The following is a 144179-nucleotide window of genomic DNA, read 5'->3' as shown; positions in this document are numbered from 1 at the left end:
CAAGCCAGTCACTAAATTAGACATAGAGGTCAGGCAGTGGTGGCACACACCTTTAATGCTACCACTTGGGAGGCAGAGATCTGTCTGGATCTCTTTGAGTTCAAGGCCACCCTGGACTACATGAGATTGACTCAGTCTAGGAGAGAAAATAACCATGCAGTAGTGGCGCACACCTTTAATCCCATCACTTGAGATCTCTTGCCTTTGTTTGGGAAGGACACATGCCTTTAATCCCAGGAAGTAATATAGCAGGGTGGAGAAAGGTATATAAGGTGTGAGGAGACAGGAAATAAGAGTCTTTTGTCTGGGGATGCAGAAGCAAACAGTTGGGCTCTTTTTAGCTGAGGAGGCCTTTTGGCTTAGGCTCTTTTGGCTGAAGACTTTTCAGGCTGAGGAGTTCTACAAGTAAGACATAGTGGTGACTGATTCATTTGTCTCTGATATTTCAGCATATACCCCAATGTCTGGCTCCAAGTTTAATATAAGACCTTTAGAAATTTGAATATTTGGTGCCCAATGTCAGGCACAAATTCACACAAAAAAAGCCACTTGCCTGTGGCCTTGCAGTCCCCAGCTCAGGCCTGAGCTGCATGTAGCCATAGTCTTCACCCCTGCAGGCTAAGTTTTTGTTGCAGGCTCTCTGCAGCAAACTCAAATTTCTAAAGGTCTTATTATATAAAACCCAGAGCCAGATATTGGGGTATATGCTGAAAGATCAGACATACAAAAGAACCAGCCACTGCCACATCTTACTCTAGAACTCCTCAGCCTCATAAGCCTCAGCCAAAAGGGCCTGTTTGCTTCTGCAGCTCCAGCTGAAAGACTCTTAGTTCCTGTCACATCACAGCTTATATATCTTTCTTCACCCTGCCATATTACTTCCTGGGAATAAAGGCATGTTTGCTTTCCAAGCAAAGGAATCAAATCTCAAGGGCTGGGATTACAGGTGTTTGCCACCACTTCCTGACTTCTATGTTTAATCGAGTGGCTAGCTTTGTCCTCTGATCCTCAGGCAAGCTTTATAAGGGTACACAATATATCACCACACAGTGGTGGCACACATCTTTAACCCTAGCACTCAGGAGGCAGAGATCCATCTGGATCTCTGTGAGTTCAAAGCCACCCTGGACTATGAGATTGATTCAGACTAGGAGAGAAATAGAGCCAGACAGTGATGACACACACCTTTAATCCCAGTACTTGGAAGTCATACTTCTTTAATCCCACCACTAGGAAAGTTGAGATAGGAAATGATATGGCTAGGAGGAGAAAGGTATATAAGGCATAAGGAGGCAGGAACTAGAGGCTTTTCAGGCTGAGGAGTTCTAGAGGTAAGATGTGGTGGTGGCTGGTTCCTTTGTTTCTCTGATCTTTCAGCATATACCCAATATCTGGCTTCAGGGTTTTTTGGGGTTTTTTTTTTGTTTTGTTTTTATTAAAAGACCATTTAGCAATTCAAACAACATCTGGCATCCAACTTTTGGTGCATGAGTTCACAAAAAAGTCACTTGCTTGTGGCCTTTCAGTCCCTGGCTCAGGCACAAGCTGTACATGGCCAGAGTCTCCACCCAAACTGGGCCCAGAGTCCCTACCCCACTGGCTAAGTTTTTGTTGAAGCCTCTCTTCAGAAAAATCCATAGGTTCTGGGGCTCCAAAAACAGCAGGAGTTAGTCATTTTCACATGCTTCCTCTGTGCACATGACTGGATTTTTCACTTTACTTTCTGGTGAATTTTAGCTTTCTCTGAGCCCCTTCCTTGGGCTGCTGCCACACTGTCACTTGAATCATTATTATCAGAAGATTGGGCAAGTCAATTAGGACTTCTTTCTTTCTTTCTTTCCTTCTTTCTTTCTTTCTTTCTTTCTTTCTTTCTTTTTTTTTTTTTTTTTTTTGGTTTTTCGAGACAGGGTTTCTCTATGTAGCTTTGCTCCTTTCCTGGATCTCACTCTGTAGACCAGGCTGGCCTCAAACTCACAAAGATCCACCTGTCTCTGCCTCCCAAGTGCTGGGATTAAAGACATGCACTACCACCACCATCCGGCCCAATTAGGATTTCTTAAAGAGAAGAATTAGATAAAAGAAAGCTTTTTTCCCCCTGACATTAAAAAAATGGGAAACATTTTTACAATAGAGGGACTTTAGTCTTTGTTTGATAATATGATTGACGGTCTGAAATGGAAAAAATAAATGAGAGGACCATTAATGTTAATGGGATTTACATAATGTCAATTATAAATATTATTGTTTGATAATTTCTGTTTTACCATTAAAAAAGTTGATTAATGTGAGTGCTGAATAAAAGTCTTAGAAAAACTTGTTAAAGCAGATTATAGAGATGTTCAGACCTAGACAGAGAAATTTAAAGGTTAACAAATCTCAGCATTGCATTATAAAGTTACAGAGAAATAGCCTAAGGCTTTCAAACAGCCAACCTTAATCTATCCAGTAATCTTAATGGATCCAAGATACAATTAATATTGAATCTCGTGATCATGATAATGCTTGGTTAGGAGAGATGATTTCCCAAAGTCTGAAGAAAAATAGCAATATCAAATGCTTCAAGTACTGTAAACAAGGTCACCTAAAAAGGGACTATAAACAGGGCTTTCCTAGAAATAATGTTTTTTCAAGGAATAATTCCAACAGAATGCCCCACCCTTCTAGATTATGTAGAAGGTGTGGCAAAGGCATACATTGGACTAATGAATGTAGATCAACAAGGGACAGACAAGGTACTCATTTGCCATTCCTTGAGGGGCCTCTTGCAGGCCCCATGTCAAATTCTGTTCAATCCTTTCCTGTCATTGTGGAAGAAACTCCTTTCCAGAGCAATTAAAGAACTTAATGCCTATTGTAAAAAACCATACTGCTTGGGATAATAGAACAGCTTTAGAAAATAAAACAAAAATTTCAAGAGAAATCATAAATCAAAATTGATAAAGATTAGATTTGGAAACTCCCCCAAAGTTAGGGTTAGGGAAGGGTTTTTCTTTCTTTCTTTCTTTCTTTCTTTCTTTCTTTCTTTCTTTCTTTCTTTCTTTCTTTCTTTCTTTCTTTCTTTCTTTCAGGAGAATGAAGGCTAAGGGAGAAATGAGCCATCTGAAGTAAAAGGACAAATCATCCAGGAAAAATGTCCCACAAAAAAAAGATTTTCTGCAGTGAACCATTACCATACCTAACAGTAGAAGTCTCCAAAAAGATGATGGGACCCCATATCAATGATTCCATCAGGACTGTGATAACACCAAATAACCTGACAAACACTACCTAAAGATTGGCTTTGGACTACAAACTGCTCAGGATAATTTTGAGAAGGCTAGCTGAGATGATCCAGTCTCACAGACTATTCTAGCCAGGATGTGAGAGGTGCCCTGCACTTTCCCATTATGCAGAGACTGTACAACAAATGATACAGTTACCTCTCCCAGGACTTGACAATTAACCCAATTTTTTTTCAGGATCCTTTAAAGATGCGATTGCCCCCAGACAACAGGAAGTAAATTTAAGAACACAATACCCACATTCCCAAGAAGTGGGGTGGGTAGTTTTTGGTCCTTCAATGGATTGTGGATAATTGTCATTATTTTGGTGTTTGATTACAAGTTATTATTGGTAATGGTCAGGAAAAAAGCTAAATAAAGGAGATTAGATTCAGGCTTCTTGTTTGAAAAGAAAAAGAAAAAAAGATATAGAAATGACAGGATAAAAGGGTAGATTATTGAATCTATTCTGAAAAGAAAAAAGAGAGAATATGTATGTGATAAGATAAAAAGGCAGATTATTGAATCTACTCTTAAAAAGCAACTACTAGTTTTAAATATTTTACATTGGATTAGATTTTGTATATTGTATACAAATTATGTATATTGATATGAATTTGAGATTAATTTTGATTTTTTGTTTGTTTTTTCTTTTTCATTAAGAATTTTTTATTCATTTAACATACCAACCACAGATCCCCTCCCTTCCCTTCCCTTCTCTTCACAGAATTTTCCTTGTCTGCTTATCCCACCTATGCCTCTGAGTCTTCTTTCCACAGATCCACATGAACTCACACACACATGCCGAGACACTTCATTGCACATCCATAGGGCATGAGTTTTTTGAGCCCACTGCTCATCGTGGGACACCTTACATAGTCTTGGTCCAGGGAGAGGGACTTTGGACCTGCCTCAACTAAGTGTATCAGGCTCTGCTGATACCCCATGGGAGGCCTTGCATTGGAGGAAATAGGAATGGGGGTGAGGATGGGGAGATGACTGGGGGGGGGGAGAAGGGAAGGGAGGTATATCATTCATTTCCCTTTCCCAGGGAAATTCATGCACCACTATTGGGGTGTTCTTTGTTAGCTAGCCTCTCTGGAGCTGTGGGTTGTAGTCTGATTATCCTTTGCCTTTCATCTAGTATCCACTTATGAGTGAGTATATACCATGTTTGTCCTTCTGAATCTGGGTTACATCACTCAGGATGACATTTTTCTAGTTCGATTTGTTTGCCTGCAAATTTCATGATGTCGTTGTTTTTTACTGCTGTATTCCATTGTGTATATGTGTCACATTTTCTTTATCCATTCTTCAGGTAAAGGGCACCTAGGTTGTTTCCAGGTTCTGGCTATTATGAACAATGCTGCTATAAACATATTTGAGCATGTGTCCTTGTGGTATGTTTGAGCATTCCTTGAGTATATGCCCAAGAGTGGTATTGCTGGGTCTTGAGATAGGTAGATTTGCTCCCAATTATCTGAGAAACTACCATAGTGACTTCCAAAGTGGCTGTACAAGTTTGCATTACCACCAACAGTGGAGGAGTGTTCCCCTTCTACCCCATCCTCTCCAACAAAAGCTGTCTTCAGTGTTTTTGATCTTAGTCATTCTGACAGGTGTAAGATGGTATCTCAGAGTTGTTTTGATTTGCATTTCCCTGATGACTAAGGATGTTGAGAAATTCCTTAAATGTCTTTTGGACATTTGAGATTCTTCTGTTGAGAATTCTCTGTTTAGCTCTGTAGCCCATTTTTTAAAATTGGATTGTTCAGTATTTTGATGTCTAGTTTCTTGAGTTCTTTATATATTTTGGAGATCAACCCTCTGTCAGATGTGGGGTTGGTGAAGATCCTTTTCCATTCTGTAGGCTTTCATTTTGTCTTATTGACTGTGTCCTTTGCCTTACAAAAGCTTCTCAGTTTCAGGACACCCCATTTATTAACTGTTGCTCTCAGTGTCTGGGCTACTGGTGTTATATTTTGGAAATGGTCTCCTATGCCAATGCATTCAAGACTACTTCCTATTTTCTCTTCTGTCAAGTTCTGTGTAACTGGATTTATGTTGAGGTCTTTGATTTACTTGGACTTGAGTTTTGTGCATTGAGATACATATGTATCTATTTGCAATCTTCTACATGTTGACATCCAGTTATGTCAGCACCATTTGTTCAAGATGCTTTCTTTTTTCCATGGTACAGTTTTGGATTCTGTTGGGGATTTAGCTCAGTGGTAGAGCACTTGCCTAGCAAGCGCAAGGCCCTGGATTCGGTCCTCAGCTCTGGGGAAAAAAACAAAACAAACCAACAACAACAACAACAACAAAAAACAGTTTTGGATTCTTTGTCAAAAATCAGGAGTTTATAAGTGTGTGGATTAATGTCAGAGTCTTCAATTCGATTTCATTGGTTCACATGTTGGTTTTTTTTTGCCAATACCAAGCCCTTTTTATTACTATAGCTCTATAGTAGAATTTGAGGTCAGGGATGGTGATGCCTCTAGAGGTTGCTTTATTGTACAAAATTGTTTTAGCTATCCTGGGTTTTTTGTTTTTCCATATGAAGTTGAGTATTTTTCTTTCCAGGTCTGTGAAGAATTGTGTTGGGATTTTGATGGGCATTGCATTGAATCTGTAGATTGCTTTTGGTAAGATTGCCATTTTTACTATGTTAATTCTACCTATCCATGAGCGTGGGAGATCTTTCCATTTTCTGATATCTTCTTCAATTTTTTTCTTCAGAGACTTAAAGTTCTTATTATACAGGTACTTTACTTGCTTAGTGAGCATTACTCCAAGGTATTTTATATTATTTGTGGCCATTGTAAAGGGTGATGTTTCTCTGATTTCTTTCTCAGCCCATTTATCATTTGTATAAGGGCTACTGATTTTTTTGTTAATCTTGTATCCTGCCAATTTACTGAAGTTTTTTTTTTTTTTTTTTTTTTTTAATCAGCTGTAGGAGTTCCCTGGTAGAGTTTTGGAGATTACTTATGTATACTATCATATCATCTGAAAATAGGGAAAGTTTGACTTCTTCCTTTCCAATTTGTATCCCCTTGATCTCCTTTTGTTGTCTTATTGTTCTAGCTAGAACTTTGAGTACTACATTGAATAGATATGGGGAGAGTGGACAGCCTTGTCTTGTTCCTGATTTTAGTGGAATTGCCTTGAATTTCTCTCCATTTAATTTGATGTTGGCTGTCAGCTTGTTGTAAATTGCTTTTATTATGTTTAGGTATGTTGCTTGTATTCCTGATCTCTCCAAGACCTTTACCATAAAGGAGTGTCAGATTTTGGCAAAGGCTTTTTTAGCATCTAATGAGGTGATCATGTAGTTTTTTTTTTCTTTCAGTTTGTTTATATGTTGTATTGCATTTTGTATGTTGAACCATCCTTGCATCTCTGGGATGAAGCCTACTTGGTCATGGTGAAGAAATTTTTGGATGTGTTCTTAGAGTCAGTTTGCCAGTATTTTATTGAGTATTTTTGCATCAATGTTCATGAGGGAGATTGGTCTGTAATTCTCTTTCTTTGTTGCATCTTTGTGTGGTTTGGGTATCAGGGTAACAGTGACCTCATAAAAAGAGTTTGGTACTGTTCCTTCTGTTTCTATTTTGTGGAGCAACATGAAGAGTATTGGTATTAGCTCTTCTTTGAAAAACTAGTAGAATTCTGCACTGAAGCCATCTGGTCCTTGCCTTTTTTTTTTTTTTTTGGTTGGGAGACTTTTAATTACTCTTTCTATTTCCTTAGGGGTTATTGGTTTATTTAAGTTGTTTATCTGGTCATGATTTAACTTTGGTATGTGGAACATCCAGAAAATTGTCCATTTCTTTTAGATTTTCCAATTTTGTGGAGTACAGGTTTTTGAAGTATGACCTGATGATTCTCTGGATTTCCTCATTGTCTGTTGTTATGTCCCCCTTACTTTGTTAATTTGGATGATCTCTCTCTCTCTCTCTCTCTCTCTCTCTCTCTCTCTCTCTCTCTGCCTTTTGGTTAGTTTGGATAAGGGCTTGTCTATTTTGTTGATTTTCTCAAAGAACCAACTCTTTGTTCCATTGATTCTTTGTATTGTTCTCTTTGTTTCTATTTTATTGATTTCAGCCCTCAATTTGTATTTCCTGGCATCTATTCCTCCTGAGTGAGTTTGCTTCTTTTTCTTCTAGAGCTTTCAGGTGTGCTGTGAAGTCACTAGTGTGAGATTTTTCCAACTTCTTTATGTGGGCATTTAGTGCTATGAATTTTCCTCTTAGCACTGCTTTCATGGTGTCCCCTAAGTTTGGGGATGTTGTACATTCCTTTTCATTGAATTCTGGGAAGTCTTTAATTTCTTTATTTCTTTCTTGATCCAGTGGTAATTTAGTTGAGTATTATTTAGTTTCAATGAGATTGTAGATTCTCTGTAATTTTTGTTGTTGTTGAACTCTAGCTTTAAGTTATGGTGGTCTGATAGAATACAAGAGGTTATTCCAACGTTTTTGTATCTGTTGAGATTTGCTTTGGGACTGAGTATGTGGTTGGTTCTAGAGAAGATTCCATGGGGTGCTGAGAAGAATGTATATTCTTTTGTATTAGGGTGGAATGTTCTGTAGATATCTATTAAGTCCATTTGAGTCATAACATTTGTTAGTTCCCTTATTTCTCTGTTAAGTTTCTTTCTGTCAGACCTGTCCATTGGTGAGAGTTGGATGTTGAAGTTTCCCACTATTAGCATGTAGGGTTTGATGTGTGATTTAAGCTTTAGTAATGTTTCTTTTAAAAAACTAGGTGCTCTTGTATTTGGGGCATAGATGTTCAGAATTGAGATTTCATCTTGGTATATTTTTCCGCTGATGAATACGTAATATCCTTCCCTATCTCTTTCAATTGGTTTTAGTTTGAAGTCTATTTTGTTTGATATTAGGATAGCTACACCAACTTGCTTTTTGAATCCATTTGATTGAAAAGTCTTTTCCCAGCCCTTTATTCTGAGATAGTGTCTGTCTTTGAATTTGAGGTGTGTTTCTTGTATGCAGCAGAAGGATGGATTCTGTTTTTGTATCCATTCTGTTAGCCTGTGTCTTTTTATAGGTAAATTGAGTCCATTGATATTAAGGAATATTAATGATCAGTGATTGTTAATTCCTGTTATTTTTGGTGGTAGTGTTGTGTGTTTCCCTTCTTTGTTATTTGTTGGTGTGGGATTATCTATTGCCTGTATTTTCATGGGTACATCTAGCTTAGGTTGGATTTTTCCTTCTAGTGCTTTCTGTAGGGCTGGATTTGTGGACAGGTATTATTTAAGTTGGTTTTATCTTGGAATATTTTGTTTACTCCATCTATGGAGATTGAGAGTTTTTCTGGGTATAGTAGTCTGGGTTGGCATCCATGGTTTTTTAGTGTCTGCATAGCATCTGTTCAGGACTTTCTGGCTTTCAGAGATTCCACTGAGAAGTCAGGTGTTATTCTGATGGGTCTGCCTTTGTATGTTTCTTGACCTTTTTCCTTTGCAGCTCTTAATATTTTTTCTTTATTTTGTATGTTAGCGGTTTGATTATTATATGGCGAGGTGACTTTTTTCTTTCTGCTGTACCCTTTTTTTTATTTTTTTAGTAAATTTATTTTACAACATCATTTAGTTCAACATAATAGCCACAGATTCCCCTGTTCTCCCACTCTCGCCCCCCTCCCCTCCCCCACCCCACCCCCCATTCCCACCTCCTCCAGATCAAGGTCTCCCCCGAGGACCGGGATCGACCTGGTAGACTCAGTCCAGCCAGGTCCAGTCCCCCCCTCCCAGACCGAGCCAAGCGTCCCTGCATAAGTCCCAGGATTCAAACAGCCAACTCATGCAACGAGCCCAGGACCCGGCACCAACACACAGCTGCCTCCCAAACAGATCAAGCCAAATGACTGTCTCACCCGTTCAGGGGGCCTGATCCAGTTGGGGGCCCCTCAGCCTTTGGTTCATAGATCCTGTGCTTCCATTCATTTGGTTATTTGTCCCTGTGCTTTATCCAACCTTGGCTTCAACAATTCTCGCTCATATAAACCCTCTTTTTTCTCACTAATTAGACTCCCAGTGCTCCACCAGGGGCCCAGCCGTGGATGTCTGCATCCAGATTCCTCAGACCTTCCTTGGATGGGGTTTATGGCACAACTAACAGGGTGTCTGGCCATCCCATCACCAGAGTAGGTCAGTTCCTGCCGTCTCTCGACCATTGCCAGCAGTCTTTTGCGGGGGTATCTTTGTGGATCTCCGTGGACCTCCCTAGCTCTCTGCTTCCTCCCCTTCTCATGTGGTCTTCATTTACCATGGTCTCCTATTCCTTGTTCTCCCTCTCTTTTCTTGATCCAGCTAGGATCTCCCACCCTCTTTCCCTCAACCGTCACCCTTCATTGTTCCCACTCATGACCAGGCTGTTCATGTAGATCTCATCCATTTCTCCGTGTCTTTTTTGGGGTCTCCTTTTCCAGGTAGCCTCACTGGTGATGTGAGTAGCAGTCCAGTCATCCTTGTTCCACATCTAGCATCTTCCTATGAGTGAGTACTTACCATATTTGTCTTTCTGAGTCTGGGTCACCTCACTCAGGATGATTTTTTCTAGATCGATCCATTTGTCTACAAACCGTATGATGTCATTGTTTTTCTCTGCTGAGTAGTATTCCATTGTGTATATGTGCCACAATTTATTTATCCATTCTTCAGTTGAAGGGCATCTAGGTTGTTTCCAGGATTTGGCTATTACAAACAATGCTGATATGAACATAGCTGAGCAAGTGCTCTTGTGGTATGATTGAGCATTTCTTGGGTATATGCCCAAAAGTGGTATAGCTGGATCTTGGGGGAGATTGATTCCCAATATTCTAAGAAAGCACCATATTGATTTCCAAAGTGGTTGTACAAGCTTGCATTCCCACCAGCAGTGGAGGAGAGTTCCCCTAGTTCCACAACCTCTCCAGCATAAAATGTCTTCAGTGTTTTTGATCTTAGCCACTCTGACAGGTGTAAGGTGGTATCTCAGAGTTGTTTTGACTTGCATTTCCCTGATGATTAGGGATGTTGAGCAATTCCTTAAATGTCTTTCAGCCATTTGAGTTTCCTCTGTTGAGAATTCTCTGTTTAGTTCTAAAGCCCATTTCTCAATTGGACTGTTGGTCGTTTTGATGTCTAATTTCTTGAGTTCCTTATATATTCTGGATATCAGTCCTCTATCAGATGTGGGGTTGGTGAAGATCTTTTCCCATTCTGTAGGCTGTCGCTTTGCCTTGTTGACCGTATCCTTTGCTCTACAAAAGCTTCTCAGTTTCAAGAGGTCCCATTGATTGATTGTTTGTCTCAGTGTCTGCGCTACTGGTGTTATATTTAGGAAGTGATCTCCTATGCCAATGCATTCAAGACTACTTCCTACTTTCTCTTCTAGCAGGTTTAGAGTAGCTGGATTTATGTTGAGGTCTTTGATCCACTTGGACTTAAGTTTTGTGCACGGTGACAGATATGGATCTATTTGCAGCCTTCTACACGTTGATATCCAGTTATGCCAGCACCATTTGTTGAAGATGCTTTCTTTTTTCCATTGTACACTTTTGGCTTCTTTGTCAAAAATTATATGTCCATAGGTGTGTGGGTTAATGTCAGGGTCTTCAATTCAATTCCATTGGTCCACATGTCGGTTTTTATGCCAATACCAAGCTGTTTTTATTACTGTAGCTCTATAGTAGAGCTTGAAGTCAGGGATTGTGATGCCTCCAGAAGTTGTTTTATTGTACAGGTTTCTTTTAGCTATCCTGGGTTTTTTGTTTTTCCATATGAAGTTGAGTATTTTTCTTTCCAGGTCTGTGAAGAATTGTGTTGGGATTTTGATGGGGATTGCATTGAATCTGTAGATTGCTTTTGGTAAGATTGCCATTTTTACTATGTTAACCCTGCCTATCCATGAGCATGGGAGATCTTTCCATTTTCTGACATCTTCTTCAATTTCTTTTTTCAGGGACTTAAAGTTCTTGTCATATAGGTCCTTCACTTGCTTGGTTAGTGTTACCCCAAGGTATTTTATGTCATTTTTGGCTATTGTAAAGGGTGATGTATCTATAATTGTCTTCTCAGCTTCTTTGTCCATTGTATATAGGAGGGCTACTGATTTTTTTGAGTTGATCTTGTATCCTGCTATGTTGCTGAAGGTGTTTATAAGCTTTATCAATTCCTGGGTGGAATCTTTGGGGTCACTCAAGTATACTATCATGTCATCTGCAAATAGGGAAAGCTTGACTTCTTCCTTTCCAATTTGTATCCCCTTAATCTCCTTATGTTGTCTTATTGCTCTAGCTAGAACTTCAAGTACTATATTGAATAAGTATGGGGAGAGTGGACAGCCTTGCCTCGTTCTTGATTTTAGTGGAATTGCTTTGAGTTTCTCTCCATTTAATTTGATGTTGGCTGTTGGTTTGCTATATATTGCCTTTATTATGTTTAGGTATGTTCCCCGTATTCCTGATCGCTCCAAGACTTTTATCATGAAGGGGTGTTGGATTTTGTCAAATGCCTTTTCTGCTTCTAGTGAGATGATCATGTGGTTTTTTTTTCTTTGAGTTTGTTTATATGGTGTATTACGTTGATGAACTTTCGTATGTTGAACCACCCTTGCATCCCTGGGATGAACCCTACTTGATCATGGTGGATAATTGTTCTGATGTGTTCTTGGAGTCTGTTTGCCAATATTTTATTGAGTATTTTTGCATCAATGTTCATGAGGGAGATCGGTCTGTAGTTCTCTTTCTTTGTTGTATCCTTGTTTGGTTTAGGAATCAGGGTAATTGTAGCCTCATAGAAGGAGTTTGGTAATGTTCCTTCTGTTTCTATTATGTGGAACAATTTAGAGAGTATTGGTATTAACTCTTCTTTGAAGATCTGGTAGAATTCTGCGCTGAAACCATCTGGTCCTGGGCTTTTTTTGATTGGGAGACTTTTAATGACTGTTTCTATTTCCTTAGGGGTTATTGGGCTATTTAAATAGTTTATCTGGTCTTGATTTAAGTTAGGTATGTGGTACTTATCCAGAAAAATGTCCATTTCTTTTAGGTTTTCCAGTTTTGTGGAGTAGAGGTTTTTGAAATATGACCTTATAATTCTCTGGATTTCCTCAATGTCTGTTGTTATGTCCCCCTTTTCATTTCTGATTTTGTTGATTTGGATTCTCTCTCTCTGTCTTTTGGTTAGTTTGGATAAGGGCTTGTCTATCTTGTTGATTTTCTCAAAGAACCAACTCTTTGTTTCATTAATTTTTTGTATTATTCTCTTAGTTTCTAATTTATTAATTTCACCTCTCACTTTGATAATTTCCTGGCGTCTATTCTTCCTGGGAGACTTTGCTTCTTCTTGTTCTAGAGCTTTCAGGTGTGATGTTAAGTCACTAGTGTGAGATTTCTCCAACTTCTTTATGTGGGCATTTAGTGCTATGAATTTCCCTCTTAGCACTGCTTTCATAGTGTCCCATAAGTTTGGGTATGTGGTGTCTTCATTTTCATTGATCTCTAGGAAGTCTTTAATTTATTTCTTTATTTCTTCCTTAACCCATTGGTGATTCAGTTGAGCATTATTCAGTTTCCATGAGATTGTAGGTTTTCTGTAGTTTTTGTTGTTGTTGAAATCTAACTTTAAACCATGGTGGTCTGATAGAACACAGGAGGTTATTCTAATTGTTTTGTATCTGTTGAGATTTGCTTTGTGGCCAAGTATGTGGTCGATTTTAGAGAAAGTTCCATGGGGTGCTGAGAAGAATGTATATTCTTTCTTGTTAGGATGGAATGTTCTGTAGATATCTATTAGGTCCAATTGGGTCATGACATCAGTTAAGTCCTTTATTTCTCTGTTAAGTTTCAATTTGGGAGATCTGTCCAGTGGTGAAAGTGGGGTGTTGAGATCTCCCACTATTAATGTGTGGGGTTTTATATGTGGTTTAAGCTTTAGTAATGTTTCTTTTACATATGTGGGTGCCCTTGTGTTTGGGGCATAAATGTTCAGAATTGAAACTTCATCTTGGTGGATCTTTCCTGTGATGAGTATGTAATGTCCTTCTTTATCTCTTTTGATTGATTTTAATTTGAAGTCTATTTTGTTGGATATCAGGATGGCTACCCCTGCTTGTTTCTTAAGACCATTTGATTGGAAAGTCTTTTCCCAGCCTTTTATTCTTAGGTAGTGTCTGTCTTTGAATTTGAGATGTGTTTCTTGTATGCAGCAGAAAGTTGGGTTCTGCTTTCGTATCCATTCTGTAAGTCTATGTCTTTTTATAGGTGAATTAAGTCCGTTGATATTAAGGGATATTAATGACCAGTGATTGTTCATCCCTGTTATTTTTGGTGGTAGTGTGTGTGTATTTCCCTTCTTTGGGGTTTACTGTTGTGGCTTTATCTATTGCCTGTGTTTTCGAGTGTGTATCTGACTTCCTTCGGTTGGAATTTTCCTTCTAGTGCTTTCTGTAGGGCTGGGTTTGTGGATAGGTATTGTTTAAATCTGGCTTTGTCTTCGAATGTCTTGTTCCTTCCATCTATGATGATTGAAAGTTTTGCTGGGTATATTAGTCTGGGCTGACATCCATGGTCTCTTAGTGTCTGCATTACATCTGTCCAGGTCCTTCTGGCTTTCAAAGTCTCCATTGAGAAATCAGGTGTTATTCTGATGGGTTTACCTTTATAGGTCACTTGGCCTTTTTCCTTGGCTGCTCTTAATATTCTTTCTTTATTCTGTACATTTAGTTGTTTAATTATTATGTGTCGAGGGGACTTTTTTGGGGGTCTAGTCTGTTTGGTGTTCTATAGGCTTCTTGTATCTTCATAGGCATTTCCTTCTTTAAGTTGGGAAAGTTTTCTTCTATAATTTTGTTGAATATATTTTCTGTGCCTTTGAGTTGGTATTCTTCATCTTCTTCTATCCCTATAATTCGTAGGTTTGGTCTTTTCATGGTGTCCCAGATTTCTTGGACATTTTGGTTCATGACTTTGTTGGCTTTAGTGTTTCCTTCGACTGATGAAACTATTTCTTCTACTGTATCTTCAATGCCAGAAATCTTCTCTTCCATCTCTTGCATTCTGTTGGTTATACTTGCATCCGAAGTTCCTGATCTTTTACTCAGGTTTTCTATTTCCAGCATTCCCTCTGTTTGTGTCTTCTTTATTTTTTCAATTTCCCTTTTCAGTTCTTGGACTGTTTCCTTTGTTTGTTTCATTGCTTTTTCATGATTTTCTTTCAGTGCTTTATTGTTTTCTTCCAGGACTTTATTGTTTTCTTGGAGGGCTTTATTGTTTTCTTCTAATTTGTTTGCCCTTTCTTCTAGTTGTTTACAGTGTTCTTCCAATTTTCTTGTCTTTTCCTCTACACAAGCCTCTACCTTCTTCATGAAGTTACTCATAAGGCTACTTTCTTCTGCTTCTTCCAATTTTTGGTGTTCAGGTCTAGATGTTGGAGGCAGACTAGGTTCTGGTGATGCTGTATTGCTCTTCATTTTGTTGTATGTACTTCTGCCTTGATGTCTGCCCATCTCCTTGTGGTTCCTTCTTGGTCTTATCAGTGTACTTGTTTCAGAAAGAGCTGACAGATTCAGGAAGACTCTCTCTCTTGTCCAAAAGGGAGTTCTCTTGTCCAACTCTCTGGTCCAGAAGGGAAGTCGGGGGCAGGCTCTGGTCCAGAATGGCAGTCGGGGGCAGGCTGGGAGCTCTGGTCCAGAAGGGAAGTCGGGGGCAGGCTGGGAGCTGGGGGCCAGTCTCTACGTCTCAGGAAGTGGCTGGGGTCTCGGGCAGATGGGCGTGGGGGCAGGGTGCGGAGATTGCAGGGGCTGCCGGGGGGGCTTGGAAAAGGGGATCCCTCCCAGTGGAGCTAGAAGGGGAGCTGCCCGGTGGCCAGAACCTGGTGCCAAGTTGGGCAGGTCTTCCCGGAGTGGCTGGTGCCCAGCGACTTTTTTTTTTTTAATCCAGTCTATTTGGTGTTCTGTAAGCTTCTTGTATCTTCATAGGCATTTCCTTCTTTAGGTTAGGAAAGTTTTTTTCTATGATTTTGTTGAATATATCTTCTGTGTCTTTGAGCCAGTATTCTTCTTCTATCCCTATTATTCTTAGGTTTGGTCTTTTGATGGTGTCCCAGATTTCCTGGATGTTTTGTGTTATGACTTTGTTGGCTTTAATGTTTTCTTTGACTGATGAATCTATTTTCTCTATTTTTATCTTCAATGCCAGAGATTCTCTCTTCTATCTTGTGTATTCTGTTGCTTATGCTTGCATCTGTAGTTCCTATTCATTTACTGAGATTTTCCATTTCCAGCATTCCCTATTGTCTCTATTTCAGTTTTCAAATCTTGAACTGTTTCCTTCACCTGTTTAATTGCTTTTTCTTGATTTTCTTGACTTTCTTTAAGGGATTTATTGATTTTTTTTTCCAGTTTTCTGTTTGTCTTTTCCTCGATTTCTTTAAGGGAATTTTTCATTTCCTCTTTGAAGACCTCTATTATCTTCTTAAAGTCATTTTTAAGGTCGATTTCTTCTGCTTCTTCTGCATTGGGATGCTCAAGTCTTGCTGATGTAGAACCTCTAGGTTCTGGTGGTGCCATATTGGTCTTTATGTTGCTGACTGTATTTTTGCACTGGCATCTATCCATCTCTTCCTCTACTTGGTGCAAATGGTGCCTGTGTTTGAGGGGGCCTTTCTTGGTCCAAGCAACACTCTTGGTCCAATTGGAGCTCTTGGTCATCTTAGTCCAATTGGCACTGGTGGGCTCTATATCAGGGAGATGCTGCAGTCTCAGAGGTGGGTGGGTTTGGGTGGTGAGGTGGGGGGTGGTGGTAGTCTGGCCTGCCTGCAGAAGACCTGCCTGCTGGACAGAAACTGGGTCTGCAATGAGTGGTGGTGTGGGGGCACATGGTTGTGCCCCTGGGCCCAAAGACTAGAGGTTGGAGTAATCAGGTAGGAGAACAATGACTCACCTCTTAGTCTAATCAGCTGGAGGGTTCTGTCTCAGGGAGCAGTGTGGTCTCAGAGGATGGGTGGGTTTAGGGGGTGCAGTGGGGGATAGTGATAGTTCAGCCTGCCTGCCTGCTTTGTCTCTGAGATTAATATTGTTAGAACATACTGTACATATATTTCTAATCTTGTTTGAGGTATTGTACCTATACAACTCACTTAATGTAATTTTGTAGTCCTTGAAAGTTATTATTACTAATTTTAGCAGTTAGTCATTACAACCAAATTTGTAGTCATATTAGGTATGTTTTCAAGGCAAAACAGAAATATATGTTAGATAAACAAGTCATCTTCAAACAGATCTACAGAATGTGGCATTTAAGATGTTTTAATAACATAGATTCTTTTTTTTATGCCTATGAGACATGTATGCTCCTGGAAGCACCAATCTACTTCAGAGAAGATGATGGACATCAAAGAAACTCCATATGGAGTTAATTTTCTTTGTGGCAAAAGTTAGCTACTGGGCAAGAAAGTGCCTTTGCCTCAACTGCTGACAGTATGCTGTCCAAATGGGACAAGAAGGACACAAAAGAAAAAACTGCCAAATCTTGTCTAGACAAAGTAGGGAGGCCCTTCAGAAAATCCTGCTTCACAGAAAAGTCTGTCAGATATACTAAGCCTTTAGACCAAAGATGGATACCCCAATGTTGCAGAGGAAGCTTGGTTGACTGTCCAGGCAGCCAGCTGTTTCTGTCATTTTTCACATTTTTTGGAAGTCACTTGTTTGCACTTCCTGTTTCCTTAGTAAATATTAGTTCCTTCTTGGGTCTCTGAGGGAGTTAAAGATTAGTTATAGTTTTCCTTGTTAACAAATTCAGAAAAGAAACTCACTAAAGATGTGAAAAGTGTGTAAGTTTGAAAGACATCAAAAGATAGTAATATAAGTTAGAATAGAATGTGAATTGGGTACAACATTTTGGACTTACCAAAATAGAATAGATAATAAAGTATTTTCTCCAAATCTGTCAAATGTTAATGAACTGGACATTACTAATGTAATTATTGACTATATATTGTATATACTTATTGTACTTATTGTGTATAATTTTTCTTATATTAGTTATAAGCTTCTTTTATTATTTTAGACAAAGGGGGAAAATGTGGTGATATATTATATACCCTAATAAATTTGCCTGAAGATCAGAGGACAGAGCCAGCCACTATATTAAACATAGATGCCAGACAGTGGTGGCACACACCTTTAATCCCAGTACTTGGAAGTTACACACTTTTAATCCCCACACCAGGAAAGTTGAGACAGGAAATGATATGGCTGGGAGGAGAAAGGTATATAAGGCATGAGGAGACAGGAACCCTAGAAGAGTCTTAGAGGTAAGATGCAGTGGTGGCTAGTTCCTTTGTCTCTCTGATCTTTCAGCATATACCCCAATAGGTGACTCTAGGTTTTTTATTAAAAGACCATTTAGCAATTGAAACACCTTACTTTTTTGTCAACTCTTTTTGTAGCTGTAATTGACAGTACCCTGCAGTCCCCACTTTGCAGTCCCCACTGGGACCTTAAAGCTCCTCAGTCTCCACCCATCAATCCCTGGTACCTACCTACCTGGCAGAAATAAATATATTCTAATAGACATTTATATATCTCCCTTTGGATAATAACTAGTGCAACAGTAGAAACCATAAAATTCTAATTTCCCTGGGAATTTCATTGTGAGAAAAGACTGACTCCTTTAGATGAGAATGTTTCTACTGAAGAAATATTACTCCTTATTTGACCACCTTGAAGGAAACATGGGAGTTGAGGTTGGGGGAGGGCTTTAGAGATGAGAAAACTTTCATTATGTGGCTCAGTTATATTACTTGGTTGTTCATATATTTTGCCATCTATCTAAACCTATTAGGACCCCAAGGATGGGTTAATTACCTTATGTCTTCATCACTGTCCCACAAACACACCATATCTATGATTGGCAAAGCAGAGTACTAGAGTGCACACAGTGTGAGTGCTGGCCTGTAGTTTATTCGTATTGTAGTTTTATTAAAATCTTATACTTTGTTTAAAGAACCATAATATATTTGTAGGTGTGTGTCTTTTATCAGTGGTGCTATGTTGCATTTTAAAAATTAATTATACATTTTCCAGAAATGTATAATTTCAAGTATTTTTATATTCTGATGATTGGCTATAGTAATTTGTTGTTGGTTTGGTGGAGTTTATGTAGAGAAATGGTTGTATTTTCTCATCTCAACCTCAATGACTTCCTTTTCCCCATTTCTTGGCATATCTGAGTTTTCTAATTTTTCTATTAATTAAATTTATTCACTAATTTTATATCACTACTATAGTTTCTTCTACCTCCTCCCCTCCTATTCTCTTGCCCCACCTCCCTTTGCCCCCCATCAACTCCTGTTTCTGTTTCTGTTCAGAAAGGGGCAGGCCTCCCATGGGTGTCAACAAAGCCTGGCATATAAAATTGAGATAGGGCTAAGCTCCTTCCCTTGTATTAAGGCTGGGCACAGCAACCCAGTATGAAGAATATGTTCCCCAAATCTAACCATAGTGCTAGGGACAGGCCCTGCTCCCACTGCTAGGAGTCCCACAAGTATACCAAGCTACACAACTGACACACATATGTAGAAGGCCTAGGTCAGTCCCATGCAGGTTCCCTAGCTATCAGTTTAGAGTCTGTGGGCTCTTATGAGTCCAGATTAGCTGTTTCTGTGGGTCCATTTGTGATGTATTTGATCCCCCAGGCTTGTACAATCCTTCCTCCATCTCTTCAACAGGATATGCTGAGCTAGGTCCATTGCTTTGTTGTGGATCTCTGCACCTGTTTCCATCAGTTACTGGATGAAGGCTCTCTGATGACAGCTTGGGTAGCTACCAATCTGATTGCAGGAGATGGGCAGTTCAGGCATCTTCTTCACTAGGAGTCTTAGCTGGAATCATCCTTGTAGATTTGAGGGAGTTTCCCTTGCACCAGGTTTCTACCTGACACTGAAATAACACTTCCATTAAGATGTCTCTTTCATCACTCTCCCCCTACATTCACCCCCCAATAAGATAACTCCTGTTTCCATAGCCACCTACCCCAACTCTACCCAGGAGATCCCATTTATTTCTCCTTCCCAGGGAAATCCATGAACTCCTCTTTGGACCCTCCTTGTTACCTAGCCTCTCTGGGACTGTGGATTGTAGCATGAGTATCTTTTACATTGGAGCTAATATTCACTTATGAGTGAGTACTTACCATGCTTCTTTTTCTGAATCTGGTTACCTCATTCAAGATGATTTTTCAAGTTCCATCCATCTGCCTTCAAATTTCCTGATGTCATTGTTTTTAAAATCCGAGTAATACTCCATATGTAAATGTACCACATTTTCTTTAACCATTCTTTGGTTGAGCAGTATCTATGTTGTTTCCATGTTCTGGCTATTATGAATAATGCTGCTATGAACATAGTTAAACAAGTGTTCAGGTGGTATGATTGAGCAAACTTTGAGTATATGCCCAAGAGTAGTATAGCTGAGTCTTGAGGTAGATTGATTCTCAACTTTCTGAGAAACTGCCATATTGATTTCCAAAGTGGCTGTACAAGTTTTCACTCCCACCAGCAGTGGAGGAGTATTCCTCTTACTCTACATCCTTTCCAACATAGGCTATCATTAGTATTCATGATCTTAGCCATTCTGACAGGTATAAGATGGAATCTCAGAGTCATTTTAATTTATATTTTTTCTGATGGCTAAGAATGTTGAACAATCTTTAAATATCTTTCAGAAATTTGAGATTTTTTTGTTGAAAATTCTCTGTTTAGATCTTTACCATTTTTATTGGATTATTTATTTTTATTTTATAATTAATTTAATTTTATCTATCAGCCACAGATTCCCCTGTCTTCCCTCCTCCCACCCCCCAGCCTTCCCCCAATCATTCCCACCTCCTCCAAGGCAAGGTCTCCCCTAGGGAGTCAGTCCAGCCTGGTAGATTCAGTTAAGGCAGGTCCAGTCCCTTCCTCCCTACACTGAAGCTGAGCAAGGTGTCTTAGCATAGGCCCTAGGCTCCAAAAAGTCAGCTCACACACCATGGGTAGGTCTCAGTCCCACTGCCTGGGGGCCTCCTAAAGAGTTCAAGCTCATCAACTGCCTCACTTATCTAGAGGGCCTGGTCCAGTTCCATGGGGGCTCCTCAGCTATTGGTTCACAGTTCATGTGTTTCTGCTCCTAAACAGTTCAAGCTCATCAACTGTCTCACTTATCCAGAGGGCCTGGTCCAGTTCCATGGGGGCTCCTCAGCTATTGGTACACAGTTCATGTGTTTCTGCTAGTTTGGATATTTGTCCCTGTGCTTTTTACAATCATGGTCTCAATATCTCTTGCTCATATAATCCCTTCTCCCTCTCGGCAATTGGACTGTTGGAGCTCCACCTAGGGTTTGGCTGTGAATCTCTGCATCTGCTTCCACTAGTCACTGGATGAGAGTTCTATGATGACAGTTAGGGTGTTTGGCCATCCGATCACCAGAGTAGGTCAGCTCAGGCACTCTCTTGACCATTGCCACTAGTCTATAGTGGAGGTATCTTTGTGGATTTGTGGGGACCTGAGAAGAGAAAGTAGGAAGTAGTTTTGAATGCATTTGCATTGGAGATCACTTTCTAAATATAATACCAGTAGCACATACACTGAGAGAAACAATTAATAAATGGGACCTCTTGAAACTGGGAAGCTTTTGTAGGGCAAAGACATGGTCAATAAGACAAAATGACACCTACAGAATGGGAAAAGATCTTCACCAACCCCACATCTGACAGAGGACTGATATTCAGAATATATAAAGAACTCAAGAAAATAAACATCAAAATACTGAACAATCCAATTAAAAAATGGGCTATAGAGCTAAATAGAGAATTCTCAACAGAAGAAGCTCAAATGGCTGAAAGACATTTAAGGAATTGCTCAACATCCTTAATCATCAGGGAAATGCAAATCAAAATGACTCAGATACCATCTTACACCCATCAGAATGACTAAGATCAAAAATACTGAAGACAGCTTATGTCGGAGAGGATGTAGAGCAAGGGGAACACTCCTCCACTGTTGGTGGGAATGCAAACTTGTATAGCAACTTTGGAAATCAATATGGCACTTTCTTAGAAAATTGGGAATCAACCTCCTTCAAGACCCAGCTATACCACTCTTGGGCATATACCCAAGGAATGCTCAATCATACCACAAGGACACATGCTCAACTATGTTCATAGCAGCATTGTTTGGATTATTTATGTTTTGATGTCTAGTTTCTTGGGTTCTTTATATATTTTGGAGATCAGCCCTCTGTTAGATGTGGGATTGGTGAAGATCTTTTCCCATTCTGTAGGCTGCTGTTTTATCTTATTGACAGTGTCCTTTTACTTACAGATGCATTTTAGTTTTATAAGGTCCCATTTATTATTGATCTCATTGTCTATGCTACTGGTGTTCTATTCATGATGTTTTCTCCTGTGCCAGTGTATTCAATGCTGTTTCCCACTTTCTCTTCTATTAGGTTCAGTGTAACTAGATTTATCTTGAGGTCTTTGATTCAGTTGGACTTGAGTTTTGTGCCAGGCAATAGATATGGATCTATTTGCATTCTTCTACATACCAAACTGCAGTTATGCCAGCACCATTTGTTGAAGATGCTTATTTCCATTGTACAATTTTGGCTTCTTTGTTAAAAATCAGATGTTCATAGGTGTGTGGATTTATGTCAGGGACTTTGGTTTGATTCCATTGATCCATCTTTCTGTTTTTATGCCAATACCAAGCTAGTTTTATTACTATAGCTCTATAGTGGAGCTTGAAATTAGGAATGGTTCTACCTCCAGAAATTCCTTTATTCTATCAGATTGTTTTAGCTATCCTGGTTTTTTTGGTTTTGCATATGAAGTTGAGTATTGTTATTTCCAGGTCTGTAAAGAATTGTGTTGGAATTTTGATGCAGATTGCATTGATAGATTTGTAGATTGCAATTTGTAAATTGCTTGTAGTGAGATGGTCATTTTAATATGTTAATCATATTGATCCATTAGCATGGGAGATCTTTTCATCCTCTGATATCTTCTCAAATTTCTTTCCTCAAAGACTTGAAGTTCCTGTCATACAGGCTTTTCACTTGTTTGGTTAGAGTTACCCCGGGATACTTTATATTATTTGTGGTTATTGTGAATTTCTTTCTCAGTCTGTTTATTATTTGTATTTATAAGGGCTACTGATTTTTTTGAGTCAATCTTGTATCCAGTCATATTGCTGAAGGTGTTTATCAGCTGTAGGAGTTCCCTGGTAGAGTTTTGGGGGGGTCGCTTATGTCTACTATAATATGATCTGCAAATATTGTAAGTTTAACTTCTTCTTTCCCAAATTGTATCCCCATGATCTCCTTTTGTTGTCTTATGGCTCTAAATATAACTTCAAGTACTATATTGAATAGATATGGGAAGAGTGCACAGCCTTGTCTTTTTCCTGATTTTGTTTTGCTTGTGAAATTGTTTAGAGTTTCTCTCCATTTAATTTGATGTTGACTGTCAGTTTGCTCTATATTGCTTTTTTATGTTTAGGTATGTCCCTTGTATCCTTCTAAGATTTTTATTATGGAGTGTTGGATTATGTCAAAGGATTTTTCAGCATCTAATGAGATGACCATGTGTTTTTTTTTTCTTTCAGTTTGTTTATATGGTGGATTACATTGATAGATTTTCATATGTTGAACCATCCTGCATCTCTGGGATGAAGCCTACTTAATCATGGTGGATGATCATTTTCACGTGTTCTTGGATTTGGTTTGCCAGGATTTTATTGAGTATTTTTGCATGAGTGTTCATGAAGGGAATTTGTCTTTAATCCTCTTTCTTTGTTGCCTCTTTGCATGGTTTCAGTATCAGAGTGACTGTGGCTTCATAAAAGGCATTTGAAAATGTTCCTTCTGTTTCTATTCTATGGAGTAATCTGAATAGTATTGGTATTAACTCTTCTTTGAAAATCTAGTAAAATTATGCACTAAAACCACCTGTCCCTGGGCTTTTTGTTTTTGTTGTTGTTGGGAGAGTTAATGGGTTGCTTCTATTTCCTTAATGACTATAGGTTTATTTAAATTATCTGGCCTTGGTTAGTATATGGCACCAATGAAGAAAACAGTCCATTTCTTTTAGATTTTTCAGTTTTGTGGAGAACAGGTTTTTGAAGTGTAACCTAAAAATTATCTGTTTCCTCAGTATCTGTTATTATGTGCCCCCTTTTGCTTCTGAATTTGTTAATTTGGATATTCTCTCTCTGCCTTTTAATTAGTTTGGGTAAGGGTTTGTCTACCTTGTTGTCTCAAAAAACCAACTCTGTTTCATCAATTCTTGTATTCTTCTTGTTTATATTTTATTAATTTTAGTCATTAGTTTGGTTACTTGCTGCCTTCTACTCCTCTTGGGTATATTTGCTTCTTTTTGTTCTAGAGCTTTCAAGTGTGCTGTTAAGTCACTAGTATAAGATTTCTCCAAGTTCTTCATGCAGGCACTTAATTTTCTGAACTTCCCTCTTAGCGTTCACTTGGCCCATAAGGTTGGGTATGTTGTGCATTCATTTTTATTGAATTTAGGAAGTCTTTCTTCTTCATTCCTTCCTTCCTACCTTTCTTCCTTCCTTGACCCAGCAGAAATTCAGTGGAGAGTTGTTCAGTTTCCATGAGATTGTAGGCTTTCTTTAGTTTATTTTGTTGTTGATCTCCAACTTTAACTGATAGCAACTCAATAAGATACATAGGGGGTTATTCCAATTTTTTGTATCTCTTGAGATTTGCTTTGTGACCAAGTATGTCACTAAGTATGGTCTATTTAAAGAAGGATTCATGAGGGACTGAGAAGAAGGTATATTCTTTTGTGTTTGGGTAAAATGTTTTATAGATATATGTAAGGTCCATTTGAGTCATAACATCTGTTAGTTCCCCTTTTCTCTGTTCATTTTCTGTCTAGAGGACCTGTCCATTGGTGAGAGTGGGGTATTCAAGTTCCCACTATTAATGTGTGGAATTCAGTGCTTGATTTAAGCTTTAGTTATGTTTAAGACTTACATATGTTGGTGTCCTTGAGTTTGGGACATAGATGTTCAGAATTTCAACTTCATCTTAATGGATTTTTCCTTGATGAATATGAAATGTCCTCCATATTTTTAGATTAATTTTAGCTTGAAGTCTAGTTTGTTAGAAATTAGGATAGCTACACCAGCTTACTTCTTTGGTCAATTTGATTGGAAAATCTTTTTCTAACCCTTCACTCTGAGGTAATATCTGTCTTTCAAGGTCACACATGTTTCTTGTATGCAGCAGAAAGATAAATCCTGTTTTTGTGTCCATTCTGTTAGCCCATGTCTTCTTATTGGTGAATTGAGTCCATTGATATTGGGAGATATTGATTTCTGGTGATTGCTAATTCCTCTTATTTTTGTTGTTGTAGGAGGTGGTAGTGTGTGTGTGTGTGTGTGTGTGTGTGTGTGTGTGTGTGTGTGTGCATGTGTTTCCCTTTGGGTTTTGCTGGTGTGAGATTATCTATTGCCAATGTATTCATGTATGCAGCTAACTTCCTTGTGTTGGAGTTTTCTTTCTAGTACCTTCTATAGGCTTGGCTTTGTGGGTTGGTATTGTTTAAATCTTGTTTTGCAATGAAATATCTTGTTTTCTCTGTCTATGCTGATTGAAAGTTTTGTTGGGTATAGAAGTCTGGGCTGATATCCATGATCTCTTACTGTCTGCAAAACATCTGTCCTGGACCTTCTGGTTTTAGAGTCTCAATTGAAAAGTCAGGTGTGATTCTGATATATATGCCTTTATATATTACTTGGTGATCAGCCTGCCTCTATTTCTCACATGCTAGGGTTAATGGTATGTACTAACATGCTAAATAATCTTTGTTTTTGAAAATAATGTGAAACAGTGGCTGAGAATTGATATGACTTTAAGAGGTATTGTTGCATTTCTCCAATGCCCCTTTTCATCCGTTATTCTCTCTCTCTCCCTCTCTCTGTGTTTGTGTGTGTGTGTGTGTGTGTGTGTGTGTTACTGTAGCACAGGCTTTCCTCAAATTGAAAGTGATCTTTCTTTCTCTGGATCCAAAGTGCTGTGATTTAAGGAATGCATCACAATGCTTGCCTATAAGTTTTTTGATGCAAGATGTCTCCTTCTCCTTCTTTTTAAAATTTAATCATTATTTAATGTGTATGTGTATTTTGGCTGTAAGTATGTCTGTGTACCTGGTTCATGACCAGTGTTGAGGCATGCTGAAAGAGGGTGTCAGGTTCCCCTGGGACTGGAATTATAGGTAGTTTGAACTATCATATTTATACTGGTATGGATCCTGTATGCTCTGGAAGTCTTCAGTGATCTTAACTACTGAACTATTTCTTCAGCCTGTGTTTTCCATTCTTGAATATGTTTCATGTAAAGAGTAGCCTAAGTCACTAGGGGATCAGATTTCTTTTCATCATTAAAGAGTGGACTCTCCTTCAAATGGGAGAATTGGCCTCAGGCAGGAATGAACTGTCTAACTGGTGATCTAATATGTGGTGAGGTGGTTAGAAACTATATACATACAACCAAAAGAAAATAAAGAATTTTCTTAGCATGATGTATTCATACATTTGTGCACACTTATTCACACAACTGTATATAGAGACTTGACAAGGATGGTGTGAGAATTTGGGAAGAGATGCAGGGGTGTCAAGTAAGGAAGAAAGAGATACAATTATATTTTAATTGAAATGAATAAAAATTAAATATAAATAAATATTAGAGGGACTAGATCAGTGGTTCTCAAGCTGTGGATTATGACCCCTTTAGGACTGAATAACCTTTTTAGAGGAGTCACATATTGGATGTCTTGCATATTAGGTATTTACGTTACAGTAAATACCTTTTTTTTTTTTTTTTTTTTTTTTGGTTTTTCGAGACAGGGTTTCTCTGTGTAGCTTTGCGCCTTTCCTGGAACTCACTTTGTAGACCAGGCTGGTCCTGAACTCACAGAGATCTGCCTGCCTCTGCCTCCCGAGTGCAGGGATTAAAGGCATGCGCCACCACCACCCAGCATGTTACAGTTCTTAACGATAGCAAAATCACACTTATGAAGTAGTAATGAAAGAATTTTATGGTTGTGGATTACCAAAACATGAGGTACTGTGTTACAGGGTCCAAGCATTAGAATGGTTGAGAACCACTGGCCTAGAGAAACGTCAGTGTTTAAGGTCATTGAGTGCTGTTGGCTAACATTTCTAAGATGGCTAACAAGCTGCTATGTCTCCAATCCAAGGAAATCTAATGCTGTCTTCTGGCCCCTGCAGGTATGGCACACCCATGTACATAAAATAAAAGGCTAAACAACAAATGGAATTCTCTACAATGATGTCATAGCCCTGAGAATGACAGCAACCAGAGCTAGTTAAACTCTTTCTGGCCTAGCATGGAAGCAACTGTGGACTTCCTCTGAGCCAGCCTGTTCAAAGCCTAAAGCAGCCTTGTTCTGAGGTTAGAATAGCTCAGCATAGCCATCAATCTAAGAACAGCAACCACAATGCTGATAGGTGACTTTCTCTTGATGTTTTCTATATTTGCATCCTTTATCTTTTGTATTTATGAGAATTGTGGCATTGGCACATCTATCTTTCAGATTATATATCATGATTAACAGCATTAGCTACTAAGCAATCAACTTTGACAGTATCATTTACTTGATTTTCAGCTAAGAACTTATGGTACAGATGAACATGCCAGAAGTATTTCTGTCCACCATTTTTATATTTTAAATAACTTTCTGCTTAACATTGTGCTAAGAATACCCCGGAATGTCTCTGCTTTTCATTGTGACCATGTTTAGAAGTGGACTTGTTAACTGAGCATGCTTAAAAATCTTGGGAAATGATTCCCATGGTCTGTTTGCTTACTACAGGTAAGAAATCTTTCTTAGCCCTTCTGTATTGGCTCTTGTGGTAGCTGTTCTCAGTTGTCAACTTAACTACATCTGAAATTAATTAAATCCCATACAGCTGGGTACACCCGTGAGGTATTTATCTTAATTAAATCATATAAAGTGGGAAAACCCACCATTAATCAGGGTCTTTTGAGGTGGGAAGATCTACCTTTAATTTGGGCTATCCTTGTTGGCAGCCTATGTATAGAACATAGAAGAAGCAAGTTTTTGTTCTTTGCCTGTTTACGCCAGCTCTTTCTAGCAACATCATTCTTCTACTGGCATTACAACCCACTTCTTGAAATTCCTGCTTATACTGAAGACCAGCTGAGACATTCAGCCTTCAAGACTGAACAACTACTGGATTCTTGGTTAAGTGAGAGAAGATAGCATGGTCAGCTTTTGAAGGCCAGGTGTGACTGCTTCAGAACTGGAAATCTCTACAGAACTGGGACTAGTCTGTGTCTGGGTTGGAAGTCAGGGCAGGAAACCACTATGCTGTGTCACTTTAGTACACTGACTCCTTAAGGAAGCTGCCCTTGTCACTCAGAATTCACTAGCCAATCGGGGACTCTGAGTGGACCTGCCATTCAGCAGGTTTGGCCAGCTCTTCCAGCTTCCATGTTGCAGGCCTGCTCCATCACTCAGGTAGCAGTATGTGCTGCACTGTGAGCATCACTGACAGTAGCTATAAGGAGAATGTTGGTGAGCTTGGGTGAGATTGGAAGCCTCAACCTTGTCGGCAAAGGACTGCTTTCCTCAGAAGTGGAGGAGCAGCCTGCTGAGTTACTAGGAGCTGGTTTGGTGGATCATCTCCAAGGCTGGATGAGAACTGGAAGCCAAACAAGGTAATAAGCAGGGTCTGGAGCAGACCTTAGAATTCCCTGAGTGAGGACAATGTCCTCTGAATGATTTTGCCCTGCAGACAGAGTTGCATAGAGCATAGGAAGCAAAGTCTGTATATAAAAACATCCTCATTCTTGATCACTGTGCAATATGCTTTGAATATAGATTTGTAAGGCAGATTGCCAAACTCACAGGTGTAATTTCTCTAGTATCTTCTAGAAGTTCTGCAATTCTATTCAACAATGAAGTTTAGGAACCATTTGGAGATAATTTTGTTGAGACCCAGTCTGAACCCTCCATGGCTAGACTTGGTGTGAACAATACCCACTATCAGGTTAGGTGCATCTGCAAATAGAAGCAGAAAATCCAAAAAATTTAGTCAGTATCCCTCACTCTATAAAGATATTAAGATATAGAAAAATACAACACTCTGACTTACTTTTCTATAAGTGGCACCCTTTATCCCAGTTTATGTTCAAGCTACACCCGTGTGTAGAAAACTATTGATACTATGTTCTCAAGGCCCAGGGGTGGAAGAAATCCCAAAGGGTATCAATATGGGTGATTCTTATCTGTTAAGAAAAATGAAAGTACCCTGGACTATCTTCTTCTAGATCTTCTTTGTCTGCCTCTGCAGAATGTACTCTGGAGGGTTCTTAGCTCCTATTTCTTTTCTCATGGTTACTCTTGAGACAAGGACACACCACCAATATTAGCAGCTGTACTAATGTGTTCCTGGATACCTGTATCCTCTTCTTCACTAGTCAACCAGAAGACAAGCTCTGTATGAATTATCCATGCCTATTAGTAATTATATACATTCCTAGACATTTGTCTCTGGAATACCTATGACCTTACTAAATTATCATTAAATTTATTTTTTTGTTTTTGTTTTTTGAGACAGTGTTTCTCTGTGTAACAGTTCTGGCTGTCCCAAAACTTGCTCTATAGACCAGGCATCCCTCAAACTCACAGAGATCTGCCTCTCTCTGCCTCCCAAGTGCTGTGATTAAAGGCATAAACCACTACCACCCCATGCAACTCCTTGAATTTTTGTCTGTCTGAATTTAGCCTGCTTGTGCTGTATCCTCATCCATCAAAACTTCTGGAGTGGATATATTGGGACACATGCCAAAGAAATCAGTAAAATTTTAGTGACTATTGGTTATGGAGAATTTTGGCTCTCTTGTGAGATAAAATTCCAATATTTCTTTTAAATATTCTCTTAACCCTGTTCTCTAAATTTATAATCTGTTAATCCCTGTTACACTTCTCACTATACATATAAGCCAAACATGATAACACCCAGTCTAAATTCCCCTTTTTAGAGATGGCTTCCTATAAGTCAGTTTGCCTGAGTTAGAAAAGGAATAGTATAATTTACTATTTTACTGTATGTTGTCTTAAATACCCCTAGTTCAGAGAATATAGGACATAGAAAACACAAAACATACAAAGCAATGTAGAAAGAAATAATATTAGAATGTCCTTTTTCCATAGCATATTTATGTCATAGTAACTAGAAAATGAAAATAAAAGCATGAGTTTAGAGGGCATCCTGGGGGCAGATACAGAAGTGGACAGCAAACCTGGATCAAAGGAGTCCTGAATATCTTAGAGATAAAGAGGATAGAAAATTCCATGTGGAGGGTAGGCCTGGGATAGCACATTAAGACTCCGAATCGCCTGCATATGTAGCCTCCAACTGTCATAGCTGCTAGTTACCTGGCACCAAGCAATCTATTCCTTTGGTTCCCTTGGGACATGGACTTTCCCAAAACCAGCTCTAGATGATGCAAGTTCCCATGAGTCTTTCAAGTCTAAACACTTTAAAGGATCAGCTTCCTTTGATAGCTAATTAGTGGTGGAGATACATGGCTAAGAAAATTCTTGAGTCTCTGTGGGAGACAGAAAATATATTATGTAAAGTAGTTTGTTAAAAAAACAAAGAGGGCTGCAGAGATGGCTCAGAGGTTAAGAGCACTGGCTGCTCTTCCAGAGGTCCTGAGTTCAATCCCCAGCAGCCATATGGTAGCTCACAATTATCTGTAATAAGATCTAATACCCTCTTCTAGTGTACAGGCAAACATGCAGAAAGAACATTGTATACATAATGAATAAGTAAATCTTTTTAAAAATTAAAATAAAATAAATCAAATACACACCATAGAAGTCTGAGGTAACCTCCTTAGTATAAGTGAGGTAATATTCTGAAGGTTCAGTGGCACCAAGAAGTTTATGGATATCTCCATTTTAGTTTATGTAAAGTGGTTTCAGTAACCAAGAATTCACATTCCATTTATCTTTTTTATAAAATCATTAGCAAAGGTGTGGTGGTATTGTGTTTCCCAAATTATTGTGTATCTTAATAAACTTATCTGGGGTCAGAGAACAGAAAAGCCACTAGTTAGGCAGTGATAGCACATGCCTTTAATCCTAGCATTCCAGAGGCAGAAATCCCTCTGGATCTCTGTGAGTTCAAGGTCACATTGGAAGCAGTCAAGCATGGTGACACATGCCTTTAATCCCAGAAAGCCAGCCTTTAATCCCAGAGAGTGGCGGTAGAAAGCAGAAAGGTATATAAGGTGTGAGGACCAGAAACTAGAAGCATTTGGCTGGTTAAGCATTTGGCTGGGTAAGCATTCAGGCTTTTAAGCAGCAGTTCAGCTGAGAGCCACTGGGACACAGAAGCTTCCAGTCTGAGGAAACAGGACCAGCTGAGGAATTGGCAAGGTGAGATAGCTGTGGCTTGTTCTGTCTCTCTGATCTACCAGCATTGACCCCAATAATTGGCCTCGGGTTTGATTTTATTAATAAGAACTTTGAAGATTGCTGCTACACAAAGGTTGTTGTAGGATATTATTTTAAGATGTGTTACTTTTGTTCATGCTGTGAAACATTTGTTTAGTAATGTAAAGATGTGTTGCATTATTTTATGTTGCATTTGTATAACTGTAAAGCTGTGTTACTTTGTGTAAAACACCTGATGGTCTAATAAAGAGCTGAATGGCTAATAGCAAGGCAGGAGAAAGGATAGATGGGGCTGGAAGGCAGAGAGAATAAATAGAAGAGCAAATCTGGGAAGAAGAAAGAACAAGAGAACAAGAAAAGGAGGATGCTAGGAGCCAACCACCCAGACACAGCCAGACATGGAATCGGAAGGAAAGAAAGATATACAGAGATAGAGAAAGGTAAAGGCCAGAGGCAAAAGATACATGGAATAATTTAAAGTTAAGAAAAGCTGGCTAGAAACAAGCCAAGGTAAGGCCAGGCATTTATAGTTACGAATAAGCCTCCATATGAGATTTATTTGGGAGCTGGGTGGCAGGCCCCCCAAAAGAGCAAAGGGCCCTCAAAGACCAAAGAGTAAAAAGAGTAAAAAACAACCAACTACATTTTGGCACACCAAGGTGGGGCCCATATTCCTGTGTAGGGCCTGAGGAAAAAAAGACACTGCTCCTTCGAGAGTTTCTCCTGGACAGTTTCTGCCAGATAGCAAAACCTTGTTAGGTACCATGTTAAGTAAGAACAACAACAAAAAACTGAAAATGCCTGCCACTGTGCAAGCATCAGCATTCTAGAGCTCTAGGAAGGTCAAATGCAGTTCCTGGTCATGCTCCTCTGACAGGGATGCAAGTTTTAGGCTTGGCTCTCATGAAGCTAGAAGCAGGTAGAGCCAGTTGAGATCCACAGAGGATCCAGGTGTAGCTTAGCAGTTTAAACTTTTCTCACAAGGTCAAAAAAGACTAGAGATACACAGTAAAAGAGGTCCAGACAGAAGAAAACCTATAAACAGGTTCCAGTGTGTTTTACAATGTGCATAGGCTTACGAAAAAGAGAAAAAGATTATGGACAGTCATAGAAATAGTTTTAAAATAATAAAGTCTTTAAAGAGAAAAGTAAAATAATAAAAGAATACACCATGCAAAAATGGGAAATACACAGAGAGTTTGAAATGCTTCATATTTTGTTAAATTTTTTGATGGCTGATGGACAGGAGATAGCTACAGGGAAACATGGAATTGTGAATACGAGTACAAAATGGAATAAACCTAGATATTTTAGGGCTATCTTAACTTTAAAGAAGTCAGAATATGTTTGTCAAATGGAAATAAAAAAATGTTTTGGAGTTTTGTTCCCACAAGAGATGAGAGGCTGTAAATTGCTTCAGGAATAATATGGATCAGGTTTGATCAAGGGAGACCTCCTGAATCTGGATAGATGATATATATCAACAAAGGATACCACTGGCCTTCCCAGAACTTGGCCATTATCTCAAATTTTCTCAGAGACCCTTTGGGATGCCTTCATCCAAAGACAACAGGAAGCAGTTTGGAGAAGAGGATGCCCACATCCCCAAGAGGGGTGTGTTTTTGGTTAATTGGTGGGTCATGGATATTTGTCATATTTAGGGGAATATAGGAATGTAGCATAATAAGACAATATTAATCTCAGATATTTTGCACTGGAATTGATTTTTGTATATTGATACAAATTTAAGGTTATTTTTGTTACAACATATTGTATATATGTTTCTACTCTTGTTTAAGATATTGTACCTATGCAGTTCATTTAAAATGTAAGGTAAAATTTTAGTTTTTGAAACCTATTATTATGAACTATTTAGGATAATCAAGAAACACAGGTCAGTAGTTAGTCATGTATAACAGTCAGATTTGTAGATATGTTAGGTATGTTTTCAAGATCATATAAAGATATATTTCAGATAGATAAATGGTTTTCAAACACTTCAAAGACCTACAGAATATGGCATTTAAAATTTTTTGTTAACCTAAGATTTTTTATGACCATGAGACACATCTCCTAGCAGCACCAATTTACTTCAGAGATGATGGGCATGGAAGAAACTCCTTATGGAGTTTGCTTTCATTGTGGCAACATTAGCCACTGGACAAACAAACTGCTCTTGCCTTTGACTGCTGACAATGTGCTATGCAGATTGGACATACAGGACACACAGGAGAAAGACTGTTGAACTTTGCCAAAACAAGGCAGGATAGTCCTTTAAAATTCCTGCTTCACAGAAGAGTCTGCCAGATAATCTAGACCTGTAAGCTTAAGATGGATGCCCCAACAATACAGAGGAACTTTGGGTGACTATCCAGGCAGCCAAATGTCTCTGTTGTTAGATAATTTTATACAGTTCTGGGTCTTTGATGGAGTTGACTCCATCAAAAACTTTATAACTCCATAAAGTTATAGTTGTAGTTTTTCTTAGTTATGATAGAAAGTAAATTAGGTATAAATCTTTGGCTTAACTAAGATAGGATAAGTAATGCATTATTTTCTCTGAATATGCTAACTACAAATGGATAGAATTTTTGTAAATGTAGTTCTTACTTGATAGCTGTTTTGTTGTGTATAGTTTCACTATGCTAAAGTTAGAATCTTCTATTTTTATTTAGACAAAAGGGAGAAATATGCAATATTATTTTATGTGTTACTTTTGTTTATGCTATGGAACATTTGTTTAATGATGCAAAAATATGTTGCGTTATTTTATGTTGCATTTGTTTAACTCTGTGAAGCTCTGTCACTTTGTCTGTCTAAAATACCTGATGGTCTAATAAAGAGCTGAATGGCCAATACCAAGGCAAGAGAAAGGATAGGTGGGGCTGGCAGGCAGAGAGAATAAGTAGAAGGAGAAATCTGGGAATGCTAGGGGCCAGCCATCCAGACACACAACCAGACATGGAATAAGAAGGAAAGAAAGGTATATAGAAATAGAGAAATGTCAAAGCTCAGAGGCAAAAGATAGATGGGGCAATTTAAAGTTAAGAAAAGCTGGCTAGAAACAAGTCAAACTAAAGCTGGACATTCAGAAGAAATAATAAGCCTCTGTGTGTGATTTATTTGGGATCTGGGTGGCAGGCCCCCACAAGAGCCAAAAGAGCAAAAACAACTAACAACAGATGGTAGCCAAGACCTTCCTATGGTGGTATTTTATTTGTACTGAAATGTAATTTTATTTGTATGTTAATAAATAAAGTTGCCTGGGGGTCAGAGCTAATAGCAAGCCATAGTAGAGCTAGGCATTTGTGGTGCACGCCTTTAATCCCAGCACTTGGTAGGCAGAGTTAGGTAGATCTCTGTATGTTCAAGGATACAGCCAGCATTGGGGACACACACCTTTAATCTTAATATCAACCATAGAAGACCTGGAAGTCTCTACAGACAGGCAGAGACGAGGCAGTCATGTGTTTGGGTTTACAACCAATGAGAAGGCAGAACAGAAAGACTATATAAAGACAAATACACAGTAAGTAGGTCTCTTTCAGAGAGGTCTCTTGGCTGAAGAGGGTAGCTGCAGGGTAAGGTTCTTAGCTCCAATCTCTTGGCTTTCTTCTTTGCATTGGTTCTGAGGTTTCTTATTTAATAAGATGGTTGGTTACATCTATACCTTCCTTCATGCTGCTTCCTTCATGATAAGGTCATAAGTCAAGATGGCAGCAAATGACATGGTGGCCTTCTGCTCAAGGTTAACCCAGCTCCTTGGTAAGTTCATCCCATCCATTATCAGGCATTGTCCCTATGGGATCCAGATCTCCCAGAGGTTAAATGTGCACTCTTACACCCTTTTCTTTGAAAAGACACTTTGGTAAGGTTAGTATGAATACTATCACTAGTTAGGTTAGCATGTCACTCTCTTGACTATGATATCTCCTGTGATGAACAAATGCAGTATGTCTTTTCAACATACAATGGCACAGAATATACATTCTCTTTCCAAAGGAGATGACAAGAGACACAGTGAGTAAAGACTGGATCAGAGCAAAACTGAAATCCAGCAGGGCGAACATCAAATCCTGCAGCTCTGTTTCAGACACCTGGAGTTTCAGTTAGAAAAAGTTTAGATGGCTCCATCCTTGCAACTTACCATATACCTCCCTCTTTGACAACTTCTCCTCCTTAAAAGCAGCTCTCTGTGGCAGATGTATTATAACTTGAGTCTCTTAACATGTTTTGCTCTAAGAATGTAACCAAAGTTTCATCCTCATTGCTTCATGCAATAAAATCTCTGTGTTTACTCCATGCATTTAACTCTCCCAAATCTAAATGCCACCACAGAGGAGGAAACTATGACCATTAAATTTTGCCTCTTATTTCCAGAAAAAGTAGCATTCAGATGATATCACCATATGGGGATCTGGCTAAGAATGGACTCTGCTCCACTTGGAACAGAGTAGCAGCAGGTTCTGTATGAAGTTGCTTTCGGTGGTTGAGATCCACCTTGCCTTTTATTTCCCTAACTTGAAGTCTTAGCTGAGTGTGGTCTTAGTCCTGGGGCACCTTTCCCATGCTTAAAATTAAGGTCAGGTATCTTTTCTTTAATTAAAATTACTTCAAAGATTAAAATTCCTTCACAATTACGGCCTCTGTTTTAGTATGTGGCTGCCAATTAAAGCTACCTAAGTTCTGGATTAAAGGCATGAGCCATCAGGCCCAGCCTGTCTATCCTTTTTTGAAGTTAGTAATTGTTGATACTGTTTCTTTGATGTGCACTCAATACTGTTGTTCTGTTTGTGTCTCTGAATATCTGTTAGGAGGCATTTCTCTTGCAATGCCATATACTACTCAATGGGCTCAGAAACAAGAGGGGTAACCCTACCTTTCTCTTTACTTTCAAATGACTTAGTTTTTTTCTCTCCAAACACGTTTCATTACTTTTTGCCCTGCTTGTTGCTCTTTTTCACTATAGACTTGCACCAATCATAAGTACTAACTGTATCACTGACTCAATGTTTTGTCAAAGAAGTCATTACTTTTTAATTCTGCCTAAGTTTCTCAAGGCAGAGGCAGAATACAGACAGATTTCTTTGTTAAAATATTATACAGATGACCTGTCTAAATTACTGTTTTACTGCTGTGAAGGGAAAACTGCCAAATCAACTTCTATAATAGAAGGCTTTTACTTGGGGGCTGCTTACACTTCAGAGGATTAGTCCATTATCATCATGGCAGGAAAGATGGCAGTAGGCAAGCATGGAGCTGAGAGTTTACACACTTAGCAGAAAGAAAGGGAGAGCCCATTTCCAATGACACATCTCCAACATAGCATATCCCATAATGTTTCCCAATTAGTCCCATTAATTGGGAAATAAACATTCAGATATATATATATATATAAAACCATATGGGAACCATTCTCATTCAAACTACCACATGACCTGTAGCCTAGTTTTTTGTTTGTTTGTTTGTTTTTATAGAGTTTATTTCCTACTGAATCCTCATGACCTTAGCCTCCAATATCTAAATTACTCTCAGCAGTCTCATCTTCCAGTTTTTCCTGGAATGGCCCTTTAAGAACTGTGTAGAGCTTGCAATAGCTTTTGATATCCAGAGTCCTGCTATCTTTTGCATTCCTCCAAAAATACATTTGCAGAGTCTTATAGCAATAATCTCATTTTAAGGCTACCAAGTTTTTTTTCTGAATTTCTTTTCTGTTGCTGTGATTAAATTGTTTTTACCAAAAGCAAATAAGGTTATGTACAGGCTTATTTGGCTGACACTGCTAGGGCACATTCAATCACTGAGGGAACTCAAGAAAAAAAACTTGGGCTAGCAGATGAAGGTAAAAAACCATGGTGCAACATTGTTTGCTGGTACCTTCTCTTACCTGGTCACTGTCTCATGCTCAGCTAGCTCTCTTATCCAGTCTAGGCACTTGCTTAGGGATACTGCCAACCTTAGTGATTAGGCCTTTCCACTCAATCCACAATCAAGGTAATCATTCAGGTATAGCCACAGATGATTCTGATCTTGGCCAGCTGTAAACTGGTACTTCTCAGATCATACTAGGCTATGTAACATTGATAGCTAAAACTAAATAGGACACATAGAAAATAAGATATAAGAATATTTAACAATTCAAAATCAATGTATTAACTCTATCAATCATTTCCCAATAATAGAAACTGGTGTTTTGGGGACTACCTTGGATGACAAAGCTTGGCTTCCATAGTTACAATTCCTATGTAAGATATATGTATTGAACTGTCTCTGATTGAGACCATGGAATTCTTTCCTATATTCCTTTTCTATTTAGGGCCTACTTGTCTAGGCCATAAGCATCATCTCCTCCTATAGCCATACTATATTAACTAAAGTGCCTTTTCAAAGAAAATAGTCTAACAGTGCACATTTAATCTGTGTGATGTGTGTATCCTACAGGGACTTGTGCCTGATGGGAAATGAGTTCACCTTCACATGGGATTGAGCTAACCTTGAACATTAAGGAACAATGTGGTTTGCTCCCACCTTGGCTGGTGACCTTATCCCAATAAAAGCAGCTATGTTCCTTGGCCATCTTCTTTGCTAATGGTTTCATAAAATGTAAATCCCATGTGACTTGATTGTTATTATGGCATAAAACAAAATGGAAGTATCCATAAACTTCTTGCTGTCACTGAGCCCTTGGAGGATTACCCCATTTATACTAAAGAGGTGACTTCAGACTTCCATGGTGTGTGTTAGTTTTGATGTGTTATTGACACTTACTGTACATATCTATTGGCTTCCAGAGGGGATTTAAGAAATTTCTTAGCTATATGCCTCAAACACTAGCAAGGCATTAAAGGAATCTGGCACTTTTACATGGTTAGGCTTGGAAGACTCATGGTAATTTGTATGAGCCTATAACCTGTCTTGGGAAAGCACAAGCCCTACCAGAACCAAAAGAACAGAACATCAGGTGCTATAAAAGTTGTTATCAGCAGGTAGCTATGACAGTCTTAATGCCCCACCCCAGGTCCCCACCTGAAATCTCCAAGACTTTTTCTCTAAGGACTCCCTTGCTCCATATTTGTTGTCCATATTTGCCCCATCATGCACTAGAATATCATGCACTGAACAATGCTTTTGTTTTCACTTTCTAGTTTCCTCCTGTCAACAGGAAAGCATCTAAGACAAAGATCAAAACTCACTCTCTTGCCTTCACACATATGGGTAAAAATGATATGCCCCTCACACATGTAGACATACATAAAAACATGTATGTACATTATAGACAAATGAACAAAAAGGAAGAGGACCTCAATAAGAACTTAGGAGGTCAGGAGTTTTTGTGCTTCCTTTCCCACCAGAATTCTACCCACCAGAGGGTCTTTTCTTTCTTAATAAATTAACAATAATTTTATTACTAGCCATTTGTCTCTATACCAATTCATTTTTTGGTCAATAGCTAGTTGGACAATAGCTAGCTAGCAAGTATGCATGAAATGTTTACTGTTCAAGACACATTTCTAAAATCTCATTGGTAACAATTCTGCTATTCATGTACTACTCACAAAAAAAGAGATATTGTTTTAAAAAATGCCTCAGGGATTTTTATAATCATGTACTTGTCATGACTAAATTGAACCTATACTAGAACATAAAATTAAAATTTAGTCTATGAAAACATCTGCACTGTAGACAAAATTCTAAATGGTCTTATTAAATAAGAAACACAGAGCCAAATACAGAGTTAAAAGCCCAAGAGATCAGAGCACTAGTGAATAACCTTTAGCTTATCACCGCTGCCATTCTTCCCCTAAGAGAGAGACCTGTGTGACATTTTTATTGCCCTTATGTTTTACCTTCTCATTGGCTCTAAACCCAACCACATGATTTCCTCATCACTGCCTGTCTATACAGACCTCCAGGTCTCTATGGTTGGTACTGGGATTAAAGGTTCAGGTCACTGTTTGGCTGTGTCCTTGACCACACAGAGACTCTGCCTGCCATGTGATTGGATTAAGGGTGTGTGCCACCACTGCCAGACTTCTGCTAAATGGCTTGCTTTTAGCTCTGATTCCCCAGGCAACTTTATTTATTAACAAATAAAATCACATTTCAGCACAAATAAAATATCACCATATTTCTCCCTTCTATTCTAATAAAAAGAAAAAAGGAAAAACGTTATAACTAATATAAGAAAAACTATATACAGTAAGTACAATAACTATATACACCTCAGGGGTTTTTATAATCATGTACTTGTCATGACTAAATTGAACCTATAACAGAATATAAAATTAAAATTTAGCCTATGCAAACATCTGCACAATTCTAAATGGTAACTACAAAAAGGTATTGCCAATGGAAAAATAAATTTGCAATCAGAAACAGTGGCTCATGCCTGTAACTGCAGCCACTTAGGAAGTTAAGCCTAGTACATCACCTGTAGCACAGGTGTGAGTTCTAGACTGTGTATTGCAAACAAAGAAGCTTGCATCTTTATAAGGTGATTCTCCTACCCAATGCTAGTCGATGAAAAATACATCTTCAAGGAAATTAAGGGGCAAAATTATGAAACAGATGGAGTTCAGATTCTCAGGAAATATAAACCTCCAATTTATCATGTTTTTCCATTATTATGCATCTAGAATGGAATTTTATAAACACCTACTTTATCATCTATTTCTGGCCAGGTGAAATGAGCTGCTGTGAGTTCTTAGTTGTAACTGGCAAATATCATAATCTCTCACTGTTATTTGCTCACTTACCAGCTGAAGGAAGACAATTTTGTCAATGACAATGATCCTCTGGCCAGGCATGGTGGCCCATGATTATTAAATCTTGGTAGTAAAGAGGCTGAGATGAGACAATCCCAGCAACTTACACACCAGTCTGAGTTCTAGCCACAGATGCAAACCAGGTAGCCTCTACTTCTCCATAGTAGTTGCACTGCATGCTGGTTCTATTTTAACCTGACAGCTTTCTGAATTTGAGGAATTCACTGGACAGGATGAAATCAAGGGGAAATAAAGACAGCTGAAGGAGACTGGAAGGGATGGAAGGAAAACTTATGTGGTCCCAGCCTGCAGGGAGAAGGTATCAGATGTCTGGACCATAGAATCTTGAGCTAATGATGCCTTTACTCTGCCAGCCCTTCAGCCACACAAAGGAAACTTTGCATGAAGCCTCAGTCTCTGTCCTAGGTAAGCAGGGTCTGCTCATCACCATATGAGCTTGGGCTCCTCAGTTCACTTAGACCTGTAATGTCCTCCCTTGTCTCTGTGATTCAGCCTCTAGGATGTGGGTGGGGATGGGGCAGATGAACCACCCTAGCCAATGGGCTGTTCTAGGTATTTCTGTCCTTTCCCAGGCCAATACACATATAAAGAGACACCCTTTAGTTGATACAAATGCTGTGAGCTTGGAATACAAGAGGAATGGGACTCCCACTTCCCAGAGGTCCTAAACTGGCCTCTCAGGCTGCAGGGAAGAGGATGCCACTGCTGAGGGGACAGAACCCATCCCACACTCCAGAGCTAACACTTGCTGGTGCCATACCTCCTCAAGTTCTGGAGCTTCAGGGAAGACCATGAACATTGTCCTGGGACAATCCTCATCCCCCTTGGTTTTGTGGGTCTCCCACCATACCCCATTGATAATTCTCAATTTGAATGACCTTAAAATCCTGAAACTCTTGCTTCCACTTTCTAAGTACCATGATTATATAGTCTTGTGCCACCATACTTGGCTTAAGTGGCTTCTTTTCAACTTCATTTAGTGAATCATTAGAATGGGAGTGTGAGTACACTTAACTATATTTAAAAAAAAAACACATCTCTGTGACCCTGGGATTCACCATCTGTAGAATAAGGACAGAAATCTGCCTAGGTCCTTTGATGAGTTGCAACTTAATGATAAAGAAAAACACTATTGCTCATAGTTGAAAGGCAGTAGACTTGAAGGCAGAAGGCTGATGGGACTCTTCTTCTGTTACAGGAGTTAGAACCTTAGCCCAAGTCCTAGCTACCCTTAACCAGCCTGGCTTATCCACTCATCCTCAATAAATGAATTAAAAGAGCTAAATTAGTTCATTGTGATATGCCCAACTACAATACAGGTCCTCTGTAGGCAAGGTGGGTAAATCTCTCTGAGGATTTGGAACCCAAGGTTCCTCTGCAATGTTGGAGCATCCATCCTTCAGCCTACAGGCCTAGAATACCTGACAGATTTATCTGTGAAGCAGGATTTTTGAAAGACTGCCCTGCCTTGTCTTGGCCAAGTTCAGCAATCATTTTCTTTTCTGCCCTGCTCATCCAAATTGGACAATATACTGTCAGCATTCAAGACAATGGAAGTTTCTTGTCCAGTGGCTAACTTTTGACACAAAGGAAGTAAACTACATATGGAGTTTCTTTAATGCCCATCATCTTCTCCGAAGTAGATCAGTGCTGCCAGCCCCGGACATCTCATTGCCATAAAAAGAGAATGTTATTAAAACATCTTAAATGTCATATTCTGTAGATGTCTGAAGTGTTTGAAGATCACTTGCCTATCTAAAATATATTTCTGTTTAACCTATCTAACATACCTAACATGACTACAAGTTTGATTATAAAAGATGACTAACTACTTGTGGGATCCCGTTCTCAGGTTCCTCGTGGCTCTACCCAGCAGGTCTGCATAGAGGATGATTAGGACCATGGGCCTGAGTGCAGGTGTCTGAGATGGTCTGCACATGGCTGTGCTGGGGGAGGAGGTCTTTTGCTCCACCCCTTGGCATCTCTATAAAAACCCTGGGGCAGAGACAGTCAGGGCCCATTGGAATAGGTTCCAGGCCCTCTTGAGGCTATCCTTTATTTTCTATCTGTTTATCTCTACAAGATTTTCCACAATAAATCCTTCTATCTAATATTTCCTGCTCCTCACACTCAAGAAAACTCTGGGGAGCTGTGGGGTTGGTGGGTAAAACCCCACAACTACTAACATGCATTTCTTTATTATCATGAATACTTTGCTATTATATCTTTCAAGAACTAGAAATTCACATTCCATTGTTAGATGAGCTGTATAGATACACTGAATAAGAGTAGAAACATATGTAAGTTATGTTCTAACCAAAATAATCTTAAATTTGTATCAATATCCAAAAATCCATATCAGTGTAACATACTTAAAACTAGTAGCTGCTTTTTTGTTTTAAAAGTAGATTCAATAATCTACCTTTACATGCTATCATTTCTATAATGTGTATACAGCATAACAAAAATAACCTCAAATTTATGTCAATATACAAAAATATAAGCCAATGTAAAATATTGAAAACTAGTAGTTACTTTTTTGGTTTAAAAGGATATTAAATAATCTACCCTTTTGGACTATTTCTATATTCCCCCTTTTTCTTTTTAGAAAAACATTCTTGAATCTAATCTTGTCCAGCTTTTTTCCTAACCATTACCAATAACAAGTTGTAACTACCCCCCCCCCAACCAATAACAAATATCTATAACCCACTGAGTGTCCAAAAACCACCAACCCCACCTCTTGGGATGTCATTTTCTTAAAATTACTTCCTGATGTCTGGGGGTGAGGGCATCTTTAGGGGACCCTGAAAAAAATAGGGAAAATTTTCAAGTCCTGGGAGAGCTAGCTGTATCATTTGTTGTCCAGTCTCTGTGTAATGGTAAAGTGCAGAGCTTGTCTCAAGTCCTGGCTAGAGTAGTCTGTGAGGCTGGACCATCTCAGCCATCCAACTTGAAATTCTCCTGAGCAGTTTGTAGTCCAAAGTGGATCTTTAGATGGTGTTTGTCAGCTTAGTGGCATTACCATAGTCCAGGTGGAATTGTCATTGTGGGGCCCCATCCTCCTTTTGGAGAGTTCAAAGGTCACTATTAGGCATGATCATGGTCCCTACAGAAAACTTAAACATTTTAAATGTCATATGCAGCAGATTTCTAAGAGGTTAAAGGATCATGTTATATACATCTAGAGTACAAAAACTTAATTCCTAGTTAACTATAGAGACTCAAACCCAATTCATGTACAGGAAGCTAGATGAATCCCTTTTCTAGAATTGGTACTCTATATGACCATTAATATAATTTCAAAAAGTTTAATATATATAAATCTTATAAATTTTGATATAATATTTATATCTTGAAAAAATTTTAAAGAGTCAAAATAAAACCAGAGGGTTATGAGACTAGTGGCAATAGAATAGTCCCTCAATTTTGGTTTCTCTTCTGTCCCATATCAGGTGGCTCTTCTAACATAAGACAGAAATTTTAGATTTTCCTTTTAACAAGCATGCTTGAGTTTAGAAGAGAGAACCATGCTCCAATTCCAAAGCCAGCTTTAATTTTTATTTGAACTGGGACTATAAAAAGACCATTTGCATTATGTGTCTATAAAGAACAGCAGAAACTAACATTCGGGAAGATTTATAAAATTTTATCCTATTGGAAATGTGATATATCGATAGGCCAATTTACTCTTTCTTGGGACATTTTTCTGGATGATTTGTCCTTTTTCTTCAGATGTCTCATTTGTCCAGTGGTCTTCAGATTCCTTAGTTGATTAACTTCATTCTCCTGGGAAGACAAAAGCTAAACCCTGCCCCAACCCTAACTTTGGGGAGTTTCCCTTTTGGCAAGTTATATCTGATCAAATGAAAAGCATCTGTTAGTATTATAAATTAGTTTAGATTGAATAGTTATGCTGGTTAATGAACTATCATCTTTTCCAATCAAGAGGTCATTCTTGTTCAAACCTAATCTTTATCAATTTTGATAGGATTCATAGCATTTTTTCTCCTGTGGAAATAAAAGCAAAACCTCTTCCCCAATGTAACACATATCCTGGATTCCATTCTGAGGTCAACACATCTTTAAAATATATAGGATGATTTAATTCTGTAGTTTTTTTCTGTTAGCCAATGTCCCTCTACACCTGTCATTCCTTTCTCATTACCATTTAGAAATTTTAAAGTTAATAAAGCATTATGCAATTTATCTTTGGAGGTCTTTATTAATCCTTTCTGTTTATTAATCATATCCTTTAGAGTTTGATTAGATCTTTTTATAACTGCTTGCCCTATAGGATTGTATGGTATAACTAATATGCTTTATGTTGTAATATTTAAAAAAAAAAAACTGTTTCATTTTGCTAGAGACAAATGATGAATCATTATCAGTCTTAATTTGTAAAGGTATCACCATGATGGCCATAACTTCTAACAACTGTGTGATCAGCTTTTCCAGAACTCAAAGCAGTTGCCCATTGAAATCCTGAATATGTTTCTATGATGTTGTGAACACAATTTAATTTTCCAAACTCTGCAAAATGAAACACACCCACTTGACAATTTCATTTCTTTGTGTACCCTTTGGGATACTTCCCACAAGTACTGGAGTTTGGTTATACAAGGAACAAGTAAGATATTTTCTTATAATTTCATTGGCTTGTTGCCAAGTGATAGAAAAATCTTCAGACTTTTGCTATTGACATGGTGTATTCCATGAAATTCTGAGGCCTCCAGCACATTTCCTACAAAGAACCAATCAAGTTCATCATTACCTTGTGCTAGAGGGACTGGCAGACCTGTATGGGATCTGATATGATGATTCCTATTCCTGACTAGTTCCTGTAATCCTATAAATAATTAAGTTAATTGTGATTCATCAGGAATAAGTTCAGCAGTTTCAAAGTATAAAACAACTCTTTCTGCATATTGAGAGTTAGTAACTATAGTAAGAAGTTCTGTAAAATTCATTAATACCATCAGAATAGCATATAATTCTGACTTTTGGACAGAATCATAAGGGCTTTGAGTCACTTTACTAAAATTTACTGATTTATAACTGATTTACAACCTGCTTTTTCTGATTTGTTTGCATCAGTATAAAATTCAGGGGCTCTAGAAATTGGTGTTCCCTGTATAATGTGAGGAAGAATCCAGTTAGTTCTGCTGACAAAGAGGAAATTTCAGCATTAGTAAAAGATAATACAATTTCTGCTGGATCCATTCCCGTCAATTGATAAAGTCTTAATTTTCCCTTTTGAATCAACTCAGAAACCTTTTTCACGTGTTTTTAATTATTTACTTTGTGTGGTAAAAATATCCATTCTATGATATTAGCTTCCCTCTGCTTTAAAATCCCTGTAGGGTAATGCATATAGGGTAAAATAACCAGGATGGAATCAAGCTCCAGATCCAAAGGATCCACATGTGCATCCTGTAATTTCTTTTCCACCAAAGCCAATTCTCTCTCAGCTTCAGCTGATAATTTTCTTGAACTGTTTAAGTACTTGTCATCTTGTAAAGTTTCAAACAAATTACTCAGTTCTTGAGTTGTTCTCCAATAGTGACCTGTAGATAGGTAATGTCTCTCAACAATTTTTGAAAGTCATTAAGAGTTCTAAATTGATCTCTCCTGATTTGTACCTTTTAGGGTTGGATTTTTTTTTTTATATATATTTTTTATTTTACAATACCATTCAGTTCTACATATCAGCCATGGGTTCCCCTATTCTCCCCCCTCCCACGCCCTCCCCTTACCCCCAGCCCACCCTCCATTCCCACCTCCTCCAGGACAAGTCCTCCCCCGAGGACTGTGGTCATCTTGTTAGACTCAGTCCAGGGAGGTCCAGTCCCTTCCTCCCAGACTAAGCCAAGTGTCCCTGCATAAGTTCCTGGTTTCAAACAGCCAATTCATGCAATGAGCACAGGACTTGGTCCCACTGCCTAGATGCCTCCCAAACTGATCAAGCCAATCAACTGTCTCACCTATTCAGAGGGCCTGATCCAGCTGGGAGCCCCTCAGCCTTTGGTTCATAGTTCATGTGTTTCCATTCATTTGGCTATTTTTTTTTCAATAATTGAGTAAAACTGAAATTTATTATATGCCACAGTCGTCCTAGGGACCTCCATGCTATATATATATATATAGCCTTTATGGTTCTATGGGTTGTGGTCTGATTGTTCATTTTATATCTAGAATCCACCAATGAGTGAGTACATACCATAACTGTCTTTTTGGGTTTGGGTTACCTCACTCAGGATGATTTTTTCTAGTTCCATCCATTTGCCTGCAAATTTCATGCTTTCATTGTTTTTCTCTGCTGAGTAGTACTCCATTGTGTATATGTACCACATTTTTTTCATCCATTCTTCCGTTGATGGGCATCTAGGTTGTTTCCAGGTTCTGGCTATTACAAATAGTGCTGCTATGAACATAGCTGAGCATGTATCTTTATGGTATGTATCAGCATTCTTTGGGTATATGCCCAAGAGTGGGATGGCTGGGTCTTGAGGTAGTTCGATTCCTAATTTTCTGAGAAACCGCCATACTGATTTCCACAGTGGTTGTACAAGTTTACATTCCCACCAACAGTGGAGGAGTGTTCCCTTTGCTCCACATCCTCTCCAACATTGGTTGTCATTGGTGTTTTTGATCTTAGCCATTCTAACAGGTGTAAGGTGGTATCTCAGAGTCGTTTTGATTTGCATTTCTCTGATGATTAAGGATGTTGAGCATTTCTTTAAATGTCTTTCAGCCATTTGTAGTTCTTGTTTTGTGAATTCTCTGTTTAGCTCTTTAGCCCATTTTTTAATTGGACTGTTCAGTGCTTTGATGTCTAGTTTCTTGAGTTCTTTATATATTGTGGAGATCAATCCTCTGTCAGATGTGGGGTTGGTGAAGATCTTTTCCCAATCTGTTGGCTGTCTTTTTGTCTTATTGACTGTGTCTTTTGCCCTGCAAAAGCTTCTCAGTTTTGAGAGGTCCCATTTATTAATGGTTGTGCTCAGGGTCTGTGCTGTCAGTGTTTTATTTAGGAAATGGTCTCCAGTGCCAATGCGTTCAAGAGTGCTTCCTATTTTCTTTTCTATTAAGTTTAGTGTAACTGGATTTATGTTTAGGTCTTTGATCCACTTGGACTTGAGTTTTGTGCATGGTGACAGATATGGATCTATTTGTAATCTTTTACATATTGACATCCAGTTATGCCAGCACCATTTGTTGAAGATACTTTCTTTGTTCCATTGTATAGTTTTGGCTCCTTTGTCAAAAACCAGGTGTTCATATGTGCATGGATTAATGTCAGGGTCTTCAGCTGATAATTTTCTTGAACTGTTTAAGTACTTGTCATCTTGTAAAGTTTCAAACAAATTACTCAGTTCTTGAGTTGTTCTCCAATAGTGACCTGTAGATAGGTAATGTCTCTCAACAATTTTTGAAAGTCATTAAGAGTTCTAAATTGATCTCTCCTGATTTGTACCTTTTAGGGTTGGATTTTTTATAAACTTATTTTATATCCTAAATAATTAATAGAATCTCCTCTTTGTATTTTTTCAGGCGCAATTTATAATCCACAACAAGGCAAAATTTTCTTTACTTCTTCAAACATTTTCTCTAAAATATCTACATTTGATTCAGCTAGTAAGATATCATCCATATAATGGTAAACTATAGATTGAAGAAACTGTACATGAATCATTTCCAATGATTATTGTACAAAATATTGGCACAAGGTGGGGTTGTTTAACATCCCTTCTGGGAGAACCTTCCATTGATATCTCTTAACAGACTGAGAATTATTTTAAGTAGGCACCATAAAGGCAAATTTTTCTCTATCCTTTTCTTGTAAATTTATAGTGAAGAAACAATGTTTTAAATCAATAACTACAATAGATCATCATTTAGGTAATAGAGAAGGCAGGGGAATTCCAGGCTGTAGGGAGCCAATGGGCTGAATCACCTTATTAACAGCTCTTAGATCTGTTACCATTCTCCATTTTTCAGATTTCTTTTTACTAATACCTGACAATTCCAAGGACTGTTTGATTCCTCAATATGTTGACCATTTAGCTGCTCTTGTACCAGCTGTTCTAGGGCCTATAATTTCTCTGATGTCAAAGGCCATTGTTCTACCTAGGCAGGTTTATCAATCAACTAAAGGTAGGGCTGTTGATGCCTTTGAAAGATCAACAGCTGTTGTGCCCTGTTTTTGTACAACTTGGTCAGTGATTATTCTTTATAATACCTTTTAATATTTTTCCCAGAAACATACATTAATTTATGGGGTTTTTTTTAGATTGAAGGAATGCTAATCTAGGTATTCCATTGCTGTAACAAATCATGTCCCCATAAATTCATTGCTGTATTAGCCATATATGGTTTTAATTTTTTTCTGTCTTTCTGGACCTATACATTTGACCCATCTCACACTTTGTTTTACCCAAGATAAAGTTATAATCTCTAAAAGCTGAACATTTACCTCCTGAAGAGGCCAATTTAGATGCCAAGATTCTGTGGCAATTATTGTTACATCTGCCCCATGTCTACATACCTTCAATTACACTGTCATTTATTCACATATTTAGCTTTGGCCCTTGATCATTTATAGAAGTCTGCCAAAATATTTGCTTTATGGTTTCTCCTGAAATTTTTGCTTTATATTCTAAAGCTGTTTTATCATCCAGAGCAGTATGGTTTTTTACATCCTTTAATTGCTCTGGGGAGGAGCTTCCTCCACTGTGACCAGGAATGAGTGAACCAAATTTTACATGTAAGAGGCTCCCCAAGGCATTTCCTGACTGCAAAGGGTTATCCTGTCTGTCCTTTGTTGCTCTGTATTCATTGGTCCAAAGTTGCCTTTGCTGCACCTTCTGCATACTCCAGAATTGAGGGGCTTTCTGTTTGGATTATTCTTAGAGAAAACATTGTTTTTAGGAATGCCCTGTCTACAAAATTAAAACACCTGATATTTTTATTTTTCTTCAAGCCTCTGGAAATCACCTCTCCCATCTAAGCATTATCAGAGTTTATGAGATTCAACATTGACTATATCTCGAATACATTCTTCTATGGGTACTGATTTTGCCTTTACAGGCATAATTACCCCTTTGCATTGTGAATTAGCATTTTCAAAAGCCAAAGATTCAATTAGTATTTGTCTAGTTTTCTGATTTAGTATCTTTCTATTTGCAGCTGAAGTCAATCTTTGTAAAAAAAAAAAAAAATCAGTTGCTTCTTTTGGGCCCTGCATAACTTTAGTACATGACTCAGTTCCTTTTCTGAATTTTTTTTAATTCTGTCCCAGGCATTCAAAGCTGCTGCATGGCATAGAACCAGGGCATGGTCATTATATAGACTGTCTTTTTACATTAGCATAATTGTCCTCTCCAAGAAGTTGGTCTTGGAAGATTTCAATACCTCTAGCCCTACTTCATGTTCAATGGTCCTAGCCTTATCCACCAGGTCCTCCACTGCAATTGAGGATGAGGCTCCAATACTGCTGTAACCAAGTCTTTCCAGTCTTTTGGGATATTTCTGATATTAGTTGACCATGAATTTAATGTCTGCTTCACATAAAGAGAATTCATACCATATGAGACTATTGCTTCCTTAAATCTCCTCAAATGTAATATTTCCATAGGAATCTAGTCAGCTCTTAACACAGCCTTGGGGATACTTGTCATTTGGCAGTCGTTTCTGTAAGCTGACTGGATAAATTAAGGTTGGCTGTTAACCTTGGGCTGTTCCTCTCTAATTTAATAATGTAATGGTGATGTTGGATCTCCTTCAAATTCCTCTCTCTGGGCCTGAATATCTCTATGGTTTATTTTAATAAGTTTTTCTAAGGCCTATATCTTGGTCCTCATTATTAACCAACTTCTTAAGAGATAAACCAAGAATTATCAAACTAATTAACATTATGTCAATCTCAGTTGATTATTCCTTCATTTAATTGTTACATTTTAAAACTATCCATTGCATAATTATACAGAGACCTAACTACCTCCATTGTAATAGTGTTTCTCATTTTTTAATGTGGGGGGGGAACCCTTTTTAAAAATAATTTCCACCTTTAAGAATTCCCAATTCTCGGATTTGAGCCAAGGTCCTGTGACAGAATCCTAAACACCAGAATGGAGTGTGTGAAGATGGAAGAGCCTACTGATTTCCAAGGCTTTCCAACACAGGAAGCTCCCCCAATGATCCCAAATGCACACTGGCCCTCTGAAACTTCAATGCCCCCAGGTCTCCAAATGTCCCCAGCCCCACTAATGCCCCATTGTGTCCCAGTGCCCCAAAGCCTCCCATTACCTGCAGGTCTACAAACACCTCTGGGCCACCTAATGCCCCATTGTGTACCAATGCCCCAAAGCCTCCCATTACCTGCAGACCTTCAAATGCCCCAAAGTACCCCATTATCCAAAGGTCTACAAATGTCTCTGGAACCCCCAGCGAATCCAGGCTTCCAGGTTTCCCCACGTCCCTCAGATCTACCGCGTCTCCCACTTCCGGCAACCCAAGTCCCTCCAAATCCAGAAGTCGCCCGCCTTGCTCCAAAGAAGCAGCAGAAGCGAACTATCTACAGTGAGAAACAAAAGAGTGATCTGGAAGCATATTTCAGAGTGTGCAAGTATCCTACCTACCAGCAACATGAGGAGCTGGCTGAAAGATTTCACCTGACGGAGTTACAGATCCGGACATGGTTTAAGAACTGGAGGGTTAAGTACACTCGGAAGCATCCCCAAGGACATCTAAAAACACCTAGGAATCCAGAGGGTGGAGCCCAAGCTAAGCACACCAGCACAAGAGATTGAGTCCCTGTCCATGACCCTGCCACTGGTTATGCCATGTCCCCAGGCCTATCGGATACCAGCTCCCTTCTTCAACCCAGCCCTTCTAATATCTCCCCAGTTCTCAAGTCCTGACCAAGCCTGGGAAAGTTCTGGGTGTGGTGTTGGCTGGTGAAGCCTGAGCTGCAACAACCACTGACCCATTTCCATCAAGAAAAGCCACAGACCCAGTTCAGTCTGTAGCATATGAAGATACAGCAGACTCAGTTCCAGTGCTAAGACCCAGTACCAGCCAAAGCTCTACTATCCCACCTCCTTCATAGATGCAGCATCAACTCAAGCTCCCACCAAAGCTTCACCTGCATCCACAGCCAGAGCCCTCCTCCATGGAGATGATGTTCAAAGTATACCTGCATCCCCAGAGCAGTTCTGGGTTCAAAGCCTCTACAGATTTGAAGTCTCCCTAGATACTGTGTTGTTTCCTGACTTTGCCCAGCTCTACTCACCCTGAGATTATTTCTAGGAACCCTTATATCTTTATTAAGACATTAATTAATGTTCCAATGAGAGGTGTTATCACAAAAAAAAAAAAAAAAAAGGACGCATGGGCTCAGGAATTTTCTCTGTCTATAATGAGTGGTTGTTTGGTGTGGGCTGATTAGTCTTGAGGATCCCCAGGTGAGGTCCTGGTTTTGGTTCACGTTTATAAATGCACCAGCTTCCAACTGGCTACATGTGGCTATTGGCTGCTCTCAGAGAGTTAGGCACACCATTTGACTGTGGCTGCCCACTGGTCATTTGGAGGTCACTGGAGCAGGCTCTTGGATTTCTAAGTCCATCAGTGAAGTGATTGGGCATAGGTGACTTTAATGCTGCTGATATTTCCCAGAGCTCCACCAGGTCCTCATGTGTGGGTTTCCTTAGGTGGTTATTGTTGTGCCACTCAGAACTGAGGTTTTATTGTTTAATTGCCAACTTGTGCTCTGACTGGTTTTTACTGTTTATTGGATATTTTTTGGTAATTTTTATTAATTAGAGATGTGCCATTAAACTTGATTCTTTGTTTTATATGTGTATTATATATACATAGATCTGGGCACCCCATGGTCCCTTGTGCTCAGTGTTTTGACTATCATAGCTTTCTGTGTAAAAAAAAAAAAAAAGAATTCCCAATTCTCTCACTAATTCTGCTGAAGGCAATGAAGATGATGGTGAAGTGTGAGGCTGACTGCTGCTGCATAGAACAGTAGAAGCCCAACCAGGTGTCAAGGCAGTTACCTAGTGTGGCAGCAGCCTGAGGAGGTGGTCCAGGGAAAGTCCACAACCCACCAGGAGAGGAAGCTGGCTATCTGAAAAATGCACTCAGGAGATGGCGGAGAAGAAGCACATGCAGTGGAAGCTGCCTGAAAGCAGAGCTGGTCAGTAGGTAAGAGGCTAACTTCCCCAGATGTAGCTGTAAGTTTCTCCAGTTCTGCCTGACCCTGCTGTCAGGATGAATTTCTCCCACCAGCATCCCACAGCCACTTGGGCCCAAGTAAAAACACAGAGACTTATATTATTTATGAATTGTATGGCCTAGGACTCGAGCTTCTGGCTAGCTAGTGCTTTCATCTTAAATTAACCCATTTCTATTAATCTATGTTTTGCCATGTGGCCTGTGGCCAGCACCTGTCTGCTGACATCTTGTTGCTCCTTGGGTAGTGGGCTCATGTCTCTGCTTCTACCTTTCTTCTTCCTGGATTTCCTGCCTGGCTATAATCACTTGCCATAGGCCAGAGAAGCCTCTTTATTAACCAGTCATAGCAACACATATTCACAGCATACAGAAAGACATCCCACAGCACTTCCCCTTTTCTGTCTAATCAAAAAAGGCTTTAATTTTTAACATAGTAAAATTACATATAACAAAATAGTTATTAAGCAAGAATTACAGTTACAATATCTAGTGTATTTGCATTTGGCAAAATTAAAGAAAATATCATATATCCTGTTTTTGTAAGTCTAAAGTTTCATATCAAATTTACCTTTTATCATGACTAAGGAAAACTATAACTATCTAGTCTTCAACTCCATCAAAAACCCCAGAAAGATATAATATTACTTAAGCAAACAGGAAGTTTATATATTATAAGCAACTTCCAATATTCTAGAAACTGGCCTGGACAGTCATCCAAAGTTCCTCTGTAATGTTGGGGCATCCATCTTCAGCCCATAGGTCTAGAGTTTTTCAGTCACTTCTCCATGTGCCCTGCAGAATGTCTGACAGTCTCCTCTGTGAAGCAGGAAACTGAAGGACCATCTTACCTTGTTTTGTCAAAATTTAGTGCTCACTTTCCCATGGGTCCTGCATGTTCAGTCTATATAACATATTGTCAAGGAGTCCAGGCAAGAGCAGTTTCTTTGCCCAGCAGGCCATTTTATACCAAGAAGATAAACTCCATATGGAAAATCTTTGATGCCCATCTTCCTCTTTGAAGTAAATTGGTGGAGCAGACATGTCTCACTTTCTAGAACAGTCTAAGTTTTTAAAACATTTTAAATGCCACATTCTGTAAGTCTTTAAAGTATTTGAAGATTATTTACCTAATTGAAATATATTTATGTATACCTAACAAACTTAACATGACTATAAGTTTGATTGTTCTAGATGACTATTAATCTGTATTTCTTAATTATATATTACAACTTTAAAAGAGTTGCATAAACATAATACCTTAAACAAAAGTAAAAATATACATACAGTATAACAAAATTAACTTTAAATTTGTATCAATAAACCAAAACCCATAGCAATGTAAAACATTTCAAACAAGTTGTTGCTCTTTAAAGGTAGATTCAATAATCTACCCTTTTATCCTATCATATCTATATTCCCTTTTCTTCTTTTGAAAGAGATTACATTTATAATCAGTGTTAGGATCCTGCTCTCACTCATTTTGGTGCCATGACTTGGATAGGAAATTCTGCACACTCAGCTGAACGTTGTTGGAAACCTAGCTGAGGACCTGTGACTACCAGGAAACTGCCAGATCTGCTTTTTTCATTTTCCCAGCCACTGGACCCTCACACCACACCCACCACCACCCTGCATCCTCCACCGCACATGTGATTGGTGAGTCCTGCTTCCCACAACTGCAGTTTGAGCTATATTACTCGTGCCGGACTCCCGGGGGGGGGGGGTCATTGAGCTGCAATGGCAATAACACATTCTCTCCCTTGACAAAGGGGGTCAATGCTGTCAGACACTTGGGGGGGTCCATGTGCTGCATACGCTCCCAGCCCTTACCCCTCTCTTGATGAATGGGGTGGGCATAACTTGTGCTGATTCATAGATCCTTCTCCTACCTCAGGGATGCCTGGGATTGGAGTCTGATTCTGGTTAGTTATTTTAATTTTTTATTTTTCTCTCTTGGCTGCAGCCATGGGACATAGGGGTGAATATCAGTAAATCTGGCTGCATAACATCTTCATGGGAACTTTCGCCAGTGAACGGGCAAATAAAAAGTTACCTTATCCCCAAGCTTTCTACTGAAGCTCTGAATCCTCCTCCCTCCCCCTACAGCCCTCTGCCACATGCAACCACTTCTGTCTATCTGAATTCTGCCTTCTGCTCTCCAGCAGTGGGTGGACCACTTCTGCTGACTCTTACCCTAACTCACCTTAACTCCTTCCACTCATTCTCAAGCTGCTGTGAGAAGCACAGGCAGGTGGGTCTGGAAGCAGGCTAAGATCCATGCAGCCAAATAAGTATATGATCAGGATTCACATGGGAATCACAGTAATAAGGATGGCTCTTTAGCCAGAGATAAGTTTATAGCCTGCCTCCTGGCAGGTCTTCCAAAAGCTATCCTCAAGTCAGCAGCCCCCAGACCTCCCCAACATAGGACTAAAACTAAAGCATCTGGAGAGCAAGAGTCCTGACCCCACAGGCAGAAGTGTCATCTGTGCCTTTAAGGTGCACCGGGGAGAGATAAGAAAAGCCCAAGAACAAAATTACCAAGTGCTGGCACACGCTGTCTCCCAAAAGCTGTTGGGTCCCTGTTTTAAGTGCGGGGGCCGGTGGGGGAGGCCACACAGGCTAATGTGCACCCTGCCAGGCCATCAGTTGAGCTTTATTCAAAGTGCTGCCTAGAAAGACAACCAGTCAGCTGACTGGCCCCAGGTACCAAGATGGCATGGGGACATCAAGCCAATACCTATAGCAGACCTAGGCTTGGCCACAGGCTCGCAGGGAACCCAGGACACAGCATGGAAGCGATATGTTTCTTTCCTTCTGGATACCAGAGCCACTGACCTAGTCCTGAGAGTTTTGGGGTCTCACCTCTCCTCATTTCCCTATTGTTGGGGTAGGGAGGACAGCCTTACCCACCTCAACAGACTTAATTGTACTTTCTGGGTTACTTAATGGGAAAAGATTTTCCAGCTAAGATAGGAACTTTCATTTCATTGCTCCTTCCATGTGCCTCACTCCAGACCTGTCAGCAGTGCTTCTCCTCCTCATACACACAGACAGGGCCCTGATCTCTGCCTTGTCCATAATTTAAAAAAAAAAGTACCACAAGCTTTTCTTTTCCCAGTGCCCTCTTCTAATTAACTCAGCTAATGGTACAGGACCACCACAGAACTGGAGTCCAGAGACCATCAAGTAAGAAACAGTAACAGCTAAAAGGTATTTACACCCCCAGACCCAAAAGTGTTTGGGCTCTGCAAAAACAGACTTTAATATAACTATCTATTACTGTTAAATGCTCTCAACAATTGATCACCTGTATCTCCTGGAAGATAAACTACTTAAAAAAAAAAAAAAAGGTGCCTTAAATAATCTGTCTCTGATAAAGCTTAAAAACATGTTCTAATCTTTCTGTCTCTCCCATTAACACTAACCAATATAAGCAGAGTACTAAATGCTACCATGGTCACTAATTTTCTCATGGCTGCTTCTTAACATGTTCAAAATTTCTCCCAAGCTCCAGAAACCAGCTTAAATCCATCTGGACTGGTCAGATCTACTTCAGGCTTTTCCTGTCTCATCAGCATCCTGTCAGACACAAAAGTAGCCAGGGTGCCAAGCCAAGAGGGATGGACGGCTTCAGGGCAGCAGGACTACCCATCATCCCAGGATGCCTGTCTACCTCGGAAGACCCCCTTCCCTACTTCCCCTAAGAGCCAACTGAACCCACCAAGTCAGCTGGAAATAGTTTTTCCACAAGAAAACTATTCACTCATTTTTTTTTTTATAATAAGCAAAAAGTCTGGAATGTTAGGATCCTGCTCTCATCCCTCCAGGTCTGCCACCTTATGTTATCAGCAGGCACTGGCAACTACGTGGTCATGCAATCTGTGCCTTGAAAAGTCAAACACAGACCCCAATGCTCTCTCTCTCTCTGTGCTCTGTCAGGGACAAGGACAGACTCTCTAGTTAGTGGAAAAATACAGACCCCCAAAAAGACAGGGAACTAGATCAGCTTACAGTCAGGTTGCCTAGCAACAGGACATTGAGTCAGAGCCCTTGACCCTCTCACCCTGTAAACATCTTATACAAGCATCCTGTTAGTTTGCCCCACCTTATGCAGATGACAGCTTCTTGCCCCCCCCACCCTGCAGGAACTATATAAACCTTTCTGGAAGAGAAATAAAGTGGCACCTTGATCAGAATCTAGACTTGGTGTGTTTTCCTTTGTATCTCCTTTCCCTACATTCCTTCCTTAGGGTGGTCAAGAACCCGTTGTAGCCCTGCAGGCGGGGCAACTGGCGCCCAATGTGGATGAAACCACCCCTTGAGGATTCGGAACTTCATCTCCCGGAGGAAGACCAAAGCCTTGGTGAAGTTGTTGGATCCCCCTGAAATCGCCTGGTTCAGGATGCGATCCCAGAGGAGAGCGGAGACAATGCAGGTAAGAAAGTGACGAGCCAAGGGACAGGCAACTTTGTCATGAGATTTATTCATTTCTGGCCTAAATGAGCCCCTCAAGATACAAGGAACTAGGGTAAAGAAAAAAGACCTTAAAGCCTTTTTTTTTTTTTATTAATGTCATTCTTAGGGTCTATAAACATTCCCCTGACAAGCAAGAGGTTATTAATATAAAAAAAAATCTTCAAAGAAGCCCTTCACTCCCCCTCTACCTGCCCTAAGATCCCCTAAGCACTTTCTCGAGCGCCTTCAGTCTGTCCCTCGGATCACGACCAACGCTCTATTGAAGAGGGGACGCTCATGACTTTTAAACCTAAGAAACCTCAGGAGTCTGCCCCTGCCCATCTTTATCCCTCTCCTAACAATTTTATCCCTAACTTCCCTCTAGACCCTGCCAAGAAGGCTTTCCTAGAGGGCTGGTCTGAAGGAAGTGAGTTATCTCAATTGATTGATCACAACCAGTTGCAGATTTCTTTGTTCCTTCTCCACTCCCACTACTTCACTTGAACAGCCGTCCTCAAAAACTTGGACGCTAAAGAAACTTCTCGGCAACTCCCCCTATGATGCAAATGCAGCACAGGCGGCTGGACCAAAACAAAAGTACCTTCCTTAAACACTTGGCCTTTGAAAACACAAACCCTGCCTGCCAGGAACTAGGGCTTGGGGTAGCTACTGGTGCTTTCGGGATTTGCCGAGGCAACCATGACTCCCCCTGGGTGGCTAGAGGGGATGGGGGACATTTTGTCTCTGGATAGACAGTCGCCTGATGTAGAGAATGGGGCCGTATCTGAGATCATGTTTCTGCTCCAACAGAGTAAGGCCGGTCTGGGGTGGGTGATGGTAGAGGATCTCAAAGTGTAGGAGGTGTTGGCGATAGTTTGACTTTATGGGGGAGGATGGAGCCGGCCTTGGAGGTGGTTCCAGGGACTGGGGTGCTGGCAGGGCCAGATGCTTGCTGTTGTGGAGGGTTGGGTCTTAATGGAACTGGGGGGAGGGGAGGGCCTTTCCACCTTGGCGCCTGCAGGCTCCTTCATTCATGGTGAGAGAGTCACAGGGGCCGCCAGGGGGAGGGGGAGTCACAGCCTTCTGATTCTCATGATGTGAGGTAGGAGAACATTCAGCATTAACACCATTGCTGATCATCACAGAAAGACTAAATCCTGTTAATGGTGCCATAAAAGAGATACACTCTGCTCCCAGATGATTGCCGGAAGGCCTGGTTAGAGCTGTAAATATACCTGATCTGCCCAGAAGAGATAGGCCCTCTCCTGAGGAAACTTCTTCTGTTTCAAATGCTGTCCCTCCGGCAAGCAATCCAGGCTATTGTTCTCATTCACAGCAACCCCCACCAGCCCTTTAGCTCTGTTATCACTCTGCTCAGAGTTCCTGTGGGGGGGACAGTGGGAACTTTACAGCAAACTGTGTTTGAGACCTTTCACACAGTATACAAGTCTCATAGTCAATCACATTCTGGGCCGAGCAGGGACACTGCTTGTCACAAATCCAGTCTGACAGCAGGGGTCATGTTTCCAAGGGCAGTGCTGAACTTTCATCCAAGGTGTCAGAAAGGCTTGTTGGACTTGCTGGCCTTGGTGTCACAAGTGGTCATAGCCATGTTGGGCTAGCTTGACACAGCCTGTGGCTGGCAGGTAGCACAGCAAACAGGGTAGCACCAGAGATGCCACTCAGGGCACTTAGGTCCCTTCCACCTAGACTAACATATTATTGCTCAGATCAATTCTTAGATCTCTAGAAAGAAAAGCTATGCTGAAAAAACTGCCTTGATGAGAGCCTGTTATTGCCATCACCTTAGCAGTCCTTCTGGGGGTTGGAGCAGCGGAAACAGGCACAGAAATTGCCTCTCTGGTCCTGTTCAACCAACATTACTCTGAGCTTCACCTGTCCATAGATGAGGATATTGCCCAATTTGAACAGGGAATTTCTGCCCTCGAGTCATCCCTTTCCTCCCTAGCTGAGATAGTTTTACAGAACAGGAGAGGCCTGGATCTCCTCTTTTTTACAACAGGGTGGCCTTTGTGCTGTGCTCAAAGCGGAATGTTGCTTCTTTACAGACCACACCAGGGTAGTCAGAGATAGTATAGTAAAGGCTAGAAAAGGACTAGAAAAAGAGAAAAAGAAAAGGAGAGCAAGAGCTTGGGTGGTTCTAGAATTAGTTTTTCAAACTCCCCTTGGCTAACGACCCTTCTTTCCTCCCTCCTAGGACCTGTTTGTAGGCCTGCTCCTGTCCTTGCCTTTGGGCACTTTCCTGGCTCACTTGGTTCATCCGAAGCCAAATAACAGACCTGCCGGCCAGGCAGATCCAGGTTCATTACCACTGTTTTGATATGCAGGACTCCAGGGCTGAAATTTCCCGATGAGAGATGCCCCACACAGACCCCTTCACTCGGGGGAGGCTGCACCTGTGTGTGGGAAAAAGGCTCACTCAAGGCATGATTGGAGTGCAGCTGGGACTGCACAGGCTGGGGACCATGGTACCCCCAAATCCCGAGGACCATGGTACCCCAAAATCCCGAGAGCCTGGATTATATGCCCTGTTGCATAGCGGTTGTGCAGTAGCAGCCTTGTGCTTACCCATTTCTGCTCCCTCAAAAAACTGCATGGTCCATTGATTCCCGCACTGTGGGGACACCCGTGGTGCCTGAGTCTAGAGAAACATACCCTCTCGGACCTTTTCACAACTTTTAGAGGGACAGGGCCTCTGTAATCCTCCATGCAAAGCCTCTTTCAGAGCCCTCCTTTTAGACCATTCAAACCTGATTTATGTTGGCTCTTAGATTTATTACTAAGAAGGGGGAAGATTCTGTCAGGGCCAAGGACAGAATCTCTAGTTAGTGGAAAAATACAGACCCCCGAAAAGACAGGGAACTAGATCAGCTTACAGTCAGGTTGCCTAGCAACAGGACATTGAGTCAGAGCCCTTGACCATCTCACCCTGTAAACATCCTATACAAACATCCTGTTAGCTTGCCCCACCTTATGCAGATGACAGCTTCTTGCTCCCCCCACCCTGCAGGAACTATATAAACCTTTGTGGAAGGAAATAAAGTGGCACCTTGATCAGAATCTAGACTTGGTGTGTTTTCCTTTGTATCTCCTGTCCCTACATTCCCTCCTTAGGATGGTCAAGAACCTGTTGTAGCCCTGCAGGTGGGGCAGTGCTCTGCTCTGTGTTCTCTCTCTGTTCCCTGCTCTGCTCTGCTCCCTCCCCTGCCAGGCCTGGCTCCCCTCTTATCCCCTCTTTCTTTCTAATAAAGCTCTTTTAAACTCTGGGAGTCGTGGCCATGGCCCGTGACTTTTTCACTGGTAACCAGCACCACCCACCAGCATCATTTTTCTATCAAACAATCCCCTTTAAATAAAAATAAATATATATAAACAATATCTTGAAAATTTGGGCACTGCTTCTCATACTACTTCCTGCTGATTGGGGGTGCTGGCCATCTTATGGGGATCCTGAGAAAATTAAGAATTATAGTTAAATCTTGGCTGTAGTAGTCTGTGAGGTTATACTGACCTTCCAGGGGGTCTTGGTTGATCAAACCATATTAGCCTCGAAGCAATCCACAGGTTCTCATCTTCTGTGGAAACCAAAGCAGAAACTCTTTTCCAAAGCAACGTATCCTTAGACACAAATTTTGAAGTCAAGATACCTTTGAAATATATATATTGGTTTAACTTAGTAGCCTTTACAATTAAATGTTTCTCTCCAGTTAAAAATGCCAAAAGCAATATAATAATATGCAGTATTCAGATTCTTTGTGTAATATCTATGCTTACATGGCTTAACCTTTGTATTATTCTTATTGTCTCTTTAATACTTTTTAAAACTATTTCTTTATATAACTGTCTATATTCATTTTCTCTCTCTTCCAACTCTACATATATTCTTATGCACATTGTAAACCATTTAAAGTTTTATTCCATCTGAATCTGCCTTTATTGTAAACCTATAATCATTTTCTGGCCAGGAGAGATTTTCAACTGTTAAGCTGTTTGGTTAGGACAAAAGCCACAGCCCTGACTGCTGACTCCAGCCCTCTCAGCATCCCAACATGGCAGGGGTATGTTTACCACCAGCTCTGGGAGCCCTGCTCACTGCCAACTCAGTGGGTCTATGCCTCCATGAAGGAACATGTAGCCCAGAAACGTTTTTTTGTCTGTACTAGTAAAAGCTAATTCACCATGCAGTGCACTGTGTGGCTTAAAGACAACTCTGTGTACCACAGCAGAAATCCACCAAGCTGTAGGTCAAGCCTACATACTGTGAACCCATAATACTGTAGCTCAAGCCCATATACCTTGGTGTCTCTGTATCACAGCTTGCCTGAGGGACAAAACTAGGAAGGTGTTTTTAGCTGTTTTAGGATCCTTTTTTAAAAGCTTTCTCGGGTTTTGGATGGAAATTCTTGCTACCACATCTGGGTGCCAAATGTAGCTGTAAGTTCCTCTGGTCCTGCCTGGCCCTGGGTCAGGACGAATCTCTTCCACCAGCATCCCACAGCTGCTTGATGCCAAGTAAAAACACAGAGGCTTATATTACAAACTGTATGGCCTATGGCTTAAGCTTCTGGCTAGCTAACTCTTTCATCTTAAATTAACCCATTCCTATTAATCTATGTTTTGCCACATGGCCTGTGGCCATGCTGGCACCAGTCTGCTGACATTGCTCCTTGGACAGCAGTCTGCCTTCTCTGCTTTTGCCTTTCCTCTTCCTGTCTCTCTCTTGGATTTCCTGCCTGGCTATAACCTGACTCACCATAGGCCAGAGAAGCTTCTTTATTAACCAATCATAGCAACACATAGTCACAGCATAAAGAATGACATTCCACAGCAGTGGGATTTGGAGCCCAAGTGCCTGTGGAGTTTGCTGCAGAGAGGCTGCAACAGAAAATCCCAAACTTGCTTAGAGGCCTTGGGGGAGGGGAGGAAAACCTCGCCTGTGAGGCAGTGGCTCTGGTGGGAACCCCCATGTGTAGCTGTGGTGTGTACCAGTGGCTACAAAGCTATGGGCAAGTAGCTTTTTCATGAATTCATGCCCCAAAAGTTGGACACCAGATGAAGTGTGACCCTAATTCATTTTATTAATAACAACCAGGAGTCAAATATTGGGGTAATAACTTGAAAGGTCAGAGAAGCAAAGGAGCAGCGACTAGTGATTTCTTATCTATTCATATCCTCAGACAAAATGAGGGCTGAGATCCTGTCTCCATCTACCTTATACTCCCATCTCTACATCCTGATTGCTGGGATCAAAGGCATGGGCCTCCAATTGCTGGGATTAAAAGTGAGACACACCACAGACTGGCCTCTATGGTTAACTTGTGGCTAGCTCTGCCCTCTGATTTCCAGGACAGCTTTATTTGTCAGAACACAAAAAATATCATACAACAGTGCCCTGCTGGAGGAAATTTGTAACTGGGGGTATGCTTTTTTTCTTTCTTTTTTTCTTTTTTTTTTTGGTTTTTCAAGATAGGGTTTCTCTGTGTAGCTTTGCACCTTTCCTGGAACTCACTTGTTAGCCCAGGCTGGCCTCGAACTCACAGGGACCCACCTGCCTCTGCCTCCCGAGTGCTGGGATTAAAGGCGTGCACCACAACCGCCCGGCGGGTATGCCTTCATAATTCACATCTGTACACTTTTTCCAATTCCCACTCTCTGGTTCATGCTGCAGGTTGAGGATGTGAGATCCTGCTATATATGCCATGTCTAATACCTGTTGCTATGCCATTTTCATGGTGATCCTGTATCCCTCTGGAATCAAGAGTCAAATCAAACTCTTTCATAAGCTGAAATAGACATGTTTTATCACACCAACAGAAAAGGCACAAATACACATCTGTAAAGTTTTATTCCTCAATTAGTTATTTCATGTCATTGAAGAGATGTATGAAACCTAAAAGGGTTACTTTATTATTTAAATTGTAGGGCTTCGTCCATGAGTTTGCAGGTACAAACAAAATAAAGAGGCACTGTAGTGCTTAAACAGATTGTTAACATTGTCAGATGTTTTCTCTACAGAATACTCTTGTGTAATGAAAATGTGTTGGCTAAAGATATTACCAAATCCTCTATAGTCAGATTCCCTTTGTTATGAGTTTTTTCACGTTCTCAAAGACTACTGTGGTGTGCATAGGCTTTAAAAGAATGATTGCATTTAACAGAATGCTTTACAGTAAAACTTTTCTATTCTTATATAAAAACTACCATGAAGTATAAACCCCTACCACACTGACTTCATTTATAGGGTTTCTCTGCAGTTTGTTTTTTTCTCATGATTTCAAAAATTGCAGTGATGTCCAAAGGCTTTAACACATTGATTACATTAACAGGATTCCCTCCAGTATAAGTTCTTTTATGTATTTGGAAATTACTGTTACATGCAAAGGCTTTCTGACATTGATTACATTCATAGGGTTTCCCTCCAGTATGTGTTTTTTTATGCCTTAGAAGATGACTATGATGTGCAAAGGCTTTACCACATTGATTACATTCATAGGGTTTCTCTCCTGTATGTGTTCTTTTATGAATTTGGAGATGACACTTTTGTGAAAAGGCTTTCCCACATTGATTACATTCATAGGGTTTCTCTCCAGTATGTGTTCTTTTATGCATTAGGTGATGATTGTAACGTCCAAAGGCTTTACCACACTGATTACATTCATAGGGTTTCTCTCCAGTATGTGATCTTTTATGTACTCGGAGACTACTGTCACATGCAAAGGCTTTCTCACACTGATTACATTCATAGGGTTTCTCTCCAGTATGTGTTCTTTTATGTGTTAGAAGATGACTGTGACATGCAAAGGCTTTCCCACACTGATTACATTCATAGGGTTTCTCTCCAGTATGGGTTCTTTTATGAGTTTGGAGATGACACTTTTGTGAAAAGGCTTTCCCACATTCATTACATTCATAGGGTTTCTCTCCAGTATGTGTGCTTTTATGTTTTTGGAGACTACCACTAAATGCAAAGGTTTTACCACATTGATTACATTCATAGGGTTTTTCTCCAGTATGGGTTCTTTTATGGGTTAGAAGATTACTCTGTCGTGAAAAGGCTTTACCACATTGATTACATTCGTAGGGTTTTTCTCCAGTATGGGTTCTTTTATGTATTTGGAGATACCAGTGTTGTGAAAAGGCTTTACCACATTGATTACATTCACAGGGTTTCTCTCCAGTATGTAATCTTTTATGGGTTAGAAGATTACTCTGTCGTGAAAAGGTTTTACCACATTGATTACATTCATATCCTTTCTCTCCAGTGTATGTTCTTTTATGCATTAGAAGATGACTATGATGTGCAAAGGTTTTACCACATTGATTACATTCATAGGTTTTCTCTCCAGTGTGTATTCTTTTATGTGTTTGGAGACTACTGTCCCATGAAAAGGCTTTACCACATGCGTAGGGTTTCTCTCCAGTATGGATTCTTTCATGCCTTTGAAGATTATTAAGATATGCATAGGCTTTAACACTTTGAATATATTCAAAAGGTTTCTCTCCAGTATGACTTCTTTCATGCCTGCAATGATAATTGACACATGTAAAAGCTCTACCATATTCATTACATTTTTTTAATATATCTTTATGAATTAATTTTACAATTGGGTCTAATTGTAAAGAGGAATCACATCTTAATGTTTTATCATTTTGTTTCCCTTCATTAAGGGTTGTTTTGGGTCTCTGAATATAGACGTGATAGTAAGATCTTTTATTACATGGTTCACATTTATAGCATGTTTTTCCTATATGAGATTTTTCACATATTTGAAGAGAACTGGAAAAACTCAGAGCTTTACCACACATATTGCATTCACAAATTTTCCTATAGTGTGAGTCATACTACATTTGCAAACTGAACCAGGATAAACAGAAGTATTTATACATTCCTAGTATTCATAGGGCTTTTCTGTAATGTGAGTTTGTTGATGTGTTTCTAATGAAGCTGGAAAAGCAATTACTTGTAAACCTGAATCACATTTAACAAGTATATTCAAAGTGGGGACTACTACATATCTTCTAATTATTCTGAGAGGGAGAGGTATATGTGGCTTCTTTCAATATCCCTGTGTTCCTATGGCTTGTATTCAGAGTGACATATGATATACTTTTAAAGGGAGAATAACAAATAAAAGGTTTCCACCTTGCATTCACACAGTTTGACTTCCTGGTCCTCACAGACATATGGTATAGGGATTAAGGTTTATCCACAACAACCACCCCATTGGCTCTTAACTCTATCCCTCCTCTCACTAAATTTAGCAAAATCACAAAAAGTATATGAGTAACACAAGCTTTACTCTGGACTATTTCCTTATTAGAAGGTTTTGGACATATACTATCATCTATTCAATGTGCATACATTTTGTAATATGAGTGGTATGAAACTAAAAGGATTGGCAGGCAGTTCTACAGCACAGTTCTCATGAGGTTATGAATCAAATGGTAATATCTATTAAGGCATTGTTTCCTTGTCATCTTTCTTAAAGCAAATCATTGCAAATATAATTCACCTACTTCACATTGAGGTATATAGTTTTGTGAGAATTTAATAATCATCAATGCACTTTAAGCTGTGTATATTTACATGGTTGCTTTCTTTCAAACTTCCAGACACATTAAATTTTTTTTCAGAGGCATATTTGTATTAGCTTGCACATGAAAATTACCTTCCATGTCTTCTAGAACTTTTACAATGTTCTTCAATATTATGATCTTCCCATTTGTACCCTAAAATATAGTAACAGAAAATGTATATTATTGAAAATTGTGCAAAACTGAAGTTATTATCTTCAGTGAACCTTAGAACCATGCCTGATTTACTCACATCATCCTTCCTCAGTTTCAATTGTAATTACAGAAGAGCATTAATAACCAAGAAACAATCACTCCCTTATTTTAAAATGTGAAGGAAAATTTATTCTTACCTATAGCAGTGAGGTTCCTGTAGGTCTCCAGCATCACATCTTTGTAGAGATTCTTCTGGGAAGGATCCAGCAAAGCCCACTCTTCACAATTGAAGTCAACATGCACATCATCATAAGTCACTGCATTCTATAACATCCCATACATGTGTATAAAAGAAAGTGATACTGATAACATTGTAAATGTATACTTCTTTGAAAATATAGTCAAATAATTCTCATGGTTCCCATGACACAGAAGTTCTAATGTAATCATTAAGTTACTTTAGAAGGAAACTGAATTGGAGGGTCACCTCTGTCATTTCTGCACCCTTGGAATGTGATATTGCCTTGTGAGAGAAATGCCTATTAACAGACAGACAAGCAAACAGATCAATAGTACTGAGTATACATCAAAGAAATTCTATGAACAATCACTAACCACAAAAAAAAAAAAAGATGGGCAAGCTGGGTGTATTGGTTAATGCATTTAATCCTAGGACTCAGAAAGCAGAGGCAGGTATGTCTACCTCTGAGTTACATAAATGTAACCCTCATTTATGCAATCAATTCCACACAGCCAGAAGTACATATTAAGAATCTGTCTCCCCTGAAAAAAAATCAATCAAACAAACAAAAAACAATAGAAAGAACTCAAAGGGGTTTTGTTTGCTTGTTTGTTTGTTTTTTTTACTGAAGTTCCTACAAAGAGTTATGCATTCACTCCAATTCTATATTCATCTTCTAGAAACCTGAAGTGCCTGTCTAAACTGTGACATTAATAAGATCTTCCTAAAAGGTACTGCATATTTAAACAGGTAAAAATGGACAGCTGAAAACATGAGCATTGTAAATGCTGATCATAAATAATCAACATAGGGCAGGAAGAGATGGCTCAGCAGTAAAGAGCTCTTGCTGGTTTTGTATATAGGTGGTCTCAATTGCCAATACTTACATGGGGGATCACAACTATCCATTATTCCAAGCTCAGGGGTTCTGAGACCATCTTTTGACTACTGTGAGAATCAGGCACCCATGGGGTACATATCCATGTACACAGACAAAAGACTCATATTCATTTTTAAAAATTCAAAAAAATTACAATAGACAGGAAGAATGTCACACACCTGAAATCCAATGACTCAGAAGGCTCAGGCAGTATTAGTGTCATGAATACATACCATCCTAGGAAAGTTAATGATACCTCTGCAAAATTTCAAAACTCACAGTGTTGGTGAAGCTCAGTACAACAGCACATACTTCTTCACATGTACAAAAACCTACATTTTAGGCCCATTACCCAATAATATAAAAACGAAACAAAACCCTGGAATGTTTGGCTCACCTTTAATCTCAGCACTTGGTAGCTAAAGTCAGGAGTCTGAGTTTGAGGCCACCCTGGTCTGCAGAGCTACTTTCAAGAGAGCTAAGACTACACAGACAAACCATGTTTTCAAACACAACAACAACAAAAAACAGCAGGCTAGCAAAATGGTTTAGCATTGAATAACAATTGCTTCTACTGTATCTTATGCAATTTAGGAATAGAGTCTATAATGGTGGTGAAGTCATGACACCACAAGAAGAAAACTAGCTGATCAGTTTCAACCACCACACAGTAAACAAAAAGAACGGGAAATGGGTTGAGGCTATAGACACCGACTCCCATTCCCAATGAGGAATTTCATCCAGAAAGGTTCCTCCTACTAAAGGTTGCACAATCACCCCAAAGAGACCCACCAAAGAGATACATGTTCAAATACATCAATTATTTGGGAGGTTTTTCATTCAATCAAATAGATCCTGACCCAAATCACTACAGGCTCATGGCCATCTATGAAGAAAATGCATTCAGTCACTTTAATGATCCTCAGAGTCTACAACAGCCCCTATGTTGTTCAAGTGTCCAAAGTCTCATCTGACACTAAAGAAATGCTCTTGACTGTGACATCTTGTAAAATTAGAAAACAAGCCAAATCTTTAGAATATACAATGGTACAAAATGCCCATTCCTATTCCAAAAGAGAGGAATAGGTACATAATAAGGGATGATTGGGCTAAGGCAAAATTAAAATCCAGCAGGGCAACAATCAAGTCCTGTAGCTCTGTCTCAGACACATGGGGATTCAGTTTAAAAGGCTTAGATGGCCCTATCTCTGCAACTTCTCACACATTTCTCTCTTTGGTTACTTCCACTCTATATATGCAGCTCTCCCTGGTAGATGTCTCATAGCTTGGCTATTTCAACATTTTATGGTCTCAAAATACAGTCCAGGCTTTATCTTAATAGCACCATGCAATGAACTTTCACAATCTCCTCTTTGGGGCTCTGACTCTGCCAAACACAGATGCCTACAACAGTGCTGAACTGAAACCACAAACTAAGAATCCATGACCTGAAATTTTGCATCTTTTTTTTTTGTTTCCAGAACTAGTACAACACTGATGATTCCTTCAAATTTGGCTTCTAAGTTGTGATGGATCCTGCCATGCTTGGTCCCGAGTTGCAGCAGGTTTTGTATGAAGTTACTTCCTGGGACTAGGAAATACTTTGCATAATCCTTTCATTAATTGGGGGCATAGAAGGATGGATTCTTACCCTTAAGGCACCTTGCTAGGCTTCCAAAATAGAGCTAGGTCTTTAATGGTGATAATCTCCCTGAAAATTCCTGCATGTTTCAGCACTTGGCTGCCATCTGAAACTACCCAGTGCTGCTTTTCCCTACAGCTCACAGATTTTCATTTATTTCTGTCCCACTTGTTGCTTTTTTTCACTATAGATCTCAATGAGTCATCGGTAATAGCCATCTAAGAGATTTCAATATTCCATATAAGAAATTAGCCCATTATTTTTTTTCTTCTTGTTTTTCAAGACAGGGTTTTTCTGTGTAACAGCTCTGGCTGTCCTGGAACTCACTTTGTAGACCAGGCTGGCCTCAAACTCACAAAGATCCACCTGCCTCTGCCTCCTGAATGCTGGGATTAAAGTCAGCACCACTACACCCAGCTCAGCCCATTATTATTATTATTATTATTATTATTATTATTATTATTATTTTTTGGTTTTTTGAGACAGGGTTTCTCTGCGTAGCTTTGCGCCTTTCCTGGAACTCACTTGGTAGCCCAGGCTGGCCTCAAACTCACAAAGATCCACCTGCCTCTGCCTCCTGAATGCTGGAATTAAAGTCAGCACCACTACACCCAGCTCAGCCCATTATTTTTTAATTCTGCCTTACACAATTTTTCAGGCTATGGGCATAAAAGAAGTTTGGGACCAAAATATCACACAAATGACCTCTAGCTTAACTTATCATGGAGTCTATTTCCCACTGAAATTCTATGACGTGGACCTCCACTGTCTGTCATTACTCTCAACACTCCCATCTTCCAGGTCCTACAAGAACAGCTGATTAAGCTCTATGTGCAGCTTTCTATGGCTTTTACTATCCAATGTCCTGATATCCTCCACATTCCTCTAAAACATAACATTCCCAGGTTCTGCCCAGGAACAAAATCATTTTTTGTGTACTATTTTTGTTTCAACTTGCTTCTCTGGTGCTAGGATTAAATTCTCTAACCAAAAGCATCACAGGTAATGAATGGGTTCATTTGGCTGATTCTGTCAGATCACAATCTATCATTGTGGGAGCTTAGGATAGAAACTCAAGCTAGCAACTGAAGGCAAAAAGCATGGGGAAACTTTGTTTCCTAGATTTCTCTCTTACTTGGCCATTGTATCATGCTGTGGTAGCTCTCTTATCCAGCCCAGGCCTACTTTCTTAGGGATATTGCCACCCTCAGTGACCAATCATCAGTCAATGCAACCTCTCAAAGACATAGCAACCAGCCATTCTGATGGGGGTACATCCTCAATTGATGTTCCATCAGATGATGGCAGGCTATGACATGTTGACAGCTGGAGCTAACTAGGACACAGAGACAATAATATACAAGAATGTTTTAAAAGACAAAACCCAATGTACTAGCCACAGAAATAACTTAAAAAGCAAAACTGCAAATACTGATGATAGTAACAACTGGAAAACAAATATATGCCAAGAAATGAGGAGAGGTAAGCCTCTAAGATCAAGAAGAGAACATTAAATCTATTTCTTGAAAGAAAGTCCCCAAACCAACAAAAACTCAAGGAACTGATAACATAGTAATTTTTCAGAATACAAAAATAGCTAAAGGCCCATCATTTCCCAGAGAAACATCAATATAGTTAGATTACAACTAATAAAATCACACAACATAGATGGCACCACTGACAAAAGGAGCCACAAAGACAGACCTACAAATTTAACATGATCCCTTAAACTAGAACTACAAGATTCTAGCCAAATTTAAAAAAAAAAAAATCACTGACCACAACTCACCCTGTGCACTCCAGTTCTCCCCTTTGCAATAACAGAAAATAGGTTGGGTGAGGAAGGATGTTCTACCAAAATTGGATAGATTTGCTTGAAGCTTTCTGATGTCTCTACATTGTAGAAAATATCCCATTCTTTTTTGATAAAGAAAAGGATGTCTGTTAGGATAACTTAGAAACCATTTTGTTTCCTATGATTGAAGACTGGATGTAACTCTGCATCAGAGTAAGGAAATGAAAATGTTTTCAAACCAAACACAAGGTAACAAATTTTTAAATGAACATCGTATGATTTGTATTATGCACCTAAAGCAACCTGTTTTACTCTAATTGCTTTTTAAGTCACAAGCACTTTTGAAAAAAAGTTTATCCCTATTTTATGTGTATGTTTGTATGTGTGTGAGAAAATGTTTTCCATGTGTGACATACCCAAGGAGAGGGTGTCAGATCCCCTGGATCTGAAGTAGCAGGTGTTTATGAACCTCCTCACTTGGGTGTTGGTATATGAACTCAGGTCAACCTGAAGAATACTAGCTGAGTGACATGCCCAGCCCACATTGTACTTTTATCAAAAAAAAAAAAAAAAAAAAAAAAAACTATTAAGTCTTTTACAGATTAACAACAACAAAAATCTAAATAAGTAAGTAAATAATGATCCCTGGGAATCTGATGAATCAGTATTAAGATGTTGGTAGGTGACCAGGTAGGTTGCCCATGGACCTTCCCCATTCTCTGCAACCTGTGAGAGCCCACAAAGGTTTCCTAGTGAGATCTGGGTTTGCTTTACACAGCAGGGCTGCATTAGGGGATGGCTTGACCACATGCATGGTTACCAGGTGTTTGGGGTGGTCTGCACTTGGCCATGCTGGGGGGAGGTCTTTTGCTCCACCCCTTGGCATTCCTTTAAAAGCCCTTTAGAAGGGACAGAAAGGGCTGGCGGATTTTGACCCAGGCCCTCCCGAGACTATCCTCTGTTTCTGTCTTTCCTCTCGTTGTCTAGGTATCTCTTTCTATCTAAGTATTTCTCACTTCTCCCTGCTCAAGAGTACCCTGGTCATAAAAATAGCGGCTGGACACCCACAGTTACTCAAGACCCAATATTCAAGGTTGCCCCTAGGGCTGTAACAGAACACCAGCTGCAGCTTCCTCTCCCTGTTCAAGTCTCCTGTGGATTCTACAGACCATCCCCACCTGCCTTCCCTTCTTGCCTCATCTCTGTATCCCAGCCCCCAACTCAGGCAAACAACCCCTGCTCTTACCAAAAGTTACCACATCTGCAAGAAGACCAGGTAGGCTCTCCACAGATCTACTACATTATCTATTACCGCAAACCCAATTTGTACAGTTGCCTCTAGAACTGGAATAGAGTACCAGAGGCAGCTTACCTGGATCCCTAAGATAATCTTGCTTGGCCTCCCATTCCCCTAGCCTCCAACACCAACAAGCATTCTCCCTTGAACAATCAGCTAAGAAGGCTAGCCAAAAAAGGCAACATTCAGCAAACACACACTCTGAAACTCCAGACAGCAAACAGAAACCCAGGAACAAAACTCCCATGTAACAAAAATGAAGCCAGAAATCAGCACCTAGACCTATAATTGCCCAAACCCAGATGCCTACACACCAGCATAGAAACATAATCTATAACAGCCAGGGAAATATGTCACAACCAAAGCCCAACTATACTATCACAGCAGTTACTGACTAAATCAAAACAGCTGAAATGCAAAAAAAGACCTTAAAACCAACTATATGAAGAGAGAATATCATTAATAAGACATTATATGACTTGGTACCATGTAAAATGTTACTTGCTGAGTGCTGTAAACTGACAGAGTTACAGACAATGGCCTGTGTCTCAAACCTCTCAGTTGACTTAACTATGTCAAAGAGGATTGCACATTATCATAGGAGAGTTTGCTAATTGGAAACTGAGTACTCAGTAGTTGAAGCTACCCTCCCTAAATTGTACACCCACCAGTTCTGTCTGTCTTCATGCATATGGAAGGAATTAATACATGCTGGGAAATTACACAGAAAATCACTCACTGTGCCCCATCAGATACTTCTTTATGATGGAGACCCATACAGCTCACTGCCTTAACCTTCAGTCTGTGATCTAGCTATTGTCTACTCTATTTCCCCATGCAGTGCAGACAGTACACTTCCTCCTCCTCTAGTCTATAGGGAGAAGCCATGTTCCACACACAAATCCTTTTCCTGTTCTATAATGGACAGTCCACTAAGTGACTCAAACTGGTAATTTTATAACTCTGTGGTGCTGCAGACTTGTAACCCAAGAATTTAGGGTGGTTAGTCAGAAGGATAGTAAGGGCAATGCCCCGCAAGGCTACAGACAAGGTTGAATCTCACCTCAATCAACATCAGAGACTTTGACTAAAAACTACTTTTCAAAAAGGTTGGGGATGTTCTAGAATTAATATATCTTTATGGCACACAGAACTTAATGTTGGTTGTTACCCTGTAATTGTCCCTTGAGCAGCATGTTAGAGGCCTATTCTTTGATGGGGGAGGGAGGCTTTTGGCTGGTTGTAAATCAAGGTTTTTTCTTTTATTATGGGAATGTAGCTTAATGGCTGATTAATCCCAGTGGACAAATATTAATACCCTAGCGTCCTAATCTCTAAAAGGCCTGGTTAGCCTACTAGTTTATCTTTGGTGTATTTGGGAGGCAGCCCTCTCTTTGCTAAATTCTACTTTATGTGACTTAATGTTTCCTACAGATTGGAAAATCCTTATTCATCAATTTTATTACCATCAGTTCTACTCCTCTATATCAGTTTAGCAATGGAGTGCTACTCTACATAGGAGAAACTGTTTACAAGCTGAACAAAATTAACTCCAGACAGATCCTAAATCTAAATGTTAAATGTTAAAAGTGCAGAACTTCTGGAAGATACTAAAGAAACCAGGACTCTCTAAGTTTGGCAAGTCTGCCTTCCATAGCTAAAATGTAAGCACTACAGGTGCCTCAGTTTCATAGTGAGCTCAAGAACAAGGATATTTCTAAGCACAGTCCCCTTCAATGCTCTGCACAGATGCAACCCCAGGAATGAAGTTATTCAGAGGGTGCCACCCTAGCCCAGGGAGTTGCAAGGATGACGCAGGGCCATGCAGAACCACACAGGACTCTGCCTCTGGCTGCTGACTCCCACCCAGTCCCAAAGACGACTAACCAAACCAGCTCTAGTGGCTCAGCCAGCTGCTCCTCCCTGTCTGGGACAGTAGCCCCTTGCTCACCAGTGTGTCTGCTGAGCACCTGCACTCTCCCCACAAACATTATAAACAAAGTACACAGTGGCCTTGGGACTGATAACCATGTCCCCATGTGTGGAAAGAATCAGGTGTCCAGGAACAGAAGCAACCCCTTCCCAAAAGCCCTGACCCCAGACCATTACAAGCTCTCCTTTTAAAGAGGGAGCTCTGTCTTTTTCTCTATACGCCAGGGCCTTAGAGAAAGCTCTGTAGACCCTAGGCAGGTTGCCAAGCTTGGAGAGCTGTGGTGATATATTGTGTACCCTAATAAACTTGCCTGGGAATCAAAGGACAAAGCCAGCCACTATATTAAACATAGAGGTCAGACAGTGGTAGCACACACTTTTAACCCTAGCATTTGAGAGGCAGAGGTCCATCCAGATCTCTTTGAGTTCAAGTCCACACTGGGAACAGAGCCAGGCATGGTGGCAAATGCCTTTAATCCCAGCACTAGGAAGGAAGGAAGATGGCAGGGCACAGAAAGGTTCATAAGACATGATTCAATAGGAAGTCTCTCTTGAGGTTGAGGATTCGGTAGAGGTAAGAACGTAGATGGTTTGTCTGTTTCTCTGATCTTTCAGCTTGCACTGCAATATCTGGCTCCAGGTTTTTGGTTTTTTTTTTTTGTTTATTTTTTATTTTTATTAATAAGATCTTTTAAGATTTGTGTTACAGAGAGGCCTAGTTTCTCTAGTATCTTCTAGAAGTTCTGCACTTTGAATTTAACATTTAGGTGTAAGATTCATTTGGGGTTAATTTTGTGGAGGTTCTAAATGGCATCTCTTGTGTTGGGTAGCATTCCACTACTAAGTAATCCCAAGAGGCACCCTCTAACCCAAGGATGTTCCTGCCAGGGCAACAAGTAGACTAAGGGTGAATGCACACCTCTCCTGTTCATCCAGAACCAATCTTCCCAGTCTAATCCCCAGCTCTGTAGCAGGAAATATTTTGTGGTCTCCCTTTCCTCTCTGACCCTATCCCCAAAGTATTACAAAGATCTTCTCCAGCCTTCCTTCCCCCCAACTCATCCCATCATCCCAGCCTCCAACTCTAGCAGGCATTCACTGGGAATGTACAAGCTGAGAAGGCCAGGGAAACAGGTAAGCCAACTGAAGACTCCCTTTTCCCCTCTAAATCTAATCCCCAAGTCTTATCCCTAGCACTATAACAGAACACCAGCTACAGCCACCCCTCATACCCAGTTATCCCATCTCCTCTTTCTGCCATTTCCTGTGGATCTCAGAGACCATCCCTGCCTAAATTCCCTCCCACCACTCATTGATTTATTGCAGTCCCCAACTTATGCAGGCACCACCTGCAGATATTCTTCCGAGATCCAACACCCCATCTCATCCCCCCACTCTGTAGCATAACACCTGTGGCAGACAGAAGAAATTAACAGTGAAGTTGTTTCAAGTTTGGATCATAAGGTTACAGAAAGAAAGCCAGTTCTCACACAGTCACCCTTAATTTATACTGTAACCGTACAGCAGTTGCCTAATCAAATGACTACACAAAAAATTTGGGCTCCAATTGAAATGTTGGATTTATGAAGGTTTAAGGAGGCAATAGTATCTTATGGCATGCATTCCCCATATGTAAAGAAAATGTTAAACTCTTGGTCAACATATAATAGGATTGTACCACAAGACTGGCGGGAGCTGGCACAAGCTGTTCTGGAACCCAGCCAGAGGTTACAGCGGCTAACATGGTTCAAGGATGAAGCTAAAAACATAGAAAAACAATGGACGGATAAAGAAATACAAGTTTGCCAGGATCAGCTTATTGGAGAAGGCCAATATGCTTCAGTACAAACACAATGTTTATATGATGTCCAAACCCTAATTTTATGTCGAACGGCAGCCTTGAATGCATGGGACAGAGTTGAGGAACCAGGAAAAAAAACTGAGTCATTTAAAAAGGTTATGCAAGGCCCAAAAGAATCTTTCACAGATTTTTTACAAAGGCTGGCTTGAGCAGTAAAGAGAATGGTCTCAGATTCAGAAGCTAGAAAGGCAATAATTGAATCTTTGGCCTTTGAGAATGCAAATGCAGCATGCAAAAGAATAATCAGGCCGTTAAAGTCAAGATCTGCACCCTTGGAAGATTGGATTAGAGACACGGTTAATATAGAGGCTCATGAGCATGATGATATGTGGGTAGGAGAAGCAATTTCAAAAGGTTTGAGGAATGTTAGATGTTTTGGATGTGGAAAGCAAGGACATTTGAAAAGGGATTGTCAACAGGTCATTCCTAGAAACAATGTTTCTTCAAGGAACAATGGCAACAGAATGCCCCTTCCTTCTGGAGTATGCAGAAGGTGTGGTAAGGGAAAACACTGGACCAACAAATGTAGATCAACAAAGGACAGACAGGGTAATCCTTTGCCTCAGTCTTCGGGAAACTCCCAGAGGGGCCTCATGCAGGCCCCCATAGCAAATCCAGTTCAAACCTTTCCTGCAACCATAGAGGAAACCCATGCTCAGAGCAAATAAATAACCAAATGCCTATTGGAATAAATCATGCTGGTCAGGATGATGAAACAGAGAGAACAGAAAATTCAGGAGAAAACATAAAGAAAATATTTTGGCAAACTTCTATTAATGAACAAAGACCAAAATTAACGATAGAAATAAATGGTGTTTTGTTGTCTGGTCTGGTGGACACAGGTGTGGATGTTACAATAATTGCACCAGAATTTTGGCATCCAACTTGGCCTCTTCAGGAGGTAAACGTTCAATTGTTAGGAATAGGGGCATTATCTCAGGTGAAACAGAGTGCAAGATGGCTTGAATGTATAGGCCCAGAAGGACAGGAGGAAAATTAAAACCATATGTGGCTAACATAGCTATGAACCTGTGGGGTTGAGACTTGTTGCAACAATAGAATACTCAGATTAACATCCCTCCAATCTCAGAAACAAATCATACACTATCACATGATTCTGAGAGAAATATTAGAAGGCATTATTTTGAGTGGTCACCAGCCATCCATATTATACAAGAACAGGGCACAATAACTGATGATCTTCCAAAGACACCAACAGCTCTACCTTTAAAATGGTTAATAGACAAGCCTGTATGGGTCCAGCAATGGCCTTTAACAACAGAGAAACTCCAGGCTTTAGAAGAGCTGGTAGAAGAACAGTTAAATGCTCAGCATATTGAAGAATCAACCAGCCCTTGGAATTCTTGTGTATTTGTTATTAAAAAGAAATCTGGTAAATGGAGAATGATAACAAACCTTAGAGCAATTAACAAAGAAATTCAGCCAATGGGCTCTCTACAATCTGGGATGCCTTTGCCTACTCTGTTACCAAAAGGATGGCCTCTCATAGTTATTGATTTAAAAGACTGTTTCTTTTCAATACCCTTACAAGAAAAAGACAGAGAAAGATTTGCTTTTACAGTGCCTACTTATAATAATTCTCAACCAGTTAAAAGATTTCAATGGAGGGTCCTCCCACAGGGAATGTTGAATAGCCCTACTCTGTGCCAATATTTTGAACAACAGCCATTAGAAGGGATACGTAAAAAATTTCCTAGATCTATAATTTATCATTATATGGATGATATTTTACTAGCTGACTCAAATGCAGATACTTTAGAAAAAATGTTTGAAGAAGTAAAGAAAATTTTGCCTTGCTGGGGATTACAAATTGCTCCTGAAAAGATACAAAGAGGAAATTCTATTAATTATTTAGGATATAAAATAGAGCTACAAAAAAATTAGACCCCAAAAGGTGCAAATTAGGAGAGATAGACTACAGACTCTTAATGACATTCAAAGATTATTTGGAGATATTTCTCATCTACAAACTATTGTTGGGGTAAAAAATGAACTGAATAATTTGTTCAAAACCTTAGAAGGTGACAAGGACTTAAATAATCCAAGAGAATTATCACCTGAAGCTGAGAAAGAATTGGCCTTAGTAGAAAAGAAAGTACATGAAGGGCACGTGCATTGTATTGATCCAAAGCTGGATTGCATTTTGGTTATTTTACCTTCTAGGCATTCTCCTACTGGAATATTAATGCAGAGGGAAGATATTATATTGGAATGGATATTTTTACCAAATAAACCAAATAAAAAATTAGAAACTTATGTGGAAAAAATCTCTGACTTGATTTGGAAAGGAAAATTGAGACTTCGTCAATTAGCAGGCATAGACCCAGCAGAAATTGTTGTACCTTTAACTAAGGAGGACGTTGAAAAATTATGGACAAAAAGTGAACCTTGGCAAAGAGCTTGCAGTAATTTTTTGGGAGAAATTAACAGCAAATATCCCAAAAGCAATAGAATTGATCTTATAAAGAGAGCTGGTTGGATCTTGCCTCAAATTGTGTGTGTGTGTGTGGGGGGGAACCATATCTGGTGTTCGTACATTTTATACAGATGCCAACAAAGAAGGAAAGGCAGATTACAAATCAGAAAATTTAAGTAAAGTGCTTCAAAGTCCTTATAATTCAGTTCAAAAATCAGAATTCTGATGGTATTAATGGATTTTTTAGAACCTCTCAACATAGTAACTGACTCTCAGTATGCTGAAAGAGTGGTATTACATATTGAGACTGCAGAATTTATCCCTGATGCTTCAGAATTAACTTCACTATTTATTCAATTACAAGATACAATCAGGAAAAGGAGTCATCCTTTATATATAACTCACATTCGATCCCATACTGGTCTGCCAGGCCCTCTAGCACAAGGCAATGATGAGATTGATAAATTATTGATAGGAAATGTGCTGGAGGCCTCAGAATTTCATAAAAAACATCACGTCAATAGTAAAGGTTTAAAAAAGGATTTTTCCATAACCTGGCAACAAGCCAAAGAAATAGTAAAGAAATGTCCTACTTGTTCCTTCTACAATGAAACACCATTACCAGCAGGATGTAACCCAAAGGGTACTCAGAGAAATGAAATCTGGCAGATGGACGTGTTTCACTTTGCAGAATTTGGAAAATTGAAATATGTACACCACATCATTAATACTTATTCAGGATTTCTATGGGCAACTGCTTTGAGTTCTGAAAAGGCTGATTCTGTAATCCCTCATTTGCTAGAAGTTATGGCCATCATGGGTATACCTGCACAAATCAAAACTGACAATACTCCATCATATGTCTCTGTCAAAATGAAACAGTTTTTTGCTTATTATAATATAAAGCATATTACAGGTATACCACATAATCCTACAGGTCAAGCAGTTATAGAAAGATCAAACAGAACTCTAAAGGATATGCTAGATAAACAGAAAGGGGTAACAAAAACCCCCAGAAATAGACTGCATAATGCTCTATTAACTTTGAATTTTCTCAATGCCAATGAGAAAGGAACAACAGCTGCAGAGAGACATTGGATAATAGAAAAAAACTACAGAATTAAATCAGCCTATATACTTTAAGGATGTGCTGACCTCAAAATGGAAACCAGGGTATATATTACGTTGGGGACAAGGTTTTGCTTTTTTTTTTTCTACAGGAGAAGATAAGCTGTGGGTACCATCAAAATTGATAAAGGTTCGATTTGAACAAGAGAGACCTCTTAATTAGAGGAGGTGATAGTTCATCAACCAGCATAACATCCAATTTTAACTAACTTGTATCAGTAACACATGCCTTTTCATTTAATCAGATAATAACTTGCCAAAAAAAAAAAAAAATCCCCAAAATTAGTCTTGGGGAAAGGTTTTTGTTTTTGTCTTTTAGGAGAATGAAGGTTAAGGAATCTGAAGAACACAAGACAAATGAGACAACTGAAGAAAAGGGACAAATCATCTATCCCAGGAAACAGAGTGAAATGGCGTATGGGTATATCATCTAAAATTTTTTTATAAGTCTTCCTAAATGTTTGTTTCTGCTCTTCTCTAAAGAAATTTAACACTATTGGTCTTCTAATAGTCCCAGTTCAATTAAAATTTAAAGCTGACTTTGGAGTTGGAGAATGGCTCTCTCCTTCTTTAAACTCAAGCATGTTGTTAAAAGGAAAACGCAAACTCCCTGTATCATGTCAGAATAAAAGAGCCATCTTCTGCTATGGGACAGGACAAAAGCCAAATTAATTAAGGGACTATTCTATTACTAATCTCAACTCTTTGATTCTATTCTGATTCTTTAAACTTTTCTTAAAGTATACATTTTATATCAAAATTTACAAGATTAATATATAAATAGACATATATACATTTTAAACTTTGTTAAGATATGAATGGTCATATAGAGTACTAGCTAATTCTAGAAAAAAGGCTTCAATTAGCTGCATATATATGTCTTTGTGTTCTAGTCTCTTAACAGTTTTCAGCAGGAAATCACGGCCAGGCCTAACATCAACTGAAGTCTCCAGGAAGAAGATGGGGCCCCACAACAACAACAATTCCACGTGGACAATAATAATATCATTAAGCTGACAAACATCATCTACAGATCAGCTTTGAACTACAAGGTGCTCAGAGCAATTTTGAGATGACTAGCTGAGATGATCCAGTCTCAAAGACAACTTGAATAAGGACTTGAGATAAACCCTGAACTTTGGCTTTATACACAGACTGGATAATGAAGGATATAGTTACCTTTCCTAGAATTTGACAATTAACCTAAAATTTTCCTTTCAGGATAAAGAAAACTTCACCCATACCCAGCAGGAAGCAATTTTAAGAATACGACACCCACATTCCCAAAGAGGTGGTGTGGGGCAGGTTGTTTTTTGGTCCTTTTAATGGGTTTTGGGTCTGGGATAATTTTCATTGTTTAGGGGGGTTGGTTACAAGTTATTGTCAAGTGTTAGGAAAAAGGCTAAGCAAAGGAGATTAGATTTAAGGTTCTTGTTTAAAAAAAAGAAAAGAAAAGAAAAAGACAATTACTAGTTTTAAATACTTTACATTGGATTGGATTGTTTTATATTGTATACAAATTTGAAATTGATATTGTTAGAAAATGCTATATGTATATTTCTAATTGTATTTATACCATTCACTTAACAATGTAATGCAATTTTCTGATCCTTGAATGTTATTATTACCAACTATTAAGATATAAAGAAATGAAAGTTAGTAGTTAGACATTACAATAGAACTTGTAGTCACATTAGATATGTTTTAAAAATTGAGCAGATATATTTTAGACAGGTCATCTTCAAACCCTTCAGAGATCTACAGAATATGGCATTTAAAATGTTTTAATAACTTAGAAATTTTTCTTTTTTGAGACATGTTGGCTCCTGGCAGTCCCAATCTACTTCAGAGAAAATATGGGCTTTGAAGAAATTGCATATGGAGTTTATTTTCATTGTGGCAAAAGTTAGCCACTGGACAACAAAGTATCCTCGAATCAACAGGACAAAATGGACAGACAGAACATGAAACAAAGGACTACTGATTCTTGCCAAAACAAGTGTGGTTATGGCTTTATCAAAAGGCATCTTCTGAAGCCAGGACAATATGGCCCCATCCCTGAAGTGGCCTTTGCAATTTGGAAAAGGTACAGTGCCCTTTTCTTCTAAGGCAGCTGAACAAGCAGTGGGCCGATGGCTTCTGTTGTGCAATGGAACAGCAGCTGAAACAGTTATTCTTGAAGAGTAACTAAGCTCACGCCTCTCAATAGTAGACTGGCATTTAATAGAGGAGGGATGTGGAGAAGAACGGGATGCTGAGATGAAGCCATATATACACAGTCAAGAACAATGGACAGATGAATTCAAAAACTATCAACAATTTCCAGAAAATAAAATCCTGAATCATGACATGGCACTAGTGGAATTCAGGTGTTTCTGGTATATGGACTGCTCTCATCCAATGTGAGGTTGAACTGTTGACCTTGTGTACATCCTACTTCACAAATGAGTCTGTCAGATACGCTAAGCCTATAGGCTGAAGATGATGCCCCAACACTGTGGAAACCTCAGGTGACTGTCCAGGCAGCTGGCTGTTTCTGTCAACTCACAAATTTTTTGGAAGTTGCTTGCATGCCCTTCCTGTTTTTATTTTTGTTAGCTAATATTATTTCCTTCTTGGGTCTCTGAGGGAGTTGAAGATTAGTTAGTTATGGTTGAAGATTAGTTAGTTATAGTTGAAAATTAATTAGGATAGAAAGTGCATTAGGTACATCTTGGATTTACCAAAATAGGATAGATAATGGAATTATTTTCTCTGATTTGTCAAATACCTGTTTAGATATTTATTACTTGTATATATTGTATATAGTTATTGTACTTTTGTATATAGTTTTTCTTTCGTTAGTTATAACCTTTTGCTTTTTTTCTTTTTATTAAAATAGAAAAGGGGAAATATGGTGGTATTTTATTTGTACTGAAATGTGATTTTAATTGTATGTTAATAATAAAGTTGCCCGGGGGTCAGAGCTATTAGAGCCACAGCAAGAGTGTGGTGGTGGTGGCGGTGGCGGCGGCGGCGGCGGCGGCGGCGGCGGCGGCGGCGCACGCTTTTAATCCCAGCACTTGGTAGAAGAGCTAGATAGATCTCTGTGTGTTCAGGGATACAGCCAGCATTGGAGACACACGCCTTTAAGACCTGGAGGGCTGTACATACAGGCAGTGATGAGGCAGTCACGTGTTTGGATTTGCAACCAATGAGAAGGCAGGTCAGAAAGACTATGTAAAGACATACACACAGGAAGTAGGTCTCTTTCGGGGAGGTAGGAGCACCGCAGGAAGGGTAAGGTTTTAGCTCTGAGCTCTGACCTCTCGGCTTTCTCTTTTACATTGGTTCTGTGTTTCTTATTTATTAAGACTGTTGGTTACATCTATATGCATTAATCTCTGGTTAATGATCCAAGAGGAGCTGGCCTAGAACAGATTTTGTATTCCACATATGCTATGATCCTTAAGTTTCTTTTAGGTTCAGACTCCAGATTACATTTTGAACAATTTAAATAAGGACAGAAAACTGCAAGTCTGGCCACTTAGGAAGATGGGAGACTTATACAACAAAGTTACTCCCAGAACTATTTCATAAGTACACTATTGACCTGACACAGCATGTCATTCTTCAGTGACAGGGTCCTGAGGAAGAGGACCCAGAAGATGAGAAAGATAGAAAAAGTAGAAGATAGAGAAAAATAAAAGCTGGGGTGAGGAGGTCTTGAACAAGCTATGTCTCATATCAAATAAGCTTCTAAAAAGAATAGCACCTTTAATACTATTTCCAGGGGGAAAATGGAAGGAAACGGGAGACATTTATGAAGTCAGCAGAAACTATCATACAATGGGATGAGCTCAGGGATGAGGCTAATCAAACAATGCTGCATATGGGGAACACACAAGCCCACAGTGGTCTTGGGATTGATAACCATAGACCCACATGGTGGGAAGAATTGGTTCTGAGGATCTTAAGCAAATCCTCCACAAAGGCCCTGGCCATAGACCATTATCAGCTCTCCCAAGCATGTTCCTTATTTCAGAGAAGGAGCTGTTTTTACACTATACTTCAGAGACTAAGGGAAAGCTCCCAGGCTGTTACTGACTCTGTCAAGCTTGCTCCTGGATTTGAGAAGGACCTATGTTCCTTTTCCATACACGAGGGCCTCAGGGAAGGCCCTGTTTGATCAAGACACCCCTCAACACATCTATGTTTTTCCTTTTCAAATAGTTGTCACCTGCTGTCTTGCACATCTAGCAGAACTATGTTTTCCTTAAGTAAACAGGACCTTTATGGCACACCAGGCCTTAATGTTGGTTGTGACCCTGTAATGTCCCCTTGAACAGCTTGTTAGAGGGTTGTTCCTTGATACAGGGATGGGCATAGCGGCTATTTGTAAATCAGGGGTTTCTTCTTTGTAATGGGTTGAAGCCAAATGTCTGGACAATCCTGGTAAACAAACATGTGTATCCTAACATCCTAATGTATAACAGGCCTGGTTAGCATATCGTCTATCTTTAGAGTGTTTTAGAGGCAGCCCTTCCTTAGCTAAATTTGACTTTGTGTGACTTACTATCTTCTAAGCATTGATAAATCCTCTATATTACCAACTTTACTCTTCTATATCACAGCTTAGTAGTGGAGTGCTACCCAGTACATGAAATGCCTTTTACAACCTCCACAAAATTGACTATAAATGGATCTTACACCAAACTATTAAATGCAAAGTGCAGAACTTCTAGAAGATACTAAAGAAACAAGACCTCTCTGAAACTGGCAATCTGCCTTCCATGGATGTACCAAAAGAATGCTGACATTGACTACAAAGATGTTTCTACACTTAGTTCCCTGCTACCAATGTCCTGCACAGATGCACTCCACAGAGCAAAGTCATGCAGAACCCTGCATCTGGGTACAGGGAGTTGCAAGGACACCTAAGACCTCACAGGACACTAAATCTGGCCTCAGGTTCCCACCCACCCCAGGGGAAGCCCTGCCACACTGGCTTGGGCAGCTCACCATCCCTTTCTGCTCATCTGGAGACAACAGCCCCTCATTCACTATGTTGTGGCTTCCCATCTTGCCCATGTTCCCCTCACAGCTCCCTGCAGTAGCACTCATGACAGCAATCAAAACCACGGGTGCCTTTTCAGCTACAAAGCCAAGCCTGCCACTTGGAGCGTGAAAAGTCCTGCACCACTTCTGACTGGCAGGTTGGCACGCATGCCCTGATTGCTAGTGAGGACTAAGTGACAAGAGCATCTCCCCTAAGCCTACACTGGGCTGAGTGGACAAAGCATGGTGGTTCCTGGCTCTGCCTTCCAACCCAGACCCAGATCATTCCAGATCTGCAGAGATATGCATTTTAATAGCACTTGCCCCAGGCTGACCAAACTATCTTCCTGCACTCCACAGACACTTCCCTTTCTTCCTCCTTGACACAATGTGGCTAGCGTATACAGCCCATTACAGAATATAGAGTGGAGTGATTCTCCTGTCCCACAGGAAGGATGCCCAGTATATTAACAGTTAAGAGAGATTTTAGGGCACAAAAGAAGTTATTAGTTCTGTGGCTTCCCACTTAGGTCAGATAAGCTAAAGGTACATTTTACCTGGCTGTCACAGGGACTTCAGACAATCAGGAGAGAAAAGAGGGAATCAGATCACAAACAAGATAATAAGTCTTTCTCCCACTAGAAGGCTGAACAATGGTTTTGTTGTTTTAGGTGCATTATTCCTGAAATTCATTTTAATCTCTTAACAATTCAATAATAATAAAAAGTATAGTCTTCACAATAAGTCGAATACTTAGAAATGGAGCAAGGAAGGATGCCTTTATGAGCACTATTGTTAGCAAGCACATCTTCCTTAGTGGTCAAGTGAAAACAACAACAACAATAAACCAGCAGTATTAGTCAATGTTTTCTATATGAACAAAATTGGTAGAATGAATCTCTCACTCCCTCTATGTAGGTAGAAAATGGATTTAATAGAATGTCCCACAGGCTGTGTTCCAGCTAGACCAATATTAGCTGTCTATCATTAGAAAGTTGAGGAATCCAGTAGATATTCAGCCCCTGTAGCTGGATGTCTTAGATGGTCTTCAGCAATAGAATAGAATAGAACAATAGAATTCCTAAGAACTAGGCTCTAATGACAGCAAAGGAATGACCTTCCTAGCCACAGCTAGGACAAACAGGCGAAGAGAAAAATAACTTTCTTCTTCAATATACTTTATATATGTAGGCTGCCACCAGAAGATGTGGCACAGATGAAAAGTGAATCTCATCACCTCAAAAGACCCAGATTAATGATGGGTCTTCCTACTTCAAAAGTTTCAATTAAGAAAAATCTCTAACAGGTGTATCCAATGTGTTGGTTTTAATTCATTCCAGAGTAGTCAGTTTGACTTCCAAGAATAGCCATCACAACAGCCAAAATAGAAGAACTGAAAAGGATTTCTTACCTAGAGGAGGCAAGAAGAACATGGCAGTCATTTCCAAAGCAATGCTGTTTCTAGATGAGGATTTTACATAGGGAATCTAGGCATGTTCCTATAGAGTTTTACCTATTCCTAAGCATGCTCAGTTAACAAATCCAATTCTGAATATAGTCACAATAATGAGGAAATACATTTAGGAAATTCTTACCTTAAAGTCATAAGGAACATATATAAATTATAAAACTGATGAAAAAAATATTCTGGCAGCTGGGCAGTGGTGGCACATGCCTGTAATCCCAGGACTCAGGAAGCAGAGGTAGGTGATCTCTGTGAGTCTACAAAGTGAGTTCCAGGACAGCCAGAGCTGTTACACAGAGAAACTCTGTCTCAAGCAAACAAAAATGCCTCTGGCATGTTCATCTTGTGCCAAGGTCTTAACTGAAAATCAAGTAAATGACACTGTGAAAGTAGATTGCTTTGGAACCTATACTACATGTCAATCATGATGTTTGATCTAAAAGATAAATGTGCCAGTGCCACAATTCTCACAAATGCAAAGGACAGAGAACACAAATACAGAGAATACCAAGGAAAAGTCATCTATCAGCACTTAGTTGGACAGCTATACTGAGCTATTGTAAACTCAGAACAAAGCTGTTTTTGCCTCTGAGCAGGCTGTGTCAGAGGAAGGCCACAGCTACTTTCATGTAAGTCTAGACCTGTCAATCTTGGGGTCGTACCTACCCTCAAAGGCATGGGACTGATGCTAACTGCTCTAGAGCTAAAGTTAGAACAAACTCCTCCCTGTTTCTGTAGTTGGAAGTTCTGTGTTCTAATCTTCCACAGAACACTTGTGTATAGTTACCATTCTACTGCTATGATGAAACACACCATGTTCAAAAAATTTATGAAAGAAAGCATTAAATTGGGCTTACAGTTCTACAGGTTTACAGTCCATAATGGATCAGTAAACACATGGCATAAGAAAAAGCTGAGAGCTCACAATGTGAACCTCAAGCAGGAGGTAGAGAACACACTGGGCATGGTCAGAAGATTTTGAAGCCTCAAAGTCCACCCATATGACATACCTCCTTTGGAAAGATAGAGACTCCTTCCCAAACAGTATTCAAACCTATGAATCAATGGGTGTCATTCTCTGACAACCTCATGTTTCCTCAATTCTTAGTGACAATTACTGTTTATCTGACCACATTCTACTATATCCTTAAATGATATTGTTGTTTCAAACATGCAATGGCACAGAATGAACATTCCTATTCTTCAAGAAAGAATCAGAATATAATGAAAAATGAAGAGACCAAAGCAAGACAAAAATGCAGCAGGACAAACATCAAATCTTGTAGCCCCTTGTCAGCATCCTGAGATCATTAGATGCCTGCCGCTTTCTCATAGGATGCCCCCATGGTCCTCCTATTTCCAATCTCCTGTGTATGGTATTCTATTTTACTGTATTGAAAGTGAGTTAGAGGGATTGGAGAGATTGTTCAGTGGGTAAGATCACTGGCTGCTCTTCCTGCAGTCCCAGGTTTCATACCTAACACCCACATGACAACTCATAAAATTTTCTGTGAGGGCAGTTCCACAGGAACCATAGAGCTAAGTACTTGGATAGAAGTTGCTACCTGGCACCGACTTAGCTGATTATATGAATGACAGGTTTCTCTATGAGTCCTGACACATAGATTGAAAAATTAGTGAAACAAAAATGTACTTCTGGAGCTGGGCGGTGGTGGCACATGCCTTTAATGCCAGCACTTGGGAGGCAGAAGCAGGCGGACCTCTGTGAGTTTGAGGCCAGTCTACTCTACAGAGCGAGATCCAGGACAGGCACCAAAACTACACAGGGAAACAAAACCCTGTCTCAAAAAAAAAAAAAAAAAAAAAAGTATTTCTGTCCTATGGCAGAACATGAGAGAGTTGAGTTACTGTCCTCTGCCCTCTTTGTAGCAACAAAATAATTAACAATATGTGATATAAGATATGAAAGGTATATTATAGCTTATAGTTCCAGGGGGGAAATACTCCAATATGATGGGAAAGATTTGGGAACAGTGTTGGGAGTCTAGCTCCAGAATTGGGTCCAAGATCAGGAATTAGAGAACAAACAGAAATTTCCAATGGGTATAAAACTTGAGTACTCCACAGCAATCCATTTCTCAAAGGAGGCTCTATTTCATAAAGGTTGTACAACTGCAAAATGTCACTGGCAGCTTGGAATCCAGGGTTCAAACTCATGAACTGTGGTGGATATTTCACATTCAAACCATAAAAGTGAATTCTGGAGCCAAATATTAGTGACAATGATCAAGGAACACAGATTAGATTAACACAAAATCTGTGTTCCAAAATAACAATAAGAGAACTAAGAACATTATGAATCAAGGCATTTAAAATACATGAAAGAAGAGAAGACTCATGATGGAGACAGGGCATCTCTGCAAACAACTGAAAAGATACAATATGGAATCAGTCCACATGATTCCACAGGTAAGTCCAGGTCCCATTGGTGGGAAGGGTGGAAAAGAATCTAGCTCATTTTAGAATTAATATTGCACCAAGATGGTGGACCTGCACAGTGAGGTAGAGAAAGTCCCACTGAGTTTCCAGTAGCTGAGCACCTGCTTCCTAAAGTCCAGAAGTGATAAGGAGGTAGGGCATGCTGGTGTGTTCTGATCTATAAGGTCATTTTGAACATACCTCTGTGATCCAGTCAATTCCAAGTCAACTTATAGTCAATACTAAGCTCATGATAATTCTACTTATTCCTTCTAGCATCAAGGTGGAATCAATGTGAACACTAATCTGTAGTGTGACGTAGTTGTGTTAATCAAATTGGAGAAATCCTTCTTATAAATTTCAAATAGGACCTCATGACAATGTTAGTCTATCCATGGGTGAACATTAAGGTAAAATGGTAATGGGGACTGAGATCCCTCTACAAGTTATTCCGACCTCAGGAGCAGATTATTTTCAATGTCACCATGGAGTTTAGTGTTTCTTTTCTTTTCAGTTTCTCATTTGTAATTGGAAAGGCATGCTAGTGGGTCAAGAAGCTCTATATGAGTGACCGCTGAACCATTTCTCTTTTCTTTTAAAAACCAAGTCTAAGTGTAATATGCTTTTGTACCTAGGGTACTTTAAGTACTTTAAGTTTACCTCATATGGTGGTCAGAATATTTTGTGGAAAAAGAGCAAGGCACTTTCTCTTTAGTTAGCAATTCACACTGTATCCTATGGTTAAGATTACACCCATCCGTGTGACCTTTTAAAAGGAGGGGTGCTTATTTCCATGGCATGTATCTCCACTAAAATGCTGAATAAACTGAGTAGCTATCTGTGTCTCACACCAACCTAAAACAATAATTAAATAAATGAAAAGACAGTGACATTAGAAATAATCTTCATTTTGACTTCAGGAATTAGTACTCTTTTCTAGAAAAAATGCCCTTTTAGAATGTTTTATTTGTTATGAACTTCTTTGTAACTTATTTGGACAGTTACAACATGCTCAAGTTTTTCCTCATGTTTTTCTAATGTCATTTTTCAAGAGATCATGTTAAGAGAATACTAACATCTAAAATCCCATTCATCTAAAGTTGTTACCCAGCCCTATTTCAACATCTTTACCAATAAAAAATATATGTCTACAACTTTATACATTTTCTCCTGACTTGCTGGCTGACTTTCTATCTATCTGGAAAAACCAGTCAGTTTGACCAGCTAGCACGGTCACAGGCATCAAAGCTAAAAAAGCACTAGACAGCATTAATGAAATTAATTATATATTAGTAACACGGAAGAGAACTCACACTTCTATGTTGGGGCTCACTATTAAAAGTGTGTTTCAGTAGGAGGCCTCGCAGACATCCATGAATTGATGTCCAGGTTCTTTCCATTTTGAGCAACACGAAGGCAGTGGTATATTCTCATTCCTGTTAAGCTGATAAAGTTACCTGACCCAAAGTAACTTTGGTGGAAAACATTCATTTGACACAATTTTAAGTTACAATCAATCATTTATAAAACATAAATGCAGGAACTCAAGAGCCTAATCACATCACATGCCCATTCAAGTTCAAAAGGAGAATAAACACATAATTGCTTTCTTCTTTTCTGCTTTCTTCACTCTTAGACAACTCAGAAATCAGTCTATAGTATGATGATATTCAGAGTAGGCTCCTTATTTTATATCAGTCAAAAATCAAGCCAATCTATCACAGATGTGCACACAGGTCAACCTAATCGCCATAATACCTCATTTAAACACTTCCCAAATGATTTTAGGTTGTGTCTAGTTGACAGCTAAAATTAACCAATAAAATTAACACACAATCAGAAACATCCCTATCAAATAGGACACTATCCTCCATGGCCCCCAAAGTCTCATGTTAATCATATAATAAAACACTTTCACCTTCTTAAATCCATAGTCTTAAAATTTCCAGCACTTAAAAATACTACAGTCTCCTAACTGTACACTGTGTGTGTGGAAAGAAAAAATTAGTATCATCCCACTGTTTTCAAAAAGGAAAGAATGGGAGCATAACAAATAATCAATCACATTTAAAGAAATCAAAATTCAACAGCTTCCTGTATCATATTGTGCAAATTCTGAGACCTTTAATGATATTCTGGGTTTTCAGGAACTAGGGATGCTCCATGAACGGCTCTGCCATCCCCAGCATACATAGCTTTCCTACTACCCAAGCTCTACTCCACATCTGCAACTCTCCTTGGTCATCTTATGGTCCTAGAATCTACCACACCTCCAGGTGTCCTCTCAGGGCCTATCTGAAAGTATTTCAAATCTGTTACATGGTCATCAGCTCTCCATGAGCCCTTGAATTGGCAGTCAAGGCACTGAAGCAGAAGAATTCAAACAAATTCCACACCAGTCTGGGCTCTAGGCAGATAGCAAACAGGGATAGTCTCCATTCCTTCAGCCTACTATATGTTGATTCTACTTTGGACCTGACAGCTTACTGAATTTGAGGAGATACAAGGGGAGGGAGAGAAGAGACCCAGGAGACAGGAGGACACCTGGAGGAAATGAGAAAGGACTAGAGGACACAGGCGATCACCTGAGTGGTTCTGGAGCACTGGAGTTACTGGCTGAGCATGCTAGAAGAGAAAGTGGTAAGTAGCCTTGAACACATGGGCACAGGAGACAACTTCCAGAAGATAACACCAGTAGCACAAATAATAACTGGAACCTCATGAAAATGAAAAGCTTCTGTAAGGTAAAGTACACTGTCAGTAAGACAAAATGTCAGCCATACAGAATGGGAAAAGATCTTTACCAACGCCACATCTGATGAAGGGCCGATCTCCACAAAGAAACTAGACATCAAAATACAAAATAATCCAATTTAAAAAATAGGTACTGATCTAAACAGAAGAATCTCAAATGGCCCAGATAAACTTAAAGAATTGTGCAACATCCTTAGCCATCAGGGGAAAGTGAGTGTGTGTGGGGGGGGAAGAGACCAGCCCCTTCACTTATTTACACCAGGGACTCTTGAGGAAGAAGGGATAAGAGACTTAATTAGAAATAAAGAAGAGAGAAACAGAAAAAAAAAAAAAAAAAACACAGGATAGACTTGGGTGGGCCTGGATCCTTATCTACCGGCCCAGAACTTCATTCCAAAGGTCTATTTATAACAATGCCATGGGTTGGAGCATAAGACCTCCCCCTTGTTAGTTACAAAACACCTGCACTCAGGCCCGTGGTCCAATCATCCTCTCTATGCAGGCCTGCTGTGTTAAGCCACTAGGAAACCTGAAAAAGAGATTCCACAGGTCCCCCTTTCTTAATATATAAAAATAACTCCCTATTAATAGCTTAGAGCAATCTCTAAGAGCTGTCACACCTCCTAGTATGGTAGTAGAGGATGATAAAGATGGCATTTCTTTTTTGGAATGTGACTAAAGTGACTACATCAGTCTTAACTGCATCAAGCCCTTTCTAAACTAAAAATCTCTAAATGAAATTGTATCCAACTTAAAGAATCCCTTAGCTTCATCATTAACATAACAGGTTAGCATAAATATTGCTATACATAGTTTCAATTTTCTCAATCTTATATCTTTTTTTTCAACTTTTCCAGCTGTGTTTATTATCACTACTTTTTCTTTTCAAAATGTTGATCTAGATTTTAACCACAGTTTCTCTGAGCTTTCGTAGATTTTAATACAATTTTCAAAACTTCATGCTGAGTGTGGTGGTGCATGCCTTTAAACCTAGCACTTAGGAGGCAGAGGCAGGCAGATCTCTGTGAGTTCCAGGCCAGCCTAGTTTATATAATGAGTTCCAGGATAGCTAGGGCTACATAGAGAGACACTGTCTCAAAACAAAACAACGCTTTTTATAGTTCATAACAATATTGTTTTGAACTAATGTTTCTTTTCTTTTTTTTTTTTTTTTTTTGAGTAAAACCGAAATTTATTATAAGTCACAGTCCTAGGGACCTCCATGCTATATATATAGCCTCCATGGTTCTATGGGTTGTGGTCTGATTGTTCTTTATTTTATATCTAGAATCCACTTATGAGTGAGTACATACCATGACTGTCTTTCTGGGTTTGGGTTATCTCACTCAGGATGATTTTTTCTAGTTCCATCCATTTGCCTGAAATTTTCATGCTTTCATTGTTTTTCTCTGCTGAGTAGTACTCCATTGTGTATATGTACCACATTTTTTTCATCCATTCTTCCGTTGATGGGCATCTAGGTTGTTTCCAGGTTCTGGCTATTACAAATAGTGCTGCTATGAACATAGCTGAGGATGTATCTTTTTGGTATGAATCAGCATTACTTAGGTATATGCCCAAGAGTGGGATGGCTGGATCTTGAGGCAGTTCGATCCCTAATTTTCTGAGAAACAATCTTATATCTTAAAGCAAACTCTTAATAGAACCATTTTAATTTCTTGCTAACAGGAAAAACTTCTGATGCATATACCTTAAACTTAAATACTTAACTTCACCAAACCATGGTGCACCAATATCAACAGGTTAATTCCTACACTCAATCTACAAACCTACTTTCAAAAACAATTTCTTAATAGAACTATACAAAACATAACATTAATTCACTCAAGTAACATAAAAAAATTTTAAATTAAATATACTGAGGAATATTAACTCTCTATTTTCTTTATATTTTAGATTAAATCTCAAGCCTAGTTAGAAAACTAAATTTCTCTATAAGCAGTTCCATTTTTACATAAACAATTCTATTATCACTGTTGATAGAATTTATATGGGTAAGTAAATTCAAACTGTCCCATTGTAATGAAATTATTACTGTCCATTTCATTTCTAGTTCAAAAAGAGTTCTGGTACCATTCCTAAGTTTCTCTGAGCTTTCGTAGTCAGGGCCTGACTTGTCAGCTGCCCTTAAGTCCGTATATAGCTGTCAGAGTCATAATGACTGTGAGAGCCCATTCTGGGATTCCTCGTGGCTTTACCCAGCAGGTCCGAATAGAGGATGATCAGGACCACAGGCCTGAGTGCAGGTGTCTGAGATTGCCTGCACTTGGCTGTGCTGGGGGAGGAGGTTTTTTGCTCCACCCCCTTGGCGTCTCAATAAAAACCCTGGGCCAGAGACAGTCGGGGCCCGTTGGAATAGGTTCCAGGCCCTCTCGAGGCTATCCTTTATTTTCTATCTGTTTATCTCTGCAACATTCTCTGCTATAAATCCTTCTATCTAATATTTCCTGCTGATCACACTCAAGAAAACTCTGGGAAGCTGTGGGGGTGGTGGGTAAACGCCCCACAGAATGGCGCCGTGAACAGGGACTAAAAAAAAAAAGGGACTAAAGAAAAAAAAGGGACTAAAGAAAAAAAAGGGACTAAAGAAAAAAAAGGGACTAAAGAAAAAAAAGGGACTAAAGAAAAAAAAAGGGACTAAAGAAAAAAAAGGGACTAAAGAAAAAAAAGGGACTAAAGAAAAAAAAGGGACTAAAGAAAAAAAAGGGACTAAAGAAAAAAAAGGGACTAAAGAAAAAAAAGGGACTAAAGAAAAAAAAGGGACTAAAGAAAAAAAAGGGACTAAAGAAAAAAAAGGGACTAAAGAAAAAAAAGGACTACAAAAAAGGGGGGACTAAAGAAAAAAAAGGACTACAAAAAAGGGGGGACTAAAGAAAAAAAAGGACTACAAAAAAGGGGGGACTAAAGAAAAAAAAGGACTACAAAAAAGGGGGGACTAAAGAAAAAAAAGGACTACAAAAAAGGGGGGACTAAAGAAAAAAAAGGACTACAAAAAAAGGGGGGACTAAAGAAAAAAAAGGACTACAAAAAAGGGGGGACTAAAGAAAAAAAAGGACTACAAAAAAGGGGGGACTAAAGAAAAAAAAGGACTACAAAAAAGGGGGACTAAAAAAAAAAAAGGACTACAAAAAAGGGGGGACTAAAGAAAAAAAAGGACTACAAAAAAGGGGGGACTAAAGAAAAAAAAGGACTACAAAAAAGGGGGGACTAAAGAAAAAAAAGGACTACAAAAAAGGGGGGACTAAAGAAAAAAAAGGACTACAAAAAAGGGGGGACTAAAGACAAATGAACAGGGACTACAAAAAAGGGGGGACTAAAGACAAATGAACAGGGACTACAAAAAAGGGGGGACTAAAGACAAATGAACAGGGACTACAAAAAAGGGGGGACTAAAGACAAATGAACAGGGACTAAAGACAAATGAACAGGGACTAAAGACAAATGAACAGGGACTAAAGACAAATGAACAGGGACTAAAGACAAATGAACAGGGACTAAAGACAAATGAACAGGGACTAAAGACAAATGAACAGGGACTAAAGACAAATGAACAGGGACTAAAGACAAATGAACAGGGACTAAAGACAAATGAACAGGGACTAAAGACAAATGAACAGGGACTAAAGACAAATGAACAGGGACTAAAGACAAATGAACAGGGACTAAAGACAAATGAACAGGGACTAAAGACAAATGAACAGGGACTAAAGACAAATGAACAGGGACTAAAGACAAATGAACAGGGACTAAAGACAAATGAACAGGGACTAAAGACAAATGAACAGGGACTAAAGACAAATGAACAGGGACTAAAGACAAAGGAAAATAATAGTTTTATTACAGAGTTTTTGGTGAAAGTGCTGAGTCAGCCCTGCCAGTGGAAAGGCATGCCGGTGTTATGGAATATATATATTTTTATATATATTTTTTGGGAAGGCAGGGGTTTTATCCTCGAGAGAAAAGGAAAGTGGACTGGAAGGATGTCCGAAGCTGCAGCGAAATTCTCTTCTGTCAAAATTTTCTATCTTCTATCTTTCTCAATTTCTATCTGTGAAAAATAAGTAAGGTATAGGGTAGTAATATAGTGTAGGAAAAACTTAGAAGTGTAAGATTGTGTAGGAATAAGTAAGGCAACTAGACAGAAAAACTCTTCAATTTTCTAACTTTGGGGGCTACGAAAGCAAACTGGGGAAAAAAATCTTTCTTTGGGCTTTACGGGTAGTAAAAAAGCTCTTCTTTGAGCTTATGGGGAAGAAAAAGTTTCCTATGGAAACTTTTGACCTAGGGACAGCTGAAATGCTAAGTCCAAGCGGCAGGAGAAAGTAATTTCTCCCTGAGGCAAAAATGGGGGTGTAAGAAGTCAAAGTTTAAAGTTGGGAAGTTTTTGGGAAAAGTTGGTCTCTCTCCTGAGGGGGGGGGGAATCTTTCTCTTAAACTATAAAACTTTTCTTGGAAAATTTTGGGGGAAAAATCTCTCTAAAAAGCCTTAATCTTTCTCAAAAGCTCTCTTAAACTTAAAAACTAAATTTGTCCTTCTGGGAGATGACAAAAATTAGAATCACCTGAAGTATGGGGACCACCTGTGATTAGCTCTAAGGGAAAACAACAAACCTCTTAAGACAGCAAAACCTCGAAGTTCTCTTTCAAGCTTTAACAATCAATCCTCCCTGCAATGCAGGAGGCAGGAACAAGTTTCTAAAAACCTCTTCTAAGCTCTCTTCAAGCTAGTAAAAGACAGTGGGTCAGAGTATCCTGAGGGAAACGCTTGGGGAGAGCAAGGGTGAACAGCTACAGAGAGCCCAAAAGCCAGCAAACTTTACCTGAGAAAAGCAAAAAGCCAAGCTTTTCAGTTACAGCGGAGCTGATGCATCAAGTGCTTTGTTTCTGAGTGAGCCTTTCAAAATGGAAAGGTGCTCCTAATCTTCCTAATGCAAAGATCCCCTGAAGCAACCCAGAGGTGACTGGCCAGCGTCTCTGAGTTGGGGTACATTTCGGGGATACTAGGGTTCCTGCAGTGGTAAACTTCCTGGAGTGCACAGCTGAGGCAGGAAGGTGCAGGACCCGGGGGAAGATTGCTAATGAACAAACAAAGCTAAAGCCAGTGGGAACGGCACAGTTATCCACTTTCCTACAAGTCCCGGGTTGAAAGGTCCACAACTGCAAAAAGAAATCTGAGAAAAAGCTTTCCTATCAGAGAAAGGACCTTTCTGGGAAAACAGTAAAGCTGAACTGTGTCTGAAGCAGTCGTGCTGCTGAGTCAGAATGCTGTCTGGGGAAAGAGCCCGGCCAGGGCAAAACAGAACTATCCAGAAGTAAAGCTTTCTTTTCTGTCAGAGAAAGCACCTCTTTGAGAAAGCTTTGTTTCAACTGACTCCCAGTGAGATGAGGGAGTGTAGCCCTGAGGGGTGATTGCCTCTGGCATAAGCTCTGTCCTTGAGCACCCAGACCAGCAAACACAACCCACTGGGGGACTGGGCCAGGTGAAGGCCTGATGAGGCAAAACACCTGTCCTAATGGAATTTAGAAATGGCAATAAACCTTCCTTGTTAGATTTTCAGTCTGTACGCAAACCACACAGATCCCGAAAACAAACAGACAAAAAGCTCCTACCTTCAGTAGCAGGGAAAGCTGCCACTGTAGTGTCGGAAACTGTTTCTGGGGTAGAGGGGATAAACTGAGACCAAACTGGGAACTGTCTGGGAGAGAGACTGAAGAAACAGAGGGGACAGATTCCTCCCCAGAAAATATGACCTGAAAAAGCTGCTAGAACTTGAGGCAGATTCGGGGGGAGAAAAAAAGCCTCTACCTCCAAAGGCAGCTAGCAGAGGTACAGAGCTGCAGACAGATAGCTGAAGCTCTGCATCTGGGGGGGAAGGAACAAGCAAAATGAAAATAAGATCAGTGGGAGAAAATCTCTCTGAAGGAGCTATGGAAAAGCTGTTGTATATGATCTTGTTTTTCACTGACTGGCTAAAACAAACACAAGCCCCGAGGAAAGTTGCTATCAGAAATGCCAGCCTCAATGCGCGCTAACGAGGCAGGTGTGGTTCTGATTCGGGGGCCAGTGTCAACTGAAGGAGAGACACCTGTTGAAGCCAGCTGAGAGACCAGAAACCTCCCAATGTCCCATAGCTGAAAATGTAAAATGTTTGTTCAAATCTCCCATTGCAAAAGCAAAAAACTTTGTTCAAACCTCCCGGGCAAGAATTTGTAAGCAAGTCTGGTAAAAGAGGACCAGTTGACTCTCAGACCCGAAAAGAACTATGTGAAATGACTGATATAAGGAAAATGATATAAGGGACTGATATGGGACTGATATTATTATGGACTGATATAAGGGAAATGCATTCTGGGAAAGGAAGTTTTTCTGCTAAAGATGGCGACATTGCCCTGAAACACTTTTGTCAGCTCGAAAATACATTCATGGTAAACTTAAAATACAGCCTTTAAAAGAAGGAAAGTCATCTAAGTATCAGTTCCAATGAAAGATTGAAAGGATACGGAAGGAAGTAGGTGCTTCGTGGTTTGGGGCTCTGTTGGTAAAATGCCTTATTTACCCTAATAGCTGTGCAAAGTTTTTACGGTAATTGGATGACAAAAAAGCTACCTTTAAGAGCAAACAAGCCACTTTAAAATCCTTAAAGCAAGAGAAAAGCAGTTTATACACTGAACGTTGTCTTAGATATGAAGAAACTTATGTTGAAATTAAAAATTCTTTGTCTTTTGAACAAACTGCCTGCAATGAGTAATTCCTTTGCAAATCTAATAAGGAGACAAGGAAACAGGCATTCAAAAAAGAAATGACTGCTTTATAGATGGGAAACAAACTTCAGAAAATCTAGCTGTCTTACAAAAGAGTTGCTTTACCTGAAAGTTCCTTATAAGAAATCAATGCTAAATATCACATCTGCTAATAACATCAGGAGTTAAAGCTAATGAAGTGAAAATACTAAATCCTGAAACTCAAATGAAATGGAAAGATCCCTGCTTGGGATTATGGAAGGGTCCTGATCCTGTGTTAATGGGGTCGAGGACATGTTTTTTTCACAAGAGAATGAAGCTCGGTGGTTACCGGAGCTTCTGGTAAGGAGCGTGGAACTAAGAAAAGTCAGCTCCAATGACATTTCCTATAAAGAAACCAGAATGAAAGTGGCTCGATTAGTGTTTCTGAGGTTTTGTCACTGGTTAATGCAAACAGTGAGGAATAAGAGTTCGGAGCTGTGCCGCTTTTGGCTTTACTAGCTCCTTTAGAAAAATACCTTATATCACCTAATAGCTGTGTAGTATTGGCGAAGAGCTTTACAGCAGCTACATAAGATAATTTCACCCTCAGCGTAAAGTTTTTCAGTAGAACAAACCAAAAGTACTGCTATGATAGAAACGTTTGTTTGAGTTGAAGTTCTTAGGGGAGCTATTATGAATTTCGGTGAAGGGACAGCCTCTAGTTAAAAACCGTTTACTGCTGACAGTGCATCTCTGCCGGTTCGAAAAGGCCCACTCGCAACTTTGAGGTGTGGCTTCGTCCTGAGAATGTTACAATCCCCTAGCAACAAGTATCACAACTCTATAATGACAACACTCATTAAATCCCAGTGTTTTATAACAAAGCTGAAGTATATAAGAATTAATAAGAAATATATTTGCTAAAGTAGTTCTATAGTTTCCTTAAAGTATAAATAAGTAGATGTTAATATGTGAGTTTGTAAAAATGTGTAATGTTGAGAGAGTTTATGCTTAAGCACATGTTATGTGGGTTTGTAAAGTGTAAATGTTAAGTGTGAGTCTATTCTTAATGTATATGGTGAAAACACCTGAGACACAGGAGATAGTGTCCTAGTAGACTGCAAAGTAGGCAGTCTGAATGGTTTCAAAAGCTCCAGAAGCCGCTAAGAAGCTAAGAATGGCGGACGCCAGAACCAGCACAAGGCATCCGCAGCTGAGATCCGTGGAATATCAACGCAGCACAGAAAAACCTGAGCTAACAGCAAAAACGGTGCAGTTTAAATATTACTATACTAAAAAGGTCTGTCTGTGAGAACAAAAGTTGCAGAGACGCTTGTCTGAACTAAAATTGTTAACTGCAAAAAGTTTTGGTTGTAAAATGTTTCTTCAAATTTGGAAGGCTAGTACCAATATTTATCATTTGAATTTTGGTACTTAAATGAAATGAACAATAGAGATTTCATTGCAATGGGACAATTTTGAGCTTACTTATAGTAATGACCTAGGAACGGTTTTCTGGAATTGGGTTAAAAATGGAACTGTTTAAATGAAGAAATGTATTTCTACTTAGAATCAAGATGCAATTTTGTGTATGCATATATGCTTTATTAACTGGAGATTTATGAATTGTTTTGTGGAACTGTTTATGTAAAAATGGAATTACTTATGGAACTGGTTTTGTGTTACAAATGGAACTGTTTAAACAGAAAAGTTTGGGTTTTCTAACTAGGCTTGAGATTTTGCTTAAAATTATAAAGAAAAGGGAGAGTTAATATTCCTTAGTCTATTTAATTTAAATTGTTGTTTGAATGGATTAATGTCATGTTTTGTTAGTAAGAAATGCAAATGGGGTATAATAAGAGACTACTTTTAAAGTGTGTAAAGAGTTTTATTAAGAAACTGCTTTTGGATGTTTTGCTAAGTTTTCAAAGTATTAATGGTTAGATCGAAAATATTGCTTTTCAATATGGGTTTGTAGGAATTGTATAAGTTTGGGTTCCTCTAACTAGGTTTGAGTTTTTGTTTAAAAATTATAAAGAAAAGGAGGAGCTATGAGATTGAATTATGTTCGCAGAAACCTATTGATATTAATGCACCCTGGCTTTGTGGAATTGAGGAAATGTTTAAGTTTGTGAATACATCGAAGTTTTTCCTATGTTCTGTTAACAAAAAAATTCAAATGACTGAGTTAAAGTTGTAAGACAGAGAAAATTGTTAACTATATATAGCACCATATATGCTAATTCTAATGGTTCTGTTAAAAGTTTGTTTTGAGTTGTAAGATTGAGAGAATTGTGACTATGTATAGCAATATTTATGTTAACCTGTTAATGGTAATGATGAAGCTAAGGGATTCTTTAAGTTTGTAGTCGCCTTAAGAGTTTTGGTTTAGAAAGGGCTTGAGGCAGCTAAGACAGCTGTGGTCACCTTGGACCTAATTCAAAAGAGAAATGCCATTTATATCATCCTCTACTCCCATCCTGGGAGGTGTAACAGCTATGGAGATTGCTGTAAGCCATTAATAGTTATTTTTTTATATATTAAGAAGGGGGGACCTGTGGGAGCCCGTTCTGGGGTTCCTCGTGGCTTTACCCAGCAGGTCCGAATAGAGGATGATCAGGACCACGGGCCTGAGTGCAGGTGTCTGAGATGGCCTGCACTTGGCTGTGCTGGGGGAGGAGGTTTTTTGCTCCACCCCCTTGGCGTCTCTATAAAAACCCTGGGCCAGAGACAGTCGGGGCCCGTTGGAATAGGTTCCAGGCTCTCTCGAGGCTATCCTTTATTTTCTATCTGTTTATCTCTGCAACATTCTCTGCTATAAATCCTTCTATCTAATATTTCCTGCTGATCGCACTCAAGAAAACTCTGGGAAGCTGTGGGGGTGGTGGGTAAACGCCCCACAAATGACTCTGAAGCTAACAGTTCCAAATATGAAAAGTTCCACAACCAAAGCTTTTCAGTTCAAGCAAGTTTCTCTGAGACCTCCGATACCGCTGCACTTTGCAGTCTGTAGCCTTCTGTAACCGTGCTACTTCCAGACAAGGCTAGAGAGCTTCACCTCATAGCCATACAGGCTCAAGGCTCTTTCAGCTGCCATGAGCTGAAACTGTGGCCTTCCCATAGCAACCCTGCCTTTGGGAGGAAAATCCAATTACCTGCATCGCTGATGGCCTAAGTGCCCAGGAAACCGGGTCTCAGAATCCTCCATATGCTGTCCTGTTGTATCAACAAATGTAGCCTCAGGGCAACTCCATGATTTCAGTCACATCCCACTGCTGGGAGTTTGGGCTGCAGTCAGTCTCAGCAGTTCCCACAGAGCCTCAGGCTGGTAGTTCTCACCTCCACAGCTTCCTGCTTTCCAGCGCATCTCAGCTGCTTGTCTGGCATTGACACCATTTTGCTCTTGACCTCCAGAAGCAGTCTGAATTCTGCGGTCTCTGCTGTTTGATGGGAGTGTCTTTAAAGTACTACTGATCCTTGCCAAGACAAGTGTGGTTCTGGCTTTAGCAACAGGCATCCTCTGAGGCCAGGACAATATGGCACCATCCCTGAAGTAACTTTTGTAATCCAGAAAAGGTACAGTGCCCCTTTTTTTGAAGGCAGCTGAACAGGCAGTGGACCAATGACTTCTAGTGTGCAGTGGAATAGTATTTGAAAGAGTAACTAGGCTGACAGAGTCTAACCTCTCAATGGTAGACTGGCATTTAATAAAAGAGATGAAGCCATCCACAAGCCGAGAAGAATGGGATGCAGAGAAGAATGGGATGCTAGAATGGACAGCTGAATTCTAAAAACACTAGCAATTTCCAGAATTTAAAATCCTGAATCATGACAGGACACTGGTGGAATTCAGGTTTATTTGGTACATGGACTACTCTCACCAAATGTGAGGTCGAACCGTAGGCCTTGTGTACATCCTACTTCACAAATGAATCTGTCAGATACGCTAAGCCCATAGGCTGAAGACAGATGCCCAACTTTATAGGGGAACTTTGGATGACTGTCCAGGCAGCCAGCTGTCTCTGTCATTCTAGATTTTTGAAAGTTGCTTATAATGCCCTTCCTGTTTACTTAGGTAATATTATATCCTTCTGAAGTCTTTGATGTAGTTGAAGACTAGATAGTTATAATTTTCCTTGGTTATGATGAAAGATAAATTAGATATGGAACTTTAGACTCACAAATATAGGATGGGATAACTTCTTTAATTTTGCCAAATATAAATAGACTAGATATAACTATAATTCTTGCTTGATAACTGTTTTGTTTATATGTAATTTTACTATATTGAAGTTAAAACCTTCCTTTTGAATAGAAAAAAAGAGGAAGTGATGGCGGTGTTTTTTTGTATGCTGTGGAAATATGTTTTTTTGTATGCTGTGGATTGGTTGATAAATAAACCTATTTGGCCAATGTTGAGGCAGAATAGGGTTAGGCGGAACATTCTAACTAGAGAGGAAGGAGAAAGGCAGAAGAGGAGTCACCAGGCAGTCACAGAGGAAGCAAGATGTGAAGGCAGAACTGAGAAAAGGCAGATTAATTTAAGCGTAAGAGCTAGTCAATACTTAGCCTGGGCTAATGACTGAGCAGTTTTAATTACTATAAGCCTCTGTGTGTTTACTTGGGTCCAAGCAGCCGCAGGGCCATGGGAGCTGGGCAGGACCAGGAAAACTTCAGCTACAGCTGTTCACCACTGCTCTGCTTGCTGTTCACTTTTCTCACAGTGTGGCATCACTGTTTGCCTTTCTTGTGGCTTAGTGTGTCCACTTCTCTCTGTCTTCTTCATGTCCGAAAGCCTGCAGACCCTAGCCACTAGTGCTGGCTCTGCTTTCACTGGCTCTTGGCATCTGCTGCTTGAGAAGCTATGAAGGTCCGTGGTCTCAGCAGTGGACACTACTTTCTGGAGCTAGTGGTCTCTGGAACTGCTTCTTGCTATTATTGATGGTTTCTGGAACTGCCAAGTTCACAGTCCACCATGGACATTGCTCTCCACATCCCAGGTTGGGAAAACCTACTCTAAATTACTTTGTTCACCATATCCTTAAACCTAAAGCCTATATGTTCTAAACCTACATATACTTTTTCAAATATCTAACTTAGCAAATACCTAAAAGAGATATATTACTTCTTACTCTTAACTAACTTACACTAGGAAGAATCTCTTAGCAAATTCTCCATAAGGCTACCCTAAACCTATATTTATAAACCTTACCCAAGTCTCACTTAAACCTAAACCTTGCCTAAGTTTTAGTTACATTCTATAGGTCTGCTTTATAAACCTTAACATCTAGAAGAGATTCTTAACTATTATCACTTTACATATAACAGAACTAACTTAACACTAAAGCAAACATCTATAAGATATTTCTTAACACTCAGAAAAGAATTTTTTTAACTAAACAATTAACAAGACCAGAAGTACGCAAATCATTTAGTAAAGTTCAGAGTTCATAGGAAAGTTCTGATATTATTCTAAAAGTTCTTGAGAGTTTGAAGTAAGATTTGTCAATGGCTCTTTCAACGCTGGGATTTAGTGAGTTCTGTTGCTATGGAGTTGTAACACTTGATGCTAGAGAACTGTAACATTTTTGGAACAAACGCTACTCCCCAAAGTCATCTTTCCCACCAAGCTCTCTCAGTCATTCTGGAACTGGTAGAGATGCGCTCTCAGTGATAAACGGTTTCTAACCTGAGGCTGTCCCTTTACCCATATTCATAACAGCTCTCCTGTGCCATAATTTAGACAAATGTTTCTGTTACAGCAGAAAAGCTACCATAAAGCCCCATCTTAGGCTGAAGGTGAAATTCTTGTATTGAACTGCCATAAAGCTCTTAGCAAAAATTCCTTGTGCAGCTATTAGACCATATAAGGCACTGCTTAAAACCTGCATTGATACTACATTTCCCAGAAAACTTTCAGGTATGCTAGCAAACTTTCCAGTTCCCTTTACAGGGTTTTGTAGACGAATTTCTAAACAGTCTTATTAAATAAGAAACACAGAGCCAAATACAGAGGTAATAGCCGAAGAGATCAGAGAAGAGCCACGACTAGCCTTATCCTACCACCATGCAGTAGCTTCCATAGGGAGAGCTTCTTCCTGTCTAACCTGTGTTTTTATTGCCTTCCTGTTCTGCCTTCTCATTGGCTCTAAGCTCAGACACAAGACTTCATAGTCACTTCCTGTCTATACAGACCTCCAGGTCTCTCTGGTTGGTACTGGTATTAAAGGTGTGTGTCACCACCCTTGGCTGTGTCCTTGACCACACAGAGACTCTCTGCCTGCCATGTGATCAGATTAAAGGCATGGGCTACCACCGCCTGACTTCTGTTTATGGCTCACTGACCTCTGATCTCTAGGCAAATTTTATATAATAACATACAAATAAAATATCACATTTCAGCACAAATAAAGTACCATGACATTCCCCTTTTTATTCTAATAAAAAGAAAAAAAGTTATAACTAATATAAGAAAAACTATATACAATAAGTACAATAACTATATACAATATGTACAAGCAATAAATATCCCCTCCCAAAAAAACTAAAAGCTAAACAAAGGAGATTAGATACAGGGTTCTTTTTTTTTTTTTTTTTTTTTTTTTTGGTTTTTCGAGACAGGGTTTCTCTGTGTAGCTTTGCGCCTTTTCCTGGAACTCACTTGGTAGCCCAGGCTGGCCTTGAACTCACAGAGATCTGCCTGGCTCTGCCTCCCTAGTGCTGGGATTAAAGGCGTGCACCACCACTGCCCGGTGATACAGGGTTCTTGTTTTAAAAAAAAAGAAAAAAGAAAAAGAAAAGAGATAGAAAAGGGTAGATCATTGAATTGAAAAAAAGGGAAGATATAGAAATTATAAGATAAAAGGCAGATTTTTGGATCTACTCCAAAAAAAAGAGAATATGGATATGATAAGATTAAAAAGGGAGATTACTGAATCTACTTTTAAAAAGGAACTACTTGTTTTAAATATGATAAATAATGAAAATTTATCTGAATTTGTCAAATGTTAATGGACTGGACATTGTTAATATATATATTGAAGTTTTTTGTCTGATTCTGTCAAATGTTAATGGACTAGACATTGTTAATGTAATTCTTGACTGTATATATTGTATATACTTATTGGATATAGTTTTTTCTTGTATTAGTTATAAGCTTTTTTAATTTTAGACAAAAAAGGGGAAATGTGGTGATATTGTGTTTCCCCAATACATTGTGCCCCCTAATAAATTTATCTGGGGTCAGAGAACAGAACAGCTATTAGATATAGAGGCCAGAAAATGGTGGCACACACGCCTTTAATCCTAGCATTCCAGAGGCAGAGATCCGCCTGGATCTCTGTGAGTTCAAGGCCATACTGGAAACAGACAAGCATGGTGACATGTGCCTTTAATCCCATGAAGTGATGGCAGGAAGCAGAAAGGTATATAAGGCATGAGGACCAGGAACTAGAGCCTGGTTATGCTTTTAGGCTTTTAGCCTTTAAGCGGCAGTTCAGCTGAGATTCATTCGGGTGAGGACTCAGAGGCTTCCAGTTCGAGGATGAAGGATCAGCTGAGAAGTTGGCGAGATGAGGTCAGCTGTGGTTTGTGTTCTGTCTCTCTGATCTTCCAGTATTCACCCCAGTACCTGGCCCTGGGTTTGTTTTTATTAATAAGACCTTTTAAAATTCATGTTACAGAGAGCGATTATATTTTTTAAGAAAACTTTTAGTTTGAAAGAGAAAGATTAAGTTTTTCCTAAGACTTCTGTTCTCTAACATTTTTTGGCTTCATGGCCTGGAGGGAACTAATTCTGAAGGTAAGGTGTTGCACTGCTGACTGAGCAGAGGACTTTTGTTTCCATCCACACCTTTTTTAGCATTTTAGCTGTGCCCAGGCCAAAAGCTTCCATAGGAATCTTTTTTCTACCTGATAAGCTCAAAGAAGAGCTTTTCTCTGCCTGTAAAGCTCAAAGAAGATAGATTTTTTTCCCCAGTTTGCATTCATAGCCCCTAAAGACTCAGTTTTTCTGTCTAGTAGCCTATCTCATCTTAAGTAAACTTTTTCTGCACTACCTTACACTTGTAAGCTTTTCCTGTACTATATTGCTACACTCTACCTTCCTTATTTTTATAGATGTGTGTGTGTGTATGTGTGAGAGAGAGAGAGAGAGAGAGAGAGAGAGAGAGATCTTATGCTGTAGCCTTGCAGTATTTCACTGCCTACCTATACACCGGAGAATAAAATACTGTTGCCTTCATTTTTTAATTTCTTATCAGCATGCTTACACTCGCAATGCCCCCACAATCCTTTCACCAAGTTCTACGGTTATTTTTTTTCTTTTTATTCTTTTTCTTTGTCCCTGTTTGGGCACCATCTGTGGGGGACCAGCCCCCAAACTTATTTACCCCAGGGACTCTTGAAGAATGAGGGATAAGAGAGTTAGAAATAGAGGAAAGGGAAACAGAGAGAAAACACAGGATAGACCTGGGTGGGCCTGGATCCTTATCTACCAGCCCAGAACTTTATCCCAACGGTCTATTTATAACAATGCCAAGGGGTAGAGCAAAAGACCTCCCCCTTGTTAGTTACAAACACCTGCACTCAGGCCCGTGGTCCAATCATCCTCTCTATGCAGGCCTGCTGTGTAAAGCTGCTAGGAAACCTGAAAATGGGCTCCCACAGAAAAGCAAATCAAAATGACTCTGAGATACCATCTTACACCTGTCAGAATGGCTAAGATAAAAACACTAATAAGGGCTAGAGATATGGCTCAGAGGTTAAGAGCACTGGCTGCTCTTCCAGAGGTATTGAGTTCAATTCCCAGCAACCAATTGGTGGCTCTCAAGTTTCTATAATGAGATTTGGTGCCCTCTTCTGGTGTGTAGGCATACATGCCAGAACACTGTATATATAATAAATAAATAAACAAACAAATAAATAAATTTTTTTTTAAAGCACTAATGATAGCTTATGTTGGAGAGAATGTAGAGTAAGGGAAACACTCCTCCACTGCTGGTGGTAGAGCAAACTTGTACAGCCACTTTGGAAATTGATATGGCAGTTTCTGAGAAAATTGAGAATCAACCTACCTCAAGATCCAGCTATACCAATCTTGGGCATATACCAAAGGATGCTCAATCATACCACAATGACACTCACTAAACTACACTCATGGCAGCATTATTTGTAATTGCCAGAACAGAAAAAACATAGATGCCCTTCAACTGAAGAACGGATAAAAAAAATGTGGTACATGTATACAATGGAGTATTACTCAGATATATAAAACAATGACATCATGAAATTTCTAAGCAAATGAACAGAGCTCATATCTCTGGACCTACAGGTAGGGAGCCTGCATAGGATCTACCTAGGCCCTCTACTATGTGTGACAGTTGTGTAGCTTGGTCTATTTGTGGTATTCCTAGCAGTAGGATCAGAGCCTGTCCCTAATGTATGAGCTGGCTTTTGGGAACCTATTCCCCATACTGGTTGCCTCACCAAGCCTTAAAGGGAGGAGCACAGTCCTACCTCAACTTGATATGCTATGCTTTGTTGACACCCATTGGAGGTCTGCCCCTTTCTGAACAGAAACTGAGGAGGAACAGATGTGGGGAGGGGAGGCAGAGGAAGGGGAAGGGAGAAGAGAAGGGAGGGAAAACTGCAATTGGGATGTAAAATAAATGAAAAAAATTAATAAAAATAAAGAAAAAAGATAAATGAGAGGAGCCTTTTCACAAGTGTTCATGCAGCAGATTGCTTCCAAGGACTCTTGACTAAAACAAGAACATGATGGATCCACCCTGCTCTGCCACCACTTGTATAGCCTAATTATACAAAAGCTGCATTACATGAGTTGTCACTCAAAGTTACCTAAAGAAACAAATAACCAATTCCACCCATACAGTTGAAAGCTGTGTTTTAAGGCCACTAAAGCCAAACCAGGCTGCTTTGCAGTGTGTGCCAAGGGTGTGGGGATGGAAAGAAGGACCTCACACTCCCATAGTGATGGATCCCTACCCTAAGTCCCTGGGCCACTGTTGCTATCTTCCCTTCTCAGACCCAGCCTTTAGTGACTTAAATTTCAGGATAAAGTTGCATTTGGGTGAACACTCTACACCAAAAAAAGGTCCAAGATCTACCTTAAGATTTAAAAGGGAAAAAGAATGTAAGGGGAAAGTTATGGTGAGTTTCTGCCATTTCTATGACCCTATTCTGAACTGTAAAGTATCCCAGTTGGTAAAAAGGCTAATAACTGAGCTGAATTCAGTACACTATGAATAAATAGAAATATTACAGAAAAAATATGGGTCCCCCTTTTAGGATGTGTGTGTGTGTGTGTGTGTGTGTGTGTGTGTGTGTGTGTGTGTGTGTGTATAAGCCAAAAGACAGAGATCAATTTCTAATACTATTACTTGTGAGTCATCCATGGTTTGGAGTGTTTTTATTGTTGATGATGATGTCTATACATGTATTCAAAGTATTTTGCTTCTACCTATCCACCATTATCCGTCTCTGACTCCCTAGTGCCATACTAGTTTTTGAGTCAGGGTCTCTCACTGGGACCTGGAGCTTGTAGAGTAGGCTACGCTGACTAGCCAGTGACTTCCAGGGATTGTGTGGGCTGTGCCTTCCCAGAAAAAGGGGGTGTACATTGTCATGCCTAGCTCTTTGTGTGTGGATGTTGGACACAACACTCATGTCTTCATGCTTAAATGGGAAACACTTTACTGTCTAAGCTGTCTACCCACCTCACCCCATTCCCATTTGGATTCTATTGGAAAGTAGAACTTACTTCTAAAGCCTCAGCTACCCCATTATTGTACATGCCAACAAACGATTATCAGTAAATAAATTATATCTCTTTATCATCTAAAAAATTAATAATTTTATCTAAAGCAACAGTGGCTACCATTACTCAATTCAGTATATCCACTGGTCTATGCGGTTGTTACACCCGTTAGAAACTTCTCTAGTGCCAGAAATTAGCAAGATGTCTTTGCCACACAAAAAAGAGCAATTTAAGATGGATACAAACGATATTACTATGCATTGGTATAGGCAGGTGACAGAGAATTCCTTAAACTTTAAAACACAGAGTGCATGTACTAGCAAATAATCCCTCTAGTGTGAAGATTCCACATGATGCCAAGTTGAGAGTACCTCCTTCTATGAAACTCTCTAGAGCTGCAGATTACAAATACCCACATTAAACCAGTTTTATTTAAAATTCCATTTCCTATGTTCCATCTCCTAACTGCTATGATTCAGAGTAACTTAGATGTTGTTGAGTAAACTGCAGTAAGCTCTTTCTGAAAAGCAGCCAAGTTTGGTTACCATTACTACACATTTGTTGAGTTTTCGGTTTTAAATCCCTCATATCAACTCCCTCCCCCTCAAATGTGTGAATGGCACAATGGATGTGAACAAATGCCCTCAGTCTCTGCAGTCTCTGTTACATAGCTCTCATTGGCTCAACCATTTTCCTTTCTAACTCTACAAGAAGCAGTAAACCTAGCTCCTCAGATCTGACACTAACTTGTAACTATTCATGGCCTATAACCCCAGCACTCAGAAGCTGGGGAAGAAAACTGCCATGAATCAATGGCCAGTCTGGGCTAGATAACAAAACAACAATAACAAAATTCTATTCAGGATAGTAAGAGTAGGCCTAAAAATTTCAAGTCACTGAAAAATTCTTTAACCTCAGAGTGGCATGAGTGGCACAACATTTTAAGTAAATCACTCTGGTTCCTATATGGAAAATAACTGTGTAGCAAGAAGGAAAAGCAAAAACAAAAACAACCAAGGAGCTCTTACAGAATCACTATAGGAGATGGCAGTGAGGATGAAAATCATCTATTCTAGGTACCAGTAAGAGTTCAACCTGAAGTATAATCCAAGGGCAGAAATGAAGTTTTATGTATAGGGAATATTCTAGTTTGATACTTTCAACAATAGTGAACTAAAGATTTTGAATAATTTCACCAGTAGACCAGGACAAGCAATAAAGTGGTTTCAAAGGTGGCTATGTGAGCAGATGAGAGTGAAAAAGGACTTTGCAATTATCAGTTGTAACAGAAACCCTTAAAGGAGACTGGACATATAAACCTGAAATACAAGGCCTGGAATGATTGACAATTAGTGTCACACCACTTGTTATAGTTTCTCAAAGGTACCAGCTTAGTGTCATCCTCACTCTAGCATCAGTCAAATGATACTCTACTCAAAAATCACACTGCATACACACACAAGAAAAGTTACATTTTCAGCAAATATAACAATCATAACTTTTTTGTGACTTATAAAGCAGAAGCCCTTAAGTATATTACACTAATATGTTTTAACCTAGTTAAATAGAAATTAGTTTCAGACTGTCTTAAACAGTCAAAGTGGGCCATCCAAACGTTAGTATCATAGAATGGAATTCAAAAAAATTACACTTAATAGCAATTTCTCTAAAAATAAAGCAGAATTGTAAAAATAATGACTTGACAAAAATCTATAAGACAAATGACTTGTTATAATTGTTCAAATATCAAAACTGACAAGCACACATATTTAGGCCATGCATGTGCCTATGTGTTTTCTAAAATTAAGAAAAAGTACCAGAGTTGAAACATTAAAACACTAAGAATGCAGATTGTGGATATGGTTCCCACACTTCAAAACTGTAGGCAGGAGGATCAAAATTCAAGGCCAGCATGGGTCACTGTTTCAAAAAGATGAAAAAATAAAAGCACTACTGAGCAGATGGTAAGAAAGCTCAGAGGGGAGAAAAGCCTGCCCTGAGTTTGATTCCCAGGCACCACATGGTATGAGGGAGAAGTAACTTCTGACTTCTACACATGCCCCTACACACGAATATCCAACTGCAATTTTTAAAAAGGGAAAGAAGTGAGGGCACTGAGGCAGGAGGATCAAGACTAGGTAAGGCTATTACAATGAAACCCTGTGTCAACAAAAACAAAAACAAAAAAATCAGACTACTTATATTTCAGCCTCACTCTGTTAACAAAAAAATATTTCCTGTGATTTTTTAACTCAAATGAGAAGATTTAATGAATGCAATTCTCTGTGTTGTTTTAAAGCATGAGTTTTTTTAAAAAAAAGAAAAGTATTTATGTTTTCACTAGACCAAAAATACTTATTAGTCAATCAAATTATTGAAATACAATTATTAGTGTATTAAATTCAGTACCAAATTTTCAACTCCTTTTGTTAAAATATAATAAAGAAGCTTTATCATAAGAAGGGCAAGGTTTGAAACATCTCTTTAAATAGAAAACACTAGCATGTAACAACCTGGCCTAGAGCTATACATGTATACAGTACTAAAATGTCCACAATACTAAATTTGACATTACAATTAGTTAGGTAAAAACTAATCACTGAGGATAGTTTAATAAAGGTATTATGAGGATCAAAGCCAAGTTTTAAACTAATTCATCCCATAGTAAACACTACCAAATAAGTTTTCTGTTTGTCTCACTTCTGAGTTTAGAACTTAACAGCATAGAGAAAATTTCCAGACTCTCCTATCAATAGTTTTCCATTTCCTCCTTTGTAAAATTGAAATAATAGAGATACTGTTTATGCTACTTTCCAATGTCAACATTAGGGTCAATTGTATCTCAGTAGTTTCTATTGTTAATTCAAAACACTCTTTAAATTAAAACCTCAAAGAGCATAAGGCCACCCTGAATATCATCTATTAAAAAAGACCCCAATATTATTAAATTATATCTAGAAAATTTAAATTATTTCCAAAATGATCAGTAATGAGTAATTCTCCAAAACAAAAGCTTTCAGTACCTTTTGATGTTTGGGGTATCTCTTTAGACTTTACCAGCTAAGCTTGTATCATCCATAAGGCTTTTCAACATTTTGACAAGTTTACAGATTTTCTCATGAGGCATGCTCAACATACCCATTGAATATATGAGATGATGAGAACAGATTTCCAGAATGGATGAAATAGAAAACATCATATAGCTAGAAACTTGAAAATCTTTCAAAGCAATATTTACTCTCTAAAACATGCAGTTTTCCTGTCTCCTGAAAACAATTTTAAGTAATGGAATATATAATATACTGAAGTCCCACAAATTTAGGAACTAATAAATATTCAACAGAAACATTGCTCAACATAAAAAAATGGCATCTACCACATACTCCAAAAATACTTATTCACTCTAATTCCTGGAGGATAGGAATTGATATTCCAAGACTGAAGTTCTATGAGTAGATTCATGGAATCCCTACCACAGCTTTCTTTCTATGCTATTTGTACCATTCTTAAATTTCTTGTTTAAGTTTTCTAAAATTGTAAGAATCCTCTCAAAACTTTCTTTTATTTTGTTTTTGGACACAATGAAAATAAAAACAGATCCAAAAACTGTAGATCATTTTTCTAATCTCATAACTCAGGAGGCTGAGGCTGTGGGGTAATCACATAGTAAGGCCCTGTCCCAAAGAAAGACAAAGAAAAAGTAGACACTACATGTACATGTATAACGAACTTCGAAGATATACTGAGTTCTAGAATAGAGAATGATTTTATAAGAATCAGATGGGTCTCTGTGGGTTTGGGCCAGCCTGGTCTACAATATCAAGATCCATTCCAGCCAATTCTATACTAAGAACCAAATTCTGAATTTAAAAAAAAAAAAAAAAAAAAAAGATTATTTTATGGTATGATGTTCCATTCCTGCTTTAAAAACTATGAAAGAATGGAGTTTTGGTATCTGTTATATTCCAGGAGAAGACAGATACATGGTGGAACTGAGTTACAAAGTGAGATATAATTTAGCAAGTGACTAAGTTTGAAAAATGACTAACAAACTGCTTGCAAATGGAAATAATCAACAAGGATACACATGAAAAGGAAACTAAAGCCAACAAGTACTTAAGAGTTCACTTAATAAAGAAAATAAAAATTTTTAAAAATTACAAAAATATAAGCAACTAAACCACCACTAGGCCCAAGTGTACAGCTCCTTTCTCAGGACAGGAAAACATGTCCAAGATCTCCCTTGAATAGAGACATGTTTTTGAGTCAGGTATCCTGTATATAATGAACCTGAAGATGACTTGCTGAGAATGGCTAAGAAACCATTAAGGACATCTCCACTGTTCTTTCTTTCAACATGCCACAATTGCAACCAATGAATTATGAGATTACTAGAGATATTGAGATCCTGGAAGGACAGAGAGTTCAATGCTTATCAGCTATACTCAAAGCAGACACCATTGCCTATAAAGTTACCAAGTTGTAAAAACGCTCTTTATTTGATGTGACTGGTAGGATATTTAGATTTGACTATCTTTGCCTCCCCACATGGAACTTATTCCACTGGATAAAAGAGCACTTGTCTTTTTGTACACATCATGTTGGCTGTTTTGGCATATATTTCCTTATGATTATTTTGGGCTTGTTCAATGAACTTAATTTTAGGAGGAACAATGACAACAAGCTCCAGAGACTAGTATCACACCTAAAGGAACAAACCATCTATGCATGATTCCAGCAGACACATCAGTACAAAAAGTGATTGAAGAAACTTCTTCAGGAATTGTTTCATCTCCATGATGACACCTCAGGCCAGAAACATTGTATTCCAGATTCTTGGTTCAGCCCCACAATGTCATTGCCATCTCTGCCAAAACATGGGGTCTATATGCATTGGTCATACACAAGGGATGGATGGCTCTAGAGACTCAGCAGACTTCCTGGTGCTTTATAGTTATCATTTGTTTTTTCATAATGTTAACATACAAAAATCTGAGAAACAACACTGGAAGCTAATTATGAAGATTACTGGACTCTTAGTTGCTTTTTTCATTAATAAAGGAAGAAATACCTCTCCCATGGCCATGAGCCACATTCTCCTACTAGACACTGATCAGGTTAGGGTGATGTTATACAATGATTGGCTTAGCTCAGTCTTACAGCTCCAACCCTACTATAACCCCCATTTACAACATTTTGTTTAAAAGTGATTGCATTTCCTTTTATTTCTGAATGTGTTTTCAATTTGGTGCATATCAAACCTGCAGAAAATACAAATTTGAGAAAAATATGTATATGCCAGATGGATCAAAACAATTTCCTGTGATCTATACTGTTTCAACATTTAATAATTGTATATTTTAGTGCCTGAGATTTATTTTCCTGCATTTATTTGTCTATGAGTAATTTGAATATATAATGTATGCTTTCTCTCCTTTTCCTTTTTGTGGCCTGAATTTATGCTTTCTCTCCTTTTCCTTTTTGTGGCCTGAATTTGAAAATTGCTGTGAAATTGTTAATAATTCTTATATGTGGTCCCCATCAGCACTGTGTATGCCTCAAAGGACTAGGTGATGGAATGTAATGAACATAGTGGGGGAAAGGCCTTTTTGTTTTGCTTTTTGCTTTTTTTGCTTAAAAATTTTCATTTATTTTACATACTGACCAGTTTCCCTCTCTCTTCTCCTCCTGTTTCCTCCCATCTATCCCCCATCCACTCCTCCTCCATCTCCATTCAGAAAGAAGCAGGCCTCCCATGGGAGTCAACAAAGTATGGCACATCAAGCTGAGGCAGGACCAAGCTCCTCTCCCTGCATCAAGGCTGGACAAAGCAACCCACATGGGGAATAGGTTCCCAAAAGCCAGCTCAAGTGCCAGTGACAGGTCCTGATCTCACTGCTAGGAGCCCCACAAATACACCAAGCTACACAACTATCACACACATGCAGAGAGCTTAAGTCAGTTCCATGCAGGCTCCCTAGCATAAGTCCAGAGTCTGTGAGCTCCCATGAACCCAGGTTAGCTGTCTCTGTGGGTTCCCCTGTGATGACCTTGATCCCCCAGGCTCCTCTTCCAACAGGATTCCTGGAGCTCTGCCCAGTGCTTGGCAGTGAATCTCTGCACCTCCTTCCATCAGTTACTGGATGAATGCTCTCTGATGGCAATTAGGGTAGTCACCATTCTGATTACAGGAGAAGAGAAGGCCAATTCAGGCACCCTCACCACTATTGCTAGGAGTCTTAGCTGGGGTCATCCTTGTGAATTCCTGTGAGTTTCCCTGGCACCAGTTTCCTCCTTAATCCCAAAATGGCCCCACATCAAGGTATCTCTTGCATTACTATCTCCTTTCATCCACCCACAACCTGCCTAACATGATCCCTCATTTTCTCACCCCCCTATTGCTCCCCGCAATACCCACAGTTTGTGCAGGAGATCTCTTCTACTATACCTAGCAAAACTTTTAATCACCATAGATGGAGATAACAAGAAATTTCATGACAAAACCAGTTTTAAACAATACCTATCCACAAACCCAGCCCTACAGAAAGTACTGGAAGGAAAACTCCAACCTAAGGAAGTTAGCTGCACCCATGAAAACACAGGTAATAGATAATCTCAAACCAGGAAACCCAAAGAAAGAAAACACACACGCACACGCACACGCACACGCACACACACACACACACACACACACCTACTACCACCAAAACCAAAAAGATAACAAGAATTAACAACCACTGGGGATTAATATTTCTTAATATCAATGGGCTCAATTTGCCAATAAAAAGACACAAGTGCAGAGAATGGATACGAAAACAGGATACATCCTTCTGCTGCATACAAGAAACACACCTCAACATCAAAAACATCAAAGACAGACATTACCTCAGAATAAAGGGTTGGGAAGATTTTCAATCAAATGGACCTAAGAAGCAAGCCAGTATAGCTACCCTAATTTCTAACAAAATAGACTTCAAACTAAATTAATTAAAAGAGATGGAGAAGGACATTTCATATTCATCAAGGGAAAAATTCATCAAGATGAAGTATAAATTTTCAACATCTATGCCCAAATACAGGGGCACCCAATATTTCTAAAAGAAACATTACTAAAACTTAATCACACATCTAACTCCACACATTAATAGTAGGAGACTTCAACACCCTACTCTCACAAATGGACAGATCTGCCAGACAGAAACTTAACAGAGAAACAAAGAACTAACAGATATTATGACTTAATAGACATCTACAGAACATTTCATCCAAACACAAAAGAATATACCTTCTCAGCATCTATGGAACCTTCTCTAAAATTCACCACATACTCAGTCACAAAGCAAATCTCAACAGATACAAAAAAAAAAATTAGAATAACCCCCTGTATCTTATCAGATCACCATGGATAAAAGTTAGGGTTCAACAACACAAACTACAGAAAGCCTACAAACTCATGGAAACTGAACAACTCTCAACTGAATTACCATTAGGTCAAGGAAGAAATAAATAGAGAAATTAAAGATGTCTAGAATTCAATGAAAATGAATCCATAACATATCCAAACTTAAGGGACACTATGAAAGCAGTGCTAAGTTCAGAGCACTGCCTACATAAAGAATTTGGAGAAATCTCACACTTGTGACTTAACAGGACACCTAAAAGCTCTAGAACAAAAAGAAGAAAACTCACCCAGAAGGAGTAGATGACAGGAAATAAACTCCAGGCTGAAATCAATAAGATAGAAACAAAGAGAACAATACCAAAAATCAATGAAACAATGAGTTGGTTCTTTGAGAAAATCAACAAGGCAGACAAACCCTTATCCAAAGTAACCAAAAGGAAGGGAAGGAATATCTAAATTAACAAAGTCAGCAATGAAAAGGGGGATATAACAACAGACACTGAGGAAATCCAGACAATCTTTGAGTCATACTTCAAAAACCTGTACTCCATAAAATTGGAAAATCTAAAAGAAATTGACAATTTTCTGGATAGGTACCACAAACTAAAATTAAATCAAGAGCAGACAAACAATTCAAATAGACCTATAACCCCTAAAGAAATAAAAACAGTCATTAAAACTCTTCCCTACCCCCCCCCAAAAAAAACCCCAGGACCAGATGGTTTCAGTGTAGAATTCTATCAGAATTTCAAAGAGCTCATACCAATACTCCTTAAATTGTTCCACACAATAGAAACAGGAGGAACATTGCCAAATTCTTTTTATGAGGCTACAGTTACCCTGATACTCAAACCACACAAAGACGTAACAAAGGAAGAGAATTATAGACCAATCTCCCTCATGAACACTGATGCAAAAAAATACTCAATAAAATACTGGCAAACCGAATCAAAGAACACATGAAAAAAAAAATCAACAACCATGATCAAGTAGGCTTCATCCCAGAGATGCAGGGATGGTTCAACATATGAAAATCTGTCAATGTAATCCACCATAGAAATAAACTGAAAAAAAAAAAAAACCACATGATTATCTCATTAGATGCTGAAAAAAAGCCTTTTAGACATGTAAAAACAGCTTAATCATGAACTACACTACATCCAAGGCTATACCTGAAAACCAGAATCCAGTGATATCACTCACTCCAGATAATCAGGCACAGTCCTAGAACCACATGATGCCCACTGGACAATATATAGAGACCATGAGCAACACTCTACTCTGCACATGTGGAGATACATCTTTTTTTTATTTAATTTTATTTTATTTTACCATATAATTTAATTCTACTTATCAGCCACAGATTCCCTTGTTCTCCCCCCTCCTGCCCCCCTCCCCTTCCCCCCAGCCCACCCCCCATTTCCATCTCCTCCAGGGCAAAGACTCCCCCAAGGATTGAGATCAACCTGGTAGACTCAATCCAGGCAGGTCCAGTCCCCTCCTCCCAGGCTGAGCCAAGTGTCCCTGCATAAGCCCCAGGTTTCAAACAGCCAACTCCTGCACTGAGCACAGGACCCGGTCCCACTGCCTGGATGCTTCCCAAACAGATCAAGCCAATCAACTGGAGAGACATCATCTTGATCAGCCCTGGGGCTATAGTATCTCAACCCGGATCCTGACCCTTGAATCAGAGACTTCTGTTAGAGAAGAAACCTGAACTTAAGCTAAGATAGAGGTGAGCACCATTGGTGAGATAAGTTTAGGACCATAGTTGGGAATTTAGAGTGTGAAATATGTACAATGATCATCTACATAATGAAATATAAGTTTTGTTATATTAACTATGCATATCTACCTTCTTGTTCACAAAAGTTAGGATCACTTTCCTATGATTGATGATTAGATGTAAGTCTGCATTAGAGTGAAGAAAGGAAAACTTTTCCAAACCAAATGCAACATAACAGATTTTTAAAGAAACAATGTATGATTTGTATTATACACCTAAAGCAACCTGTTTTGCTCTAATTCTTTATAAATCACAAGAACTTTTGGAAACAAATATATCTCCCTTTTTTATGTGTATGTTTGTATGTTTGAATGTTTTCCATATGTGTACAGGTAACACACCGGAAAAGAGGCCATCAGAACCCCTGAACCTGGAGTAGCAGATGGTTATGATCCTCCTGATTTGAGTGCTGAGATCTGAAATCATGTCATTCCCAAGAATAATCTATGCTGAGTGACCTACCAAGCCCATAATACTTTTTAACCAATAATCTAAAAGTCTTTCATGGATTAACAACAACAAAACCTAAATAAATAAAGTATATAAATGATCCTTGGGAACATGGTGCATTAATATTAAGATGTTGTTTATGGTCAATTTGCACCATAAATTGAATCCAAAGACAATACCAGACAGTTTATAAGAAGAAAGCTGATTCTAAAGCTATATGCAAAGTGGAAACACTGAGAATGCTCAATGGGATTATGAAAATCATTACACACATTGATACAATGTGACTTCTATATTTACCGCAAAAGCTACAATAATCAAGAATGTGTACAATATTTGTTGAAAGAGTAAAGAAGATGGAGAGAAAAAGCCAAGAACAAAAGCAGGAATATAGAGTCAACTTTTAATCAAAAGACAAAAGGAAACTCAGTCAGGAAAAGTGTGATCTTGACCAGTGTTACCTAGGGTTCAATGTGTATAGAAATTAAATAAACACAGATCTCACAACTCCAACAAAATTAACTCAAAGTGACCAATAAACTGTTAACTTGCTGACCCTCCAGCTATTGATATTTCTTCCAGAAAGGCCACATGCTCTAGAGCCCTCTCTGCAAATGGAGGTGATCTCTTTCAGAGCCTACTGTGGCTCTACAGTCCCTCATGTCACCTTATGGTTTCAGGTAAACCCAGCACCAATGATGCCCAATCACACAACAATGCTTAGGAATAATTTAATGTCTGCTTTCTGTCGCATGGATTATGTCACAAGACATGCATGGCATCTGCCCTATTCACCTGCCCAATATCATACAAACCTGAGATACCTCTACAGCTCAGAAACTCCTTTTGTGCCCTGGAACTCAATTTCATTGAATCCCACCATGGTGGCTGGCAGTAGCAGAAAGTAGAAAACATTCTAATCATGTATTGCTGAAAAATGATGCCTACCACCCCATCTCTACCAGTTTCTAAACTATCTGTAACATTTGAAAGACAAACCAAAAAGTGTAATGTAACATTTAGAACTTCTAGAAACCAGACCTTCTTCAGTTTTCCAATCTTTCTTCCCACTGCACAACAAAAGCAATGAGTGTGTGTGCACACTGGACAGTGATATTACAAGTTCATAGTCTCCCATGTCAGGATGGCAGAGCTTCCTCATCCCCAGGGAATCTACACTCAACAAAGCTCAGAGGTTGAGGGCCACTGACCAGGTCACCACAGGGACCAAGAGAACCTCAGTTTGGCTCATGGTCCATCCCAGTCCAAGCAGCTTTGACAGCTCAGCCAACTTGCTCTTCTTGGTCTGGGGACAGTGGCCCCCACACTCACCATGGCATGGCTTGTGGTTTTCCTTTTAAGCTCCCTACAGCAGAACAAGTGGAAACTCCTGGAAAGCTACCTCCTTGGTGCTCCTGATTGCTAAGCCTTCCCCAAAGTCCCTCATTATCTTGGACTACCCAGCTGGGCTTCAGAACATTAGCAGTTTCCCTACTGAGTTAGCAGAGATCAAATGACTCAAACCACACAAGCCCTTCCAGCTCTACCCTTCCACACTATGGTCAGACAGGGTCCTAATTTGGGAAATTTGTAGTTTAGTAAAATCCTCCAATCTCCCAGAGCACTTCCTGTTCCTCTTCCAAAGCACAGGATCCTATGTGTGCACATTCCATTACACACTCAATGTATAGTGAAGCCAATCCTTTGTCTCATAGCTGGGAGGTCCTACAACCAAACTCAGGTCCCATTCAAACAGTAACTGTTGTTGTTAAACAAAAAGAGGCCATGGATTAGATAGAACACAATGAAGGGTCTATAGGAGGGCTTGGAGACAGGAGAGAAAATGGAAATGATAAAATTATAATTCCCAAAAATTATGTTAAAAAGTTGAAACAGGCTTTATGGCCATGTCCTCCAGAGACTACTGTCTTAGAGCACACCAAGCACTGCCCATGCCATTCTCTCATGCTGTACATCTTAAACCTGGAAAACACAGTCATATTAGGCAGGGTGACATTTTATCCAGTTCTTCTATTTAGACTGAACTGGCATAACTACAGTAATTTTAGTTTCATGGTAAGTTCAGTTTTTTATCCAGATTCTTGATTACCTGGTCTGTGGACCCAAGCAATGGCCAGTTAGGATATTTATGGAACATCTAAAATTGATTCCCTCACTACTCACTGATAATGTCAACTACTGTCAAAGCACAAAAGCTTCCACCCTCCTTTTTGCCTATCCCTTTCTGTGCTGTGAATACACCTGTTTTATAGTTGGTCAGTCATACAGGTCCCACTTCATTTATAAATTCTCAATAAAATCTAGAGAAGTTGGAGGATACTCATTCACTATTTTTCCTTCCCATAGACCAGTCAAGGCCCAGCCTGGAAGGAGTTGCAGGACTGTCTTTCCAGTACTGGGCAGCAGAGGAAGGATTAGGTAGGTGTTCAAAGCAATTCTCAATTAAATAGTGTGAGGCAAGCATGAGCTACAGGAAACATTGATCTAAACCAGTGGTTCTCACCCTTCCTAATGCTGTGACTCTTTAATACAGTTCCTCATGATGTGGTGACTCCCCCAATCATAAAATTATTTTTCACTGCTACTTCACAACTATAATTTTGCTGTTATGAATTGTAATAGAAATATCTGCGTTTTCCCGTGGTCTTAAGCTAGTCCTGTGATAGGATCATGTGATCCCCCAAAGGAGCTGTGACCCCCAAGTTGAGAACCCCTGCTCTAAACTGATATAAATAAATAAATAAACAAACAAACAAACAAATAGCACTTAAGAAAAAATGGAATAAAATTCTTAAACTGGGAAACATTGATAAATAGAAACAAATAGAGACTAGGACAATAATGCATTTAAAGAAAGTGAAATTTAAACAATGGTACCAATAATTGACTTTTTAAAATGATAAAAATAATTGGAAGAATACTTAGGTATACTGACTTTGAAACAGAGTAGGTACTTCCCTGGTAGAGAATGCCATTAATAAGAGACTGTATGACTTTTGTCACATGTAAAATGTTAGCCACTGAGCGCTGTAAGCCTTCGTCTCAAACCTCTCAGCTGACTTAACTTTGTCAACTCAGACTGCACACACACATCTGCATAGAAGGGTTTGCTAATTGGAAACTGAATACTTAGTAGTCCAAGCTATCCTCCCTATACTGTATACTCACATATTCTGTCTGCTTTCATTCACATGGAAGGAATTTGCTGTTTAAATCTTAAAAGGTCTTACAATAAAAACCAGATATTGGGGCAAGAGCTGAAAGATCAAAGAAGCAAAGCAAGCCACAGCCACCACCTATTACCTCACCAACTCCACAAAACCTCTGACTGAAATCCTGAGTCCTCACCCGGAAGAGTCTTAGCTGAACTGCCTTATATACCTTTCTCCACCCTGCCACTTTACTTCCTGGGATTAAAGGCATGTGTGCTTCCCAAGCAAAGGCATGAGATCTCAAGTGTTGAGATTTAAGGTGTATGCCACCACTGCCTGGCTCTGTTTCTCTCCTATCCTGGATCAACCTCATGTAGCCTAGTGTGGCCTTGAACTCACAAAGATCCAGACAGATTTCTGCCTCCTGAGTGATAGGATTAAGGGTTTGTGCTACCATTGCCTGATTTCTATGTCTAATCTAGTGGCTGGCTTTGTCCTCTGATCCTCGGGCAAGTTTATTAGGGTACACAATAAATCATCACAGGAATTAATGCATGATAGGAAATTACACAGAAAGTCATTCAGAGTGCTCCATCAAGTCCTTTGTAATGGAGACCCCTGTAACTCTCTGCCTTAAACTTCAGTCTGTTTCCCCCTGCAGTATATACCCAGTACACTTCCTCCTCTTCTGGTCTGAAAGGAGAAGCCATGCTCCACACACAAATCATTTTCCTGTTACCTCAAAGTACAGCCCACTATGTGACTCAAACTGGTAATTTTAAAACTCTGTAGTGCTACAGACCTATAATCCAAGAATTTTGGATGGCTAGTCAGAAGGGCAGCAAGGGCAATGCCTTGTGGGGCTCCAGACAGTGTTCAAATCCACTTCAATCAACATCAGAGACCTTGACGCAAAACCACCTTTGGAAATGGCTGGAGACGCAGCTGTTTTAGAATTACTATACCTTCATGGCAGACCAAGACTTAATGTTGGTTGTGACCCTGTAATTGCCCCTTGAGAAGCATGTTAGAGGCCTTTGATGGGGAGGTGGGCCTTTTGGGAGGTTGTAAATCAGGGTTGTCTCATTTGTTATGAGAATATAGCTTAATGGCTGATTAATCCTGGTGAACAAACATTTACATCTTATCACACTAATCTCTAACAGGCATGGTTAGCATATTACTTATCTTATCTTTGGGGTATTTGGGATGCAGCCCTCTCCTTCCTAAATTCTACGTTGTGTGACTCCAAGTCTCCTAAGAATTGGTAAATCCTTATACCATCAATTCTACTCTTCTACATTACAGTTTAGCAGTGGGACACTAATCTACACGGGAGATACCATTTACAAGCTCCACAAAATTAACCCCAGATGGATCTTAAACCTAAATGTTAAGTGTTAAAAGTACAGAACTTCTGGAAGATACTAGAGAGACCAGTACTCTCCAAGTTTGGCAAATTTGGTGATGTCTCTCCACATGTGACAATATAAGCACTACAAGCACTAGCATTTCACAGTGATCTCAACAAAGATTTCTAAGCACAGTTCTTCTCACAATGCTCTGCGCAGACACAGTCCAGGGAGTGAAGTTGTTCAGTGGCTGCCAGCCTGGCCCAGGGAGTTGCAGGGATCACACAGGACCATGCTGGACCAGGCAGGACCAGGCCAGAACACGCGAACTCTGTGTCTGGCCACTGGATCCCACCTAGCCATGGGAGGACGCACCACGCGGGCTTTCAAGCCTCAGCCGGCAGCTCCACCTAGTCTTCGGACAGCCGCCCCTCACTCACCAAGACCAAGCCACTCCTCCCAGCATAGGGACAGCAACCCTCACACACCATGGCCGGCCACTCCTCCCCACATGGGGGCAACAGCCCTTCACTCACCTTGGCCCACCGCTCCTCCCTGTCTGTGAAAAGCAACGCCTCGCTCACCATGGTGCGGCTGCTGAGCTGACCCGTGCTTTCTCCAGAACCCAAGGCACAGTACACAGTAACGATCTCCGACTTCCTCAGGAGAGCTAAACCAGAAGTCTGGCTCCCGGAAGAACCCTCCCATCTGAGGGGCGGGTTCTCTGGAGGCTCTGATTGGCTACTGAAGCCTGAGTGACAGGACCAGGTGAGCAGAAGGAAGACAGCACAGTGTTCAAAGGCCCTGACAAAAAAACAGCAAAAACAGAGCTCCATGTCTAATACCCAGAATATGCTTGGGAGAGTTTGTAATGGTCTGGGGCTGGGGCCTTTGGGAAGATGTTGCTTCAGATCTTGAGAATCCAACACTTTCCACACAAAGGGCTGTGGTTATCAGTCCTAATGCCACTGTGGGTTTTCTTTATAATATTCTTGAGTTACCCCATGTTCCTCTTATGCAACATTGGCTGATTAGCCTCCTTCTGAATTTGTATACTTCCTTTAAAACTGAACCCATTGATTTACATTAACAAGAGACTTGCAGTTGAATTTGGCACGTCTCCAGCCAATGTGGAGGATAGGTTTGTCCTTAGCTTGGCTGCTTTGGGGTATCTTTGAGTTTCTATTGCTGTGAAGAGACACCGTGACTACAGCAACACTTCATTGGGGTTGGCTTACAGTTTTAGAGGGTTTAGTCCATTATCATCATGGCAGGAAGCATGGTGGCCTGAAGGCATACATGGTGCTGGAGAAAACGCTGAGATTTTACCAGGCAGCAGAAAGCAACTGCGACACACTTCTTCCAACAAGGCCACACCTACTCCAACAAGGCCTCACCTCCTTTAGTGCCACTTCCTATGGGACTTGGGGTGGGGGCATTTTGATTCAAACCACCACAGTATCAAAACCCTTGTAAGTATCTTTTCAACTATGCTCAGCAAATAAGCTCAATAAACTCATTGGTTCCCTAGGGTAGACTTGGTGAAATTGCACTTTTCAATGTCACTGAGACTTACAAAGATGGAATAGGCATTTTTTCCTCTCCCTCCACCAGGGAGAAAATTCTCACAACATATCATAAACACATTTGTTAGTGTTCTATGTGTCATGGTATTAGAAAAAGGAAGGAGTACATAAAAGAACATGTTAGAAGAATATAAATGTGGAAATGACTTAGTAAAGAAGGATGTAGATGTGTGAAGATGATGATGACTGAATAGCTCCAGAATAAAGAAGACTGTAAAGGTTTTGCAAGTTATGAAGGCCTGAGTAAGTTGTTTAAGGCATATAAAGAATGAGATTTAGAGATCATATATTGTATTAAAGTTGACAAGGTTAGATATCAACTATTTCAAGGGCTGGCTAAAATGTATGTCCAAGTTCATTGAGTTCTATCTAGCTATTGAAATATTATACAGTAGTTAAAAGTACCAAACTGGTATAAAACTGATCTTCTGGGTGTTTAATAATCATTCTTGGATGCTATTTTAATGTGGTTAGAGGAACTAATGGGAGAATATTTCTCCCCTTTGCATATGAGGTCACTGAGGTTCCTGGGAACAAAGGTCATTGATGACTTGTCTTGTTTATGGAGACCATGGAGATCCCACTCAATGAATATGAAACATTATTGAATCTACAAAAGGAGGATCAATGTGGGAAAGGTAGGTAGTTTTACATGCTGTTCAAAATTAGAGAAATTGGGTGTTTTCATTTTGAAGACAGACAATGAGCATTGCTTCCTATAAAAACCTGCTACCACATCTGCCTCAAATGATCTCTTCTTCCCAATGTCTTTGGTAGATGTGCCAATTTTATCATTCAACCTCCAGGGTCAGTTTCTAGTTTCTGGTTATATAAATCTTTGGAAATTTTTATCAGAAAATTGCTAGTCTTGTACAAATATGGTACAGAGGTTGCCACAAAAATTAATCCACTTCTAATGTACAATGCAGCTAAAATAGTGAGAAAATGACACACACTGTATAGGCTTCTCAGATGCACTGTTTGTTTGTTTTTTATACCCAAACAATATCTCTTAAACAAATGATTCCTTCTGGGCTAACTCAATCTTTTCAATGCCTGCTGAAAGCACACACAAAGAAGTAAAACATCAAAGCATGCTCTATAAGCAGAACAAAAACAATGATATATAGTTTGAATATACCCAGCCTGGAGAATGAATAGTTGCCATCAGGGTACTTTTCCTAAAAGTCAATTAGTTTCAGTGATGCTTGCAAGGCATGATACATTTGATTCCATTTGTCAGGGGATGAAGAGAGAGATGTCTGGGAAATGGAGACCAGAGGTGGTCTCTGAATGAAAGCTCCTTACAATCTCTCCTCATAGAAAAGTAGACTATATTTTTCAAGACAATATTGAGTTATCTTTGGCATGTTGTCAAAGGGATGAGAAATTTTTTGAATTACTAAAACAATAGTCTTGAAATTGTAAACATCCCTATGTTTTTTGTTACATTCAACTCCCTATGTGGTAACCAGTAAGTTTCAAGTCATATTGACTCATGAAAATACATTTGAGTTAATCACTATGATATACTTGGAAGCTGGAGAACCAGCATTCCAAAATTACAATCATAAACATGATTTAAATAAACCATGAATTCCAAGACCTATACGAGAAAACCTATGAATTCCAAGACCTATATTAAGAGTAGCTAATATAATAGAAGATAAGTTTTGATAAATATGTAAAAGAAAACATACAGTAGAATAAAATGGTTGATTCAACAAATGATGCTTGAAAACTTAATATCTTCTGCAGAAAAATGACAATAGATCCTTATCTCTTATCCTTCATAAAAATCAATTCAAGATGGATAAGAGACTTTAATTTAAAATCTTAAATTAAGATTTTTAATTTCAACTAAAGGTTAAAACTTCTAGAAGAAATCATAGGAAAAACACTTCAAACTATAAGTATAGGCAAGACACAAGAAATAGTCTCAAGGATTGACAGGTTGGGTGACATAAAATTAGAAAACTATACAACAAAAGAAACCATCATTTGAGTGAAGAGAAAGCATGAATAATGGGAGAAAAATCTTTGCTAGCTATACTTCAGACAGGGTTTGATGTCTAGACTATATAAAGAATTACAAAAGTAAAACACCAACCCCATCCCTGCAAATGAATAAGTGGGACAATGAACTGAACAGATACTTCTCAAAAGAAGAAGCACAAGTGAATGCCATAAGGAAATGAAAATTAAAATTAATGTAAGTTGAGATTTCAACTTACACTAATCAGAATCATATCAAGAAAATAAAGCATAGAATGCTGGCAAAGATGTGAATAAAGAGAAAACACTTACTCATTGTTGGTGGGAATGTAATCTGATCCTGTCATTGTGGAAAATAGTGTGGGGTTTTCTCAATAAACTAATATAGATATAATATACTTGGATGTATACTAGGATTCCATAGCCTACAAAAAAAAATACTTGGCCATCCATGCTGCTTGTTGCTCTATTCACAATAACAAGGAAATTAGATTCTCATCAAAAGATGAATGGGTAGTGAAAATGTGGCACATGGACACAATGGAATTTTACTCATCTGTAAAGAAAAATTAAGCTATAAAATTTAGAGGTAGGTAGATGGAACTGAAAAAAATATTATATTAAATGATGTAACTTGAACTCAGAAAGACAAATGACACACGTGTTGTGGAATATTATTTTAAGATGTGTTACATTTGTTTATGCTGTGGAATATTTGTTTAATGATACAAAGATGTGTTGCGTGCTTTTATGTTGCATTTGTTTAACTCTGTGAAGCTGTGTTAATCTGCCTGACTAAAATACCTGATTGGTTTAATAAAGAGCTGAATGGCCAATAGCAAGGCAGGAGAAAGGACAGGCAAGGCTGGTAGGCAGAGAGAATAAATAGGAGGAGAAATCTGGGAAGAAATGATTGAGGAGCAAATAAAGGAGAAAGAGAGGAGGACATCAGGGGCCAGCCACCCAGCTGCACAGCAAGCCATGGAGTAAGATGTAAAGAAAGATATACAGAAATAGAGAAAGGTAAAACCCTAGAGGCAAAAGGCAGACAGGATAATTTAAGAAAAGCTGGCTAGAAACAAGCCAAGCTAAGGCCAGACATTAATAAGAAAGAATAAGACTCCGTTTGATTTATTTTGGAGCTGGCTTGTGGGCTCACAAAGAGAAAAAAGTAAAAGAGTGAACTATACACATGCTTTCTCATATGTGGATCCTAGTTTCTAATTTTTATATATGTATACTTACAGAGGAGTGAGTGTGAGTATAGATAGGGATTCATAAGAGGGGAAATAGTTTTAGAAAAGAGAGTAAGGACAGTAATAGAACATGTGACATAAAGTAGAAAGGGGAAATACTGGAGCTAGGTTTTATAAGTGGAGAATGAGGGCAAGAATATGGGAGAGATGAGTAGGTGTGGGAGGAGAGTAGAAAACCAAACTAATTATGTAGGAAATGTCATAAGGAAACCTGCTACTTTGTATGCTAATTAAAAATAATTTATAAGACCAACTGCTTATCACCCATCTAGTTTATTTTAAACTGAAAATAAAAACCTAAAATATATTCCAATATATCTAGTAACTCTACTAAATTATCTAGCCATTCAGCATAAAAAACAACTGGATGGCAATGTTCTTGTTTTCCAAGTGTTAGGGCTATTTTTATGCTTTGAATTAACTGAAGTCTTTCAGAATGACTATGCAGGGGATATGTAAGTAGCTCTCTTTTTTCCATGCAATTCACCAGGAAATGTAAAAAGTATTTCATATAAAATCTAAATTAATACTATAACCCACATGGAATAGTGGTAGTATTTTATAGATAAAGCAAAGGAGACACAACACAGTAAATTAAGACATTACTGTCTTATAATATTATGTTATATTATAACATATATGTTATATCTTATCTTATTATTGTAAGATAATACCACTCTGATAGGACACTGTAGAAGTAAGATATGAAATCAAGGAGGCTGGCAAAGTTAAGTACCACATGCCCCCCCCACACACATGTACTATGTCTACATACATATATATACATGCAGAGAGATATCCTATGATATATATCTGGAGACACAAACTTATAAAACACATCTAGATATCCATAATAATAATATGTATGTAATTAGTCATTTTGGAGGCATTTTATTATACATCATGTCATGATTCCTTGAAATTTTAAGTCTATAGTTTGATTCCTTATGGTATGAAATTCTTTTTATTTCTTTAGTGTCTCCATTGATATTAATAAAAATTTAACTAAAAGAAAATTAATGGGTACAGTCAAAATTTTTGCAAATAATGAAGATGCTAAAACTTACAGAGACATTTTTGTTGAGAGAAAAAAGGTATGGAAAACAGTTGAAAACATCAATTTGCTAAAACAGGTTGTTAAAGGACCCTATAAACTTCTATGAAAATGTAAATATATTATCATAGAAAACAATAACAATTTTATTACATATTCAAATTATTACAAAATCAAGTTTAAATAGTCATAATTTATTGTGTGTGTATATATACATATATATATATATATACATATATATATACAACATATAATTGGAATAAATATCTGTATTTCTTCAGTATATATTCTTACTATATTACATACTGGCATGGCTGGAAAATATTTATAAGACAAAACTTACTGTTATAAGTAGTTACATCTTAGTGATAAGATTCAGGAACTTTGTTTGTTGGTTTGTTTTTTGAGACAGGTCTTTACATAGTCCTGACTGTCCTGTAACTAGCTCTGTAGATCAGGCTGGCTTGGAACTCAGAGAGTGCTCAGATTAAAAGCATGTGCTACCACCACCCAGCTTCAGAATCATTTTAATATAAATTTCAATCTATTTTTTAGTGTGAGAAATAAACTTAAACTTTGATTAAAAAAAAAAAAGCATGAGAAAATGCACCAAGGACACTATTCTACAATAGGAACTCAGTCTCACCTTGACCCTGATGAGGTTGTGTGGCTCACAGAGTCAGACTCAAAGAGTATGTAGGTTATAAGATATGTGCTTATTCTCAAGGTGGCTTCTGAGTGTTCTTCCATGAAGCCCTCTTCAAGTTCAATTGTTTTAACCTACAGCAAAGGGAAGGAATCTGTACGTGAAATGGAATATTTCATGGCTGTACCTGATGTATAGTAGTAAATTGAGAGGGAATCCTTCTTTGTGAAGGGCACCCAATGGCCTTTTAGGTAAATAGCCTCTCCTGGCTGTATTTCTTTTATCCCTCTCTTAAAGACATAAATTGCTGCCTGAAATTACAAAAACATGTTAGATAGATGTTTTTACTTCTAGGCTTCCAGGGTGCAGGGGATGATGGAGAATAGCCCCTTCCTTTTTTTTTCTTTTAAAACAATACAAACTGGCTACATGACAGTTTGAGCCCTCATCTTATTTTATCTTTGCTTCACTGATTCAGCAATTGTAACTAGAGTTTTCCTGCTTTGCCCACAGTCAGGACAAATCTTTGTCACCCGCCAGTCCCACAGCCACTCAGACCCAACCAAGTAAACACAGAGACTTATATTGCTTATAAACTGTATGGCCATGGCAGGCTTCTTGCTAACTGTTCTTATAGCTTAAATTAACCCATTTCTATAAATCTATACCTTGCCACATGGCTGGTGGCTTACCAGCATCTTTACATGCTGCTTGTCCTGGTGGCAGCTGACAGTGTCTCTCTGCCTCCGCCTTTCGCTTCCCAGAATTCTCCTCTCTCCTTGTCCCACCTACTTCCTGCCTGGCCACTGGCCAATCAGTGTTTTATTTATTGACCAATCGGAGCAATTTGACATACAGACCATCCCACAGCAGGCAATGAAAGCAGTCAGGCCAAGATGGTCATTAGTAATTTAAGCTTCTGCCCATCTCCTGAGGAAGCAGGAAGTTTTCAGCCTGCAGTCTAGTCAGCTACATCCATCAAAAATCACTAGAAAATTACTGAATTCTGTCTTTGTTTAGTCTGAGTAACTTGTCCCAGAGAAAGTTCCCTGTGTAGCACTGTTCTCCTAAATCCTGAATATATACAGGTCCCATGACCTGAAAGCATCACTTCAGGTTAGTAACAATTCTAGCCCTCCTTGTCCCTTCCTTCCTCCCCACACACCCCGTAGCATGAATCTTAAAAGTTCTTATTCATGAAAATAAAACCTAAGGCCAGTAATTGTGGTGAATGCTGGAAGATCAGAGAAGCAGAACAAGCCACAGCTATCTCACCTTGCCAATTCCTCAGCTGGTCCTGTTTCCTCAGACTGGAAGCTTCTGTGTCCCAGTGGCTCTCAGCTGAACTGCTGCTCGAAAGCCTGAACGCTTAACCAGCCAAATGCTTAACCAGCCAAAAGCTTCTAGTTTCTGGTCCTCACGCCTTAAATATCTTTCGGCTTTCTGCCATCACTCCCTGGGATTAAAGACTCACTTTCTGGGATTAAAGGTGGGAGTCACCATGCCTGGCTGTTTCCAATGTGGCCTTGAACTCACAGAGATCCAGAGGGATTTCTGCCTTTGGAATGCTAGGATTAAAGACGTGTGCTACCACTGCCTATTCTCTATGTTTAATATTGTGGCTGTTCTCTTCTCTGACCCCAGATAAGTTTGTTAGCATGCACAACATTTTTGGGGAACACAGTATCACCACACCCCCCTTTCAACAGGGTGGGCTTTTGGCAAGCTGATATTTGTTTGCTAAGCATGCTTTATGTGTTGGCTAAATGACAGCTTTGTTGAGGAACATGGAGTGACTCAATGTACTGCTTTAAATGTGAAATTCCCCCTATAGGCTCATTATTTGAACATTTGGTCCCCAGATATGTGCCATTTTGGAAGGTTATGGAACTTTCTTTAGAAGATGAAGCCTTGCCCAAGGCAATGAGTCACTGGAGCATGGCCCTGAGGTATTACAGCTCAGCTCCACTTCTATCTGTTGTCTGCTTCTTGTTGTACTGAAGTGAGTAAGTAAGATCCTTAACTTATTACTCCTGCTACCACAACCTTTGATACACCTTCCTCTCCATGATAGATTGTACCCCCAAAACTGTGAGCCAAAAATAGACTCTTCTTTGAGTTGTTTCTTGTATTGGTTATTTTTCTGTTGCTGTAATAAAACACCATGACCCAAGTAACTTACAGAAGGAAGAGTTTATCTGGACTTATGGTTCTGGAGGGATCGGAATCTATCATGGTAGGGATGAATGGCAGGAAGTGGGCATGGTGGCAGAAGCATGAATCTGAGTGCTCACATTTTCAAACACAAGCATGAAACACACACACACAGAGAGAGAGAGAGAGAGAGAGAGAGAGAGAGAGAGAGAGAGAGAGAGAGAGAGAGAGAGAGAACTTGAAGTGGCATGAGGCTTTTCTATTCTCACAGTCTGCACCCAGTAACATTCTTCCTCCAGCCAGCTTCTGCTTCCTAAATCTCTCCAAACAGGGCCACCAACTGGAGATTAGAATTAGAATATCTGAGTCTACAGGTATTAAAAGTCTTATTCAAATGACCATATTTCTTGGTATTTGGTCACAGCATTAATTCATCCATGAAGATTAGCATTTCCTTAACTCTCTATGTGTAGGGTATTAGTATGAGTTCTTCATAAACATATGCATAAACACCAAGTATAAAACACTTACTACTCAGTGAAGATTTAGATGTTTCCCAATGTCAGCAGGACACAACTTGCTTAGGAATATTTAGCAGCAAGTGTGCATTCCATTCTAAGCAATGTTCTCTTAAAGCAGCAGTTCTCTACCTTTGGTTCTTGATTCCTTTGGGGGTCGAACAACCTTTTCACAGGGGTCGCTTAAGACCATTGATGATGTTAAGCATAGAAGAACTGGGATAGTTATGTGCATAATATGTCAGTGGGAAAAAAGTTAATGGAGTTTTGATAATGCCATTCATGTATGCAACCAGACAAATCTTAGCATAGAGAAGGCAAAGCTAGCACAAGTCCCACCCCTAATCAAGAAGCTGTTTTTAATAGATAGCTGCTAGGAAAGGGGAAATCAGTTTTCTTCTATGGAGTGTCACTGAGTATAACAACCACACTCCTCTAGGGTAAGCCTCGTGATCAGAAGTACTTGGCCAATAAAAATGGACTCCATGAGTTTTTATTTTGTTTTGGTTTTTGTGAGTGTTTGTGTGTTCTTTCACTGTTATTATTGTTTGTTTTGTTTTCTTAAGAGACAGAAAGAACATGAAGTTGGATAGGAAGGGAGGAGGAGGTGTAGATGTAACCAACCATCTCATTAAATAAGAAACACAGAACCAATGTAAAAGAGAAAGCCAAGAGGTCAGAGCTCAGAGCTAAAATCTTACCCTTCCTTCTGCGGTGCTCCTAACTCTCTGAAAGAGACCTACTTCCTGTGTGTATGTCTTTACATAGTCTTTCTGTTCTGCCTTCTCATTGGTTGAAAACCCAAACACGTGACTGCCTCATCACTGCCTGTATATACAGCCCTCCAGGTCTTAAAGGCATATGTCTCCAATGCTGGCTGTATCCCTGAACACACAGAGATCTATGGGATTAAAGGTGTGTGCCACTACTACTGCTGCTGCTGCTGCCACCGCCACCGCCGCCGCCACTGCCACCGCCACCACGCTCTTTCTATGGCTCTAATAGCTCTGACCCCCAGGCAACTTTATTTATTAACATACAATTAAAATCACATTTCAGTACAAATAGAATACCACCATATTTCCCCTTTTCTATTTTAATAAAAAGAAAAAAAAGCAAAAGGTTATAATTAACAAAAGAAAAACTACATACAAAAGTACAATAACTATATACAATATATACAAGTAATAAATACCTAAACAATGTCTAGTCCATTTGTATTTGACAAATCACAGAAAATAATTCCATTATCTATCCTATTTTGGTAAGTCCAAAAGGTATCTAATTCACTTTCTATCCTAATTAATCTTCAACTATAACTAACTAATCTTCAACTCCCTCAGAGACCCAAGAAGGAAATAATATTAGCTAACAAAAATAAAAACAGGAAGTGCATGCAAGCAACTTCCAAAAAAATTGTGAGTTGACAGAAACAGCCAGCTGCCTGGACAGTCACCTGAGGTTTCTCCGCAGTGTTGGGGCATCACCTTCAGCCTATAGGCTTAGCGTATCTGACAGACTCATTTGTGAAGTAGGATGTACATAAGGTCAACAGTTCAACTTCACATTGGGTGAGAGCAGTCCATGTACCAGAAACACCTGAATTCCACTAGTGTCATGTCATGGTTCAGGATTTTCAATTCTGGAAATTGTTGACGGTTTTTGAATTCAGCTGTCCATTCTTCTTGGCTGTGTATATATGGCTTCATCTCAGCATCCCCTTCTGCAGGAAAACTCTAGCTACAAGGAGGATCTGGGAAGAGTTGGAGAAGGGAAAAGAATATGATCAAAATGTATGGAAATTTTAAAAAATACTAATAACTTAAATCTGGAAAGAAAATATAGGATAGATGCATAACTTGAGAACAATACACAGAGTTCTTGAAGATGGCAGTACCTTTGGCATATTAGATAGTACAATGTGTCTTCTCTTTCTTATACTGATTGAAAAGTTGGTTTTGAATAGTGGTTCATCACAGCAGGGGAAAGCTATTCTTGACTGTGTTGTTTCAAAATCTGATACTGCAATTATCTTGTGAAAACATACAATTTCAGTCAGAATAAAACTAAAACCAGTAAATGAGCTTATAGCTTCCACAAGCATATCAAGTCTAGAGATAGTATATTTATCAAGCTACAATTTTAGTCAATTCAGACCTAGATTTTGAAAAGAAATGAAACTAAAACTTACTCAGAGATATTGATCAACAGTAATGTATCACACTGGGCAGACACTCTACACTGTTTCCTTCATGTTCATGTTATTGTGATAAGCAAATTGCAGCTAAGATAATTTGAGTAACCATACCAGTAATGTGACCTCAAAATTAACTAGAAACCTAGAAAATAGGACCTCTAAATCTCAAGACCTTTGAGTAACTATATATGAGTGATATGGAAAACATGCTACCAGCATGGGGGAAGAGGGACATTGCAATAAAACCCTAACTTTAGTTCTATACCACAGGAACCTTTAGGGTGGTCTATGAAAGGTAAGAATCTAGGCTTCATATTCATGAGCCATTATTGACTAAGGATCTCCATTTGGAACTATTCCACAGGAACTTCTAATTCTCTCTGCTTTCAGCAAAGTTGCCCAATCTTTGGAATGCAGTCTTTGGATATATACACTAACAATGTATATCCTACCACACCAAAACTTTCTGTACTTAGATAATTACAAACATATTCTTGGGGTTTAATCTTTAAAAAAGAAGCAAATTGGCTGGAGAAAGTGCTGATAGTAAAGAATGTCAAGTGTCAGGTAAATGGGGCTAGGTAAGGTAGAGGCCAGAGGAGCTGTCAAGACCTGCTTACTGTGTTTTTCTGATGGAGACTACGGAAATCAGGCTAGAACTATCAATGATTGGCTGTAAAGATTTGTAAATCATGGGGCCTCAGAGTTTCATTTCATTTGGTAGCAGGTACTGTAAATGTAGAGGAATTCCAAGGTTCTGGGGAAAAAATGCTAAAGTGAAATTCCTCTTCCATATTGCTGGCTCCCTTCTTCTCAACTAGTCCTCCTCCAAAAAATTTTGTCCATGTGGTGATATTTATTTATATGTGGCTGTTACATAGATTGACATTGTCAAATTTTCAAAGCAACATTTTTACTCAATAGACCCAAAAGACAAAGGGAACATAGACAAATCTCAATCTCTCTCTCTGTCTCTGTCTCTGTCTCTGTCTCTCTCTCTCTCTCTAACACACACACACATCAGAAGTAAAGAAGAGTAAGAAATAGTGTTCAATCTTACTAATAAACATCTTCCAAAATGAAGGTGAAATTCAGTGATTTTACTCTGTAATCATTGATATTGGCCTGGCCCAAAGTACCATCATTTCATACTTGAACTACTGCAATGACCTCCCAAAATACTTATTCTCCTTCGATGTTTTTGTCTCCATTATATAAGTTCAGTATACATATCTTCACAATCAGCAGCATAGATCAGATCAGAATGTTCCAGTGACTTCCCATTGCACCATAGTAAAAGACTATAACTCCTTACAAGGGGCTCCAAGATGCAACATTTTCTAACAGCTTTTCACCCAGGTTACTCTCCTCAAACCACAGAGACTTTCTCAGTCAGTCTTATAATGGAGTGTTTTCCCTGGCCCTAAAATGTTCTCATAAGTGTGCTCTGTTTTCCCCTTTATTTAGTCTCTCTTCTACTTTAACCTTAGATGTCTGTTTGTGGAATATTATTTTAAGATGTGTTACATTTGTTTATGCTGTAGAACATTTGTTTAATGATGCAAAGATGTGTTGCATTCTTTTATGTTCCATTTGCCTAACTCTGTGAAGCTGTGTTACTGTGCCTGTCTAAAACACCTGATCATCTAAAAAAGAGCTGAACAGCCAATAATTAGGCATGAGAAAAGATAGGCAGGACTGGCAGGCAGAGAGAATAAATAAAAGATGAAATCTGGGAGAAAAAGAAAAAAAGAGCAAGAGAACAAGGAGAAAAAGCAAGAGAGAATGAAGAGCAAAAGAGCCAAAAGAGTAAAGGTAAACAAAACCCAACCAACTACATTTTGGCATACCAATGTAAGGCTCTCAATTTTCCATGTAGGGCCTAAGAAAAATGGGGGGTGGAGGATACAGTTCCTTTAAGAGTTTCTGCCTGCTGGTGATCCCTTGAGTAGCCAGGACATTAGATAGGAGCAAAAAAAAAAATGTCTGCCACATCACAAGCATTGGCATTCTAAAGCTCTAGGAAGGTTGAATGCAGTTCCTGGTCACACACCTCTGTCCAGGCCATGAGCTTTAGGCTTGGCTTTCATGACATAAGAGGAGGTGGAGCCAGCTAAGAGCCATGCAGACAATCCAGGTGTAGCTTAGCAGTTTAAAGTTTGGTCATGCAGTCAAAAAAGACTAGATATTTACAGTAAAAGGGGTCCAGAAGGAGAAAACCTCTAAACAGGTTCCAGTGTATTTTACAATGTGTATAGGCTTAAGAAAGAAAAGAAAATGGGTATAGACAATTATAGAAAGAAATAATCAGTTTTTTAAAAGTCTTTAAAGAGACAGTAAAAGTAGCATAAAAGAAAAAAGTCATGTAAAGATGGGAAATACACAGGTCATCTGGATCCTGTACAGTATTGTGTTGGTTTTAAATATTTTGATTGCTGATGGGCAAAAGACAACTGCTGGGAGACATGGAATTGTGAACTAGACTGAAAAATTGAACCAACCAAGATTTAGGGCATCTTAACTTTAAAAAAGAAGTCAAATGTATTTTTCAAATGGAAATCAAAAAGGCTTTGGAGTTTTGTTCCCACAGGAGACACGAGGCTGTGGATTCCTTCAGGAATGAGATAGATCAGGTTTGATTAGGGAAGACCTCCTGAAACTTGACAGGTGATATCTATCAACAAAGATTATAGCTGGTCTTTCCAGGACTTGGCCATTATTTCAAATTTTCTCAGAGGCACCTTTAAAGATGCCTTTGCCCACAGACAGCAGGAAGCAGTTTGGAGAACATGACACCCACATTCCCAAGAGGGGTGTGGGAGGCTTTTGTTTATTTGATGGACTATGGATGTTTGTTATCGTTTAGAGGAATATACTATATTGATACAAATTCAAGGTCCTTTTTGTTATTATATATATATATATATATATATATATATATATATATATAATGTTTCTGCTCTCGTTTAAGGTATTATACCTATGCAGTTCATTTAAAAATGTAAGGTAAAATTCTAGTTTTTGAAAGTTATTATTATAAACTATTTAGGATAATCAAGAAACATAGGAGCCGGGCGGTGGTGGTGCATGCCTTTAATCCCAGCACTCGGGAGGCAGAGGCAGGTGGATATTTGTGAGTTCGAGGCCAGCCTGGTCTACAGAGTGAGATCCAGGAAAGGCACAAGGCTACACAGAGAAACCCTGTCTCCAAAAACCAAAAAAAAAAAAAAAAAAAAAAAAAAGAAAAGAAAAGAAACATAGGTTAGTAGTCATTTAAAGAATCAAATTTGTAGATAATGTTAGGTATGTTTTTCAAGGTCATATAGAGATATATTTTTAGATAGATAGTTGGTCTTCAAAAACTTTGAAGACCTACAAAACATGGCATTTAAATGTTTTGTTAATGTAGGGCTTTTCATGACAATGAGACACGCATGGTCCTGGCAGCATCAATTTACTTGATAAAAGGATGATGGGCATTGAAGAAACTCCATAGGCGTTTGCTTTTATTATGACAAGGTTAGCCACTGGGCAAAGAAACTGCTTTTGCCTTGACTGCCTGATGGTATGCTGTGCAGACTGGACATGCAGGACCCACAGAAAAGTGACTGATGAACTTTGCCAATACAAAGCAGGACAGTCCTCCAAATTTCCTGCTTCACTGAAAAGTTTGCCAGATATTCTGGGTCTGTAGGCTGAAGATGGATGCCCCAACATTGCAGAGAAACTTTGGGCAACTGTCCAGGCAGCCAAATGCCTCTTTTGTTAGATAATATTGCATCCTTCTGGATCTTTGATAGAGTTGAAGACTAGATAATTATAGTTGTAGTTTTTCTTAGTTATGATAGAAAGTAAGTTAGGTATAAAACTTTGGATTCACTAAGATAAGATAGATAATGCATTATTTTCTCTGAATATGATAACTACAAACGGACAGAATGTTGTAAATGTAATTTTTACTTGATAACTATTTTTGTTGTATATATTGTATATATTGTTAAAACCTTTATTTATTTAGACAAAAGGAAGAAAATATTGTAGAATATTATTTTAAGATATGTTACATTTGTTTGTGCTGTGGAACATTTGTTTAATGATGCAAAGATATTCAATTTGTTTAACTTTGTGAAACTGTGTTACTTTCCTGATGGTCTAATAAAGAGCTGAATGGCCAATAGCAAGGCAGGAGAGAGATATAGGTGGGGCTGGCAGGCAGAGAGATTAAATAGAAGGAGAAATCTAGGAGAAGAAGAAAGAGCAAGAGAACAAGAAGAGGAGGATGCTAGGGGTCAGCCACTCACCCAGCCAGCCATGGAGTAAGAGTGAAAGTAAGATTACAGAAGTAAGAAAAGGAAAAAGTCCAAAGGCAAAATGTAGAAGGAATAATTTAAAGTTAAGAAAAGTTGGCAAGAAACAAGCCAAGCTAAGGGCGGGCATTTATAATTAAGAATAAGCCTCTGTGTGTGATTTATTTGGGAGCTGGGTCGTGGGTCCCCCAAAAGAGCAAAAACAACCAACTACAGGTGTCAGTTTAAACACACTTCCTTAACAAACACTTCCTGCAACTCATAGAAATTGGTCTCAATCCCCATCTACTCTTTCTCTTTATTATAGCAGCTTCATTTTTTTGCACTTCTTCCCTAGTAGTTTACCTTGCTTGTTTTATTATTCTCTTGTCCTTATAATATATTTCAACACTTCTCAGCACTTTACACTTAGTGCCCAAAGTTATACTTGTCATATAACATGTGCTCAGTGAGTGTGTGTTGACTAAACAGATTACATTCATCATTAATTCTTCAAACACGTGTATTTTATGTTTATGCCTCCTGGATTTGAACCATGCCATTTTCTAGAAATGAGCACTCTTCCCTATTCCTACATCTCATACTTTCTTCTTGCTCCAGTTCAAGTGTTGCCTCCTTTGAGAAACCTTCCCCATTTCTACCTCTGCTCTGCCTATCACTACCCAGAGCATCCATCACAGACTGGCCTCTATTTTATTATCTACCCTCTACCTGTTTAAGCCTATGGATCCTATCTCCTGCTCCATCTCTATTACAGTATCCTGAAGGAATGTTAGAAATTTCACTTCTGAGTTTCCCATATTTATTTAGTTTTTCCTACATGATTGGTGAAGCATTTGCTGACAAGAGATGTAATCCATAAGTATCACAAAGATTGTAAATTACTTACTTTGTTTCACCATCAAGACCCTTACAGGTGCTTTTATAAAATCCTTCAAATCTATCAGCTAACTTAGCATGGATATCTGATAGCCACAGAGTATCTGAGGCCAACTGTAAGTTTCTCTGTAACTAGCAGTGCAATTTGTGATGATCAGGGTAACTCAACACATGCAGTTTTTTCCTGGTTTCTTAAATCTCAAATCTTCCTCTAACTGAAGGATGGCATTTGTGGTTTCTAGGTCTTAGCTGTGCAAGATGATAGACTGGGTAGCATCTCTTACTAAGACCTCAAACTTCCCAAATGCAATGAAGTCCAGAGAGGTTAGATTTGGATAGATGAACAGGTCACAGTGGAGTGAGATGACCACATTGTGGAGCTGTATGTAGCTCATGCCAAGAAAATAGTTCCTCATTTTGGCAGCTGGAATAGTCCCAGGGACCTGACTGAATTTATAACTAAAAGATGTTAAAAACTAGAACAAAAGCATAGTTGTGGAAGGATGACTTCTAAGCAATAAAATCCTACATGAACATTAAATATAAGTTTTCTGTATGAATTAACCATTACAGAAATGTGACAATAAATCTATTCCAGAAGATACATTAATATTCAGGATAAATCTCACAAGTTCTCTATCACATTGCATTGGCTCCAGTTAGGACATTAAGATACAATGTGTTTTAATAAATGGGTCTAACCTAGAATGAAAACAATACACATAGAGCACAAAAAATCCCACAAATAAAATCTTAAAGTATAGAGAGATATATGTAAATGGAGAAATATTCTCTATCGGAATTTAGCCAAATATCCATAAAATAAGAAGAAATTAAGATATCATCTGGTTGCTACAAAGAGAAGCCCTTTATGGCTCAAATAAAAGGATTTTTTTTCCTTAAAATTGTACATAATGAAGCTCATGTACCCTCCTATGCAATGAGCAGAGGGATGGTAAATAAATGAACTGCATGTTGGATGCTTATAACATATATTGTACCATTTTAAAAGAATGACTCAAATCTTGAAGGAAAACTGTGAAATACCTCTATTTTTTCCTAATAACTCATAAATACATTACAGATGTTGTTATTTTTTTCATGGTATTGAACTTTCTCTCGTTATGCAGCATCACCTTGTATGTATGACTACTGCTGTAAAGGAGTCTAGTTAAGTTGTGTGTTAATCCTCAGCTTATTTTCAACATATCAAAAGCCATAGAAATAAAATTTGCATTTATAATATTCTAACTAAAATATTTTTGAAGTTTCAGGCAGATATGATACATACACCTGTATGCCCTAACATACAGATCAGTTCTCTCCCCACATAAAACAGACATTCCAGTGTAGATGAATTGGTAAATGGTCTTGTTAAAAATCCAGAGCCAGATATGGGGGTGAAAACATGAGAAATCAGAGGAATAGGAAAAGCCACAAGCTAACCTCACCTCACTGACACCTCAGTCTCCAAAGAGACCTACTTCCTGTATACCCACACCTATATGCCTTTCTGTTCTGCTATATCATTTGCTCTCTCTGTCCAGCTACATTGCTTCCTTTTCCTGCCCAGCTCTGTCATTTTCTGTCTGTATGTACAGACCTCTATGGTTAGTGCTGGGATTAAAGGCATGTATCACCACACTTGGCTCTGTTCCCAGTGTGGCTTTGAACTCACAGAAATCCAGACAAATCCCTGTCTCCCGAATGGTAGGATTAAAGGTGTGTGCTACCATTGCCTGACTTCTATGTTTACTATAGTAATTGGCTTTTTCCTCTGATCCTCAGATAAATTTTATTAAGGGACACAATATATTAGGGGACACAATATATCACCACATTTCCCCCTTTTTTGTCTAATAAAAATAATTAAAAAAAAGTTATAAGTAGTATAAGAAAAACTGTATACAATAAGTACAAAAACTATAATATATACAAGCAATAAATACATCAACAATGTCTAGTCCATTTACATTTGAAAAATTCAGAGAAAATATTCCATTATCTATCCTATTTTGGTGAGTCCAAAATGTACCTAATTCACTTCCTAGCCCATCTTGTATTACCAACAGAAAACTATCTTATGATGTCTTTCAAATTTATACACTTTATACATCTTACTGAGTTTCTTTTCTGAATTTCCTAACAAAGAAAACTATAACTATCTAATCTTCAACTCCTTCAGAGACCTGAGAAGAAAATAATATTACCTAGTAATAGAGGAAGTGCAAACAAGCAACTTCTTAAAAATGAGTTATGACAGAAACAACCAGCTGCCTGGACAGTCACCCGAGATTTTTCCTGCAACACTGGGGCATCATCTTCGGCTTACAGGCTTAGCATATCTGACAGGCTCATTTATGAAACAGGATTACACAAGGCCTCCAGCTCAAGCCCACATTCAATGCAAGTATTCCATGTGCCAGATAAACTTGATCTCCAAGCAAGCTTTATTAAAGCACAAATAAAATATCACCACAAATAAAATATCACCACATTTCCCCCCTTTTTGTCTAATAGAAATAAAAAAAGTTATAACTAATATAAGAAAAATTATATACAATAAATACAATAACTATATACAATATATATACAAGCAATAAACACATCAAAATTTCTAGTCCGTATGCATTTGACAAATTCAGAGAAAATATTCCATTATCTATCCTATTTTGGTGAGTTCAAAATGTACCTAATTCACTTTCTATCCTAACTTATATTACCAACAGAAAACTATCTTATGATGTCTTTCAAACTTATACATTTAATACCTCTTTAGTGAGTTTCTTTTCTGAATTTCTTAACAAGGAAAACTGTAACTGTGGTGGTATTGTGTTCCCCAAAATATTGTGTACTCTAATAAATTTATCTGGGGTCAGAGAACAGACAGCCACTAGATACAAAGGCTAGAAAATGGTGGCACTCACACCTTTAATCCTAGCATTGCAGAGATAGAAATCCCTCTGGATCTCTGTGAGTTCAAGGCCACATTGGAAACAGCCAAGCATGGTGACACACGCCTTTAATCCCAGAGAGTGGTGGTAGAAAGCAGAAAGATATATAAGGCGTGAGGACAAGAAACTAGAGGCATTTGGCTGGTTAAGCTTTTGGCTGGTTAAGCATTTGGCTGGTTAAGCATGTGGCTGATTAAGCTTCAGGCTTTCCAGCAGCAGTTCAGCTGAGAGCCGTTGGGATGAGGACACAGAAGGCCTCCAGTCTGAGGAGACAAGACCAGATGAGGATCCGGCGAGGTGAGATAGCTGTGGCTTGTTCTGTCTCTCTGACCTACCAGCATGGACCCCAATAACTCGCCTCGGGTTTGATTTTATTAATAAGAACTTTTAAGATTCCTGCTACATCTGGCGCCCAACCTTTAAGATTCATGCTACATGTAACTATAACTATCTAATCTTTAACTCCCTCAGAGACCCAAGAAGGAAATAATATTACCTAGTAAATCAGGAAGTGCAAACAAACAACTTCCAAAAAAAATGTGAGTTGACCAAAACAGCCAGGGGCCTGGACAGTCACCTGAGGTTTCTGTGCACATTGGGGCATCATCTTTGGCCTACAGGTTTAGCGTATCTGACAGACTCATTTGTGAAGTAGGATGTACACAAGGCTTACAGCTCTACCTCATATTTGGTTTGAGTATTCCATGTACCAGATAAACTTGAATTCCACCAGAGTCCTGTCATGATTCAGGATTTTAAATTCTGGAAATTCCTGGTGTTTTTGGAATTCGGCTTCCCATTCTTCTTGGCTTGTGGATGGCTTCATCTCCTTTACTAAATGCCAGTCTTCCATCCAGAGGCCAGACTCCATCAGCCTAGTTACTCCTCCAAGAATAACTGCTCCAGCTATTATTCAACACCAGGAGCCATCAGCCCACTGCCTGCTCAGCTGCCTTTGAAGGAAGGGGCACTGTACCTTTTCGGGATTGCAAAGCCATTTCAGCGATGGTGCCATATTGTCCTGGCCTCAGAGAATGCCTGTTGCCAAAGCTGCAACCATACTTGTCTTGGCAAGGATCAGTAGTCCTTTCTTTGGGGCCTGCTTGTCCATTTTGGATAGCATACTGTCAGCAATCAATGCAAGGGCACTTTCTTGCCCAGTGTCTAACTTTTGCCACAGTGAAAATAAACTCCATGTGGAGGTTCTTCAATGCCCACATCTTCTCTGAAGTAGATTAGTGCTTCCAGGAGCTGGTTTTAATTTGTGCAGGCCATACGCATGATGGCAATAACTTCTAGCAACACATACAAGTACAAAAGTTACTGAGACTGGCAAGGTTTAACAGTACCCTTGCTAGTGGTCAACAGAGACAGAATTAAAGCTGTACCCACCAGACAGATTGGAAAGCCTCCAGGAAAGCAATGCTATTCCAAGGAATCTTGCCTTGTTAGATCAGGAAAGCAATCATCTCTAAATCAAACTCTGCACTAGTTCCCCCTAAGAAATATGAAAATCAAGTTCCCAAAAGATCAAACTATTTATGAGTAATTATGTCACTGCTTAAAGTTCAAATGCATTTAAAGAGATGAAAAGAAATTTATATCTACTTAGGTTACAAAAGTGAGTAGTGTTTTTTTAATGAACTGGGTTTGTTACTCAAGGCAAGGAAATCTGCAAACACACACACACACACACACACACACACACACATACACACACACACACACACACACACACACCATGAGAAACCAGAAAGTTTCAGTAAGAGCTTCCTATAGCACTTATGTGGTGATGTATAGAATGTATATAGGTAATCAATAGTGAGAGGTGGGTAATAAAACAAGGCTTATTTGCATTTAGCTATTCTCAGGAAGTGATGGGGGTGATTCTAGAATAGACAATTTTACCAAGGATAGAGGGTTATCCAGACTAATGCTAGGTTGTTATTAGTAATAAAACAGTAGCCCCTCATATTCATTAGGATAGGGAGATGATGAATCATTTGTGTGATTTGGAGAATGTTTATTTTTGTCCATATTCAGATATAATTATAGGGTTGTCTTGTGTTTATTCAGTGAAGTCACAAAGTAATTTCATCTGATGTTGATAGCTTATGAGATTGTTTACATGACTCCTGAGGCCTAGCTGTGGATGCTTGGATAACTTCTAGATAACACACGTTGCTTTCTTTAGTACTCTCAGTTGATCTTGCAATCAGATTTTGCACCCTCTATGAGGCTGTCTAAAGTTAGTCAGCCTCCCAGTTTCTTCTTCCAGTTTCACACATCCCTGAGGGGTACTAAATCCATAGCCTACTGCTTGATTACTATCTTCCCTAGAATATTGATTCCATACTTCTTTATCTCTTTAGACTTCAATGACTTAAAGAAAAAATATGTTTTGTCAGGGGTCAGAGTTTGTGTTCATGGGAAGGCTGACTCAATTGCATAGGGTGTAGCTTGAGTTTTTTTGCCTGGCCCACAATCAGAGCAATTTGACATACAGACCACCCCACAGCACTCCCCACCCCCCTTTTTTTAAAGGAAGGTTTTAACTTTTACACATCTCTAAAGTCAGTTTGGTATATTTGGGAATTTGGGTGTAGTTTTTTTTTTTTTATTACTTTTTGTTGGAGGGTGCATTGTATCTTATGGGGACACAAAGAAAATTTTAGGATTATGGAGTAGTGCGTGAGGGTGTATCGTCTGAGCCAGTTGTCTTGAAACGGTTTTGGATGTTGGATCATCTGGGCCTTGGTGTCATCAGAGACCTTTTAGGGGGTCTTGGCTGGTCAAACCTGATGTATCTTAATCTGGAACAAATTTATAGCCTCTGGCTTTCTGTGGAAACAAAAGCAGAGTCTTTTTTTTAAAGCAACGTATCTTTACATCCAAATTTTGAAGTCAAGGTACCTTTAAAATATACATTTTGGCATAACTCAACAACTTTTGTAATTAAATGGGGTTTTTTTTAGTTACAAATATCAAAGAGAACATAATCCAGATTTTTT

At 39.1% G+C, this 144179-nt stretch overlaps 1 protein-coding gene and 1 pseudogene across 2 annotated transcripts; both read right to left on the bottom strand.

Moving 5' to 3' along the window:
• Nucleotides 1-62126: 62126 nt before the first annotated feature.
• LOC114691311 (zinc finger protein 431-like) lies at nt 62127-122318 on the bottom strand. Of its 2 annotated transcripts, XM_037200506.1 has the most exons (5): nt 122159-122318; nt 65489-65569; nt 65228-65354; nt 64970-65030; nt 62127-63822 (listed from the first exon to the last, which is right to left on the bottom strand). In XM_037200506.1, exons 1-5 carry the CDS (start codon nt 122207-122209, stop codon nt 62532-62534), a joined length of 1611 nt encoding a protein of 536 aa, XP_037056401.1. In that variant the 5' UTR covers nt 122210-122318; the 3' UTR covers nt 62127-62531. The 2 variants fall into 2 exon arrangements, with proteins under 2 accessions (XP_037056401.1, XP_028722396.1); XM_028866563.2 differs by lacking the exon at nt 65489-65569.
• A 2071-nt stretch (nt 122319-124389) lies between these two features.
• Nucleotides 124390-138782, bottom strand: LOC114691393 (annotated as a pseudogene).
• Between the last annotated feature and the right edge of the window lie 5397 nt (nt 138783-144179).

Source organism: Peromyscus leucopus, chromosome 8a (genome assembly GCF_004664715.2).
Source record: "Peromyscus leucopus breed LL Stock chromosome 8a, UCI_PerLeu_2.1, whole genome shotgun sequence".
In the NCBI taxonomy this organism is placed as follows: domain Eukaryota; kingdom Metazoa; phylum Chordata; class Mammalia; order Rodentia; family Cricetidae; genus Peromyscus; species Peromyscus leucopus.
Note: the sequence above shows the minus strand (reverse complement) of the source record. Positions and strands in the feature narration are given on the sequence as shown.

Coding starts and splice junctions, on each gene's coding strand:
- LOC114691311 (XM_037200506.1), bottom strand. CDS start 122,209: ATGGTGAGCGAGGCGTTGCTTTTCACAGACAGGGAGGAGCGGTGGGCC. Junction 65,355..65,488: donor CAATTCAGTTTCCTTCTAAA/GTAACTTAATGA, acceptor GGGATGTTATAG/AATGCAGTGACTTATGATGA. Junction 65,031..65,227: donor CAGGAACCTCACTGCTATAG/GTAAGAATAAAT, acceptor ACTATATTTTAG/GGTACAAATGGGAAGATCAT.